Source organism: Monodelphis domestica, chromosome 8, assembly GCF_027887165.1.
Source record: "Monodelphis domestica isolate mMonDom1 chromosome 8, mMonDom1.pri, whole genome shotgun sequence".
Lineage (NCBI taxonomy): Eukaryota > Metazoa > Chordata > Mammalia > Didelphimorphia > Didelphidae > Monodelphis > Monodelphis domestica.
In genome coordinates this window covers 198,764,178-198,880,540 of record NC_077234.1, presented here as the reverse complement: position 1 = coordinate 198,880,540, position 116,363 = coordinate 198,764,178, and the positions used below count along the sequence as shown (strand labels likewise).

At 40.3% G+C, this 116,363-nt stretch overlaps 1 protein-coding gene across 1 annotated transcript; it reads right to left on the bottom strand.

The window, feature by feature from the left end:
- Positions 1 to 44,995: 44,995 nt before the first annotated feature.
- Positions 44,996 to 115,405, bottom strand: LOC100016764 (zinc finger protein 420-like). The gene is made up of 6 exons (XM_016424880.2): positions 115,276 to 115,405; positions 101,829 to 101,955; positions 100,571 to 100,666; positions 92,846 to 94,970; positions 92,749 to 92,752; positions 44,996 to 47,586 (listed from the first exon to the last, which is right to left on the bottom strand). Exons 1-6 carry the CDS (start codon positions 115,276 to 115,278, stop codon positions 46,087 to 46,089), a joined length of 3,855 nt encoding a protein of 1,284 aa, XP_016280366.2. The 5' UTR covers positions 115,279 to 115,405; the 3' UTR covers positions 44,996 to 46,086.
- Between the last annotated feature and the right edge of the window lie 958 nt (positions 115,406 to 116,363).

Below are 116,363 nucleotides of genomic sequence, written 5' to 3'. Positions count from 1 at the left end.
TACAACTTTATCTTCCCCTAAAGTGGATCTAAGTAGGGTGGAGTAATTTAAAGTTCCGAAGACATTCCTGATTTTGTTAAACTAAGAATCTTCATTGTTACAATCAGGAAATAGCTAAATCCAATCTTCACACCTACAAACTTCTTGGAACAAATCACAGATGCAGCTGAAATGTTTTAGGCCTATATGTTTTAGAGGAAGGAACTATTAATCATATTAAGAGAATTTTTGTGAAAAATGCAATTCCTAAGGTCAAATTGTTTTTTAGAAATAATTGCCCTGATTTGGAGGAGATGGAACTAGAGGAATTGAGGGGGAAAGCAATGTATTTGTATATTTATGAAGACAAATATGATGAAAGAGATAATGTAGTAGAGGATTTGAAAAGAAAATTGAGAGAAGCTGAATTTGAAGAAAAGGAAAGTGATATTTAGGAGGTAAAAGCAGTAGCTGCTTTGAGATCGATGCAGCCTAGAAATAACAATAACTATAGGCCTAGTGAAAGAAGATCAGGTCCTAGGAGATGTTTCCTTTGTTACAGAATTGGACATCTGTACAGGGAGATTGCAGGTTCAGAAACCAAATCAGAAGGCAATTAAATAGAAATGGAGAATATAATAATAACAACTGGAACAATAATAGAGGATATAACAATAATAACAACCAGAATAGAGGTTTTAATCAATGCCAAAATGCCTGCTGCTAGGGTCAACAAGGACCAGATCTTGCAACAATGCAATCTTGGGTAAATTCAGGAGCTAGACCAAAATACGGACAGGTAGTAAAAGGTGACCAGAGTAAGGGAGCTTGTAGCTTATGAAGGTTTACTTTAAGTCCATATGAAAATGAATCAGGAAATGATGAGTGTGGTATAAATGAAAATGAATTGAGGATAAATGAAAATAAGAGTAATGAATATAAGGTAGATGATGACACAAATGAATTAATTAATTCAAAATATAATTAGTTTAAATAATTATACAGAGAAAAGATATTGTAATATAAATTTAAAAGAAAATCCTAATGAAGATGAAATAATGGTAATTACTAAGTAATATAAACTGAATAATGATGAAATTGTAAATGAGAACAATGATACCAAGGTAGAGAATATAAGGACCAATGAGAGTAATATAAAAGCTGATGATGCAAAATCCTGGGAAAGTCATGTAATTTAAGAAGATGTAAGCTTGGATGCACAGGAAATGACTGGGATTTGTACTGATGTTACTGTGCTTGCACCAATTCTTGAAAACTTCCAACCTCCAAATAGCATTGAATTCTGTTTCTGTAACTATAGGGGATCAGATATACGATTGTTTGGTAGATACTGGAGCCATTAATCAGTTTTGCAAAGTCTTCCTAAAGATTGTAAAGCTGTTGGTACTATGGAAGTGATTGGAGTTACTGTAAAACCAGAGAGAGAGTAGCAAAATCACAACCTAAAATGATAACATTTGTTAGTTTTATGGTTGGACTGGATATTTAATTTGTGGTCACCACGGATTTAATTTCTAAATCCCAAAATGAATTACTAAAGTAAAATGGAATTAATGATAGTTTATTTTACAATAGAAGGAAAATATTAAGGAAGAGGAAAAAGGAGAGAGAAAGAGAGAAAGAGAGGGACAGAGCGAGAGAAAGCTCCAGCTTCCTCTGACCCAGGTAGAAATTCTAAGGCACCAACCAGCCAGGGGAAAAGGAGTCTCTCCTTCAAGTGACTTCTTCACTCCTAGTCTGAGTGACTGATCTATATCCAGGGTCTCTCTGTTTCCTCTATTTAAAGACCTTTTTCTCTTATGTCACCTCCCCTAAATTTTATGTCTATCAATCACAGCAGATACTCATCTCCAGGACTGCCCACTAAATGTATGAAATGCGTGTTTGCACCTTTTGTGGTTAGTTAACACCTGTTTTGGTTAGTTAACACCCTTTGTAGTTAGTTAGCACTTTTTTTGGTTAGTTAACAGCTTTTGCCGTTAAAATGGGTAGATCTATTTTAAATACTGAATTAACACTTTGGGTATTAAAATCTAAAAATAGGGTATTACAACTTAATCTTCACAATAAAGGAAGAGCTAAATACCTTCATTGTTACAATCAGGGGAAAGCCAAATCCAGTCTTCACACTTTAGGTCCTTTATCTGTGAAGCATGCATTTCTTTGTGTGCCAGACTGACCTATGAATCTTCTTGGTAGGGATTTACTGTGTAAATTGCAAGCAATGATTCAATGTACTGACACTGGGAACATATCATTACAACTCCCAGAAGAATCTCTGAAAGCTCTTCCACGGCTGTTCTTACATTCAGTCAGTGCAGAGAATTAGTTGGATTTCATCTATTCTATTCCTGAGGATATCCCTGAAAATTTGTGGTCAAAGTCTTCCTCAGATGTAGGCCTATTGAAATCAACTACTCCAATAAGGGTGAGAATCAAGGAAGGACAAGTTCCTTGTGTACCTCAATATCCCTTAAGTAAAGAAGCAATAGAAGGTATCAGACCTATCACTGAGTACCTAATTCAACAAGGGATCATAAAACTGTACTTCTTGGACTATAATACACCTATACTTCCGATTAAAAAAAAAAAGCTAAAGCTAGATCAAAATGGCAAAATTGTCTACAGATTCATCCAGGATCTGAGAGCTGTAAACGATCATGTAATAAAGACAAATCCTAAAGTAGTAAGCCAGCTGTTATAATCTCTTCCATCCAAAGCCACTCAAGATATTTCACTGTAGAAGATTTGTGCTCAGCATTTTTCTTGACACCAATCTATGAGGATTCTGAAAAGATCTTTGCTTTCATATGGGAAAAAACACAGTGGACATGAACTCATCTTCCACAGGGATTCTGAGATAGCCAATTCTCACAAATTTTGAACAGAGACCTTAAAACAATAATATTCAAAGAGTATATGTTGTTGATGATATCCTCTTAGCATCACCATCTGCTAAAGTGTGTTTAAGGTGGGGAATCTGGGTAGCTCAGTGGATTGAGAACCAGGCCTAGAGATGGGAGGGCCTAGGTTCAAATTTAACCTCAGACACTTCCCAGCTGTGTGACCCTGGGCAAGTCACTTAATTGCTATTGCCTATCCCTTACCACTCTTCTGCCTTGGAACCAATACACAGTATTGATTCCAAGATGGAAGATAAGCGTTTAAAAAAAATAAAGTGTGTTTAAGGGATAGCAAGATTCTTTTGTTTTAATTATACAAATGTGGGCATAAAGTCTCTAAGGCAAAACTACAGTGGATATTGCCTTGCATTGAATATCTTGGCTTTGTGTTGTCAAAGGGTTCCAGAAGTATCACGCAGAAAAGAATAGCTAATATGCAGAAACTGAGTGCACCTATGACTAAGAAGCAACTCAGAGCTATTCTTGGAATAACTGGTTTCTGTAGACAATGGATACCTGGGTCTAGTGAAATTACTAAATGTTTAGCAGATTGAACCAGGAATATAGAACCAGAACCTCTGAAACTCAAGCCTGAACATCTGAAAGCCTTAAGTAAACTTAAGGAAGTGATTTTATCTGCACCAGCTCTTGGAATTCCAGACTATTTTCAACTGTTTGTGAATGAGACCAAAGGAATTGCTTCTGGTGTACTGACACAGACTTTAGGACAAATATTTGTCAATTGTATATTGTAGTTGTCAGCTTGATCCAATTGCTGCTGGTACAGATCCTTGTCTAAGGGGTATAGCTGCTGCAGCTATGTTTGTCCAGAAGTCATCAGATTTAGTTTTGGGATGTTCATTGACTGTATATTGTTCACATCAAATAGAAGAAGTAATGAGGAAATTTTATACTCAAGCATATTCAGACCAACAATTATCTAAGTATGAAATTTTACTTCTAGGTAGTAAAAACATCGAGTTGAAGAGGTATAGTATATTAAATCCAGCTACACTTCTTCCTGATTTTCCAAAGTATGATGAACCATTACATGAATGTGTAGAAGTAGTAGATCTAGTGGATGTGCCTAGAATGGATTTAAAAGACACTCAAATTGAAAATCTAGACTTTGTTTTATTCACAGATGGGCCTTCATATTTGTGTAATGGACTTTGATGTACAGGTGCTGCAGTTGTCACAGAATTTGAGACACTGTGGTCATTACCTAGTAAAATTAGTGCTCAAGGCCCAGAATTGGTGTCTTTAAAGCAAGTATGTCTTCTGGCTGATGGTAAAAGTGCAAATGTTTGTACAGACTCCCGTTATGCTTTTTCCATTTGCCATGCTACAGGAAAAATCTGGAAACAATGAGGTTTTATTACTTCATTGGGAAAACCAATTGCTCATGCATAAATAATAACTGAGTTGTTGGATGCTATCCAGAAGCCTAAACAGCTAGCAGTAATCGATTGTAGAAGTCATACTTATGGCAGGGATACAGACTCTAAAGGAAATCATAGAGCAGATGTAACTGTGAAATTTGCTGCTAAAAATACTCTGGTGTATATCATAAACTTATCAGCTATAGAATCTGATGATCTAGAAAAAACTCAGAAATACAAAAATGGAAGGAGAAGTTTGGAGCTAGGAAAGAACATGGTATATGGATTGCAGACACTGGAGAACCGCTGTTACCTAAAGACCCGTATGCGTGTGTCAAGCCATCCACACAAAAAGTCATTTTGGCACTCAAGCTGTTATTGACACTGTAAAGAGACAATGGGTAGCGCCTGGAATAAGTACCGTAGTGAATAAGATCTGCTCAAGCTGTTCTGTTTTCCAAAAATTTGATCAAGGGGCATTCAGACAGAAAGATTTAGGTGGTAGACCTCAGGTGTCCATCTCAGAATCTGAAAATTAATTATATCAGCATGCCAAAAGCTGGAAGATACAAGTTTTGTCTGGTAATTTTGATAGATTGACCAAATGGCCTGAAACATTTCCATAAAAAAAATACAGCTAGATTTGTGGTGAAAGTGTTGATTAAGGGAATTGTACCTAGATTTGGAGTCCCACTAACCATAGACTCTGATAAGGGATCTCATTTCACCCAGGATGTCCTGAAGAGTCTGAGAATCTAGGAATAACACCAAAATATCATATTCCTTATCACACACAAAGTTCAGGTTGGGTGGAGCATGTAAATAGGGAACTCAAAACTATAGTGGGCAAAATCTGTGCTGAAACTCATCTCAAATGGCCATAGATTCTTCCCATAGCTTTGTTTTACCTACATACAAGACCAAGAGCAGATTTACATATCACATCCTATGAAATGCTCTTTGGACATGCTCCACTACAGGCAAAAACTTGTAAGACAGTCTATACATCTCTCTTAGGAGGAGACTGTCAACTTGCTTCTTACTTAAGTGCTGAAAAGCTCAAAAACTCAAAGAATTACATGATATGGGAGTATTAATTCAAACTGGCCCTTTGGATTATTCTCTCCATAATTATAAACCAGGAGATAGGGTATATGTAAAACATTTTGCTAAAACATCAGAAACACAGGAGAGTTGGCTAGGTCTTTACACTGTTGTGTTAATTTCTTCATATTCAATAAAAGTTTTGGGTAGAGATTCATTGTATCATTGTTCACATATCAAATTAGCACATGGTATTAATAATGAAAATGTACAAATTATCGAAGAAGAAAATGAAGAAGAGATTGTAGAAAGTTAGAGTCATCAGTCAAATTGAGTCTGAAGTCAAAAAGATCAGTAAGGAGAGGACCATTCCTGTGGAAGAGGACAAGGAGGATGAAGAGAAGAATTCAGGAATTAATGGACATTGTTTTTGTTTTTTAATTTTTATTTAGTCATTTCCAAACATTATTCATTGGAAACAAAGATCATTTTCTTTTCTTCCCTCCCCCCCTCCCACCACCTCTCCCACAGCCGACACGCAATTCCACTGGGTATCACATGTGTTCTTGATTCAAACCCATTTCCATGTTGTTGGTATTTGCATTACAGTGTTCATTTAGAGTCTCTCCTCAGTCATATCCCCTCCACCCCTGTAGTCAAGCAGTTGCTTTTCATCGGTATTTTTACTCCCACAGTTTATTTTCTGCTTGTGGATAGTGTTTTTTAGATCCCTGCAGATTGTTCAGGGACACTGCATTGCCACTAATGGAGAAGTCCATTACCTTCGATTGTACCACAATGTATCAGTCTCTGTATACAATGTTTTCCTGGTTCTGCTCCTCTCGCTCGGCATCACTTCCTGGAGGCTGTTCCAGTCTCCATGGAATTCCTCCACTTTATTATTCCTTTTAGCACAATAGTATTCCATCACCAACATATACCACAATTTGTTCAGCCATTCCCCAATTGAAGGGAACCCCCTCATTTTCCAATTTTTGGCCACCACAAAGAGTGCAGCTATGAATATTCTTGTACAAGTCTTTTTCCTTATTATCTTTTTGGGGTACAAACCCAGCAGTGCTATGACTGGATCAAAGGGCAGACAGTCTTTTATCGCCCTTTGGGCATAGTTCCAAATTGCCCTCCAGAATGGTTGGATCAGTTCACAACTCGACCAGCAATGCATTAATGTCCCAATTTTGCCACATCCCCTCCAGCATTCATTACTTTCCTTTGCTGCCATGTTAGCTAATCTGCTAGATGTGAGGTGATACCTCAGAGTTGTTTGGATTTGCATTTCTCTGATTATAAGAGATGTAGAGCACTTTTTCATGTGCTTATTAATAGTTTTGATTTCTTTGGCTGAGAACTGCCTGTTCATGTCCCTTGCCCATTTATCAATTGGAGAATGGCTTGGTTTTTTGTACAATTGATTTAGCTCTTTGTAAATTTGAGTAATTAAACCTTTGTCAGAGGTTTTTATGAAGATTTTTTCCCAATTTGTTGCTACCCTTCTGATTTTAGTTACATTGGTTTTGTTTGTACAAAAACTTTTTAATTTGATGTAGTCAAAATTATTTATTTTACATTTTGTGACTCTTTCTAAGTCTTGCTTGGTTTTAAAACCTTTCCCTTTCCAAAGGTCTAACAGGTATACTATTCTGTGTTCACCTAATTTACTTATAGTTTCCTTCTTTATGTTCAAGTCATTCACCCATTCTGAATTTATCTTGGTGTAGGGTGTGAGGTGTTGATCCAAACCTAATCTCTCCCACACTGTCTTTCAATTTTCCCAGCAGTTTTTATGAAATAATGGATTTTTGTACCAAAAGCTGGGGTCTTTGTGTTTGTCATAAACTGTCTTGCTGAGATCATTTACGCCAAGTCTATTCCACTGATCCTCCTTTCTGTCTCTTAGCCAGTACCAAATTGTTTTGATAACCACTGCTTTATAGTATAGTTTGAGATCTGGGACTGCAAGTCCTCCTTCCTTTGCATTTTTTTTTTCATGATTTCCCTGGATATCCTTGATCTTTTGTTCTTCCAAATGAACTTAGTTATGTTTTTTTCTAATTCAGTAAAGAAGTTTTTTGGTAGTTCAATGGGTATGGCACTAAATAAGTAAGTTAATTTGGGTAGGATTGTAATTTTTATTATGTTAGCTTGTCCTACCCATGAGCAATCAATGTTTTTCCAATTGTTTAGATCTAGTTTTAGCTGTGTGGAAAGTGTTTTATAGTTGTGTTCATATAGTTCCTGTGTTTGTTTCGGCAGATAGATTCCTAAGTATTTTATATTGTCTAGGGTGATTTTAAATGGAATTATTAATGGACATTGTTAAAAGACTGAAAATTTATAAATTTAAGGACTTTGAGAAATTTGCAATGAAAAGGATCACAGGATTAATGAACTAATGAATTGATACTTTGGGGTAATGTATTATAGCACAAAATAACATAACACTTATTCACACACAAACACAAATATATTTATTACTATGGAATTGCAGAAGAAGAATTCTTTAAGCAAGATGAGATGAGCAGAGAAGGAAAGATCCAAATTAGTAGTAGGTATATATTGCATGCAACAGTAACATAATGCTAACATAATGGTAACGCTGACATTATACTAGCAAAACAACATAATATAGCAAAAGTAACAGCATAACAAAACATAAACACAAAATATAAACATGATTAGGTTACATTTAATCACTACTTAAATGAGTGAAACAATGTATAGTTAGAGTACTAACATTGTTATAATTAGCTATAGATAAGTTAGTTACTAACAAAATGTAGTTAGATACTTAGATTTAGATTAAATATAGAAATCTAGTTAGAAGAATTTTGAAGATAGGGATTAGTTAAGTAGGATTAAGTAGATAAGAAAATTAGATACTGACTTGCACTATATCATATATTACACAACACAAATAACATATGACATCATATAGCAAACAAAATTGTAAATAGGTATGTAAATATATGTAAACAGTGTGTATAATAGGATTGTAATTTAATTGTATTATAGTGTATGTATATGTATATGTAACATGTAACATGTATAAATATGAAGTGTGTATGTGTTTACATGTGCATATGTATGCTGTGGGGTGGGCCAGCCTCCCACAGAGGATGAGGTCTTGGAGGTAGGACAGTGTCAGTGAAATGATGGATGGGACACAGCTTTCACATTTAATCCACAGCACAGGTTTCACAGAATAAACTGCTCCACTTTAGCTGAGGCTTGGCTTTATTTTATGCCCTCATGATCACACATCTAATTGGCACACAGTTTCATTTTCAACATACATGTTTCCATGGAACATAACAACAGACAGGAAGCCTAGGGAGATAGTCAAAGAAACATTGTTGCTATGGACAGGATCAGTAGGGAGAATCAACATGACCCAGATATAGGTTAGGGAATTCAGAGCACAGATTTGCCAGAAGTTCTTATGCCTAGAAAAGAGGGTCCTACCTAAGTTGGTATATAAGAATCCTTAGGTTTAATTTTATAAGTGGACTCTCCTGGGAATATCCTGGGGGGACAGAGTAGGACATCTGTATTAACCCTGCAAGCATGTTGCTCTTATCTATTTTTCCTGGGACTAAGAAACAATAATAATCATAGCAATTCCAATAATAAAGGGATATTAATAATGAAAGTCACTTGGGGTGGTTTCATTGGGTATTTCCATCATTCCTGGGGTCTGCTTTGCAGTCCCCGCATTCCACATGGACTATGTCAAACAACATGGTCTTTGATGACTCCCAGCATATGTATAGATTACATGTATACATTGCATATTTATGTATATATGTGTAAATTATGTACATAGCTCACCTATATCTACATTTATTTGCATAAGTGAGTTTAATGTTTGGTTTGATTTTCAGTGTAAAATTTATGCAATGTTGCGTTTAGTATAATTTTCAGAGATTTTCTCTAAGTTTGATGTTAATGTAGTACAATAGTAATAGAATGTTCTGTATTAGTTGATAAGAGTAGTATTTTGAGTTTGATGTTTGCATGTATTTGTATTTGCATTTTGATGTCATTTGCTTGTTGTGCTTTTGCATGTTTGATCTTTTTTTTGAAATTTGTAATTGTTCATTGTATATTTTCCCCTTTTTCCTTTCCTTGATTAAATCCCTAGAATAGGATAGTATTGGATAGGATAAGATAGTTGAATGTAGGTTGTTTATTATTTTGGGTAGAACTTTTAGTTTAGGAAATATGTAAGTATGTTAAGTGCACAAATGCCAAAATACTGTTTTTAAAACGATTTTGGTTTTGTGCAAAGGGGGGAATGTAGGAAAGGATTTATAGCAGGGCATAGCAAGCTGGCAGCCTGAGATGGTGCAATATCAAAATTCCACAGACCTTGGCTGGGTCAGGATTCTAAGGCAGTTGGAAAGTCTTTTTTTTTTTCTCTCAAGCTAGTCAGACTGGAAGGTGTGCCTAGTGGTCTCCCTAAAGAACCAATTGAGGAGCTGCCAAGGACTTTGGATTATCAAAAAAAAAAATACTGAGTGAATGTTCCCCTTCACATTGAGAATGCTGAGAACCTTCTCCCTTTTGGGACCTCATGAGGACACGACATCTTGACTCTGCTGTCTGACCCAACCATCTGGAGTCTGTGAGAGTCTGGCCTTGTAGACATTACTAACCCCTTTTGGTTTAGTTTTAGTTAAGATTTATTTAGGTTTAAGACTTGGGAGTAGAAATATAAGTAGTATTTCCCTTAATTCCCTTCAAATTCCCTTTGTCCTTTTAATTAAATATATCCCTGTTATATATTTTATTATTGTTATCTTCTGTTACCCTTTCCCTAAAACCTTCCCTATAACAGGTTTTTAAATTTTTTTTAATTTTATTTAGTCAATTTAGAACATTATTCCCTTGGTTACAAGAATCATATTCTTTCCCTCCCTCAGTAGTACAATAACTAATACAGATTTTTAAAGTACCAAAATCCCCAAAATTATAAGAGCCCATTAATGAAATCATGAATATTTGTCACATGAATCTTCAACCTTGTCAAAGATATTTTAACAAAGTCTATTATTACTATCATTCCAAATTTGGTAGGAGAGAAACCCAGAAAAACCCTCTGGACAGTTGATGAAAAGATACAAATATAATAAATCCATTTAGAAGCAACCAGGCTTCACAGGAAAAATTATTCCTGCCTACTAGATGAGATTATAACACATCACAGGGTAACTAAGCCATATAGGCATCTCCCTCCCGCTTGGTATGAGACTGTAACAGTATAACAGAACTGTGTCCACTATGACTCTATTTTCACATGGAGCTGAGGACTAAAAAGTGAAAATCACTGCAGATACATCATCCATTACATTTACAATAAATGCAGAGATGGGAAAATATAATAATGCCATTGCACTCTACTTAATCTACAAATGGACCCTTACTTCTTGTTACAAACAACTCAGAGGCAAGCAAATAAATGATCAGAGGTAGAAATGCTTCCAGATATCTGAAAATTACATCTGAATACTCATTAAAAAATCAATTTAAATCATTAGACAAGTAATTCCCAAAACTTGTATACCATCCATCATCGTATATGTAACAATTAATGAAGGCAAAAAATGAACAAAATGCTGTTTATGGGCCTTTTACAAAGATATTCTTCAGTACAATCATAGGGGAGATACAAATAAAGACAACGTAACAGAATATTTCAATTTTGATAATTTCTGAGGTTCTGAAGTTGTTGACAGTAAATTATATACATCATGTATTTAGAATTGAGTTACAGAGACTTATTCATTCTGGGGAGGTGAAATAGAGAAAATAGGTAAACTGAGGAAACTGTTTCTGGTTGAACTAACTGGATGCACTCTGACTTACTAAAGAACTGCTAGAAGGGAACCTGAAACTGCTTATTGTATTTCTTTGTCAAATCAGTCAAACACTTGGAAATATGAGAATAACCCACTATGTACTGCCTCGAGAAACCAGCAACCCCCAGAAAAGCTCTAAGTTCTTTCTTAGTTCTAGGGATGCCTAGCTTCTGGATGTCTACTATCCTTTTATTAGAGATTTTCCTGGTGCCCCCCTTCAGGACAAATCCTAAATATTCAACTGTTGGTAGGACCCATTGAATCTTCTTTTTAGAAACTTTATGTCCCTTCTTATAAAGTTCTATCAATAATTTCTTTGAATCTTCTAGACAAGTCTTAGGGTCAGGAGGTGCTAGCAACAAATCATCCACGTAGTGTATCAATTTGCTACATTTGAAAGGTGTGGTAGCTAGATCTCTTTGCAACAGTTGACAAAATATTGAAGCAGACTTGCAACATCCTTGCACTAATCTGGTATAGCACAGCTGGGTTTGTCCCCATTGGAAAGCAAAAAATATTTTGAGAATCAGGGTGCAAAGGTATAGTGAAGTAAGCGTTGCTCAGGTCCAACACTGTGTACCACCTAGCCTCTGCAGGTATCTGAGTTATAATATCATTTGGAGATGGTGTTACAGTGTGTCTCTTTCTTATGAAATTATTCACAGCCCTCAAATCCATCACAAATCTCCATGCAGGGGTGCCATCTTCATTCAGTTTATTCTTTTTAATGGCTAATATTGGGCTATTGTTTTCAGATACCATAGGTGTCAATATACCTTGCTCAAGCAAGCTATTTATGATGGGTGTTATCCCTTCTCTTGCTTCTCTACTCAATTTGTATTGTGGTATCTTAGGTGGCATTCCTTCCCTGACCTCAATCCTAACAGGAGTAATCAATTTAATCCAACCCACATCATTTTGATGTTTTGCAACAATACCCCCTGTGGTATATCTGTGGGTATGTCATACATAGAAGTCACAACTTGAATCTTTTCAGGTTCTTCTTCAAGTTGTTCTAAGTATAACAACAGATAGTGCTTCAGTGAATTCTTGGGTAGATGCAAATAAATTTCCCCAGATTTTTCACATTGTAATGTTGCCTGTATCTTGCACACACACAAAAAAAAACCATGCCCTAAAAGATTGTCTGGGCATGATGGAATCAACAAGACTGTATCATCTATGATGAGAGGACCCAATTTAATCATAGTACTCTTGAGCTCAGGGACCTGTTGAATTTGTTCCGTTGCTCCAGCTACAGAAACCATACCCCCTAAGTAGGTATCTCCTGGACAAAATCTGTCTTTAGGACAGATTTTGAAGCACTGGTATCTAAGAGAGCCTTATAGTTTTTCTTCCCCACTTTAATACATACATATGGTTCTGGCCTGTGTGTAGCTAAAGAGTTGATTGCCACTGAATTAGTACTCATGTCTTTGCTACCCTCTGCCAGTTGCATATGTAACCCAGTTAATTCCTTTTGATTTAATTCATTCCCACTGAAGTCTACAATGGAACATGAACCTTTGTTTTGGCCAGATACCCCTTTGCCCCATAGAACATTGGCACTAACTGAATCCTTGGTTGTTACTAAGTCTGCCATTCCATCCTCCATTTCAAATTTAACTGATATGTCACTTCTACTACTTTGAATATGATAATCTTTGTGTTCAAAAGCAATGTCAGCTTCATTATCAGTTAGTTTTTCCTTATCCATAATACTCACTGCTGGATGGAAGGTAATAGCTTCTGGATTCAAACTAGATGTATTTACAAAGGGTACCTCTGACACAAAGCTATTTACAGAATTAACTAAGTTTGGTGTGATGTCATCTGTGAATATTTTTAGAGCCTAGATATCTTTATCAACAGTAACCTTTAGGGAATTGAAATTATGTATCTTTGTACCAGTCACAAACTTTTTCTTGAGGTCTTGTTACTCTTTCATTCTTTTTCTTTTGCATAATTCAATCCCATTATCTACTCTACATTGGAAAAAGTTTTCTAGGAATGATTTGATTTCCTTTACAGACTTTCCTGTGTAGTTACTATACAGGTCTATCAAAGTCTCTCATCTCATTTGCAATTTGAGATGTTATTTCATTAATTTCTGCCTCATTTTCCTTAATCTCTCTCTGCCTTTCTCTTGCTTTATTGCAATGACTATCGTTCACAGAATCATTTTCTTTCACCAATTTTACATTATTTCCCAAGTTTTTCTCCTATTTTTATCTGCAGCCTCATTATTATTATTTCTTCTACCTCCAAGTGTCACACTAGGGGCCTGGCTTCATAATTCCCTTCTACCCATATCTGAATACTTTGGTTTTGCTCCAGTTTCTATTGCCTTTTTCATGTCATTCAAGTCCAGAGCCTGTTGTGAGGACTTTAACTTGCAGTGTGGACAACAAGAGGATTTCTTGTACCTAGTCTGTGTATTATGTTTGTCTCCGTTAGTACTCTCTTGTTTCTTCTTCAAAAAGCAGTTTCTAATCAAGTGCCCTTTCAGATGGCAAAAGAAACACTCCCTAGTTTCTTTTTGCATGGATCTTGCCTGGTAACTAGGTTTTTGGGAACTAGATGTCTTGAAAGTCCTAATTGTGTTCAAATTTTTAATTTCCTCAATTTCCTTTTGTTTCAAATCCTTTCCAGTCCTCTCTAACTTGTCTTTCAAGTCTTGAACTTCCTTACTCTGATCTGAATTGTTTTCAAATAGGTAACCTTCAGCCTCTCTCAATTCAATGAGGGAAACTGAGTCGTATTTAGGGAAATAGTTCTTGAAGAATATTCTCAAATTGGGTGTGCATCCCCTCAGAAATTGTCTACGGATGTGGCCAGCTGTCTCTTCATTATCTGCTTCTAAACCTAAGGTTGCCTCTGCCATCTCTGATAGACAGTCTATGTATGTGGCAGGATGTTCCTCTTTATCCTGCCTGACCTTGTCAAACTTGGCCCATGCATTTGGCTTAGAACAGCATTGCTTAATTGCTTGCAGTAAATGTTCCCTGCACCTTTTAAGGTATGACATGCAAGTGGGATTTGCAAAGTCCATATCCCTTCTTTGATCTACTGTAGGCCAGCTGGTCAAATTGCTTTCAGATCTAGTTGTCTCCAAAAATTTCCTTTGTTCATGGGGGCTGAACAGTTCTGATAGCAGGAATTCAACATCCTCAAAGTCTGGATCAAAGATCCTGAATGCCCGTTTAAGCTCCTTGTGGGATTTAAAAGGATTGTCCACAAATTTTGGGAAACAGCGTTTAATGGACACAAGTTCCTGAGGAGTGAATTGTCTATGGGCTTTTGAGTGAATCACACCAGCATTAGTTGTTAGCTTGGTGACTTCCTTCAATGGACAGATTTTCTCAGGGTCATTAGCAGCCTGGTTCTCATTTTCATTGCTACCTTCAGTTTCCTGAGGTGTAGTCTCTGTTTGCCCATTGTCCTGGCCCATAACTAGATCTAGACCTTTTCCTTAATCAGTTATTCAAATACAGCCTTGATCATCTTGCTTAAGTTGTTGTCAATAGCCATAACCTTCTCAGTCTTAAGGGTATTATCAATCTAAATACTTTCTTCACTTGGGTTAGAGTCTGCAACACAGCCATAAAGAGTACATATACTTGTGCCAGGACTTGCCATAGTACCAGTTCATGTTGAAATGGTAATTGTAACACAGTCATTGTCAAGTTGCCTACATAATCCATGGTTTCCACTACCATTTGAGTCAATTTGCTATATAGAATGTGATAAACCCAAAAGCAAGCAATGGCTGAGATGACCACCACACCAAAAACTACTTGTTTGAACATATTTACTATCTTTCCTGCCTGTGGGATTGTTGGGTACAGTTAGACTAAAGGTGCCAATTGAAATAGAGAAAATAGGTAAATTGAGGAAACTGTTTCTGGTTGAACTAACTGGATGCACTCTGGCTTACTAAAGAACTGCTAGAGGGGAAAACTGAAACTGCTTATTTATAATGGAGGTAAGAATGAGAGATGCTGAGAGATTCTAGTACAGGGATGCTGCCACACGGGATTGCTCTAGATATATACTGGGGAATGCTCTTGGGTTTGCCTACTGATCCCTACTAATGATTAGTAAATCAATATATTTCTTAACCTCCTCCTCCCTTCACTCCCTCCCTTCTCCAAACCTCATCCCTGTCTCCCTCACCTCCCAGTTCTTCTTGAAGCCTTTGACTTCTTCCCTCCCCCCCCCCCCTTGAGTAAACTATATAGATAGACTTTCCTTTCCTTTTTCAAGTCAAGGGGTTTATTGGGATAACAGAATAGGAAACTGAGGTAAGAGGGATGAGGATGTCCCTAATATAAAATGAGGGAGAATTTGAGGGTTTGAGAAAGTAGTCCAGTCACAAACTGCGACTCTAAGACAGTTAGAGAGATGGAGGACAACAGCTGTTTAAAATCTTCTTTCTTCTTCTTCACAAAGTCAGCAAGGTCTCTCAGCTTAACCCCAGAGAGAAACAAAGTTCAAAGTCTCTCCTTCAGCCTGGCTTTCTTCCAACTGTTGATCAGTCAAATCTCAGAGAGAACAGAGGTTTCCCCTTGATCAGAGAACCCCAAAACCAAGTCAGTTCCCACAAGGGTCTTTCAGCCAGTTTCAACCTCCATAGAGAGTGATTCCAAGTCCTTCCCCCTGGTCAGCTCAACTGCCAACTCCTGGGAACATTTCATTTGGAACCTTCCTCTTGATTGACAGGCAGGTTAGGTCCCCAGCTTGTTTCTTGCATCTTGGCTTACAAGTTCTCTCTCTCTCCATGCCTCTACCACAGAGGGGAACAAACTGAAACAGTTAACATCAATAAGGCAATTAAGTCTAAAAAGGCTTAAAATTCACCTCCAGACTCTTTGAGGTTCCTTCCCCTCCTAAGTACCATCAGTCATTACAATTCCTTTGTCCACACCTCTGGGGTCCCCCATATTGAGGGGAGTTCCCACATTGAGTACAGGTGTTTGGGTGTGAGTTTTATTTTTCTCATTTGAATAACTATTCCTCCTATTACTGTCATTATTCCTGAAGCTTCTATTCCTATTCTCCTGATTTCTCTTCTTACAATTTATAATTACATGACCCAGTTTTCCACAAAAATAACATTAGTAGTTGTTTTATGGATTCTTGTAAGGGAACTATTATTTCTCCTTGCTTTACCTTTACAACTGTTTCAGTTAATTCTTTTATTTCCTTCCTCATTATCTCTACTACAGCAGCATTCTCTTTATCGTTTTCACCCTGTTTAGAAGTCAATTCCCTCATTTCCTTCCTTAATGCTTCCACTAAAATCAGTGTTCTCCTCCTTTTCCTTATGTCCCTCAAAAGCATAAACTTCCACTCTTTTCAATTCTTCAAGGTCCAAAGTAGGCCAATTTGGACAGCTAGTCATACAACAATTCCCAACTACCTTAAACTCTTTTTCAGAAATTGTTTTCTGATTTGTCTAACATCCCGTTCCCTATTAAGATCGAGCTCTATATACCTCCCGCCCAACTCAATAAGTCCATCCATAAAGTGGGAGGGATTTTCACTGTCTTCTTGCTTAAGATTTTCAAATTTAGTACATGTACCAGGTCTATCAGAACAGGCTTTCATAGCTTTTAGCAATGCATTTCTAGCCTGGCATAGTTGTAAGTAATCTTGCTCTGAATTTGGGTCCCATTTGGGATCTTCAGTTGACCAATAAGTTGTTCCATCTCCTTTGGCCTGATTAACAAGAGAAAGAATCTTATTTCTTTCCCTTTTCATTAGCAAGGCCTGGAGCAAATCTTCCACATCAACCCATGTGGGGTCATATACGAAAAATGTTCTCTGTAGTCAAGGCATAGCCATAGAGGCAAAAAGACCTCCTCTTCTCCCCGCTTGGGCTACATAGTCAAGGTCGTGGGTTGAACTGTGTACGACCTTTCCAGCTGCGTGTTCAAGGTTGGAATAGTCAGCATGAGGGAAGTTTGATAACGACTGTGAGAAACTTGTTTTTCTGCCCTTTTTTGGAATCCTCTCAGTTCCTCCTGGTGCCTGGCAGGTAATGTCATGAATTCCTATGAAGTTGCCCAATTATTGGTTCCTGCTGGTGCTGGGCTGTAACGTCATATCTTCCTGTGGTTTTAACCTATATATTCTTTGTCTGAATCCAATAAACTTTGTCGTTATGCATTTCATATAGCATCCATTCGTTACTCTTCATTTTCGTTACTCCAAGTAAGGTCACACGGGGTTGGCCACCCTGTAGTGGAGCCTTACAAATTGGCGCCTGAACAGGGACATATGCCGTCGTAACCCAGATTCCTTTGCTGGTCAGAGGATGACGAAGAGTACCGGTTTCTGCCACAATACTGCAGATTGGGTGAGCAGAAAATGCTTCGGACAGAGCAGAGAGAGTTCCATACCTATGGGCTTCCTCTGTTCCATAATCTTTTCTATCTCTTTCTTTTGTTTTTTAGTTTATTTCTCAGGAGTTATGGGGAAACTCAGTTCCTGTCCTTTTACAGGATGGAGATTGGCAAGCTCAGCATCTTATACATGCTGCCTTAAAGGCACATGGAGTTAAAGTACAGAAAAAGGTGCTAAAGAAATTCATGCTTTATGTAAAACAATTAGTACCATGGTTTCCTGAAGGAGAGATTATATCTAGTTCAGAATGGGAACATGTAGGATCAAAGTTTGGTTCCGACGGGGTCATCCTACCCCCAGATTATGCAGTTATTTACAATGTCATAAAATCATGTATTGAGGATCCAGAAGCTAATAAGAAAATGCAAGCTGTTTTAAAAATGGAGGTTGAGGAAGAAGATGAAGAAGGAGAAGTTAGTGGGGAGGTAGTTAATCAGAGACAAAATATTCCTTGTCCACCATATGCTCCGGGGGCAAGGCTGTACCACTCCCTAAGCCAAGAATTTTTTCCTGAGACTGTGGCAGTGCTTAAAAGATAAGCCAACAATGACATCTGTGGTGAGATGAGGCAAGGACAGGTGGGAAGGTTTCTGCGTGTAGCCGAACTGCAGGAGGCATTAGGAGATTTAGACACAGGACAGGCACAATTATTCCCAGTATTGGAAGATGTTAACATTCAAACTAGGAGATTCACTCCCATGCCATTGAAAGTCTTGAGAGGATTAAAAGAGGCATGTACTAAATACGGCCCTCAAGCAGCCTATACACTTTCTTTATTGGATCTTATAGCTGCTGAGAATCTTACTCCTCATGATTGGAAACAGGTAGCAAGTGTTTCACTCTCCCCGGGACAGGCAGTACAATGGAAAGCCATTTGGAAAGAGATATTATAACAGGAGCAGCTTAGGATGCAGCAAACTATGTTGCCCGGAGGAGCCCCTTCATTGGACCAACTCATAGGAGAAGGGCCAAACCAGTTACCTCAACATCAGATAGGGTATATTCCTCAATTATGCTCGGTGATTGCCTCTGCAGCTATAAAGGCATGGAAAGAAATGGAAGGGGTCCCAAAGTTGGACTTTAATAAACTGAGGCAAAAGTCTGATCAAGCTTTTGAGGATTATGTAGCAGAAGTACAGAAGGCAGTGGAACGGACATTGGGAATGGTGCAAGGATTAGAGGAGTTGATAAAAACCATAGTCAAGCAGAATGCTACTCCTGACTATAGACAAGTGTTAATTAATTTACTAGCCTCTGCAACTCTAGAGGATTAGTAAGGCTCTGGAGGTGTGAATTTTGAAACTACTCAACCCTATTCAAACCATTCTTTAGAAGATGGGATTTAGCTATTTCCTGATCAATAACAATAGAGATACTTGGAATAACAAAATCAGGTCTTGGAAACTACAATCTCCACCCTACTCAGGGTAACAAGATTTAGGAAGGGCTGCAGCAAAACTCAAGATTTAATTATTTGAGAATATGGCCTTCAACAGACATGTGCAAAAAGGACAGACCTCTGGGCAGTCCTAGGTTAAGCTAGAGCCACCATTGGCACAGGTGAGACACAGGAAGTGAGGTAGAGGACAGCTCAGGAGTTCTGGGGACTTCCTGTGTGGAGGAAAGGGTGGTTGTTGGAGCCTGGTGCTTGGAGTGGAGGAGCTCTCAGACTGTTTTTCCATTTTGGTCATGTGAGTGATAGGGACTGATCTCTTTTCTTTGCCTTGGCTATCCAAGGCCTTGGGCGTTTGGCCCAGCCTAAGTTGAATGGGTATTTAAGCCCTATTTCCTTCTCTCCCCTTTTCCCCCCTTTTCTCCCTCTCTCTCTAATACCTTTCTTCCTCCTGTTTGTAATTAAAACTCCATAAAAGGTTGACTGCTGGCTTGAGTTTTCATTTAGGAATTACATAGCTGAATTCCTTGGTGACCTTAAATTAATATATATCAGTCTTTTAAAGTGATTTCCATATCACAGAGGTAAAATCTCAGAGTCACCAGGCTTGAGCTCAAGCTGCCATGGTGGGAACAGCAGTACAACAAGCCATGAGAAGTCAGGGAAAAGGTCAGATAAAATGCTATAGATGTGGAAAATTAGGCCACATGAGGATCGGTCTAATTTGTCAGGGACTAAACCTAAGCCTTCTCAAAGATGTCAAAAATGTAATAAGGGATATCACTGGAACCGGGATTGTAGGTCGGGAAATGGGCAGGGGGGCCCTTGGGAGGCCCCTACAAACAATCCCCGAGCCTCCCCTGCCATGTACCAGATCTCTCTCGATTGGGAAAAACATCAAGCTCCCTTTCAGTCCACTGATCAGCCCTTTCAGGGATAGAAGGGCAAGAGCAGGACGTCCCTATAAGACCTGAAAAACCTGTACTCCTGTTGCCTTTCAAAAACCTTAAGGTTTGGGGCATTGGAATACCTATGGCTGGGGAACTCTGTTCTGTTGTTAGTAATGTTGATATCATGCCAGAAAAGATAACTAAGGAAATGTGGCAAGACTCCAAAATACAGTTAACTCTTACAAATCTTATTGGAACTTTAATAGTGATTCAAGATGTCTTAGCCTTTGTGAAATCAAACACCACTGTGTGCTGGACTGAAAGAGTTAGTCAGCACAGACCTATGCTTATTGTAGAAATAGAGGGTATTTCTATTGATGGATTGCTTGATTCTGGGGTGGACACCACAGTCCTCAGTATGCCTGACTTCAAGTCTATTCTGTGGTCAGGGAGTATCATAGAAGTTCCCGTGACAGGCGTGGGGGGAGTCACCACTATGGGTAAGACTTCTAGCCCTCTCTCTTGGCACTGTGGGAATTCTCAAGGGCTAATTACACCTTTAGTCAAGTTAAACTAGATACCACGCTTTGGGGGAAGAGACATATTGCAAGGCATGAAGTGCATTATTAGCACGGATTTTTCATAGGGGCCGTTGAAGAGCTGAGAGCCGTCCCATTAACATGGAAAAATGATAAGCCCATATGGGTAGATCAATGGCCCCTTACAGCTTCTCAGCTCTCAGCATTGAAAGAAATAGTTCAAGAACAATTAACAAAGGGACATATTAGACCGCATACTAATCCCTGGAATTCTCCTGTATTTGTAATACAGAAAAAATCTGGCAAGTAGCGTATGTTTACTGATTTACGCTGAGTTAATGAGTCCATGGAGGAGATGGTGGGCCTGCAGCCAGGGCTGCCGGTTCTTTCTTGGATACCTATTCATTGGAAAATATGGGCCATAGATTTGAAAGACTGTTTTTACTATTCCACTGCAGGAAAAGGACTGCAAGCGTTTTGCTTTCACGGTCCCTAGCATTCCTACTATGTGTCAACAATACGTGGACCAAGCCCTCAGATCTATTAGAAGTAAATATACAAAAGTCATGATGATTCATTATATGGATGATATTCTTTTGGCAGCAACTACTGAAGAACAGCTTGAAACACTATTTCCCGTGTTTCTGCAACATTTGTCTGAATTTAACCTTGTAATAGTTGAAGAAAAAATTCAAAAAGGAGAAGAGATTAGTTATTTAGGGAGTCTAATTGGGCCTCGTGAGATAAAACCTCAGAAAATACAGATTTGGATGGATAAATTACAAACTTTGAATGATTTGCAAAAAATGTTAGGGGATATTAATTGGATATGTCCTTTTCTTAAACTTACTACAGAACAATTACGTCCTCTTTTTCAATTATTAGAGGGAGATGCTAATCTAAAATCTCCCAGAACATTAACCCCTGAGGCCATCTCTGCTTTAAAAAACGTTGAAGAAGCTCTTAATACAGCTCTTCTGACATGCTTTGACCCTCAGCAGCCTGTGGAGGTCAAAATTTTACGAACACCACATGTTCCTACAGCAGCTGTAGTCCAGCTTGACAAAGTGATATTATGGATACATTCCAAATCTCAATCAGGCAAGGCAATTCCTCTTTATCCCTCACTGATGGGACAAAATATTAATAGGGCTATAAAAGTAGTTATTCAAGGAATAGGACAATATCCTGAAGTTATCCATATTCCTGTTACAAAAGCACAATTACAGGATTGGATAGAATCTTATACAGAGTGGGCCAGTCTTTTGCAATTCCCATGTTTCCTCCACCCACAGACTAACTTATCTCCCTTTTGGAAAATTTTTAATCAATACTGTATAGTTTCAAATCCTATTTCCAATCATCCAGTTGATGGTCCTAATATTTTTGTGGATGCCAACCCGCAAGCAGCTGCTATTTTTTCTCCTCCTAATCAGCCTATGATTTTCCATATCCCTTTTTCCAGCACTCAACAGAATGAACTTGCAGCAGCTCTATTGGTGTTGTGGAAACATTTGGAGTCCTTTAATCTTATTGTTGATTCCCAGTATGTTGCACAAGCCTTACCTAAATTGACAAATGCAGTGATCCAATCTAAACGGGGTAGTCAACCTTATTTTTTCAAAATTGCAGCATGTCCTACGCAATCGGTTGCGCTCAGTGTATGTTTTCCATGTCCGTAGTCACACTTCTTTGCCCAGTCCAATTATTTTGGGCAATCATATTGTTGATCAGGCTCTTGAAGCCCTGTTACTGTCTTTTTCCTCTCCAGCAGCCGAAGCTCGGAAAGCTCATGATAAATTCCATCAATCTGCTCGAGCCTTGCAAAAACAATTCCAAATAACTAAGGCACACGCCAGACTAATTGTCAAGGCATGCCCCAAGTGTGTTCCATTTCAACCTGGAAGCAACAAGGAGGGTTCTCAGAATCCTCGAGGAGTGCATCCATTGCACATCTGGCAGATGGATGTGACTCATGTCAATTCTTTTGGTCTTGCCAAGTATGTCCATGTTACTGTAGATACATATTCCGGGTTCTTGTGGGCCTCAGCTCTACAATCTGAATCCGCTAGGGCAGTGAAAACCCACTGCCTCTTGACTTTTCAAACACAAGGCCCTCCTGAAATTCTAAAAACTGATAATGGCCCAGCTTATTCTTCTGAAGCTTTTGCCACGTTTTGCCATGATTGGCATATTACGCACATAACAGGCATCCCATACAATCCTACTGGTCAGGCAAGGATTGAACGTGCCAACCGTACCTTGAAAATGGTGCTTGTTAAAGAAAAAGGGGGAGCTTGGTGGTCCCTTCAGGATTGCTTGGCCATGGCAATCTTTACTATTAATAATCTTATTTGGACACAACAAATTACTAAAGCTGAAAAATTTTTTGAACATTGGGATGGCATGGTACTGGCTCAGTGGGAAGATACTCTTGTCCCAGCTGGTGATTCAGACTATGTTATGTGGAAGAATGAAAATAACACCTGGTATGGTCCTGATAGAGTTTTAATCAGGGAAAAGGGGTTTCTTTGTGTCTCTACAGGTCAAGGACAACGATGGATCCCACGTAGATGGACCAAACCTATCCTGCAGTCTGGAGAAGATGAAACCTCAACGTCGACCAAGGGGCAGGAAAAGGCCCGGTGTGCTACAGAAAAAAAGAGAGACAATTGATCCTGTTCCTGGTGACTCTGATGAATACTCTCAACATGGCTAATACAGAGACACAGACTCATTGGGTTTTATGGGGAAAACCCCCATGGATTAACTTTGTAGAATTTGAGGAGGACTTTCCTGAGGTATCTCTTCATGTACAACAATTTGGTCCAGGATGGAAATGGACTGCTAAGAATGGAGAGACTGGGGACAGATTTCATATTATGGATGGTATCACTCACCTGCAGATAGAGCAATGGAAAGATTATCTCAACTAATTAGCTCTAGGGAAAAGAGATGTATTTCTTGCATAGTTTTAGGTATTGTAGCCTTGATAGCTGCCCTTACTGCTACAACCATCAGTAGTGTTTCTCTAGCACAAAGTGTAGCTAATGTTCGTATCCTGGAACATGATGCAGAATATTTACACAGGCTTGCACAGAATGTAACCAAGGCTTTACATATACAGCAAGATATTAATACAAGGGTTTTTTATGCTTTACAACAAATATCTAAAGATGTATTGTTACTAACTAATCAAGTAGAAATTTTAGCTATTAAAGGTAAACTAAGGTGTGATTATCGTTATTCATCTTTTTGTCTTCTTCCTGTTAAAGTCAACATGTCTGATGCATTTGAAAAAACTAGAAATGACCTACAAGGTCTTTGGCTAAAAGGCAATATCTCGGAAAACATCCAACAATTGAACCATATTATTGAAGAAATGGATAGTTCCTTAGCTCAGGATCTTTATCCTGAACATATTGCTGATTCTCTATACAACTGGATTAAATCAGGACAAAGTTGGCTGTCTCCTTTAGCTCAAATGAGTATAACCATATTGACTTTCAAACTGTTTATAGTTATCTTACTGGTCCGTCTTCCCTGTCTATTCCAGTTCCTTCTGTCCAGTTTGGGTAGGATTGGACAAGTTCTGACCCAACACCAGGTACTGTTGCAAAACAAAAAGGGGGAATTGTAGTCGAGGCATAGCCATAGAGGCAAAAAGACCTCCTCTTCTCCCCGCTTGGGCTGCATAGTCAAGGTTGTGGGTTGAACTGTGTACGACCTTTCCAGCTGCGTGTTCAAGGTTGGAATAGTCAGCATGAGGGAAGTTTGATAACGACTGTGAGAAACTTGTTTTTCTGCCCTTTTTTGGAATCCTCTCAGTTCCTCCTGGTGCCTGGCAGGTAATGTCATGAATTCCTATGAAGTTGCCCAATTATTGGTTCCTGCTGGTGCTGGGCTGTAACGTCATATCTTCCTGTGGTTTTAACCTATATATTCTTTGTCTGAATCCAATAAACTTTGTCGTTATGCATTTCATATAGCGTCCATTCGTTACTCTTCATTTTCGTTACCCCAAGTAAGGTCACACAGGGATGGCCACCCTATAGTGAAGCCTTACAGTTCTCAACCCTATTTATTAACAAGATAGGTTCGGTTTCAAATGGGGGAAATTTTTCTTTGAATCTCTCAATGTCCTGTGGAGAAAAAGGTGTATGAAGTCTAATGTTTACTAAATCTCCACATCTGTTATATGTAGGGACATCTCTTAGAGGGAAAAGACGTTTATTTGAATCAGCTGTTGTGATAGATGTGCCTTCACTAGGATATTTAAGGCAAAAGAAGTGCTAGAGAGATGACACTAGGAAATAGGTTAGAGGAGAAGCTGGGATTGTCACTCCTTCCCCCCCCTCACCCCACTTCTTGTCTCTCTCTCAGTTGGTCCTAACTGCTCTTCTCAGGCAGTAAGTTAATAGCAGCTTTCAAAAGACTAATTTCACACTATAGTACTTTCTGAAAGGGGGTTTATTTTAAAGAAGGGGAGTTAGGGAGTTGGGGGAGGGAAGAGGGAATTTAGGATCTCCCTAATTTTCTATAAGTTGAATATAGGAAAGTAAAATTATTTGTCTGTAAGGGGATATTATTGATGAACTGAAAGGATCTTCAGAGCTATACTCCAGTCTGTCTATGTGAAGTCAATAACCAGGAATCCAGAGCAGTTTATCTGCTAGCTCTTTCTTCAGAGTTCAAAAAGAAAGAGTTACTAGTTTCAGATTCTGTCTCTCTTAATTGCCTCCCTCCTGACCAGACTCTTCTTTGCTTCCATTTCTTGCATCTACTTGCCAATCTCTCTGTTGTGGTAATCAATCTCTCACAAATCCCTGTTTTTCCTTTTAGCAGAATCACAACCTGTGTTCTACATCAAACATTACTTACCTTTATATTGTATCATGAAAAATTCCTATCTAAACCCTAAACTATACTATGTTTACATATTCCACTACCTTCCAAAAAATGACATTTAGAGGGCCTATCCATTTTGGTTCTGTAGGAGATTCTCTATTAAAATTCTTGACATATATTTTGTCTCCTTGTTTTATTTTATGAAATGAAAAATCCAATGGTATTCTTTGTGCTAGTAATCCTAACTTTCTTAATTTTTCCAGCCTGTTTTTTATTTCAACTAGGTATTCATGAAGTGCATATTGCCCTTTTAATATAGACATATATGGTGGTTTTGCAGTTCTGCCATGCCTTAATGGTCAACCATATAACATCTCAAATGGGGATACATGCAAGTCACCTCTGGGTCTTGCTCTTAGATGAAACAATGCAAAAGGAATAATGTCTGTCCATTTCAAGTGTGTTTCTGAACAGAGTTTTCCTATTAGTGTTTTTAATTCGTTGTTCATTCTTTCTACTTGGCAGGAACTCTGTGGCCTATAAACATTATGGAAACTGCATTTGATACCCAGATTTTTGTATATTTCTTGAAAAATTTGGGAAGTAAAATGTGATCCGCTATCTGAGTCTATCATATTGTGAATGCCATACCTAGGAATTATTTCTTCAAGTAGAGATCTTACTACTGTGGCTATGTTATTTTCTTAGCTGGATATGCTTCAACCCATCTTGTCAGTCTATCCACAATAACCAATGCATACTTGTGTCCCTTGTCTTTAGGCATGTTAATGTAGTCTATTTGTAGACATTGGAAAGGCATACAACTTAGAGGTCTGCCTCCCAATGCTGTGTTCTTGAAATGTCCTTGATTGAATGTTCTACATGTGTCACATACCTGATAAGTTCTAATGGTGTTTGTTATCCCTGGTGCCATCCAGAAACATTGAACTGTATTCAAAATGGCTTGCACCCCATAATGTCATTTTGCATGGATCACAGTACATAGATGTTGATATAATTTTCTGGGAAGAATTGGTTTCCCACTGTGAGCCAACCAAATGACTTTGATTAATTTAGCACCAAATTGCTCTTTCCATGACTGAACTTCATCTCCGCAATAAGCTTCAGTAAGATCATGCCTGTCCACCAGAGAGAAATTTAGCATATGGTAGGGTCCAAATCTCTCAGCATAGTTTGCTGTAATGTCTGCTCTTTTGTTCCCAAGGGATATTCTGTCTTTTCCATGAGTATGTGCATTGCATTGGATTACAGCCACGTCTTTTGGAAGTTCTACAGTTTTTATAAGATGGTCTATTAGTTTGCCATATGCAATTGGTTTTCCAGGTGATATTATGTACCCTCTGTTCTTCCAAATAAACCCAGTGGAATGTATGGTTGTATGTATGGTAAAAAGATAAGAGGAATCCACATAAATGTTCACTCTTTTGCCTTTTGCCAATTCCAGGGCTTCCAGTCAAGCTTTTAACTCAGCACCCTGGACACTAACATGACTTGGTAACAATGCATACCAAAGCATTTTGTCATTGTTAACTACTGCAGCCCCTGTGACCCTATGTCCTGTATGAATGTATGAGGATCCATCAGTGTCTAACTCCATCTCAGGATCACTAAGAGGTGTGTTTTTAAGATCTTCTCTAGGTTTATACACCATTTCCACAACTTGGCTGCAGTCATGTAGTGGTTCTCCACCTAATGGCAAATCTGGAATCAGAGTAGCTGGGTTTAACGGTACACAACTGTGAAAGGTGATGTCATTTCCTAGCAAAATGATTTCATACTGAGATATTATTGATTTGTGAAAGAATGCATATTCTGTGATCATAATCGTTTTTCAATTTGATGTGCAGAATACACATGTAACTTGCATCCCAGTACAATATCACATGCTTTCTTCACCATGAGAGCAGTTGCCACAATACTTCTCAGGCAATGTACCATTCTTTGTGTGACAGGATAGAGGATAGAACTGTAAAATGCAACAGCCCTTAAATTCAGCCCAACATATTATGCTAACATTCCAGAAGCTATGCCCTTAGCTTCATGGACATACAAGTGGAACTCCTTTTTGTAGTCTGGTATCCCTAATGCCAGAACTGTCAAAATGGTTTCTCAACTTTGACAAAGCATGTAGAAATACTTTAGTCAATTTCAAAGGTTCTTTAACTTCTTTCTTTGTCAAGTCAGTCAAACACTTGGAAATATGAGAACACCCTATGATATACTATCTTGAGAAACCAGCAACCTCTAGAAATGCCCTGAGTTGTTTCTTGGTACATGGGATGCCTAGATTCTGTATATCTGCCATCCTTTTACTTGACATTTTCTTGGTGCCCCCCTCCAGAATAAATCTGAGATAGTTGACTTTTGTGAGTACCCACTGAAGTTTCTTTTTAGAGACTTTATGTCCTCTCTTATAAAGCTCTCTTAAAAACCTCTTTGAATTTTCCAAGAACATCTTTGGGTCAGGTGATGCTAGCAGTAAATCATCTACATAGTGTACCAGCTTGCTGTGCTTGAAAGTGATGGTAGCTAAATCTCTTTGAAGAAGTTGGCAAAATAAAGAGGCTGACTAACAATATCCTTAGACTATCCTAGTATAACAGAGTTGATTTTGTCCCCAATGGAAAGCAAAAATATCCTGAGAGTCAGAGTGCAAGATATGGTGAAATATACATTGCTTAGATCTATCACTGTGTACCACCGGGCATCTGGTGGTATCTGTGTGATAATATCATTTGGTGAAGGTGTCACAGTGTATGTCTTTTATATAAAGTTGTTCACTGCCCTAAGATCCTGTACTTGTGTCCTGTCCTAAGATCCTGTCTGCATTCAACTTGTTTTTCTTAATAGCCAAAATTGGACTATTAAATTCAGACACTGTAGATCTTAAAATGCCTTGTTCCAATAAACTGTTTATAATTGGTGTTATGCCTTCTATGGTTTCTCTGCCCAATTTGTATCTTTACTGGTGCCACTGATTTTATTCTACCCACATCATTCTGATGTATAGCAAAAATATATCATCTGATATCTCATACATTGATTTCAAAATTTGAATTTGTTCAGGTTTTTCTAGAGTATGTCTTATATGGTCTGTAAACTTTTAATTTGCTCAGTTTCCTTCTGCTTTAATGATTCTCTGTATTTTGTAATTTTTTGTTTTAATTCTCTCATTTCTAACTGTTTTTCTTTGTGATTTTCCCATAATTATGTTGCGGCATCTCTAAGCTCAGTTAGGGTGATATTAACATATTTGGAAAAATAGTTTCTAAAAAAATTCTTCAATGTGAATAGCCTTGCAGTTCCAGATTTCAAACTATACTATAAAGCAGTGGTCATCAAAACAATATGGTACTGGTTAAGAGACAGAAAGGAGGATCAATGGAATAGACTTGGGGAAAGTGACCTTAGCAAGACAGTCTATGATAAGCCCAAAGATCCTAGTTTTGGGGACCAAAACCCACTATTTGATAAAAACTGCTGGGAAAATTGGAAGAAAGTAAGGGAGAGATTAGCTTTGGATCAACATCTCATACCCTACACCAAGATGAACTCAGAATGGGTGAAAGAGTTGAATATAAAGAAGGAAACTATAAGCAAATTAGGTGAACACAGAAAAATATATGTAGCAGTCCACAGCCATGTTTACTCAAGAGAGATAATTAAGCCATAAAAATGGTCTTAGGAGAGTGCATTCTCTATCCTGCACATGGCCAGTAAGGCACTGACCCTCCATCCCCACAGGTTTGGGCACACCTTTATCTTATGACAATTCACCTTTCTACCAATGATAATCCGTTATGTCTTTAATTAATATACATTATGTATCTTTGCATGTGAAAACCAATAAAAGACGAGCTCACAGCCCCAGCCCAGCTTTTACCACTTATCTCTCTTCCTTACTACTATCTCTTTTTCTCTCTCATTTGGACCTGGCCTCTGGCCATGCTCAGCACCTTTGTTTCTCTAACCCCTATCATTAAGCCGTAACAGTCTGTGCTAAAAGCACAGGTTTAAGGACTGTGGCTTGTCTCTATTGATCTCTAAACTCATTTCTGATGCCCATGATCTCACTGTCTCATGTATCTATGAAGTGGAAGGCCGGCGCTTAGGTGTGTGGAGCTCGAATTATATATGATTTGATGTCTGGTCTCTCTCTTGCCATCCCTCTGGCTTCAGATCCTGGTTCCCCCAGAGATAAACTTCTATCTTTCTTTCCTTTCTTGTGTGAGGGCTGCCGGCCAGTCCCTCCCACAATATACATGTCAGATCTTTGGGAAAGGAAAGATTTTAAGACCAAGCAAGAGCTAGAAAAAAAAATCACAAATGTAAAATAAATAATTTTGATTACATCAAATTAAAAAGTTTTTGTACAAACAAAACCAATGCAACCAAAATTAGAAGAGAAGCAACAAATTGAGAAACAATCTTCATAACAAAAACCTCTGACAAAGGTCTAATTACTCAAATCTATAAAGAGCTAAATCAATTGTACAAAAATCAAGCCATTCTCCAATTGATAAATGGGCAAAGGGCATGAATAGGCAATTTTCAGTTAAAGAAATCAAAACTATTAATAAGCACATGAAAAAGTGTTCTAAATCTCTTATAATCAGAGAGATGCAAATCAAAACAACTCTGAGGTATCACCTCACACCCAGCAGATTGGCTAACATGACAGCAACAGAAAGTAATGAATGCTGGAGGGGATGTGGCAAAGTCGGGACATTAATGCATTGGTGGTGGAGTTGTGAATTGATCCAACCATTCTGGAGGGCAATTTGGAACTATGCCCAAAGGGTGATAAAAGACTGTCTGCCCTTTGATCCAGCCATAGAACTGCTGGGTTTGTACCCCAAAGAGATAATAAGGAAAAAGACTTTTACAAAAATATTCATAGCTGCGCTCTTTGTGGTGGCAAAAAATTGGAAAATGAGGGGATGCCCTCCAATTGGGGAATAATAAACTGGCGGAATTCCATGTGAACTGGAATTACTTCCAGGAATTGATGCAGAGTGAAAGGAGCAGAACCAGGAGAACATTGTACACAGAGACTGATACACTGTGGTACAATCGAATGTAATGGACTAATGTACTAGTAGCAATGAATGCAATGATCCAGGACAGTTCTGAGGGACTTATAAGAAAGAACGATGTCCGCATTCAGAGGAAGAACTGTGAAAGTAGAAACACAGAAGAAAAATAACTGCTTGATCACCTGGATTGAAGGGGATATGATTGGGGTTGTAGACTCTAAAGGATCACCCTAGTGCAATTATCAATAATATGGAAATAGGTCTTGATCAATCATAAATGTAAAATCCAGTGGAATTGGGCACTGGCAGAGGGGAGGGGAGGGAAAGAACATGAATCATGTAACCATGGAAAATATTCTAAATTAATTAAATATTTCAATTAAAAATAAAGAGAAAGGCAATCAAAGGAAAAAATAAAACTAATGATAAAAATAAAAAACACTATTTGCATATGGCACTTAATATGTGTCAAACACTTTATAAATATGATCTCATGTTGTTTTGGGATGTAGAGGTATACCACTGGAATTTAGGAAGGATACCTTTCCCAAGAATGCAAGACTCCAAAACTTAGCTTAAAAGTAAAGAGAGATTTATTATTAATGTTGAATTTTTGCCCAACAAGACAGCATGAGTGGAACAACCTGGGGGGTTGCTCCCCAAATGCTTCCACTCTGGAAGTTTTCATATTCTTCTACAGCAGTAAGGACTTGACTCTGGAGCAAGGGGTTGGGGGGAGGTTAGCCCAAGGGCATGGGGGTGCTTCTCATGATTTGGAGGATGCATGAATGAAATATGTCTCTTTGTCCATCCCAATTCAATGGAGCAATCAAAGGAAGTTAATCTCTGAGGTCTGGTGTTTTGGGTTGGGAGTCAGGAGGGCCTAAGGGAGCAAAAGAATTTCCCTGATACTAGTTTGTCTGAGTTTCTGGGTGTATAATATCCATACCAATGTGACCAATATAGTGAAGTGGGGCACTTGATATAATTAGTCTGTGTCAAGGAAGCTCATCCCCTCCCCTTCCTGAGTAACTTTACCTGTCTATAAAACATTCCTGACATACCACAGTTGTACCACATTTGCATTGGTGTACATTCTGTACATCGATAAAAGTTAAGGTTTGGGGCAGGACCAGGGAGACTGACAAAAAGACCAAGAGGGAACCACAAGGAGGGGAGACAGAACAGGAAGGTAAGGGAGGAGGAATGAGGAAAAGACTGGCAGGCTAGGCACCACATGGTCAGGTTACTTAGGAATGATTGTCTACCCTTCCTAATAAACTTTATAATTATATATGGGTAGAAGAAATATTATTTTTTAATTATTACAGATGGCAACCAACATAGGTTTTTTTAGAACCTTAATTTTCTTCTGAGAGAAGTTTTGAGGCTTAGGTAAAGCTTAGGTAAGATAGAAGCCACTTCAGTTAGCTGGCCTGCCTTGATATGTGAAAGGAACCTTGGCAGAGAGTGGAACAGGCTGCATTTTTTCCCTGATCGGATCACATTGGACTGGTGAGAAAAACTCCCTCCCCTGAGTTTTCACAACCCTGCTCTCTTACATTAGAAGCCCAACCTCAACACCCCTTCCCTGGGTATGGGAAACCACTGGCTCGTATTGCTGCTTTGCTCAGCCAGGTGCTTCACGGAGCAAAGAGACACCCCCTTAAATTAATCCTATGGTATAGTTTAGGGGCTCCCTGGGGCAGTAGAGAAGGGAAAGGAGGTTTGTTGTCCAAGACAGAATGGGGGACCCAGGCAGGAGAGCTGCTGCTTTACATTAAAGGGCAGGATCCCATGGGAGCCAAAAACACAGACTCAAGTTTCTTCCCTGTGTCTGCACTCTCCCCACTTGGCCACCCCCCACACCTGACCCATTTTGGATGAGAGTGGGGTGGTAAGGGTCAGGGCCCTCTCACAGACATGGGGGTCCTTCCAGTAAGATTAGGAACTCCCTGCCCCCCAAACTTTAAAAACACATGGCTGTTTCAAGGGAAGGGATTTAACTCCATTTTTCTTTCCCTTCTCCCTTCCCCCCCCCCCAACAGTCCTTAAAGGTGGGCTAAGAGGAAGTGTTCTTTTGAAATTTGTTTCTTGAAACTTCATTTTTTCTCTTCCCCCCCCCACCCTCAAACTTTGCCTACCCATCTTTCCTATCCCCACCCATACCATCCCTACTTCCATCCTTTTCTGGATCCTCCTTCCTACCCACCTTGCTGTGACCCCTCTAGACCTCATCCATCCTACTGCTCTCTACCCCATACCCAGCCCCTCCCCATTCATCTCCACCCCATCCCAGCCCCAACCCCGATCCTTTCCCTCTGCCTCCCCACCTGCTGACCAGCTCCTTTCCACCACCCCACCCCCTTCCCCTATCAGTCTCACTACAACCCACTCCACTGAACTCCAGAATACAGGCCAAGAAGCAGTTGCCACAGATGATTCAAATAAAAGTCTTTTCCCTCTAAGAGTTGTCCCTACATATAACAGATATGGATATTTAGTAAACATTAAACATCATACACCTTTTTCTTCACAGGAAATTGAGAGATTCAAAGAAAAAAACACCTTCACATGAAGCTGAGCCTGCGGTCATTATAAATAAGTTTGAAAGCATTTTTCGCACATATAATCCCACATGGTTTGATGTAGAAGATTTGCTCCAGGCCTTGCTAACCAAAAGGGAAAGGAATAAGATTCTTTCTCTTGTTAATCAGGCCCAAGGAGAGGGAACAGCTCATTGGCCAATTGAAGATCCCAAATGGGACCCAAATTCAGAGCAAGATTACTTACAACTATGCCAGGCTAGAAATGCATTGATAAAAGCTATGAGAGCCTGTTCTGATAAGCCTGGTACATGTACTAAATTTGAAAATCTTAAGCAAGAAGATAGTGAAAATCCCACCCAATTTATGGATAGACTGATCAAGCTGGGAGGAAGATATATTGAGCTTGATCTGGATAGGGAATGGGACCTTAGACAAATCAGAATGCAATTTGTGAAAAACAGTTGTAAGATAGTTAGGAATTATTTTATGACTAGCTGTCCAAATTGGTCTACTATGGACCTTGAAGAATTGAAAAGAGTGGTAGTTTATGCTTTTGAGGGACATAAGGAAAAGGAGAAGGAGAACACTGATTTAGTGGAAGTATTAAGGAAGGAAATAAAGGAATTGACTTCTAAACAGGGTGAGAAGGATAAGGAGAATTCAACTTTAGTAGAGACATTGAGGAAGAAAATTAAGGAATTAACTGAAACAGTTGTAAAGGCAAAGTAAGGAGAGGTCATAGCTCCCTCAAGAATCCACAAAACAACCACTAACATGGTATTTTTGTGGAAAGGTGGGTTATGTGTTTACGGACTATAGGAGAAGACATCAGATGAATAGAAATAGAAATAGAAGCTTCAGGAATAAGGTCAATAATAGGAGAAATAGCAAATCAAATGAAGCAACTCATAACTCCTGTACTCAGTGTAGAGGAACCCAGAGAAATAGCCAGGAATCTTTCTGATGGTGTGAGGGGAGGAGAAATGCTCTAGAGTCGGAGTTTGAAACCTTTGACTTCCCAGACCCTGATGTGTTAATGTCTGTTTTCCCAGTCCATTCCCCTCCCCAAAGTAAAGAACCTCATGTGACCCTAAAAGTTGGGAACATGTATTATGATTGCCTGTTAGACATTAGAGCTTCTAGGTCAGTTTTAATGAGTAAACCTGATTCTACATGTGATTCTATTGGCTCTTTGAATGTATGGTGTCTGTAGGACTCCTCTCAGTGGAACATTCTTTACTTTTAATGCCAAATTCCCCTACAAATTGGCTAGGGAGAGATCTTTTCTGCAAACTTAGAGCCAGAATAACATGCTCTCCAGATGACTCTATGAAGCTAGAATTGCCTGCGGAATGTTTAAAATTGTTTCCTGTACTTCTTTCAGACAGTAAGGATGTGGGGGGAAAAAAACCCGCCTGCAGAATCCCAGCTGATATACCTGAGTCTCTATGGGCTACATCTTCTTCCAATGTTGGCCTCCTGAAATCAGCTGATCCCATTCAGATTAAGACAAAAATTCCTCACTTCCTTCCATTCCTTAGTATCCCCTCTCAAAAGAGGCAATTGAAGGTATCTCTCCAGTGATAGAATCATTGATAAAACAAGGAATAATAATCCCATGCGAATCCGAATATAATACACCTATTCTCCCTGTAAAAACAGCCAAAACTAGGCCCTGATGGGAAATGTGTATATAGATTTGTACAAGATTTGAGGGCTGTGAATAATCATGTCATAAAACAACATCCTGTGGTTGCAAACCCAAACACAATAATTTCTTCTATTCCTGGCACAGCCACATACTTTACTGTAGTAGAATTGTGCTCAGCATTATTCTTGATACCAATCCATGAGGACTCCAGGTATATCTTTGATTTTACCTAGAAAGGCTTTCAGAGGACATGGTGTCATCTGCCCCAAGGGTATATGGAAAGTCCAACCCTCTTTGCTCAAATTTTGGCACAGGATATAGATAATATTCAATTTAAATATAATCTCTTTATTAAATATGTAGATGATTTACTCTTGGCTTCACCAAATGCAGTAGCATGCCAAGAGGATAGCAAACATCTTCTGTTAGAACTATACAAGAGAGGCCACAAAGTCTCAAAGGCAAAGGTTCAATGGTGTCTCCCCAAAGCGGAATATTTAGGGTTTGTTTTAAGTGCTGGTTCCCATTCTATTTCTCCTAAGCACATTGAAGATATTCAGAAATTAAGCACTCCCACTACTAAGAAACAGTTGAGGGCAATCTTAGGGGCAACAGGGTTTTATAGACAATGGATCCCTTGTTACGGGGAAATCACAAAACCCCTTATAGCGCGAACAAAAGACTCAGTCACTGAACTGCTTAGATTGGAACTGGAACACTTTTCAGCTCTGTTGGATTTCAAACAAGCTATCTTATCTGCCCCTGCTCTAGGTATCCCACATTATGATAAACTATTTACTTTATACATGCATGAACAAAAAGGGGTAGCTTCGGATGTTTTAACCCAAAGTCTAGGACTGGCTCAATGTCCAGTTGCTTACTATTCTGCTAGCTGGACCCAGTAGCTTTGGGAGTACCACCATGCCTTAGAGGCGTTGCTGCCACAGCTTTATTAGCAACTAAGGCAGTTTACTTGGTATTGGGATGTCCATTAATGATTATGTACCCACATGAAGTAGAGGCATTATTGCTCAGACATAGGGCACAGGCATTTTCTGATCAGAGACTCACGAGATATGGAATAAACTTATTAAACAATGAAAATATAATTTTGAAATGTTGTACAACTCTTAACCCTGCCACCTTGCTTCCTGATTTGCCAGTCTCAGGAGAATCTTTACATAGTTTTGAAACACTAGTGTCCATGGCTGAAAAGCCTCGGGAGGATCTCCTGGACTCTCCTTTAGACAATTCAGATCTCGTCTTATTTACTGATGGCTCCTCTTTTATGAAGGATGGTATGTGTTACACTGGAGCTGCTGTAGTCACAGAATTTGCCACTGTGTGGTCAGCTTTGCTGCCCTCAAATTTAAGTGCTCAAGGTGCAGAACTGATAGCCCTGAAACATACCTGTATGATTGCTATGGGTAAGAAGACAACAATTTATACTAATTTGAGATATGCCTTTGGAATTTGTCATGTAGTTGGTATGTTATGGCTTCAGAGAGGATTTTTAACCTCAGCTGGAAAAACCATAGCACATGCAGAAATTATTACTGAACTTTTTTCTGCTCTCCAATTACCTGAGGCCCTAGCTGTAGTTCATTGCTCTGCCCATACAGGTAGAACTGATCCTGTCTCTAAGGGAAATGACCTGGCAAATACTGCTGCAAAGTTAGCAGCTTTAGAAGGACCTGAATTAATTTTGACGTTAACAACAACAAATGAAGCAGATTTTTCACTTTCTTACACTGAAAAGGAAGTGGGAAAATGGAAGCAACAATTTAAGGCAAAACAGATAAATGGAGTATGGGTGTCCTCTAAAGGAAAACCCCTGCTCCCTAGAATTTTTTATCACCATATATGCCAATCAGTGCATAAAATGGTCACTTTGGCACTCAGGGTATTGTGGATTCTGTTAAAAAGGTATGGATAGCCCCTGGTACAAATACTATAGCCTCTAAAGTATGTGCAGCCTATTCCACTTGCCAGGCATATAACCAACATGCTTTTCAAGGAAAGGCTTTTGGTGGGCATCCTTTGGCTTACACACCTTTTAAGCATCTACAAATTGACTTTATCACCATGCCTAAAGCTGGACATTACAAAATTTGCCTGGTCATAGTGGACCAGGTGACCAGATGGCCAGAGGCTTTTCCTAGATCCCAAGCCACAGTAGCTTTTGGTGCTAAAGTGCTTTTAAGAGAAATTATCCTTCGCTTTGGCCTGCCAGAACAAATTGATTCAGTCAGGGGAACCCATTTTACTGATTCCATTTTGTCCCAGATTTATTCTTGTCTGGGGATCACTCCCCAATTCCATGTGCCATATCACCCCCAGAGCTCAGGCCAAGTTGAGAGAATGAATAGAGAACTTAAGACCATGATTGGAAAATTGTGCACTGAGACTTATTTAAAGTGTCCTGAAGTCCTCCCCTTAGCTTTGTTTTATCTTCATAGCAGACCTAGAGGAGATTTACATATCTCACCATTTGAGATGCTTTTTGGACACCCCCCAATGCAGGCTAAGCCTTTTTCTCTTGCATGCACATCATTACTAGGCGGGGACACTTCTATTGCTTCTTATATACAGGATTTGCAGGTCAGATTTTGAGAATGCCACGAATCTGGAGCTGCAGTACAAGCAGGACCTCTAGACTTCTTGCTCCATGACCTACACCCAAGAGACAAAGTGTACGTAAAGAACTTCCAGCGTGTTGGAGCAACTCAACCTGCCTGGGAAGGTCCATTCCAAATACTGTTATCCACTCCTACAGCTATTAAAATTGGAGAAAAGGACTCCTGGATACATTGCTCCCATGTAAAATAGGTACCTTCTATTGATGTTGACTGATTGTATCTCATCACATTTGTTGTATTTCCTAATTGTTTTAAGATTTGATTTTGGTTTTGTATTCACATATCAACCTAATCTATCATATTCCATGTTACTAAGTCACCCTCACTTAACGGCTATTGGCTATTAGCTACATGTCCTATTACACTGTTTTTATTTGTACCCTCCCCCTATGACTGGACTGGTGATAATACCATTATAAAAGTCCATAGACAAGTTGGAAAAACTCTTTTCTGGGGAAATGCCATTGGTCCTCACGGGTGCTGGCTGTGTCACCAGATCCATTGGAGTTCTGTTTTGTCATGAGCAACAATTCCAGTCCACAGTAATGAGACATTACCACAGTTTGCAACACAAGGAGATAGCATGTTGTCTAAACGGCCTTTCGCTCCTTTTGATTTTGTTAATTGTCACATTAATGATGCTGAGTGGACCCCATTGAAATGGTTACAACCTGTGTCAATGACTTTTGAAAAATTTGATGAGCTGAAAATCTCAGTTGATTTTAGTGGGTCTTCAGAAGTAATTTTTAGATATCTAGGCACACCACTGCCTATGACTGATCATATGCCCACCTTTGACTTGTGTGTAAGAAAAGGTAAAGGTCCATTAAGTAGTAGTAAGTACATGGGAGACAAGGCACAGTGCAAGCACACTATTGCATTCCCTACCACCACTTTTATCTGTACTAGAGTGCAGCTTAAAAATGAAATGGATGGGACATTTAAGTACATGCCTTTTACAGATATAACAATCTCATCCTGGAGGAGGGAGGATTTCCCATGGGGTTTGGTCACCCCCTGGACAGTTCTATATTTGTAACTCCTCAGCTTACTCTACTCTGCCACCAGGATGGTATGGTACTTATGGTTTGGCCTATGTTATTCCACCTGTATCTGTGCAGGATCACAATACTGGCTGGATAGACAAATCAACAGCCAAAGTTCTAGGCTCAGGGTGGCATTCTAGACCCAAGAGGTCAAGACCAAATTCAGTAGCTTCTTCATCAGCAGGACAGAGGTTTTTCTGGGCTCTGTTGCCAAATTTTGGAATGATGGCAATGATAGACTCTGTTAGGAATATCTCAGCTGAGGTTGAAAGATTGGCTCAAGACACAGCTCAAGCCATCTCTCAAGCCACTAAAGCCATCTCTTATCTGCAGGAAGAGATTGACTCCTTAGCAAAAACAGTCTTACAAAGTTGACTAGCCCTCGATATGCTCACTGCCACATTGGGAGGTGCTCTTGTGTAAATATGTCTGGAGACCTTGTAACAAATATCCATGAGCTTCAGAAACTTTTTATTGACATACAGAAAGTAGCTATAGAGACTCATGTGAATCCTAATGATAGCTGGTGGAACCTCTCATGGCTGCAAGAAACAGGCTTTTTTGCAGTTATCCTTAAATGGGTTCTTATAATTTTGGGGATTTGGGTACTTTTTAGAATCTGTAATAGTTGTTGTACTACTGTTTTTAAAAGACTTTTACCTGCTGAAAGAATAATGTACACTCACACTGTGGATCCTGGCCAAGTTAAGAATGATATACATTTCATTTTTGAGTGAGCACCTTTTGTGTTGTGTCTCTGCTTGGCTAAACACATTGTCACATGGAATATGAACTATGAAATTATGGGGTTTTTTAAATTATTTTTTTCTTTATGTTTGTAATAGGATATTTGATTTTTTTCTTTCTTTTTTCCTAATGTTGGTGATGTTTGAAGTACATGAGATCAGTATTAATGTTTTTGTGGGTATTTTTGCCTTGAAGGACAAAGTTTACAGTTGTAATAGATAGATATTTGAGAGTGTATAATTGTGAGATACTAAATGACTAATGGATCAAGGTTTGCCTACCCTCCTCCCTCAATGCTTCCTGTTTTTCCTCCCTCTCTTCAGAAGCCTCAAGTAAGGGTTTATTTGGGGAAGACAGGACAAGGGTAGAGGATGAAGTAAGAGGAGGGGGATATCCCTATTCTCTACAGGGAGCCTTGGTTAAGAGGATATTGAGGGAAATGACAATTCTGTCACAAGTGTGAAACAGAGTCAGTCAGAGAGATATGAGGACCACTGTCTTTTCTTCTTACTTCTGCCTTCAAATCAGCCAGCCAGCAAAAGCCAAAATCCCTTCAGCCTCAGTCACCACCATCAGCCAAAAGCCAAAACCCCCCCAAAAATCTTTGCCTAGTTCAGCCACTGGCTTGACTCCAACTGTTTTCCCCCGGTAACATTCCAAAAGGAATCTTCCTTTTGATTGACAGCTTCTTGTCTTGCTGCATGCCTTGTAAATTCTCTTATAACTTCTCTCTTCTCCACACTGTACAAGTTTACAGTATCTATTGGCCCTAGTAATATGCATACCCAAAAGGCTTTCAACTATGGAAACTTGCCATTTATTGATAAATGTTATGGGACTTTGTTTAAGATTATGTCTGATTCCAGGAGAAAGGAACAAAAGAGCCAATTTATAGTGCCAACTAGCACAAGATCAAAACAGGCCAAATCCAATCCAGGGAGGATTGTTGAACATCTATGCCAATAGAAAAGGACTTGAACCTAGTGTGTGAATTGAGGTTGCAGAGCTTGACATATGTTAAGATGCAGGACTTCCTTGAACCACACTACATGTGCAATACTTTGAGTCAAGTACCTCGGGTTTGCTATCATCCTGGCTCCCCTTATCTCTGACAATGTCTTTATGAACATAGTTGACTCTCATGATTTCCCTCCTCCAAACAATCTTCAGATTTCAAAGTCCTAATAAATCTCTTGTTCTTAAAACTCAACTCTATAATCTGGAACTGAATTAATTTGAGGGGAGTAAATGTGACAGGGAGAGAGTAAGTATTTTTATAATACCTATTAGGTAATAACATCTGTGCTAAGAACTCTAACAGATATTATCGAATTTGCTCAATGCAAATATCCTGTATAGTAGTTGCTTTTACCCTGCCCTTTTGACAGATAAGGAAACTGAGGCAAAATGTTTAAGTGATTACCTCAAGGTCACACATCAAGCATCTGGGAAATTCACAGGAGATGTCTGTCCCAGTCTCCTCAACTGTAACATGGACATAATAGTGTCAAGTAACTCCTAAGGCTCCTATTGAAGTTGATTATTTAATTAATCAGAAAATTACATTCCCAAGAAAACTGCATTCCCACAAGAAAGTCAGGCTGGAATCCAAAATAATATGTACTTAAATGTATGTGAGGAAATTACTCCCTGATGACAATGAACATTCTGCACTAAACACTAATGGCATATCTGCTTCTGTGAGATAAGGCTTGCTTGTTTTTGTCAAGAAAGCTTGTAAGGAAAAGTATGCACCCTGTATCCTGAATGTCTCTAATCCTATAAAAACTGCCTGTAACTTTATCTCAGTGCATCTTTCACTAGGAAAGATTGCCCTGGCCAGTAGATTCATTTATTATTCGATAGATTAATAAATAAATACAGAATCCATATAAATTGAACTTCTGGGTGTCTGGACTCATTGTATGAAGTGACCCACTTCACTATGAGGATCACATGAGATAATGGTTATGAAGTGCATGACACATGATAGGTGCCATATGTAAATAGTGGCTTTCATTTTTATCATTAGAATTTTATTTTTTCCTTTGAGTGCCTTGCTCTTTAAACATCTTCATTCCTCTATTTCCTGATTTCCCTGTTGAATCAAACTCATTTCCATTCCCCAACACGTTTGTCTCCCTGGATCATCTCAGAGTCAGATTTGGTATCTCTTGATTCTTTTTAAACCATCTCCAAGTTGTGTTTCTAGTTTGGGAGCTCCAGGATAGCCCAGACTGGTTTTGTCCTTCCTTGTATACTCAGGGCTTAGCACAGTCCCTAGAACCTGTTTTATATGGTATCCATGTTTACTGGCTGGGCCCAGGGCTTGTGTCAGGCCCAAGCTCTACCAGGGTCCTTGCATTCTGGTCACTCCCCTGGAATTCCACTGGAACCAAGTGGAATTGTGCATTGGCTATGGGAGACAGGGGTGGGGGAAGAATATGATTCTTGTAACCATGGGAAAATATACTAAATTAACTAATTAAATAAAAATTTCCAATTAAAAAAAAAGTTTTGCCAGTAACTTGGAGATGATTTGGATGTCAATGAACTCATCCCAAGGTGGCACTGACAGGACCTGGTCAGTTCCTTTCCCCTCACCCCACCAATAAAAATGTATACAAATAAGACCCAAACCCCTCCCCCAAGCCCTCTCTCATCTCCTTGATATCTAGGCTTCTTAGTAATTCTAACTCTAGTCCATGGTTCTGTGAGTAATACTCTCTTTTTGCCCTTCCTCATCCTCTTCTCCATTCATACTCCCTTTACTATCACATTCTCCCATCTAAGAGGCACACCTCTACCTCCATATCCCTTTCCACTTTTCCCTACTTGTCTCTGGGTCTTATTAAAATGATTGCTGCCACCTTCTGAATACTAATCCCGATCTATCCTACTGAGTACCCAAAGAATGAGGCAGGCCCACCCCCATTTCATAATTTCATGAATTAGGAATACACAAGTGACCTGTGATTAAGGCAGTATAACAAACCTCTAACCAAGAGCTGGAGGTAGGGATCTAGGACATCAGAGCTAGTATAGGGGATGTGTGAAGGGAGAATATGACTCAGTGGTAAAATTGGGGATGGTGGCCTGTGGAATTTGGGGTATGAATGTAAGTGTGGATAGCCAGTAGCTAGTTCTAGGAAAGTCATGTTCCTGATTTCCACAAAAAATACTCACCATGAGATAAGAATCAGGGAATGAAGCTCAAAGGAAAGGGGAGCCAGCAGAAGTCTTCTGGGTTCCTGGCCTGGACTTACCCGGGACCTGCACCTGAAGAGTTGGTTTCCAAAAGACAGAGTGATATCATCTCCTAAGGGTTCAGCTTATAACCAGCCCACTCTGAGTAGGTGTTCCTAGACCTAAAAGCCCCACTTTGCCCAGGCCCTGACCCAGGATGGGCCATATCCTTCAATGATAGCCTGGGTCAGGACCTCAAGATTCTGCCTGCCTCTACTTGTCAAGCTCTACCCTTCATCAGAGGGAAATTCTCAACCACCTTCTAGACTTTTTCTACTTACTTTGATATGGGCTGATTGAGCAGTAATAATAGGAAAGGGTCCCCGAGACTCTGAAATCTGGCAGTTCTCCCTAGTTAGCACTGTTTAAACATCAACTGCAAAACCTGTAATTTATGCATTAGTCAAGATGAAATGAAGATTGATCAATTATCCATCCTATGTACTGGATTTTTAATATTCTATGCTGGGCATCAGCTTTGTGCCTAATTGTACAAAATATGAGAACTAAAGTACTCATATTGTTCTTAGAACTGTAAGATATAATTCATGACCTATAGTTGTTCTCTAATGTATCACTCCCATCTCACCCCTTTGCCACATTCTCATTCCAGGCTGGGAGACTTCTCCCACACTGACCAATGATGACAAAGTGGACAATGGGGAACAAGGGATGTGTAACTTGGGGACTCTGGAATTCCAGTGGTATCCTGCAAATTTATTCATGCTCCTTATTCCCTACAACATCATACCACAAAACATACCTCCATCTGAATTTGACCATGGCTGCCTTCCAGGGTTTTCAGGAAAGGTAAAGTTTTCTATGGAATGGGAGATGATGACAAGCCAAGCCTGATCCACAAATCTGGGAAGCTGCTACTCTACAACTGGGGATACTACTCCATACATGAAGCTGCCACTCTACAGCAGAGAGTTACTCCATATTATCAGATCCTAAGAGATTACTCTACTATTCCCTTGGTTGTCCATCAGCCCTAAGGCCACCTGATCATCCCCCAGACTATACCACCAGCTTTGGACCACCATAAGTTACTTCTTTTTCAAATAAAATTATTTTCTTTTTGATTGAACCTGAGTTTGAGTCTCCCATTCTTGGGCCGAGATCCTGATACAAACTTCAGTGTGTTTCTCCCACAACAACTCTACTTTACTCTGTCTCTGACCCCATGATACTGGCCTCCTGATGGAGTCTTGGTTTAGATCCTCCATCTTTTAATTCTGCCTTTCCCTTAGTTGTCTCCACTGCTTGGAATATGTTCTCCATGTTTACCTTAACCTCTTGGATTCAGTCTTTCTGAGAAGTTTCTCCTGGTCCCTAAAACTCCTAAGAGTGTTTCATTCTGAGTCCTAGACCCGCTTCTTCCTCAGCCCTCCAAATTCTTCCCCAGGGCTTGAATTCTCCCTGGGCCACTACCCACCAACATGGTCCTCTATGGGGCTCCACTTTCCCCATCTCTTCAACACCTGCCTCTTTCCCTCCTTCATCTCCAGGACTCAGACCCTCCTTTTTCAGAGCAGGAAGACTGAAATAAAACCTGGGCAGCCAAACAAACTAAAATTCCCTGTCATTTGAGGAGATGGCAGCAAATGTCTCTTAAGAAAAGATTCTGTAGAATACCATTTATAATTGTGAATATAGAATGGAAGTGATTGTCTTAAAAATAAATTATGGTATATTATTACTTAAATTCATGTTTTCCTGTTAAGATAATTATAGTTGAACTTGTATTGGGAGCACAGTCCTTAATGCAAAATATGCTTAAAATTTGATATGTAAGTGATTAAGTTACACTGGTCTCTGAGTGTAATCTGTCCAGAGTGTCAACCTGATAGATGCATGGTAATTTTCTGTGTAAGATAATTAAAGTCATTTGACTGTCAAGAATTTTATTTTATATTTTAAATCCATGATATCATTTGTTATCTTTTAATTTATCCTTTATGGGCATTTGGAGGAAAACACTGTATATGAAATGATGCTAATTAAAAATGGTTTCTGAACCACAACTACTTTACTAAATTAAATTAACTCCTCTTTAGAGCTAGATGCCATGAAATGATGAATTAAGATATTTTAGAGTGTTGTTAGAATGTTTAAAAATTAAGCATTTAAATGGACAGATTGTTTTAAAAACAAATAACTTGTTGCTATCCTTTTTAACCTTGTTTGCATTGATTTTATTTGTACAGTTTTGAATTTATATAATAAAAATAATCTATGATATATCTCCTAATGTTATCTATTTCTTCTTTACTCATAAATTCTTCCTTTATCAGTAAATTAGTCTGAAAGGAAAACTATTCTGTGCTTTCACTTTAATTTGTTTATGGCATCACACTTTAGGTATAAGTCATTAGACCTAATTTGGACCTAATCTTCATATGGCTTATGACATATTAGAGTGAATTGTCTGATTTTGAGCAAGATGAAAGCTCTATGTGAAAGTCTATGGTTTCTCTGATGCAGAACAAGACTGGACTTCCATGCAAATGCCTTTCCACATTGCTTGCATTCATAAGATTTTTCCTCAGTGTTGATTCTTTGATGTACAAGACTGGGGCACACTATGAATATCTTTTCACATTGATGGGATTCATAAAGTTCCTCACCACCAGAGATTCGCTGATGTAAAGCAAGATCAGAGCTCTGCCTGAATGTCTTTTGATGTTGCTTGCATTCATAAGGTTTCTCATTCATGTGGATTCTCTGATGTATAGTGTTAGATTTAAATTAATATCTAATAATTACAAGTATTATATTTTGTAAAGTTTATTAATAGTCACTTGAAGTAAGAGAAATGAAAGAACAAAAATAAAAGCCTGGGTAAAAGCCATGTGAATGAAATTCTCCTGCCTGGCACTCACCCCACCTCCACAAACTGTGTTCCTGGGAAAAGAGCAAGAAGGCAGAGCTACATAAAAATGTATCCTCCCTATGTCAGCATGTGAGGTGAGAAGTAACATGGGAAATTTGGAAAGAGAGTTCTGGAGAGCAAAATTCTATTTATACAGTTGCAAGACTAGAGCTCCAACTGGATGTCTTTCCATGTTGTTTCTTACCATAAAGTTTCTTACCAGTGTGTATGTGAAATCCCCTAAACCCCTTTTATGATTACAATGGTATCAGCTTTTTTCATTATAACACAGATAATATAGTTTGCCTCAAAGGAATTATAAACATTAGCTAAGAAAATATAGTTTAAGGATGGTATAAAAATCTTTCTGACAAGCTTTTTTAACTTATCCTGAAAATCAAAGGTTCCAAACAAGCCCACCAAACCGTGTTGTAAGATCATAATACAGGAGGTAGAAGGATGCTCTTTGGTCCAAAATTATCTCTGGTGCAATTGTAAGTCATACATTCATCCATCGAAATGCTGACTCCTAGTTGTCAGTGGAAAAAAATAATTAAATCCTAACCCTTTACCGAAAAGATCAATAATAATAATAGATATACAGTTGCCAGTGATAGTATTTTTGACACTTTCTAGCTTATTCAGATGTTGTGCAATCTGTCCACATGAATATTCTGTATTCAGTCTGTCTTTTAGGGTAGGATATCATCAGCACTTGTACAATCTATCCATGTGAAAAAATTCTATATTCAGTCTGTCTTTTGGGACAGGACATCATCAGACTTCTCTATAAAAAAAGGCTATTTCCTAAGGCCTGGGGTCTCTGGTCCTGACCTGAACCAGGGTACAACTTTAATGGAAGTTTGGCCTCCTCTCAATAAACCTTCGAGTTTTTGCATGGGTGTGATAAATTTTCACCACACCAGTGTAGATTCTCTGATGATGAGCAAGACTGGAACTCATTGTGATTGTTTTTCCACATTGACTGACTTAAGTTTTCTTTCCAGCATGGATTCTCTGATGTACAGCAAGATTGGACCTCTGATTGAATGCCTTTCCACACTGATTGCATTCATAAGGTTTCTCCCCAGTGTGGATTCTCTGATGTACAGCAAGACTGGAGCTACGACTGAATGTTTTTCCACACTGTTTGCATTCATAAGGTTTCTCCCCAGTGTGGATTCTCTGATGTACAGCAAGACTGGAGCTACGACTGAATGTCTTTCCACACTGTTTGCATTCATAAGGTTTCTCCCCAGTGTGGATTCTTTGATGTGTAGCAAGACTGAATCCCAGTCTGAATGCCTTTCCACATTGATTGCATTCATAAGGTTTCTCCCCAGTGTGGATTCTCTGGTGTACAGCAAGACTGGAGCCACGACTGAACGTCTTTCCACACTGACTGCATTCATAAGGTTTTTCCCCAGTGTGGATTCTCTGATGTATGGCAAGACTGGAGCTACAACTGAATGTCTTTCCACACTGATTACATTCATAAGGTTTCTCCCCAGTATGGATTCTCTGATGTTTAGCAAGATCAAATCTCAGTCTGAATGTCTTTCCACATTGATTGCATTCATAAGGTTTCTCCCCAGTGTGGATTGTCTGATGTTTAGCAAGATCAAATCTCAGTCTGAACATCTTTCCACACTTATTGCATTCATAAGGTTTCTCCCCAGTGTGGATTCTCTGATGTGTAGCAAGACTGAAGCTACGACTGAATGTCTTTCCACACTGTTTGCATTCATAAGGTTTCTCCCCAGTGTGGATTCTCTGATGTGTAGCAAGACTGAATCTCAGTCTGAATGGCTTTCCACATTGCTTGCATTTATAAGGTATCTCCCCAGTGTGGATTCTCTCATGTTTAGCAAGATCGAATCTCAGTCTGAATGTCTTTCCACACTGATTGCATTCATAAGGTTTCTCCCCAGTGTGGATTCTCTGATGTGTAACAAGATTGAATCTCAGTCTGAAAGTCTTTCCACATTGCTTGCATTCATAAGGTTTCTCGCCAGTGTGAATTCTCTCATGTTTAGCAAGATCAATTTTCAGTCTGAATGCCTTTCCACACTGATTGCATGCATAAGGTTTCTCCCCAGTGTGGATTCTCTTATGTACAGCAAGATTGGACCTCTGACTGAATGCCTTTCCACAATGATGGCATTCATAAGGTTTCTCCCCAGTGTGGATTCTTTGATGTATAGCAAGATCAGAGCCACAATTGAATGTCTTTCCACATTGCTTGCATTCATAAGGTTTCTCCCCAGTGTGGATTCTGTGATGTACAGTAAGATGGGAGCTCTGACTGAATGTCTTTCCACACTGATTGCATTCATAAGGTTTCTCCCCAGTGTGGATTCTATGATGTACAGCAAGATGGGACCTCTGACTGAATGTCTTTCCACACTGATTGCATTCATAAGGTTTCTCCCCAGTGTAGACTCTCTGATGTACAGCAAGACTGACCCTGTGCATAAAAGTCTTTCCACACTGATTACATTCACTAGATTTTTCCTCAGTGTGCCTTCTTTGATATTCAATAAGGGATGAATTTTGAGTTTCAACACCAAATTCTCTCGTAGCTAAGTTATCAGGACCATCACTCATGAATCTATGCTGGCCCATTTCTTCCACAGGGAGGCTCACTTCTATTGGAGTCTCCTTCATTTCAGGTTTCATCTCTTTTTCTAAAAGAAACAAACAGTAAAACATACATACATCACCACATACACACACACACATATATATTAATATATCTCATTTATTCCACTATCAGAACATAAACTGGTTTATATCCTATTTCCTCAAGTAATAAGAAAAGTCTTCCAACTTAAATGGATACTATCCATCATTTGAATATATCATTACCTCAAATCAAAAGAACAATTTAATTAACAAAGAACCTCACATAGCAGCACATTGGCTTTTTGTGATTTCAGTAAGGCTGGCATTATTATATTCCTATCTCAGATCATGACCTCAGAATGGATGGCTGAGGGACTTGACCCAAATCCCAGAAGCTCAGACCAAATCTTGTCACTGGGCATGCTCTATCCATAGTACTTGACAATTCACTTTTGTTTTTTTCCTTTTAGCTTCTGTTTTCACTGCTTATACATTCAATTCTATCCTCATAGATATGATACCAGAATGTGTACATATACTAAATATTCCTATTGTTTCATGATCTTGCTTATCCTTAAGCATTATACAATTTCCTTCATGATTGGTTTTAAACTTTTTTGTTGTTGTTGCAGGATCTGAGATCAAATGAAGAAAATAAATACCATTTTTTTGCATTCACTCAGGGAATGAAAGATTTTGTTCTGTTTCGTACTTCTTAAGACTTTACTTTTCTTTGACTGCCTCTTTCCCCTACAATAAAATCCTTCTCCTGAATTTAAATGAAGACATGGCATTTTTTCATGTTTAAAAATATATCTCATATAGTAACGTGAGCCCATCATCCCTTTATTAAAAAAAAAAATCCCTTAACTTCTGTCTTGGAATGAGTAGTGTGTATTGGTTCCAAGGCAGAAGAGTGGTAAGGGCTAGGCAATGAGGGTTAAGTGCCTTGCCCAGGGTCACACAACCTGGAGGGTTTCTACAGCATTGTTGGCATGCTGTTTCCTATAGCAGATGGTGAGCTCCATGAGAACAGGGGATATCCATTACATGTTGTTTTTTTTTTTGTCCCTTATAACTTAGTATAGGACCTGACACATAACAAGCATTAATACTCATTTCTTGCTAATGAAGAGCTCACATTAGATAACCTAACCCTCTTTTGCAGTTTCAGGTTCTTTGATCCTAAACAATGACTTCTTATGAGGTTATAGACTGATCCCCTGAAGAGCTCAAAGGACATGCAGTCCAACTCCATCTTACTGATATGAAACACAGGCTCAGGGATTCAGTGACTTGTCCAAGAAGCCACTGCTAAAAATATTTGAAAAAGAACTCCATGTCAGGTCTTCATGCCCTCAAATCTAGCCCTTGCTTCACTATGGCATATAGAAATCTCTGGTAACCACAGCTCTCACACACTACTTCTCGCTATAATGATTAAATTTGGGTTTTGACTAAATAAGAGAGTTATAAAAAGTGGTCATCAATTATTATCCCTTAAGTCAGGAAAACTATTAGCAGCTTTGAATGATTTTGTTTAATTTGAATATTAGTAAAAGAGGGAAATGTGGAAGGGAAAGAGGTAAGGAGACTATCTAAACTACCCTAAATGCAGATCTGGTGAAATAAATCTAGCGCCCCAAAAGACTTCCCATCTACACATGGGAATCCTAGACACTCACCAGCAAGCCAGGCAGGATCCAGGCAAGGTCCCAATGCAGAAAAACCCTTGTGAGCTAACCTCACCATGGCATCAGTTGATGCCATGAACCCAACAAGAATGTCCCCAACTCCAAGAAGCTCCAAAGCCAAAAGTCAAAGTTCCAAAGTGAAAAACTCTAGTTGAAAGGCCCAAAAATCCAAGTCAAAGTCAAAATGCAAAAGCCCCAAGGAGACCTACTCCAAAGAAACCCAAAGGAGAAGAACCAAGGAACAGAGATTCCAAAGAAGAACTCCAAAAGAGAAGTCTATTGGACAGGAAGTTCAGAACTTTTTATAGGCCTTTTTCCTCATCACTTCCTTTCTCTTTCCCACTTTACAGGAACCAATTCTAGTATTTCAATTTGCCTAGCACTGCCCAGGGCTGGGGCAGAGGCTTCTGGAGTTGTCACCCACTCTAGCAAGTAATTTGTGAACTCTCATACTTAGTGACTGGTAAGATACTAAGTAGGGGTACATAAGTTTTTGATTGCTTAACTTAAAAGTTGCTGATGATAGACAAAGAGAGTTTGATTCTTCACTCTTCACATTGCTTTACTCACCTTGACAGGAGTTTCTCAGGTCTATTTCCTCTAGCATCCATGCTGCTTCCCTTTGCTCAAAATAAGAGATCACATCTTCTCTGGAAACTGCAAGCCCTGGTCATGGAGAATCAATCAGGGAGGAAGATGGAGAGAAATTTATCTTTAGGAAAAGGCACATGAATCCAGTTACTCCATGTAGAGAATCTCTCCGTGAGGTTTAGCCTTTGTAATACAAGGAACCCAGGATAGGATGTGCCATGTTTTCCTGCTGTGAGACCTGTAATGAGCAACAGCCAAATGCTCTGCCCCACTCCTCACTCCCCACCCTGCTGGGTTCCATTCTGGCAGAAACTCCTAAGCACAAGCTGGATAAAAGGGTTATTGTTCTGGATCAATCTGAAGGTCCAGACAAAGGGACCTTGATGGATCAGCTCTTATTCTATCCCCCAACTGCTCCTCACTCCCTGAAACTTAGATAAACTTTGTGTACTTTTCATTTGGGGAGTTTCTGCCTCTTCTACTGGGTGACTCAACAAATCCTCATTGGTCCCCATTCTGTTTCTAAGCTAGTTCATTATTCCTGACAATGACAGAGGAAGGTAAGCAGGATGCTTACAAGGACTCCTGAACAACAGTTTCCACAGCATTTATTTTTGGGAAGGGGAGGGAGAGGATCATGAAACCAATTTGGAATTAGAAAATTTGGTTCTGGTGCATTTCCTTGGTAGAAGGATGTACTCATTCCATAGTTTTCCATTATTACAAAATGAGAGGCAGTTAGAAATACAATGGTTAGAGTCAAGAAGGTGTCAGTTTAAATAAGGCCACAAACAATAACTATGTGTGGGCCTCAGAACAAGCTTCTTAATCGAATCTCTATTTCCTCAACTGTAAAAATGGAGAAAATTGTGTGGGGAAAAAGTGACATAATATAAAGGAAACCCCTGGCAGAGCACCTGGTCAGGATCAGGTCATTATAAATGATTATTTCCTTCCTTCTACTTCTCATCAGCTGTGCTGGAGGTTGAGGTAAATAGGAAGAAACATTAAGGACAAGTCTGCTCTACTAGGGACACCTAAGACCTATGAGCTAAAAGTTTATAAAAGAAGAGAAAAATATTCCAAATACTAGATCCATTCTAAAGATAAAGAAGTTCTAAGGAAAACCTGCCTAAACAGTTTTCAGAGATTTGTTTGGGAGGCAAAATTCAGGTCCAGGTAAAGGTGAGACTAAAGAATATTTGAGATTAGTTCCATCTCTTAGATTCTTGAACATGGATTTAATTTTTGATCTAAGCTCCCTAGACTTGAAAAGAGACAGTTCAAGAGCACCAAAGGACATCTCCAAGTTCATATGCCAAGTTATTTTATAGGAAAACTAGGCAGCAGGAAATCCTTGTTTCTTAGACTCAGGAAACTAGTATTTTTCCCTTTCTCATAACTGATAAATGCTCCAAATGTTGTCTACTACTAGTGAAGATATTTGATTGGATTGCAGACTCATTAACAGGGGTAATTGTCCTTACCCACAAAGAGAAGGTTCCAGGCATTTTCCAGCATCACCTCCTTGTACATTTCCTTCTGGGGAGGGGCCAAGAGGCACCACTCTTCCCAAGTGAAGTCCACAGCCACATCCTTGAATGTCACCACCTCCTAAATCATCAAAATTCATAGCACATAGGCCTGAAATACATGCCAGGATTAATAATCTGACTCATCAAATTCAGAAGGAAACCAAAACACAGACAAGGTCTGGCCCCTAACCCTTTATGAGTGTCAGAGTCCACACTTGAAACCATAGCCCTTAAGAGCCATGGGGAATTTTGAGAAAATAGCTCTCACATTGGAATTATATCAAGGAGCGTCTAACTATGGGTTTATGACTGTGAAATCCCCTAACTCCCTCATGATTATATTAGTATCTACAGTTTTTCTTAATTCAGTTATTTTGTGATTATAGACTTTAAATTTTCTAAAACTAAATGTGAATATGAGTTTAACAATGCTGGCTAGAAAAAGTAAATGTTCACTAATGAAGAGGAACCTGAAATATTTTTAGAAAGAAAACTTGAAATTTGGTTCTCAAGAAAGCTCAAACAGCACCATGCTGCAATATATATATATATATATATATATATATATATATATATATGCACATACACACACACACACACACACACACACACACACACATATATATATCAAGGAAGGTCTGTATAGGAGGAACAGGGGATATTGAAAAGAATGAAGGCACTCTAATTCACTAGGGTTACAGTTAGGGTTCTTGTAGAAGGTTTTCAATAAGGACTTAAGGGAAGTGAGGTTAGTATTCTGAACTGGGAAGAAAGGAATATTCCAGGCATAGGGTACAGCCACTGAAAATGCTTGGAGCCAGAGGCAGCTGGACCACACAGTGGATAGATGTCTTGATCTGGATTCAGGAGGAATCGGGTTGAAATCTGGCCTCAGACACTTCATAGCTAGGTGACCCTGGGCAATTCACTTAACTCAGATTGCTTAGTCCTTCTTGCTCTTCTACATAAGAATTAATACTAAGATGAAAAGTAAGGGTTCAAAAACACTCTCCATTTTGGGGCAGTTCAACTGTTCAATGGATAGAGAAATAGGTCTGGAGATAAGATATTCAGGTTTCAAATCTGGCCTCAGACATTTCCTTACTCTGTGAACCTGGGCAAATCACTTAACCCACACATTGCCTAGTCCTTCCTACTCTTCTGCCTTTGAAATTATATTTAGTATCAATTCTTAGAAAGTAGGGAAGGGGTTAAAAAAAACCAACAAACCTGCAGCTGAAAAAATCCATAAGGCCAGTGCCACTGGATTAAAGAATACATATAAGGTATAAGGTATAAGAAGACTGGCTAGCCAAACATTATGTATTTGATCCCTGAGTCAATAGGGAGCCACTCACTGGAGCCTATGGTGTAGGGGAATGACACAACCAGATCTGCACTGTAGGAAAATTACTCCAGTGGCTGAATATAGAATGATCTGGAGTGGAGACTCTTGAGCAGGGCAGACCCACCACCCATTGTCTTAATAGTCCAGGCACCATGTGATTTGGGCCCCCACCAGGATGATGGCAGTGACATAGAACAGAAGGGGGCATATTGGAGAGATGTTGCAAAGGTGAAACTGGCAGGTCTGGGTACCATATTGGTTACGTGGGATAAGAGACAGTGAGGAGTCAGATGACTCCTATGGTTTTGAGTCTGAGGGACGAGGAGGGTATAGTAGAGGAGGTGGAGGTTGTGTCGGATACAGAGAGAACAGTTTCTGTTTTGGACACACTGAGTTTCAGATGTTCACAGGTCATGCAGTTTGAAATATCAGTATAGAAATTTGGCATGCAAGCCTAGAGGTCAGCAAATACATTAGGGCAGACAATGTCAATCTGAGACTCGTCAGCAGGGATGCTGATTACATCCCTGATAGGTGATGAGATCACCAGTGAAAGAAATCTAGAGGCAGAGCAGAAGAGGACTAAAATTAGGACCCTGAGGGAGATGCTCATCCTAAACTTTCTCTTATAAGGTGTGATCTGGAGGAAGATCCAGCAAAGACAGAGAAGTGGAGATCAGAGAGGAAGGAAGTAAACCAGGAGAGACTGATGTCCTAGCAACCTAAAGAGAAGAGAATATCAAGGAAGAGAGATTGGCCAAAAGCATGAAAGGCTACAGAGAGGATTGAGAGAACAAGGACTGTAAACTACAAACCAATATCACTGGTGAACATTGTCTCAGAAATTTCTAACCAAATCTTATCAAAAAAATCACAGCAAAGTGTTAAAGGAATCATTCATTTGTGCCAGGAATAAAAAGGATGGTTCAAAAAATAGGAAAAGTACACAATAATCAAAATAAAACCCAAAATATCCCACACCACAGGATCACCTCAAGAAATGCAGAAAAAGCTTTGGATAAAGTACAAAGTTCTTTTATATCAAAAATACAATAGGAAGTATAGATGCAGTGGGACCTTTTTCTTTCTATTTTTGATATGAAAATTTTATTTAATTAATTAATTTAGAATATTTTTCCATGATTATATGATTCATGTTCTTTCCCTTCCATTCTCTCACCCCCCTCCCATAGCCAATGAGCAATTCCACTGGGTTTTACATGTGTCATTGATCAAAACCTATTTCCATATTATTAATATTTGCACTAGAGTGATCACTTAGAGTCTACATCCCCAGTCATATCCCTATCGATCCATGTGATCAAGCAGGTGTTTTTCTTCTGTGTTTCTGCTCCCACAATTCTTTCTCTGGATGTGCATAGTGTTCTTTCTCATAAGTCCCTCCGAATTGTCCTGGATCATTGCATTGCTGCTAGTGTAGAAGTCCATTACATTTGATTGTACCACAGTGAATCAGTCTCTGTGTATAATCTCCTCCTGGCTCTGCTCCTTTCACTCTGCATCAATTCCTGGAGGTTGTTCCAGTTCACATGGAATTCCTCCAGTTCACTATTTCTTTCAGCACAATAGTATTCCATCACCAACAGATACCACAATTTGTTCAGCCATTCCCCAATTGGAGGGCATCTCCTCATTTTCCAATTTTTTGCCACCACAAAAAGAGTGGTTTTAAAAGTGGGACCTTTTTCAGGATCATAAAACAAGTAATAGAGGGATTAGGAGAAGCAATGGTAATGAAGGGGAGAAAGAGGGAATGTGATTGAGAGAGTGAAGAGATTTTTCTTCTCCTCCTTTCCTTCTGAGGGGAGATAAGCCAAATCCTATCTCCTTGAAAATGGGGAATATGTATCCCCAGAGAATGTTCTTTGGGAGATGGAGGACAGGAGACTCGAGAGGAAGTGCTTCAGTGTGGTAACAAGATGCCTCCCTCAGAAGGACCCAGGGTTCCTGAGGTCCAATCTATCCTTGAGAGGCAAGATGATTTCTTATGCTTCTGCTTCCCCCAGGGACATTAACTGTCAGTCCCTTTCAGGATCTTAGGACTACTCAACTGCCAAGGAAAAATGTCAGTTCCTTGGGTCAGGCAATCTTGAATCCCTAGGATCTAGAAGTCAACCCCCTTTTGGGGTGAGGTGTGACCTCCCCAAATCTTCAATCCCCTTAACTATGTTGTTTAGAGACTGCCCTAGGTCTAAATGTTAAATATCAGGTAATTTATTGGGGTTCAAGCAGGGAAGGGGTGTCGAGGATATCAGATAGTAAAGTGGTAAAACAGGGAAGCCCTATAGATTGTCCCCTCTAGCAGATTGGCCCTCCAAATTCTGGGGGTACCCCTCTTTTTTGCCAACTGCCTCCTAGTCCCTATTCTCAAGCTAACTCGAATATAGGAGTCCTGGGACTGGTAAGGGAGAGAGAAACAGAAAGAGGGATCCTTGGAAGGGATCTGTGGATGGCTCCCTTCAAAAAGTCCTAATCCACAGACCCACTGAGGACTTTGGACTGCTGTCATGGAGAGTTTGATTAGAAGTATTTAGGGGTTCAGAAGGGACAGTAGATTTCCAAAGAAATGGTCTCCTTCCCAGCTTCAAGATCCAACTCCCTCCTCAGGTTCGTAGCTGGAAGAAAGTTGCCACATGGACCTTCAAGCCTGATTCTCTCCTAGAAATCTCAGTTTTTTCTTCTTGCTCCTCCCCCACTCTCTCTTTAGCTAGTCTCTGTCAGAGACTGTTCTTTGCTCAATGTGGAATGCTGATTGTCTTGTCTTACAAATATTCATTTCAAACCAAAAGCAAATATCACATGAAATGATGATATATTTGAACCATTTCCAATAAATGTAGGTGTGAAGGAAGGATGCCTACTTTCTCCACTCTTCTGGAAATGCTAGGAAATATTAATATAAGAAAAAGGAATGAAAAGAATCAAGATAAGTAAAGAAGAGCTCAAACTATTTGTTGATGGTATTATGGTTAACTTGAAATATCCAAGGGAATAAGTGAAGATATCAGATGAGACAGCAAAGAGATTAAGCACACTTAATGTTATAAAATGATTCCTCAAAAATCAGTCTCATTTCTAGTTACAAGAAGGAATAAGATGTGTTGGAAAATAAGGATGCCAATACACATGATGGAACTATGAACTCACCCAACCATTATGAAAAGCAATTTGGAATCATGTCTAGAGAATGATAATATTGTTTATATCCATAGATCCAGTAATGCCACTGTTGGGTATTTTTCCTAAGAAAATCATGGCAAAAAGGAAAAGAACCTATATGTTCCAATATGTTTATAGTAGTTCTCTTTGTGTTGTCAAAGAAATGGAAATCAAGGGGATATTCATCAACTGGGGAATGAATATGGTGTATTTTTGTGATAGAATACCACCACACCATAAGAAATGATAAGCAATTAAAAATAAAACAAAACTTGAAAAGATGTCCATGAAATAATGAAGAATAACATGAGTAGTTCCTAGAGAACATTATATATATTTACAGTATTAATAATTGAAGAAGAGCTTATGAATTTCACTTTCAGAGAAAGAACTAATAGGTATATAAAGATGGGATTAACTCTCCCCTGTATATTTTTTAGATTTAATCACCAAATGTATATGCCCCACTTATCCTTAAGTATGGGGAGGTTTGTGACCCACTATGCTCTCATGGGTAACCAATAAAAATCAACTGACTACCCCCTGGCAGTCCTAAGCAAAGCTATAGCTGCAATTAGTCCACGTAAACTGGAAGGAAGGCACAGGATGTCACAAAAGGAAGGGTCTTTAAAAGTGGCAAGAACTTCCTGTGACCAGTTCTTTGGCCTTCAAACTTGACCTAGAAGGAGCTATAGCTTAGGACCTCTGACTGCTCTTCAATCTTCCTTTAGGAATACCACCTGGGTAAGTGCAAAGGCTGACTTTTTTCTGGCTTTATGGAGGGACTGTTCTCTGGAGAGGTTTTGTGGCTAGAGTCTTTGTTTAATTTACCCCTACACCCGCCAGGCTGGGGCTTCTGGGTCCTGCCAGAGTAAAGCTGGGGCCCGGAGCAAAATACTTAGGTTGTGAGGTTAGATATCTCTTTCAAGTTTCCCTTACCTTCTCTCTCTCCTTTGGAAAATAAACTACCATAAAAAGTCATTCTGACTTGAATAATAATTTCAGTGACTACATTTTTATAAATTTAGGCCAACAGTTAACATTTTTAAGCCTTACAGATGGAGACAAAAACCACACACACACACACATACACACATATATATTGGTTAGGAAATGTCTTGTATGGTTTCAGGAAGCAACAGAGGGAGTGCATAATAAAAACTGACCAAAGGAAAAAAGGAATAATAGAGAGGGAAATCCTATTTCAAATAACTAAAATATTAATATACTATCTGGGGATCAATCTCCCAAAGCTCAAAAAAACTTGCATAAATTCAATTCCAAAGCAATCCTTTAAAAAATGTAGCACCATGTAGTAGCTGGGAGAATATTCAGTGCTTATAGCTGTGAATAGAAAGTCCCATTCCCCTTATGATGGTGATATTCTATAATTCTCTATTACTCTAGAGCTATTTGGTACAGATATTTCCCGCCCCCTCACACTAGCTGATCGATCTGCACAGCCTTCTCATCTGCTCTGGGGGACACTGGGCCAAAGACTTGGGCTTCACCCACAGGTTAGTGTAGCCTCCTAACTGTTCAGAAGAGCCTATTTGTATGCTGACTGCGGCTGACTCCTCAAGGCATGCAGTACCTTTGGGCTAAGGTGGAGGTGACATCAATGGCATGACTGGCCATTGCAGGGACCAAGATCCAGGGACTAAGATCCAGGACCCAGACACGCTGGGCAATGTCCTTGGGTTGGACACCTGCTTTTACTGACATCACCTCTGTATAGCAGCACTATATGAGGGGGCCATTCACAAGGCTAGTTGTCTTTGGTTGCTAACCAGATTCTGGCTTTATTGTGAGACCAGTCCTCTCAATAACCTTTTTTTTTTTTGCTTGGAGATTTTTAGTTTTTGGTGTCTCAGCTAAAAAATTATTATGACAGGGCATGTGACCTGATGATAAGAATGGGTCAAATGGCCCTGTTTCTGGCTTAATAGCCTCCAATTGGGGTTTTACTACATGTTTATAAATATGGAACCAAGAACAAGGCAGAAATCTTCTAATTGGCCATCAGCACAGAAATGAAAGATCATTATTGACAATTTCTTCAAAGAAAGGAGGTACAGCTTCCATATGCAATGACCAGTTTCTTTTATTATCTCTTATGAATACTATAGTACATTTATGAGTCCAAGCTATTTATTGAGGTCTCTGATAAGGGGCACATACCCACTTTGAAAAGATCACGTTAATTGTTAAAGATGGGTCAAGGTCTGGTTGTCCTAGCTTCTTCTAAAATCTTACAGGAAATGCTGAGACAATATTTTATGAGAGTTTTTCTTTTAGTAGCCATTTTAGCCTTGGAAGTTCTCATCAGAGGGGGAGGAGGTTGAGTTCACGTAAACTTCTTCCTCAAAGAAGAAGCTTCAGATTGAACAGAATTATGAGATAATAAAATAAAAAATAAAATACAGGAGAGAAAAATCTCTTTCCATTGAACATGATGAAAGGGATATTTAATAGGGCTGAATAAAGTCTTAAAAATTATTTGGAAAAACAAAATATCAACTAACTCCACCAAAATGAGGAAAAAATGCTGGGATATAGTGGGAACAGTACTACAGCATTATAAATCAGCAGTCACCCAAACCACTGGGTATTGGGAAGATGATAAAGAATGTATTTTGCTCCTGGGTCAAGTACAAATAGCTTTGATAAAGGTCTTTGAATACTTGAAGCTAATCTTTAAAAAAAAAAAAAAGCCCTATTTCTGAAAGTCTTTAGGTCATTCTTGGTCTTACCTAAAACCCCTTTGACTCTGTGGGCCGGTAGGATAGAGGCAGCTGTATGGGTGATACTCTGGAATGGATTTGAAATCAATACTGTCCCTATCTGGGTGTCTTATTCAGGCTATGACTACTGATGACTCACAATTTTTGTGACAGGATCTAATGGCACATGTTAGGTTCATAGAAGAACGATCAACCCCCTTTCCTGTCTTCTTACACCTTATTCCTCTCTGACCCCAGGAAATTGGCTTCTCGACTGATCTTTGATTTCTGATTCAGTGCCTTTCCATTGGCTGTCTCCTATGATTAGAATGTTCTCCATCCTCATTGTGGCCTCTGAGCATTCTTCAATTGTCAGCTAAATTTTCACCTTCTGAACAAATGATTCTTGGTCAGGACCTTCCCTCTCAGAATACCTCCCACAAACCTTACATAGAGCCTATTTGCCCACACATAGCTGCAGGTCTACCTCCTCCATCAGACTGGGGGGAGGGGAGGACCTGGAGGGCATGCCATGTTTTTTGTCCTTGTTTTCGATAGTGCTGGCATAGAGGAGAGCTTTTCTACCCCCTCATTGCCTAGACCAAGGTGGGGAAAAAACCCTTTATTCTGCCTTTAATCACAATACAAAAAAGCCTTTTTGACTTTGGAAAATTTGTATGACTTGAGGCAGAAGGAAATGAGTAGCACCATTTCTCTTCTGATCAAAGCACAGACTTGGGGAAACCTTCAGGACTAGGCTTCAGGCATGTTCACAATTCATGAATCTGTGTGTTTGTGTGTTGATAGTTAATCTGAAAGAGAGCGAAGACATGATCCTGAGGCAATGAAAACTGAGTGAAATGGTTGTCTTTGTCAGTAATTTTAAAGAAGGAGAAATCAAACATGGCAGGTCAGTAATTCTGGGGGAAGCATTAGTGTCTGAGATACCAAAGTGCCAGTGAAATCATTTGAAAATACAGTAGGAGAGCAGGAAAGTGTTGTTCCTCCTGCATTTTGTTTCAAGCCTATTTTATGTAAGAAATGATCTCTAAGTAAGCTATTGCCATCTTCAAAATAAATTCTTTATAATGAATGAAATTCACCTCATTGGCTGACGTTGGTCAAATCTGTGCCTGAAATACACTCACCTGGGCTGTAAGTCTGTCACTCTCAGAGGCCATTCTCCCTGACTCCAGGATCCCTGTAGAGGTAGCAAAGTAGCCCAAGTAACTCCATTTTGTAAAATTCCTATCTTTCCCACTATGCCACCTAGATGCCCAAAGTAACCCATTAGCTAGATAATAGATTGACTCATTGATCTAGGGAAGGCGGGGGAGGGAGGTTGCTCTGGAGGGGAACCTCCAGGAAATGAGGAGTGGAAATCTGAGAGTGGGCAAAAAAACAGTCTTCAGACCCCTGGCAGGGAAGGGGGCTGGATGGCTTTGACAAAAATGGAGCAGGAAATCAGTAAGTATGAATAAGGGGAGCACAGGGAGGGACTGGGAAGATGATTTTCACATGAGTCGTGGCCAGAAAGTCAGAGACGTTTCAGTGGTAGTGTTCCAGCTGGACAGCTGAGGCTGGAGAAACGAGGTAAGTAGACCCTGAAGTCTAAGGAGGAGCTGGGGAGGACTCCAGAGGCTCTGTGGTAGAGCTCAGGCATCCTTGAAGGGAAACTGGAGACAGGGAGCCCAATGCTTGGGGTCTGCTAGAGAATCTGCTCCAAAGCAAGGGCGATGGATGGGATGTGAAGGGTTAAAATGTTGGTAGGAGTTTGAACAACAGTCAGGAGAGCAGTTCAGTAAAACATAAAACACTTAGTTTATTCTGAGGAAAGTTTGGAGAGGAAAGAGCAAGGAGGAGAGTGAGACAACTCTGATGCCTATACCTAAGGTCCCACTCCTCACGAAGCATTTCTAAAAGCCCCTAAATCTATCTGTCTTCCAGGACAGTGTCTTCTGCCAGGCCAGGCCTGGCCTATCTCTGCCTTTCTAATGATATACCCACAACCTAACCAACCATCTGAGTGAATCAATCAGCATCAATCACCTTCCACCTCCTTAAATTCATTGCTCTATACACACTGTCAGTTATTTTTCCAACTGCCAGTTGGCCTCAGAGACAGACAGACAGCTCTGCTCTCCGGGGAACCCAGAGACAAAAGCATCTTTTCAGCTGTCTGCAAGTCACCTACCAACTGCCAGCCACACCCTTCTAAGGGTCATCCACTGGCACTGCCCAGCGGAGGGGCTCATACAAACCTTTTGCTCCTTTGCCTCTTAAAGAGAAAAAGGGAAGAATTAAGAAAACTCTTAACAAGGGGAAGGTCAGGGGGGAAAGGAAAGAATCTGCACTCTTGCATGTAAGATTTAAAAACTGATTTTAATTAAATGGGTTTGACAAATAGAGTTAAGAATTATGAAAGTAAGATTGTTGTTGCCAATTATAAAATATTAGCCCTTAAGTCAAAATGACTGTTAGTAGCTTTTATTTACAACGAGGTAGAGGAATTGAAGGGGGAAATGTAGGAAGAAGGCAGAGACAGAGGTCTAGTCTACCTCTCTACGTGCTGCTCTGGTGAAGTCCAGCTCAGCCCCCAGCAATGGCTCCCTCAAGTTCCGGGTCTCCACATGGAAGTCCAGGTGGGATCTCCAGCCAGAAATCCATCAATGCAAGCCTCCTCCTTCGGTTCTGGTAACTCACCCAGCAAGCCAATCCAGTGCAGAAAGCTCCAGTCAAGGACAAGTCCAGGAAAAAGAGACTGCCTCCAACTCTCCCTTCAGCCAGGCTCACCATCCCAGAATGAGCACAAGTCCTAGAAGCCATCCCTCAGCATGAGCCACCAGGGCAAAATGGTTGAAAATTCTTCCCAGTCTCATCTTTTAAAGTCCTTTTTCCTGTCACTTCCTGTCTCTCCCCCTTCACAGAAACCAATCAGCTCCCAAATTTGTCTGGCACTGCACAGACTGTGTCTGTGGGACCTTTTGGTGACTTGTGAACTCTTCCACTTAAGAGTCTTACTAAGGGTTAAGAAGGGCTACTTCAAGTTCTTGATTGATTAACTCAGAATAGACAGGAAGAAAGAACTCATGGATGTTTACAGGGGGCTGGGTATGAAGGTAGGACAATGGAATCCCTAATCAGAAGTTATGCCAGGGAGATAGGACACCTGGGTCCTGAAGGGAAGGCTGAAAGACATGCCACAGCATCCTTTGGTGTGAAGATGGATCAATTCTCCCCTACTTTATGCTTAAGTGGGGGGAGATCCGCAACCCAAGTGCTAAAGTGGATGACAACTCAGAAACAACTGACTGCTCACTGAGCAATCCTAAGAAAATTCTAAAATGACAATTGGTCCCTTTAAAGTAGGGGGAAGGCACAGGGAGTGATGGGGGAAAAAAGGTCTTTAAAAGTAGTTGCAACTTCTTGTGAGATCTTTAGAGGTTATGAAGGCTGATGAAAGATCATTTGGTGAGACTGCACTTTACTTTGAATTGGTGAATGGAAAAAGTTGACCTTCTTTTCTTGAATTCTGGAGAGATTAACACCAGACAGGCCTCCCTCTGGGGTGTTACCTCTGGGCCCTCCTGCTGGGTTTTTGGAGCCCTTCCAGAGCAAAGCCAGGCACCTGAGCAGATGTCTAGCTGGTTAAGCTACATTTCCTACTCTACCCTCTTTCTTATTTCTCTACTTTCACTCTTTCCCTCGATTTTATAAATAAACTGCTATAAAAGTCATTTTGGGGGACTTCCGGTTAAGATGGCGGCTTAGAGAAAGCTGAAGTTCAGATCTCCGGAAAACCCTTCCCGACCGATCTCAAACTAGAAGCTCCTAAGGCGCCGAAATTCAAAACGATCAACAGCACAGACCCTGGGAACCCTCCTCCTGGACCTGGACCCGGTTCAAAAGGTACGGCTCCCCTTAAAAGCCAGAACCCGAGATCCCTCGGACCTCAGGGGTAGGAGCGCAGAGTCCAAGGCTCCCGGAAGCGGCAGCCGCGCCGGGCTCAGAGAGCAGGGTCTGAGGAACAACAACCCTCAGGGTCTTCTACCCAAGTCCCAGTCCGGGTGAAAGTTACTGCCTGGGGCTTCCGCTGCAGAGAGCCTGTCGGTCCGGGTGAAAGTTACTGCCTGGGGCTTCCGCTGCAGAGAGCTGGTCGGTCCGGGGGGAAAGTTACTGCCTGGGGCCTCCGCTGCAGAGAGCTGGTCAAAACAACAGCAACCCTCAGGGCGGGCAAGACAGCCTCACGGGCTGGATCCTGCTATCCAAGTCTCAGTGAAAGTCTGTGCTCTCGGAGCTTGGGGAAGCGGCAGCCCATCCCCCCGCAGGCCGACGAAACAGCCTCACGGCCAGCGATTCTGAAGGCAACTTCCCGAAATCGAGCCAGGGGGAGAGTGTGGCCTCGTGGTCCGACCCTTCCATTCCAGTCCCAGTGAGGCATATTCAGTTTAACCCAGGGAAAGCTCATAGAACTATCTGCCCAGGACTAAAGCCCCTGAACACCAGAAAGAGACAAGAAAAGCTAATCCTCCACATTCAGAGATGACAAACTCCACAGAACCACAGAAGCCCCAAAATACCAAGAAAAATAAGAAGAAAGGGGCGACTTTGGACACATTCTATGGAGCCAAAATACAAAATACAGAGCAGACAGAAGATAATATAAAAGAAAATGCTCCAAAACCTTCCAAAGGAAATGGAAACTCTCCACAAACCTATGAAGAATTTGAATCAGAAATGACCAAAAAGATGGAAGCCTTCTGGGAGGAAAAGTTGGAAATAATGCAAAAGAAATTCACGCATCTACAAAACCAGTTTGACCAAACTGTAAAAGAAAACCAGGCTTTAAAGGCCAGAATCAGGCAGCTGGAAGACAATGATCGTGTAAAAGAGCAAGAATTAATAAAGCAAAGCCAAAATACCAAGAAATTAGAAGAGAACATAAAATATCTCACCGACAAGGTGATAGATCTGGAAAATAGGGGGAGAAGGGATAATTTAAGAATAATTGGACTCCCAGAAAAGCCAGAAATAAACACCAAACTGGACATGGTGATACAAGATATAATCAAAGAAAATTGCCCAGAGATTCTAGAACAAGGGGGCAATACATCCACTGACAGAGCTCACAGAACACCTTCTACACTAAACCCCCAAAAGACAACTCCCAGGAATGTAATTGCCAAATCCCAAAGCTATCAAACAAAAGAAAAAATCCTACAGGAAGCCAGAAAAAGACAATTTAGATATAAAGGAATGCCAATCAGGGTCACCCAAGACCTTGCAAGTTCTACTCTGAATGATCGTAAGGCATGGAACATGATCTTCAGAAAGGCCAGAGAGCTGGGTCTCCAACCAAGAATCAGCTACCCAGCAAAACTGACTATATACTTCCAAGGGAAAGTATGGGCATTCAACAAAATAGAAGACTTCCAACTTTTTGCAAAGAAAAGACCAGAGCTCTGTGGAAAGTTTGATACCGAAAATCAAAGAGCAAGGAATACCTGAAAAGGTAAATATTAAGGAAAGGGGAAAAATGTTATCTTCTTTTACTCAAACTCTCTTCTATAAGGACTACATTTATATCAACCTATGTATACTAATATGTGGGGAAAATGTAATGTATAAATAGGGGGTAAAGAAAGACCAAATAGAATAATGGTTCTCACACAAAGATTCACAGGGGAAGGGGAGGGGAAGAAAACTCCTATAAGAAGGAGAGGAAGAGAGGGGGGGGGGGTTTACTTAAACCTCAATCTCAGGGAAATCAACTCTGAGAGGGAAAAACATCCAGATCCATTGGGATCTTGAATTCTATCTTACCCAACAAGGGTAAGGAGAAGGGAAAACCCAGGGGGGGAGGGGGAGAGGGAGAACAAAAAGGGAGGGAAAGAGAGGGGGGAGGGGGAGGGAACAAAAAGGGAGGGACTAAAAAGGGAAACATCAAGGGAGGGGACAAGGGGGACTGATTCAAAGTAAATCACTGGACTAAAAGGTAGAGCCGAAGAAGAAAAGGTTAGAATTAGGGAAGGCAATCAAAATGCCAGGGAGTCCACAAATGACAATCATAACTTTGAACGTGAATGGGATGAACTCACCCATAAAACGTAGACGAATAGCAGAATGGATTAGAATCCAAAACCCTACCATATGTTGTCTTCAAGAAACACACATGAGGCGGGTTGACACCCACAAGGTCAGAATTAAAGGATGGAGTAAGACCTTCTGGGCCTCAACTGATAGAAAGAAGGCAGGAGTGGTAATCATGATATCTGATAAAGCCAATGCAAAAATAGACCTGATCAAAAGGGATAGGGAAGGTAATTATATTTTGTTAAAAGGGACTCTAGACAATGAGGAAATATCATTAATCAACATGTATGCACCAAATAATATAGCACCCAAATTTCTAATGGAGAAACTAGGAGAATTGAAGGAAGAAATAGACAATAAAACCATACTAGTGGGAGACTTAAACCAACCATTATCAAATTTAGATAAATCAAATCAAAAAATAAATAAGAAAGAGGTAAAAGAAGTGAATGAAATCTTAGAAAAATTAGAATTAATAGACATATGGAGAAAAATAAATAGGGATAAAAAGGAATACACCTTCTTCTCAGCACCACATGGCACATTCACAAAAATTGACCACACATTAGGTCACAGAAACATAGCACACAAATGCAAAAAAGCAGAAATAATGAATGCAGCCTTCTCAGATCACAAGGCAATAAAAATAATGATTAGTAATGGTACATGGAAAACCAAATCTAAAACCAATTGGAAATTAAACAATATGATACTCCAAAACCGTTTAGCTAAAGAAGAAATCATAGAAACAATTAATAATTTCATCAAGGAAAATGACAATGGCGAAACATCCTTTCAAACCTTTTGGGATGCAGCCAAAGCGGTAATCAGAGGCAAATTCATATCCCTGAAAGCTCATATTAACAAACAAGGGAGAGCAGAGATCAATCAATTGGAAATGCAATTGAAAAAACTCGAAAGCGATCAAATTAAAAACCCCCAGCAGAAAACCAAATTAGAAATCCTAAAAATTAAGGGAGAAATTAATAAAATCGAAAGTGATAGAACTATTGATTTAATAAATAAGACAAGAAGCTGGTACTTTGAAAAAACAAACAAAATAGACAAAGTACTGGTCAATCTAATTAAAAAAAGGAAGGAAGAAAAGCAAATTCACAGCATTAAAGATGAAAAGGGGGACAGCACCTCCAATGAGGAGGAAATTAAGGCAATCATTAGAAATTACTTTGCCCAATTATATGGCAATAAATACACCAATTTAGGAGAAATGGATGAATATATACAAAAATACAAACTGCCTAGACTAACAGAAGAGGAAATAGAATTCTTAAATAATCCCATATCAGAAATTGAAATCCATCAAGCCATCAAAGAACTTCCTAAGAAAAAATCCCCAGGGCCTGATGGATTCACCTGTGAATTCTATCAAACATTCAGAGAACAGTTGACCCCAATACTATACAAACTATTTGACATAATAAGCAAAGAGGGAGTTCTACCAAACTCCTTTTACGACACAAACATGGTACTGATTCCAAAACCAGGCAGGTCAAAAACAGAGAAAGAAAACTATAGACCAATCTCCCTAATGAATATAGATGCAAAAATTTTAAATAGGATACTAGCAAAAAGACTCCAGCAAGTGATCAGAAGGATCATTCACCATGATCAAGTAGGATTCATACCAGGGATGCAGGGCTGGTTCAACATTAGGAAAACCATCCACATAATTGACCACATCAACAAGCAAACTAGCAAGAACCACATGATTATCTCAATAGATGCAGAAAAAGCCTTTGATAAAATACAACACCCATTCCTATTAAAAACACTAGAAAGCATAGGAATAGAAGGGTCATTCCTAAAAATAATAAACAGTATATATCTAAAACCAACAGCTAATATCATCTGCAATGGGGATAAACTAGATGCATTCCCAATAAGATCAGGAGTGAAACAAGGATGCCCATTATCACCTCTACTATTTGACATTGTACTAGAAACACTAGCAGTAGCAATTAGAGAAGATAAAGAAATTGAAGGTATCAGAATAGGCAAGGAGGAGACCAAGTTATCACTCTTTGCGGATGACATGATGGTCTACTTAAAGAATCCTAGAGATTCAACCAAAAAGCTAATTGAAATAATCAACAACTTTAGCAAAGTTGCAGGATACAAAATAAACCCACATAAATCATCAGCTTTTCTATATATCTTCAACACAGCTCAGCAGCAAGAACTAGAAAGAGAAATCCCATTCAAAATCACCTTAGACAAAATAAAATACCTAGGAATCTATCTCCCAAGACAAACACAGGAACTATATGAACACAACTACAAAACACTCGCCACACAACTAAAACTAGACTTGAACAATTGGAAAAACATTAACTGCTCATGGATAGGACGAGCCAATATAATAAAAATGACCATCCTACCCAAACTTATTTATCTATTTAGTGCCATACCCATTGAACTACCAAAATACTTCTTCACTGATTTAGAAAAAACCATAACAAAGTTCATTTGGAAGAACAAAAGATCAAGGATATCCAGGGAATTAATGAAAAAAAACACATATGATGGGGGCCTTGCATTCCCTGACCTAAAACTATATTACAAAGCAGCAGTCATCAAAACAATTTGGTACTGGCTAAGAAACAGAAAGGAAGATCAGTGGAATAGACTGGGGGAAAACGACCTCAGCAAGACAGTATACGATAAACCCAAAGATCCCAGCTTTTGGGACAAAAATCCACTATTCGATAAAAACTGCTGGGAAAATTGGAAGACAGTGTGGGAGAGACTAGGAATAGATCAACACCTCACACCCTACACCAAGATAAATTCAAAATGGGTGAGTGACTTAAACATAAAGAAGGAAACCATAAGTAAATTGGGTAAACACAGAATAGTGTACATGTCAGACCTTTGGGAGGGGAAAGGCTTTAAAACCAAGCAAGATATAGAAAGAATCACAAAATGTAAAATAAATAATTTTGACTACATCAAACTAAAAAGCTTTTGTACAAACAAAACCAATATAACTAAAATCAGAAGGGAAACAACAAATTGGGAAAAAATCTTCATAGAAACCTCTGACAAAGGTTTAATTACTCATATTTATAATGAGCTAAATCAATTGTACAAAAAATCAAGCCATTCTCCAATTGATAAATGGGCAAGGGAAATGGATAGGCAGTTCTCAGATAAAGAAATCAAAACTATTAACAAGCACATGAAGAAGTGTTCTACATCTCTTATAATCAGAGAGATGCAAATCAAAACAACTCTGAGGTATCACCTCACACCTAGCAGATTGGCTAACATAACAGCAAAGGAAAGTAATGAATGCTGGAGGGGATGTGGCAAAGTAGGGACATTAATTCATTGCTGGTGGAGTTGTGAACTGATCCAACCATTTTGGAGGGCAATTTGGAACTATGCCCAAAGGGCGACAAAAGAATATCTACCCTTTGACCCAGCCATAGCACTGCTGGGTCTGTACCCCAAAGAGATAATGGACACAAAGACTTGTACAAAAATATTCATAGCTGCGCTCTTTGTGGTGGCCCAAAACTGGAAAACGAGGGGATGCCCATCAATTGGGGAATGGCTGAACAAACTGTGGTATATGTTGGTGATGGAATACTATTGTGCTCAAAGGAATAATAAAGTGGAGAAGTTCCATGGAGACTGGAACAACCTCCAGGAAGTGATGCAGAGCGAGAGGAGCAGAACCAGGAGAACATTGTACACAGAGACTAATACACTGTGGTATAATCGAACGTAATGGACTTCTCCATTAGGGGCGGTGTAATGTCCCTGAACAACTTTCAGGGATCCAGGAGAAAAAAAACACCATTCATAAGCAAAGGATAAACTATGGGAGTGGAAACACCGAGAAAAAGCAACTGCCTGAATACAGAGGTTGAGGGGACATGACAGAGGATAGACTTTAAATGAACACTCTAATGCAAATACTATCAACAAAGCAATGGGTTCAAATCAAGAAAACATCTAATGCCCAGTGGACTTACGCGTCGGCTATGGGGGGTGGGGGGGAGGAAAAGAAAATGATCTATGTCTTTAACGAATAATGCTTGGAAATGATCAAATAAAATATATTAAAAAAAAAAAGTCATTTTGACTTGAGATATATTCATTTCAGCAACCACACTCATATATTTAGTCCATCCTTAATTTTTAACCCTTACATTGGGCAAAGTCTGTAGGTCTGAAATGTGTGACCTAATGGTAAATCTGTGGAGGGGGACTGCAGACATGACAAAAATGAAAGAGGAAAAGAGATGAAGGTAGGTTAGATGAAGAGAAGGAGACCTGATGGTAAGGAGAGCCAACAGAAGTCAGTATGTGGAGCCTGGTATGGGGAGAGGGGCAGCTGGGATCAGACCTACCTGTGACCTCCAGAAGACAGTGAGATTGCAGCTCCAAGGGAAGGCAGAGTGAGGAAGCTGCAAGGAAAAAGAGAGATTTCCCATCCAGCAAAGAAAGCAAAGGAATCTGAGGACCAAGACTTCCTGCTTGATTCTGGGCAGCTCACTCTGGGAGGGTCTTCCTAGTCTCCCTTTATTCCTGCTCTCATTTCAGCCCCTGAGGTGACTTTGCTCAGGTGCAGGGCCTCTCATTGACCCACTGCTTAGTAAAAATCCCCATTTCTTCCAGGATCAAAGCCCCAGTACTCTCGGGCATCCAAAGCCCTTTAGGACCCATCCCCTCCAAGCTTCTTCCACTTCCTCCCTGAAACATTCTGGAAACTAGTCAGATTAGCCTCCTGGTAGTTCCATTAACAGGAATACCTCCTGCTCCCCACCACCACCACCACCCAATCTGTTCCCCTTGGGCAGGCAGAATGCTCTCTCTTCCCCAGCTCAGACCAGTGACCTCCCCAGTTTCCCTAAAGTCCAAACTAGAATCTCACCTCCTGCAACCTCAACTCCTCCCAGTTCTAGTGCCCTCTCTCTGGTCAGTATTTCCTATTTAGCCTGAAGAGAGCCTGCTTGGGGTAACCTGAAAGTGAGGACTGCCCAAGTGGCAACAAGGGGCATTCACTTGGATGGAGGGATTGCAGTGAGGGAGTCACCAACTAAAGTGGGGGTAAAGGAGTATACCTTACCCCCACCCCCACCCCAAGACAAAAGGGGATGTGTTTAAATACAGATCAAAGGCCCCAAGTTTCAGGAGATAGCACAAGTCTTCTCCAACAGGGGGAGGGGTCTGAGACTGTCAGGGATGAGCAGGGGAAGCCTGAAGCTCAGAGCCAGGATCGTGCCTGGGATTCTGCTGCCTTTCATGGGGCTGGACCATTTGAAAGACGGGGAGCAGGAGCCGAGGGACGGGGAGGGGGGAGGGTGTCTGGGTCCTAGGAGCAGTAAAGCAGGACTCCTGGGTCCTTCCAGGGCGTGTGAAAATTGTATCTTTTTCTGTTCCCAGTCAGGACGTTTTAACAGACAAGATCCCAAAGGGGAAGCTGACTGCCACCCAAACCCTCCCAGAGACCAGAGCAGCCCCATGGACACATCGTATCTTCCGGTAACGAAATTCGCAGCCTGCCAACAGCTTGTCATCCGGGTACGGCTAGTCCCTCCGGGTCAGCTCCTGCCCTACCCAGGTCCTTTCCGGACCTCATCCAGCCCTGCCTAACTCCAGAGCCGTGAGGGGGTCCCGACTTTGAGCAGATCGGAGTGTATCCCTGAATGTGCCTCAAGGCGGCACCCGCGGGAGCTGGTCTTTCCTCCCCCCCAAAAATTCACGACTTCAAACACCGCCCCCCACACACATATCCCAGGGGATCCACGCTGCCTGGGACTGCCAGCTCTAACCCGTGGGGGAGTAATGCTCTTTGCGGTTCGCCGTGAGCTATGCCCTCTACCGCTGAATCCTCCCCACTTTGGACCTCTTCTCCCCCTGTGATCGTCGCTCCTTTCCCCGCGGTCCCAGTTCCACAATGTCATAAACTAATTAGTCATTCACTCATTTGGGGAAGCAGGATGTTCCTAGCCATACAAATCTTTGCAAGGGGAGGAAGGAGCTATGGGTAGAGATCCCGCCTGACTTCCTATTTCCCAGAGACCTCTGCGCTGCTGGTGGTTCGTGGGCTGGACTGCCCCGCCCTTTCCTTGGGGGATGACCCTGCCCTGCTTCCTCTGTTCCCTGCTAGCTGTCTGAGCTCCGCCTCCCGCCCCACCTCTAATGCCCTCCCCCTTCACTGGGGGCCTGTCCAGCCCCCTCCTCCTTTCGGCCCCCCAGAGAGCCTGGTAGGAAATATTGGTCTCAGGGCTGCTCCTTCCTGTTCTCGCCCACTTTAGGGCACTGTCTCCTGACTATGAAGAAGAAAGAAAAGGATCCTGGGGGTCTTAGGGGTCCCGAATTACAAACTCTTTTTGGCTCTAAAACAGTTTGAGAGACACAAAATTATTCTCTCCTCCCCTCCCTACCCTTGCCGGAAAGGAAGGGAAAAAGAAATAATGTGGGCGTGTCCAGGCTCCCGAGGGTCTCCTGCGCCAGGCTCAGGAGTGGGACCCTATCAGGGGAGGGGTGTGGGGTCTGCAGGGGGATAGGAGGAAAGAGCCACAGGCAGAAGAATGGAGAAAGCCCTGCCCGTCTTGGTTCGCTGTCTCTAGCCTTGCAGAGATAGTCTGAATAGCGGCTTGGGGGATGGGAACAGCAGGTGGCTCCCACTAGCAAGGCAAAGCTCCCCACTGCTGTTCATTTCTGGTCCTCTAAATAACCTTTTGCAGAAGGCTGAACCCCAGGTAACACCCTGAGATTGGCGCCAGGCTAGTGGGGGGGGGGGGAGGGGGAAGGCTTTGAAGGATTCTTAGGCCAGTTCTCTCATGTGGGTGTGTTTGCTAACATTTGCCCTCTCTGATTCCATATAACCAGTTGTGCCTTTTAAAAAGTTATTTTCCTCATTGCTTTTGTATATCTTTTTCCATATGACCAATTTTGCTTTTTAAGAAATTGTCTCAGCAAACCAACAAGAACCACATGATTATCTCAATAGATGCAGAAAAAGCCTTTGATAAAATACAACGCCCATTCCTACTAAAAACACTAGAAAGCATAGGAATAGAAGGGTCGTTCCTAAAAATAATAAACAGTATATATCTAAAACCATCAGCTAATATCATCTGCAATGGGGATAAACTAAATCCATTCCCATTAAGATCAGGAGTGAAACAAGGATGCCCATTATCACCTCTATTATTTGACATTGTATTAGAAACACTAGCAGTAGCAATTAGAGAAGAAAAAGAAATTAAAGGCATCAAAATAGGCAAGGAGGAGACCAAGTTATCACTCTTTGCAGATGACATGATGGTCTACTTAAAGAATCCTAGAGATTCAACCAAAAAGCTAATCGAAATAATCAACAACTTTAGCAAAGTTGCAGGATACAAAATAAACCCACATAAGTCATCAGCATTTCTATATAATTCCAACACAGCTCAGCAGCAAGAACTAGAAAGAGAAATCCCATTCAAAATTACCTTAGACAAAATAAAATACTTAGGAATCTATCTCCCGAGACAAACACAGGATCTATATGAACACAACTACAAAACACTTTCCACACAACTAAAACTAGACTTGAACAATTGGAAGAACATTAACTGCTCATGGGTAGGACGAGCCAATAGAATAAAAATGACCATCCTACCCAAACTCATCTATCTATTTAGTGCCATACCCATGGAACTTCCAAAAATTTTTTTTTACTGATTTAGAAAAAAACATAACAAAGTTCATTTGGAAGAACAAAAGATCAAGGATATCCAGGGAAATAATGAAAAAAAATACAAAGGAAGGGGGTCTTGCAGTCCCAGATCTCAGACTATATTACAAAGCAGTGGTCATCAAAACAATTTGGTACTGGCTAAGAGACAGAAAGGAGGATCAGTGGAATAGACTGGGGGCAAGCAACCTCAGTAAGACAGTATATGACAAACCCAAAGATCCCAGATTTTGGGACAAAAATCCACTATTTCATAAAAACTGCTGGGAAAATTGGAGGACAGTGTGGGAAAGATTAGGTTTAGATCAACACCTCACATCCTACACCAAGATAAATTCAAAATGGGTGAATGACTTGAACATAAAGAAAGAAACTATAAGAAAATTAGGCGAACACAGAATAGTATACATGTCAGACCTTTGGGAAGGGAAATACTTCAAAACCAAGCAAGAATTAGAAAGAGTTACAAAATGCAAAATAAATAATCTGGATTACATCAAATTAAAAAGTTTTTGTACAAACAAAACCAATGTAACCAAAATCAGAAGGGTAGCAACAAATTGGGAAACAATCTTCATAAAAACCTCTGACAAAGGTTTAATTACTCAAATTTATAAAGAACTAAATCAATTGTACAAAAAACCAAGCCATTCTCCAATTGAAAAATGGGCAAGGGACGTGAACAGGCAGTTCTCAGCCAAAGAAATCAAAACTATTAATAAGCACATGAAAAAGTGCTCTACATCTCTTATAATCAGAGAGATGCAAATCAAAACAACTCTGAGGTATCACCTCACACCTAGCAGATTGGCTAACATGACAGCTATGGAAAGTAATGAATGCTGGAGGGGATGTGGCAAAGTGGGGACATTAATTCATTGCTGGTGGAGTTGTGAATTGATCCAACCATTCTGGAGGGCAATTTGGAACTATGCCCAAAGGGCGATAAAAGACTGTCTGCCCTTTGATCCAGCCATAGCACTGCTGGGCTTGTACCCCAAAGAGATAATGGACAAAAAGACTGTACAAGAATATTCATAGCTGCACTCTTTGTGGTGGCCAAAAATTGGAAAATGAGGGGATGCCCTTCAATTGGAGAATGGCTGAACAAATTGTGGTATATGTTGGTGACGGAATACTATTGTGCTAAAAGGAATAATAAAGTGGAGGAATTCCATGGAGACTGGAACAACCTCCAGGAAGTGATACAGAGTGAAAGGAGCAGAACCAGGAAAACATTATACACAGAGACTGATACATTGTGGTACAATCGAAGGTGATGGACTCCATTAGTATCAATGCAATTTCCCTGAACAATCTGCAGGGATCTAAAAAAAAATACTACCCACAAGCAGAGGATAAACTGTGGGAGTAAAAACACCGATGAAAAGCAACTGCTTGACTACAGGGTTGGAGGAGATAAGACTGAGGAGAGACTCTAAATGAACACTATAATGCAAATTCCAACAACAGGGAAATGGGTTCGAGTCAAGAACACATGTGATAACCAGTGGAATCATGTGTTGGCTATGAGAGAGGGAAAGGCTGGGGGGGGGGGGGGTGGTGGAAAAGAAAATGATCTTTGTTTCCAGTGAATAATGTATGAAAACGACCAAATAAAATAATGTTTAAATAAAAAAAAAGAAATTGTCTCCATTCGATTTTTGTTCCTCTTTTGCCAGTTGCCTTATTCTGTTTTCAAAGGTATTAATTTCTTCAGTATTTTTTCTGCCTCCTAGAACTGTTGACTTTTTTTCAGTTTTATGGTATCTTTAGCCCCCCCCCACCCCTTTTTTCTTCTACTTCTCTCATTTTTAAAATCCCTATTGAGCTCATTCATTAATGCTTTTGGGGGATTGAGAGCAATGCATATTTTTCTTGGAGAATCTGAATACAAGAGTCTTGACTTTCTTTCCTGCTGAGTTTGTGTTTTGATCTTCCCTGTCACCATAATAACTTTCTAACTTGAGTCCTCATTTTCCAGCCATTGACTCTTAATTTAAAAATAAATGTTAATATTGGGCTCTATACTTTGTGGTGAAGGGAACACTGTTCCCAGCTTCATTTTCTTTATGCAGTTGTCTTCAGAGCTAGCTCTGGGGATCTATAAATTTTCAGTTCTTGTAAGGTGGTATGATCTAAAGGGAGGTATGCTTAATACATTTCCTATCCTGTGCTCTAGTATGTAAATAAACACAACCACTCTTTTCTGCCTTGGAACTAAAACAAAGCTCCCCTGCTCCTCTGTGGCTGCAAATGCTGGTGTGTACTAGTCCTCTTCCTTATCCTGAGCCTCTGTTCCCAGATTATGATCGGGTTCGTCATTTGGGAAATGTGACAAGAGTCTTGAATCCAGAGCCAGAAAAGGAATTTCTGGAATCTACTTCAGAGCTATTTCGTCTGACCTGGTTTTTACTGGCTGAGGTTAAATTCTCCTCTCTCCCTTTTAGAGACAACTTTTGCATTTCCCCTGTTAAGGTCCGGGATTTCACCCACCACCAAGGAAGACCCGTGGACAATGCAATCAGGCAAAGAAAGGGCCGTTTATTGAACTAGTGCGCACCAGTGGGAACTCAGCCAAGAGTTCCTCCTTCCCTCCTGAAGACTCAGTCTTAAATACTCTTCAGCATGTATAGCCCCCCTCCCTTCCTCATTCCAGTCTGTTATCTGTTGCATACCCTTGTTGGAACATTGCCAGTATGTATGGCTCCCCTCAGCCCTTATCTGCTACATACTGTTCTTGGTACCTTGACATTTTCATGTCACAGGGTCTTTCCGGCCCTGAAGTTTATCTGTTACCCATTCCAGCTGGGACCTTGGCATTTTTTATGTTACTGGGGTTTTCCCAGCCTCGAAGTTTTTATCTGCTACCCACTGCAGCTGGGACCTTGGCATTTTTATAGTTCTTCCAAGGCTGGGCAGCTCCTTGCTGAACTTCCAAGGCTGGGTAATTCCCTGCTCTGGCCTCCCTCACCCCCTATCTCTTATCCCTTATCATTACATCTGAACACCTTTTCTGCCATCTTGGCTCTACCCCCTGAATCTCTCTCAGACCACTTGGAATGACTATTGCAAAAATTAAATTATATCTCTAATAATAAAAATATATGTTATGAGGTTTATTAAGGATCATTAGAAATCAAGGAATAAAGAGGATACAAAATAAAAACCATGTGCCCATGGCTGATTAGCCCATTTAAAATCCCCGTACTTAGCTTACCACTATATTTGCTGCATCATTGGAAAGGAAGAGATAGAGCGTGGGAGGTGTTACTGCCAGTTAAATATCAATTGTGATCTCACCAATGTGGAGGCTCAGGAGAGATTATATGGAATTCTGGAAACTATCAAGGACTTCTGGGGAATGAAGTCTAGGGTTCAAAATCTCCATTTATACAATCCCCCTGAGAGCCAAGGTAGACTAGTCTCTCCAGTGGGTCTTGTAAATATACCAACTTTGAAATTACAATGATTTGAGGATAAGAGGAAAAAAGAACAAAACCAATGATTGCTAAGCACATTGACAAAAAGCCAGTTGGGGGACAGTCCCCTTTGGCATAAAAGTATACCTATAAAACAAATGCATTCCAACCCCATACAGTTCAAATCATCACATCCCAGAGTTCACTCTGGATCTTCTAATGCAGTGTGTGGTCTGTGGAGGCATCTTCATGGTGTTTTCTCCAAACAGTTCACTGTCTGAATTCGGAAAGGTAGCATGTTTCTTAACCTACAATTACTCTCAAAAGGAATTTAGATTTTGCAATTAAAATAATAATTATACATTTCCCTCCTGAAGTGGGTGATTGAAAAATACAGGGATCATTTACGGATGCATGACTGAATTATGAAGTATATGAATCAATTGGTAAGAGAAATCGAAAACATAAAAAAAATCCAAACAATAAAAGGTAATTTCTGGATAAAATATAGACTATCAAAGTCTTATGTGTAAAAATTCTAAGTAAAGGAAAAACAAATCTATAACAGGTCCTTGAATCAGGACCCAATTAAAATGATTTAAGCAATGATGAATTTACCCAATCAGTAGCCAGGACTACAGAAAGTTTGCCACACTAAGAAAGACAGAAAAGGGACTAGATTATAGGAGTCAGGTAGGAGCCAAATTTGAGATACTTGGTAGAATGTGGAACAAGGATGACCTGCCTTTAACATATGTTAAATAGCCGCAACCTCGAACCCCAAGCACCCACGTTCAAGTCCTCTTGTCATGGCTCAAAATTTTCATCAACCCCATCAGGATTAGTTGGTCTCTTTGACCTTGTGCTCGATTGGCACTATGCAGTTTAGCCTTGTGCTTCTTTGGCACTGTGCAATGGCTCTTTTTGTATTCTCTGGTTCCAGAATCAGAAAGAATCATTAAACAAAGTCCCATAAAATTTTTAAACAATTAATAGCATCATTTTTAATAGTCTAAAGCTTTTTGGGTATACATTGACATTATAGCAAATATATTTTAAACATATTACTACAAAATAAAAAAAGTTTAAAGCTTCTTAATACTGGTGACATGTGCTTCAAATATAAAAAGGAGAGAAAAAATAAAACTGAAACAGTATTTTGCACATGCAAGAAAAATATAATAATAAAAGAGTTTTAAAAATTAAAAAAAATATAGCTTATAATCATTAACACGCTGTGTCAGCTAAGGAAATGTAGAATATAAAGGTTTCTCACCAAAAATGAGATCCATTTCCTCTTCATACCTGGCTATGATCCACTGTGAGTACAAGCAAATTATTTTCACAAAGTAACAGTTTTTAATAAAGAACAGTAGTAGAATAGGTAATGCACATTCAAAAAGTATCAAAATCCCCAGAGTTACAATAGCCCATTTAATGACAATAGCAAACAAGCCCACTATCATATTTAACATGAGTCTGCTGTATGACATTTAAAGAAAATGGATACTTGTCACAAGTTTTTCAGGTATAGCAATGTTTCAACCTTGGCTGAGATATTTTTAAAAATCTATTACTGCCATCATTACAAAAATGTGGCAAAGGAATCTAGAAAACAAAACAACGAACCTCTGTACTGTTGATGTTGGGTCTAAAAATGTCACCCAGAATCTAGAGATCATTCTGGTGGAAAGGTAAAACGAGCTGAAGAGTTATAAATGAGAGATGCTCCTCTTTTGGGAACCATCCATAGGTACCATGCCCTGGGATTAACTTCCCAGCTCATTTGGTATGAGACTGTGATGTCCCTTCCATTCACATTTTTATAAATGTGGGAGGTGGGGATTATAATTGTATTTTACTTTAGCTACTAAATGGACCTTACCTCCTGTTAGAAGCAGGCAAAATGATCAGAGTTGTTGAAAACAAATCTAAAAATCATGTCTAAAGACCCCTTAAAATCAATTTGAGATATTTAGCTCATTAAATTTTCCAAAGGTTGTTATACAATTCTAATAAGTTTTGATGAAGTTCATCCATCCTCTATGTGACAATTTACAAAGTCAAAATAGAAAAAAAAAAGGCTATTTTTATATACGGGCTTATTCAATAATATTTGTTCAGAATAGTTATAGGGGAAAAGCAACAGAATATAACAATAGTTAAAACCCAATACATTAAAATGATTGAATGTAACAGAATAGTATTGAATACATTAATATATGAACTTAAACCCACAAAACTAAATCTTAAACAAAACAATAAGCAAAATAAAATTTAAAAATACAGAGACTTTTATAAAGCATTGGAGTCTGAAAAGTCTTAGAAATACAACCTCCAGTCTCTTTAAAGTTTGTTGTTTTTTTTTGTTTGTTTGTTTATCCATTGAGATTCCTTTTGTCAGTACTGTGGTATTTCCCATAGTGAGGGAGAACATGGGTTTTAGGAATCTCAAATTGGGCAGGCCCAAATGGCAAAGAGTTGCAGGGAGATGAATTTCTCCCCTGAATCTCAGGTAAGATAAGTAAAAGGATCAGTGCACTCAAAAAACATCCTTTGAAATAGGCAATGCACTGCTCTCTCATAGAATACACCATGCTAGTAATTAACTTCCTGTTTGGAAGAGTCTCTTCCTTCTCCTCATTACCCTCCCCTCCCCCAGGTCCCCAGCCATGTGGAGGCTAATTGTTGCCTAAAGAAAGAACACCCCAGTTTTTACCAGCTGGTTTATGATCTGAAGAAACAGTGGCAGCTACCAGCAACCTGGATCCTGGGGCCAGGGCTGGGAGTGGGTGAGCAATCTGGGTCAAGAGTCAGGAGTGGATGGCTGAAGGCAGGAGCAGGCAGCAGGAGCAAGCTGAATCAGGAGAAGCAGCTTTGAGAGGGTGTAGTTAGGTAGGCCTCCTCTTCCCCTTGCTTGGATTGCAGCAGTCAAGGACGTGGGTTGACCTTTGAACGACCTACCCAACAAGTGACCAAGGTTGGAACAGTCAGCACAAAGGGAGTATGATAACAGCTGTGCAAAACATGTTTTTCTGCCCTTTTTTGGTTCCCGCTGGTGCCTGGAATGTAACGTCATACATTCCTGTGGTTTTTGCCTTTATATACTCTGTGTAAAGCAAATAAACTTGTCACTATGCTTTTCATATAGTGTCTGGTATTGTTTGTTACTCCTCATTTTCATTACCCCAAGTAGGATCCCGCAGGATTGGCCGAACCTGTGAGCGGAAGACTACAAGAGGGTGGGTGGGGTGGCAGGAGAAATGTGGCTTTTAAAAAATTATCTAGGCTATCTTAAAAAAATTTTTTTGAGAGTAATTCTCATCCCTTCTGGGAGCCAAACTGTTAAGGATAATTTTAGGGTTGAGACTGAATATAAATTTAGTTGGTCGCTAGGGATTTAATTTCCAAATCCCAATGAAGCACTCAAGTCAGAATGGAATTTTATCGTTGTTTATTTACAATAGAGTGAAAATATTAAGGAAGAAAGAGAGGAAAAAGAGTTAATTTAAACTGCTCTAGCTCAGGCTGAGCCAGGCAGGAGTTCAAAGGCCTTGGCCAAGGGGGCCTCCCCAGAGTGCCAAGGGAAAGGGGAGCCAGTCTTATCACTCACCATGTGACCATCTCAAGGAAGCCGTCTGAGGAGCTCTTCCAGGCTCGGGTGCCCAGGCTCTCCCCACATGAAGTGACGTGAAATAAAAAGGCAGTACTCTACATCACTTCTCGCATCTCACATGTGCCAATGGTGGCTCAAGCTTGGCTTAGGACAGCCCAAGGGACAGTCAATTGTTTCTGATTTGTCACTTACTAGCACATGCCAGTGTGGTGTGGGTGTATACATTCCTAGGTGCTAGACTAAGAAAAATGGAGAAAATCTAAAATTCACACTATGCACTTTTTTTTGTAGTAGTAGTTTATAAACTATTCTACTGAGTAAACACACAAGGATAAGAGAAGGGGAAATACCGTTACTACTAAATGACCCATACCCAGCTCTGGCTAATACACTTCCTTATTTCTTCCCCATTATTGTAGGGCAAGATGGCTGCTAGACAAATATGCACAATACATGTGGGAATATGATCAGCTCTACATATCTAGCAGGCCCTATACATGGCATCTTCTTCTTGTGAATTTTAGATTTACTCCACCCTGCGTAGTCTTTAGAATTTTAGCAACTAGGAATGTATACATCCCCACTTAAGGATTAAGTGTGGGGAAGGAAGGTCTATGACCCTCCTGTGCTAGCAAATGACAAATCAGAAACAACTGACTGACCCCCTGGGCTGTCCAAAGCCAAGTTTAAGTCACCATTATGTAAAAATTAGACTCAAATACAGGACTACAATCCCCACAAGCCTTTGCTCCACTTCCCCAAAATGCTTCGTAATCTCACGGGAATTCTGAGGTGGGCTGAGATCAAGGAAGGATTTAAGCTGGTGGCAAAGGTTTTTGGCTCTCTTTTCTCTCTTTTGGACTTCTGTTTTGGAGCAGAGGCGTCTCTTCCATGATGTGAGGTTATTTTGTCTAGGCCTCTGGCCTAGGCACATGTTTCTTACTTGTATATTCTTTAATCCTTAATCCTTAATAAACCTCTAAAAAATATAATACTCCTTGCAGAGAGAAACTAATTTCTACCTGCCTCAGTCTCCCCTAAATTTTAACTGTTACAATTGGTACATGCGAGACACAGGAAGTGACGTAAAGAACTGCCTTTATATTTTGCATGACTTCCTGTGAGAGGGACTTGGCAGTGAAATTTGATTCCAGCTCTAGCATGGGACCTCAGGTTGCTTCCCTTAGACTGTCATGTGGTGAGTACAAGGCTTATTTCCCTTTCTTTGGCCTTTCTGGAGGCATAAGCCTCTGGGGAGGCCCATGTCTTGGGACTCCTTTTCCTTGGCTTTCCTGGAGGCACAGGCCTCTGAGGAGGCTCCTCATCTTGGAGGAGGCCTCATGGCTGGAAGCCTTGCTAGATTTTATCCTCTACTGCTCCCTCCTTGGCTGGGGCCTCTGAACTCCTGCCTGGTATCTCTCTCCTTTCCTCTCTTTCTTCCTTAATATCTTCACTCTATTGTAAATAAACCACCATAAAATTCCATTCTGACTTGAGTATCTCATTGGGATTTAGAATTTAAATACCTGGCGACCAACTAAAAATATATTCAGTCCAACCATAAGTTTTACCCTTAACGTCATCTGGTTAAGACTGCCCGAAAGGCAGAAACAAACACAGGAATGACCTCTGGGGGAGCAGGCCTGGAGAGAATGGAATGTTGACCCAATCAGAAAGTAGGGATTGATTTGCATCTTTGAAGGAATGAGTCTCCCCTCCTTGAGTGGATATTGGTGGGAAGAGGGCAATCTCCTCTTGGAAAGAAAATGCCCACTGCAATCAAGAGAACTGAATGGAATTCAAGTAGGGCTTTATTTATGAAAGCCCATTATTTAGATTAAAATTATATGGAGAACAAATCTTAATTTATTACTATTTTTAAATGAATATAATAAATGTTAGACAATAAGAGATATAAAGTCCTTAAAAGAAATGTCATAAACATGAGTGGCCTTATTTTTCTGTGATTTTTCATTTGAGAAACAAGCCACTTGCTTACCTTCTCTTCTGAGAGCTAGACCCACATGACCCTACATACTCTGGATTCCCTGGAAAAAGGTTCCCACTTCCATCTTTTGCTACAATTTAAGCTCTTCATGACATCTCTCTCCAGAGCTCCACATTTAGAAGGTTCCCACCTCACTCTTCTCAAGAGATAATGGTTTTCTGGATCCCAGAAAGGAGAATCAGCTTAGAATGGTTGCACAATGAACATTTGTCTCAACATGGTGGGGAGAATACTTTGAAAATTAAAAAGTTATTTGATCCAATGGGGTTTTAACTCATGTTAAAATTTTAGCTTCCTTCTGGACAGAAAGCCACAAGAGTTTTATGTTTGTCTTTCTAAAAGACTGATGGTACCAGGAAAATGAAAAGAGTATTGTACCTAGCTGACAGGAACAAACTACAAGGAACACAAGAAAGGAATCAGACCTGGTAATGACCCCAGCAGAAGGCAGGGGTTGATCTGGAGCTTTGGAGGAGTGAGTCACCTTCCATGTGTGGGTCTCAGTGAATGGAGAGGTGGGATACTCTCCTCTTGGAGAGGAAATGCCCATTGCAAGGAAGAGAAGTACATGGAAACAAGGAAGGATTTATCTAGAAAAGGCCTCCTTATGGACAGAAAGCCTTGAGAGTTTTCTTTGAGCCTTTCTAAAAGAGCTGTAGCAGGAAGGCTGAAAAAGCAATAAGAAGGTCCACTTTCTCTTCAAGGAGACCATCTACCAATCTTTGGACTCCAGCTGAGGCCAGAAGTAGGAGGAAGGGAGAATCTCCACCACTTTAAGGCTAGCAGATTTCTGCTTGGAAGTGTTGTGGGAGAGCTTTGAGGTAAAACCCTGGTTCTGGACAGGTTAACCTTGTCAAGAATGACAGACCCCATCAATAGCTAGTGTAAATATAAAGGAGATTTATTAATTTGAATATGTCAAGTGGGTAAGTCAAATTGGCTGGCTGAGGGAGGTAGAGCAGGTGGAATACTACCTCCTAGGGAAGATGTGTTCTGGGCTTTTTATACCCTTTCAACAGGGCCTCAGTGACTAGAGAGGGATGATTACCACATCTTCTTGGGTGTCTGGAACCCTCAAGATGTGTCATGTGGTTATGTTATATGCCTTTAAGCCAAAAGGGGATGAACTAACCAGTTTAGAGGATAATAAGATATCTGGCATATAAATAGATACCCCTCCTTCTTGTAAGAGAGGGAAATGAAACCATTACTATTTTAAACTTCCTAGTCTCTAAACATCCACTTTACCAGGTATCTTTACTATCTGCTATTAGTGGTTCAAAAGAGCCCAGATTATCAATCTTATTAGCAACTGCATTATCCATATAATTAATATACATTTCTTTTGCATATGTTCATATCCAATTCACCTGAAATATTACTTTAGTTCACAGTAAATCATAAATCATTAGTAAGTCAATATAATCAAATTATAACAAATTGCACTTAAACACAAGTTCACATTTAAAAACACATTTACATTTTAGCAGTTATTCTTCCATAAAGTTCATATTTTGGCAAGAATCAAGATATCACAGTTTTATTCACAAATACAGAAATTCCTTTAACAATATTCCAAATTCTTAATACATGTTCCATCTCCAATCTACAAATTTAAAACATCATTCCCAGTTGTCATTACATTTACACTCAAAAATTACTTCAATAGCACACACACAAAAATAACATTTCCACATTTTTATTTGTAAACCTTATACAGAATCTTCTAAATGTTACACATTACCCTACATTAAACCCTCATTTTCATTAAACAGTCAGCAAATAGTAAGCCAATCAGGCTGGCTACTCATGTCATTTTGATTCCCAATTTCAGGTAATTCCAACACATTCTCTGGTCTGTCAGAGCCTTCATATCTCTGGAGAAATGGAGGAGAAAAACAGACAGAGTTACCTCAAAATCACTTAGAGGTTTTTTCTTTCCCACAAAGCCTGTATTAAGAATTTGGAATATTGTAAAGAGGATGTCTGTATTTGTGAATTTGTTAGAATTTGATTCTATTTATTCACAATTTGATTTATATGGTGAAATAAAGTAATTTTGAGGTGGATTGGATATGAAAATGTACAAAAGAAATATATATTATGTATGTGGATAATATGGTTGTTAATAAGATTCATAATCTGGGCTCCTTTGAGTCACTAAAAGCAGGGAGAAAAGATATCTGGTAGAGTGTATGTCTGGAGACTAGGAAGTTTAAGTTTAAGTCAAATTTAAGTTTAAGTTAACTGCTTCATCTCCCTCTCTTACCAAGGAGTGACAAATTTTATAACCCTGAGTGTTCTCAGAGAGGAGGAGGAATGTAAGATATTTTTAGTTAGATCTGTAATAGAGTAAAAATTAAAGAGCAGATAATTCATTTGTAAATTTGTAAGTTGTTGAAGAAATCTTTAGAGTGAGCAAGCGATCAGTCCTGTGTAACAAAAGATGTGTTTGAGGTTGGGAATTTTTAAGAGTGGAATAAAATTACTGAGAAGTTGAATTTCTCTGAGCTATAATGGATGAGAATTTACCATTTCAGGTAAAAGCTGTTGGGATCTCAACTAATGCTATTTGGAATTTAGGAATAACTGTCTGATGACTGATCCATCATTTCAAGAGAGAATGACAAGATATTCAGAGGTCCTTCCTAGTGTTTGTTTCTGCCATTTGGGCAATCTTAACCAGACAAGAAGTTGCCATGTGCAGGGACTGCTAGGCATGTGGAACTGGTCATATTCCAACATTTATAGTATATATTTGTCTAGCAGCCATCTTGTCCTACAATAAGGGAGGAAAATAAGGAAGGGCATTAACCAGGACTCAGTGTGAGTCATTTAGTAGTAACGGTATTTCCTCTCCTCTTATCCTTGTGTGTTTACTCAGGAGAGAAATTACTATTTTAAAAAACTGCATAGCTATTCCAAGTGGTCTAAGAGAGATTCAGGGGATGGAGCCAAGATGGCACAAAGGGTACAGATGTAAGGATAAGGGATAAGAGATAGTTGAAAAATGCAAGACGTGTGTCTAAAAGGGAGAGAAGAAAATTTAGCCACAAAGCCCAGGAAGAGATTCTAGAAGAAGGCATTACAGAGGAAGATATTGGGAGTTAACTAAGATTAACTGATATTACACAACTGTCTTTTCCCTTGTGAAGATTGAATTTAGCTATTTCCTGATTGTAACAATGAAGATACTTAGTTAAACAAAATCAGGAATGTCTTGTGAACTCTAAATTATTCCACCGTACTTAGATCGTACTTTAGGGGAAGATAAAGTTGTAATCTCCTGATTGAACAATGAAGGTACTTAACTCTTACCTTATTGTGAAGCTAGAACTTTAAGCTAAGTCTATTTTAAGATCTTAATACAAAAAGGTGTTAAGTAACTATAAAGGTAAATTAATCACAAAAAGGTTAAGTAACTCACAAAAGGTGAACTTAAAGAAGTATTAAGTAACTCTAAAGATATAATCTAATCAAAGAAGATGAGAACTAAAAAGAATAGGCATTTAGAGGCGACACAAAATTGAAAAGTCTATGTATTGGCTCATTTCCTCTCTCCAGAACACTTTTGTGGTGGAGAGTTGGCTGATAGCAGCATGCTGGGCCTTTCGGCATCTTAGTGTGGCTACAAGCTATTGTCCAGTTCGGTAGTGAGTTTCTGTCTGAGTTTTCCTCCTTTACTTTCCAACTTTATCCTCTTAGAAGCCTCTAATCTTCTGCAGAGACCTAGAGGTGGGGATTTTAAAACTCCCCCTGGCACAGGCCAGGCAGGAGAAACCCTATATCCTCTTCTCCCTTCTCCTTAAATTCCTTCCCTCTATATTAATTAAATTACCATAAATTGCTAGACTGACTTGGGTATTTTATTTGGGATTTTCCCCAGTGATCAATTAAATCTAGATTTTAAATCACAACCCTAAAATTATCTTGACACCCTGAGCTGGAAGTAATAACACCTGCTCCATCAGCTTCTATATCCTGACTAGTTTCGAGGAGAAACTTGGAGGGTTTGGCTTGGACAATACCTAGGAAGTTTCCCTGAAGTGCTGTGGACAATTTGGCTGTGACAATCTGGCTAAGGTAAACCAATGGGTTTAACATCTGAGACTTTGGGTTTTTTCCTAAGAAGCCAACCCCAGATTTCAGGAAAGACTCAGTCCATTTTTGAGCCCATTCTCACTAGCCCTTTCAGAGAGAATTAAGTTTAGTTTATTATTCTTGGTATAGATAGTCAAATTTTGGGGGGGCTTAGAAAGATCAGAGACCTGATTTAAAAAAAGGGCTTAAGAAGATGAGAAGGGCTTCCTCCAGAGAGGAGCCTAGGCAGTGGGTGGAGATTGAGCTTTGTAGAGACAGGGACCCTGTGGATCTGAATTATCAGTTCCCTAACCTTAATAAACAAAATAAATTTGTGTTTTCATATGCTCTCAAGGAGTCTGGGCTTCACTAGCCCTGGGAAGGTTCTTAGGTGGGTTGTTCACCACCAACCCATCCAGGTCCTTCCCAAACCTCATATCTCCTTCTAGAGGTACATTTCTTTTTCACAGACTCACCTGATCTCTACTAAATTCCCCTCCAAAAAATTATATAATGCCTCCAATGAATTCTGGTCCTGGGAATTTTTTCTTAGGGATTTTCTTTGATGGCTTGTTTAATTTCTTTTTCTGATTTGGGGTTGTTTAGGTATTCTGTTTCTTCTGCTACTCTAGGCATTTTATATTTTTGTAAATATTCATCCATATCACCTAGATTGCCAAATGTATTGCCATATGGCATAATATTTTTTAATGATTGCCTTAATTTCCTCTTCATTACAGGTGAAGTCTCCCTTTTCATCTTAGATACTGTCAATTTGGTTTTCTTCTTTCCTTTTTAAAATTAGATTGACTAGTATTTTGTCTATTTTTTTAAGTACCAGCTTCTAGTCTTATTTATTAAGTCAATAGCTCTTTGACTTTCAATTTCATTAATTTTGCCTTTGATTTTTAGATCTCTAATTTAGTATTCTGTTGTGAAATAGAAACCCACAAACTCCATATAGACAATTTAGGTAAAGTCAAAACGCCAAATTTCTCCAAGTTGTAAAGATAATTTTAGCATTGTGACTTAAAATCTAAATTAATTGGTCGCCATGGGATATCCCAAATAATAAAATACCCAAGTCAGCTGGAAATAATGGTGATTTTAATTGATATAGAGAGAAGGAATTAAGGAGAAGAGAGAGGGAAAGAGTTAATTAAAACTGCTCCAGCTCAGGCTGAGCCAGGCAGGAGTTAAAGGTCTTGGCCAAGGGGGCCTCCCCTGAGCCCAAGGAAAAAAGGGAGTCAGTCTTATCACTCACTACGAGACCATCTCAAGGAAGCTGTCTGAGGGAGGTCCTCCAGGCTGAGTTTCAGGATCAAACTAGCACCCAGCTGCTCACAGGAAGTGATCAGCCAGATCCACCTCTCCGGGGAAAAAGAGGCCAGAGAGGAAGTGATGTGCCTTATATAGATGATTTTACATCACTTTCCTTTGTCTCATCTGTACCAATGGTAGCTTAGCTTGACTTAGGACTGCCCAGAGGTCTGTCAGCTATTTCTGCACATGTCTGTAGAAGGCCATCCTCCTAGATACTTAATCCTTGAGTATGGGTGCAGACATTCCTGACCTTGTTAGACTAAGTAGGGTGGAGCAATGTAGAGTTCCCAAGACATTCCTGATTCTGTTAGACCAAGTTTCTCCATTGTTACAATCAGGAAATAGCTAAATCAAATCTTCTAAAGTACGGTCTGAATAGGGTGGAGTAGTTTTAAAGTTCACAGTAAAAGCAAGTGAAATGGAGCAAAATCTATTGGGCATCAACTGAGAAAAAGAAGACAGGGTTCGAATCATATCTGACAAAGCCAAAGTAAAAATAGATCTAGTTAAAAGAAATAGGGAAGGCAATTACATCCTGATAAAAGGTAGTATAGAAAATGAGGACATATTAGTCCTCAACATGTATATACCAAATGGTATAGCATCCAAATTTATAAAGGAGAAACTAGTGGAGCTCAAGGATGAAATATAGTAAAACTAAACTAGTGGTAGACCTGAATCTACCTCTATCAGATATAGATAAATAAAACCAAAAAAATTAAGAAAGAGGTAAGGGATGTGAATATAATCTTAGAAAAATTAGAGTTATTAGATATGTGGAGAAAAATAAATAGGCACAAAAAGGAATACACCTTTTTGTTAGCAGCATATGATACATTCTCAAGGATTGACCATTTATTAGGGTATAAAAACATAGCAAACAAGGCAAAAGAGCAGAAATAATAAATGCAACCTTTTCAGATCATAATGCAATAAAAGTAATAATTAGTAAGGGAATATGGAGATGCAAATAAAAAATTAATTGGAAATTAAATAATATTATTCTCCAAAATCAATTAAAGAACAAATCATAGAAACAATTAATAATTTCATTGAAGAAAATGACAATGATGAGACATCCATTTAAAATATATGGGATGCAGCCAAAGCAGTAGTCAGGGGGAAATTTATATTCTTGAGTTCATATATTAACAAATTAGAGAGGGCAGAGATCAATTAATTTGGCATACAAATAAAAAAACTAGAAAGTGAAAAAATTAAAAATCCTCAGATGAAAACTAAATTGGAGATCCAAAAAAATTAAAGGACAAATTAATAAAACTGAAAGTGAAAGAACTATTGAATTAATAAATAAGACTAGAAGATGGTACTTTATTATTTTCTTTCCATTTGTAAATATTTATAAATAAAATTTCTGACTCAAGATATAATAACTACTGGCAACCACATAATTTCATATAATCATTGTCCAAAAATTCATTTTAACCTTTACACATGAACTGATGCAAAGTATGAGCAGAAACAGGAGAACGTTTTATATGATAACAATAACATTCATTGTATGGTCAGTAGCTGTGAAAAACTTGGCTATTCTCAGCAATACAGTGTTCTAAGACAATCCCAAAGGACTCATGAGAAAAACCATCTGCTTCCAGACAAAGAACTGATGATTCCTGAATTCAAACAAAACATGTTTCCCCTTTTCTCTTTTCTGTTTACATTTGAGATTTCTTCCACAAAATAAATAATTTGGAAAAATATTTTACATGATTGCTCAGCTAAAATCTAGATCAAAGGGGTAGCTGGGTAGCTCATTGGATTGAGAGCCAGGCCTAGAAATGGGAGGTCCTAGGTTCAAATGTGGCCTCAGGCACTTCCCAACTTTGTGACCCTGAGCAAGTCACTTCATTGCCTAGCCCTTGGCAATCTTCTGCTGTGAAACCAATACACAGTATTGATTCCAAGACAGAAGGCAAGAGTTTTTATTTAAAAAATAATAATAAAATCTAGATCAGATGGCTTTCTCTCTTGGGGGTGGGAAAAGGAAGAAGGGAGAGCATTTGTAACTAAACTTAAAAAAAATGAATGCTAGAAATTGTTTTTGTTTTTACATGTAATTGGGGTCAAAATAACACCTCCCCATATATACCTGAGAGATGTATGTGAGTTGTTTCTCTTCTAATTTCTTATAATATGACCTTTAATATTAAAGTCACATTTCCTTATAGAATGTGTAGTAGAATATGGTGTAGGCTCATGGTCTGAGCCTAATTTCCTTCCAGACTGCATTCCAGATCTCTTAGCAGTTTTTGCCAAATGAGGTTTTTGCTTCAATAGCTTGTTTTCCACTTTCTAAGACACTGAATTTTAGCTGACTTTCTAATTTGTCCCATTGCTTTATCTCATTATTTTACTGTTACACCAGGCTTAGGATAACTGCTGATTTGTAATCTGGTCTGAGCTCTGGTAGTTCTGTTCCCCCGGTATCCTGGCTTCTTTTCATCATTTTCTGTGATATGGTTGACCTTTATTTTTTCCAAATGGATTTTGTTGAGTTGATTCAGCCCTCTCAGATATCCCCTTCCTCATGTCATGAGGGGGAAACTGTAGCAACCTTTAGAGAAAACTAACAGACATAGGATTCTTCATCATCATGTCCTGCCTGCCTGCCACCTCCTCCTCTGATGGTGAGTGTCTAGAGTCATACAGGTGAACTGAATTTTATTGACATTTCAAGGAATGGGGGATATGGTATTGTCAAACTGGCAATCAACAACAAGACAAAAGAAAGGAACCCAACCCAATGGCATAGATGGTGCCCAGACCAGAAGCACATTTGCATGTTTTACTTCTTCTATAACCCAGGCATATAAGCCCCATGGATATCCCACAAGCACTACTTGCACCCCTGTCATTGTCAGGATGAATGGACTGGCCAGGAGATAGCATTGGATCCAAGGATTGTTTTGTTCCCCAGAAGAGGCAAAGACTCCCTGAGAGAACAGTCTGCAGGGCTCAGAAGTGTCAGGGGGAAAGGAGCAGGCAGAGACACAGGAAAAAAACCAATCCACCTGAGGTCTGTGTCTGGGGCTTCAGATTAACCCAGAATATTGACTCAGACCCAGTTTGGAGGTTTAGGTGTTTCTGCCAGAATGGACCAGAATAGGAAGGGTGAGGGAGTATTGATCATTCCAGGTGCCCCAGTAGGGTAACAGGCACATCCTACCCTAGGCTCCTGCATCACTGAAGGGTGAGGGCAGATTCCTGTGGGAACCCCATGGAGAGATTCTCTGAATGGAATCACTGGATTCCCCCACCTTTACCTAAAGAGAACTAAGTGATGAGCTTCTCTACATCCTCCTCCCAGACCAATTCCCATTGCCAAGGGCTTCCAGCTCCCACAGTAGATGTGCTCTCTTTGCAGCAAAGGGAAGCTCCATGGATGCTGGAGAAGTCCTGAGGAGCTAGGTGAAGGAAAAGAAAAGAGGTATGGGAAAGGTGGGGTGAATAGAGGCTTCTGGGCATTCTAGTGAAACCAGGGGTGGATTTGGGAACAGTAGGACCCGACTTAGAATCCTTTTTCAAGGGTTTTAGCAGGGATTTCCTGGGCAAATCACTGAATCCCTGAGCCTCCATTTCCCCATCTGTAATATGAGACTGTTGGACTCCATTTCCTATCAGCTCCCCTCAAAGGATCACTCTCTGACCTAACAAGTCAGTGTTTGGGACTGAAGGGCCTGGAAGTCTCCTGCAGGTGCTGAGCTCTTCATGATCCAGAAACATGCATTGAGGGAAGAATAGACTGGACTTAGATGAGAGATGAGATGGATTTCTTTGCACATGGAAAGAAGTTTTCTATAGTTGGAGAAGAATGACTATTTCCTCTGATCCTGAGACCAGAGAGCAAAAGGAGGCAGCTGATCTGGGTGAGATCTGGAGGATAAGAGAGCTCTTCAGAAGACTAGCTTTGTTCATTGAAATATGAGGCCAAGTTCTCAGCTCAGAAGGTGTGGGCAGGGGTGGGGAAGCCATAAGGGAGAGCTGGAGACCAGGGAAATATTTGAAAGGCTGCTGTGGTGAGTGGCAAAGGGATACCATTAGGGAGATGTCACAAGATTGCCTTCCCATGGTGAGGACTCAGCTGAGATCAGAGTCTAGATGTAGAATGGAGCCAAAAAGCTGGTTTCTGAATTTTCCTTCTCTCCTCTGGCCTACACCATGAGTAGGGTTAGAGACTGCTGACTTCCTTAAAAATGATCCAAAAGGGGGCAGCTGGGTAGCTCAGTGGACTGAGAGCCAGGCCTAGAGACAGGAGGTCCTAGGTTCAAATCTGACCTCAGACACTTTCCAGCTGTGTGACCCTGGGTAAGTCACTTGACCCCCATTGCCTAACCCTTACCACTCTTCTGCCTTATTGACTCCAAGATGGAAGGTAAGGGCTTAAAAAAAAATGATCCAAGGCTAAGCTTTACCTAAATCATCAGTTCCAGGCCCTTTTCTACTCTCTGAGGCTCAGGCTTTGTCCTACTCTTTGACAATCAGGTGATCACACCTCCTCAGGTTAGGGAGATGAGATCTAGAAAGACTCTGAGATCTTAAGGATTGAGTCTGCCTTGGTTCCAACAGAGTTACTGTTGACTCCTGAGAAATAAGGACAAGAGAGACAGAATTAAGGCTAAGACCAGAGCATGCATTTGCCTTCTAAGAGAGACCCTAAACCTAAGATTGTGCTGATTTTTAAACCTAACCCTAAATTTTTGTGGATTTCTAACACCTCACTAACATACTCATCTCAGGAGCTCCACGTTGCCCATCTCTTCAACACCTTTCTCTTTTCCTCCCGCATCCCTAAGATTCAGAACCTCCTAGGAAGAAAGATTGCAACAAAGTCTGGGCAGCAGACTAACTGATTGTAAAGTTGCCTATCATTTGAGGAGCTGACAGAAAGTCTCTTGAGAGGAGATTTTATAGGGTACCATTTTAAATTGTGAATCTATATTAGATGGGACTATAAAAATGAATAATACTGTAGTATTACTTAACTTTACATATGTTTTCCTACCAGAATGATTATACTTGACCTTCTATAGGTAGCAAGCATTAATGAAAAATAGGCTTAAAACCTGATATGTAAGTGATGTGTTTAGAAGTTGTAGATATAAGAATAATTGTATAAGTTTTGTTACATCAGTCTCTATGTCCCATCAGGCCAAAGTGTCAAGCTGAGAGATGCATGATTTTCTATGCCAGATACTTTGATAATGCATTCAAATGAATAGAAATAATTTGGCTGTCAATTTTATTTCATATTTTAAATTCACAATATCATTTATCTTTTAATTTTTCCCTTAGAGATTTTTGTCAAAATAATAAGTTTAGTTTTTAAATGATTTATGTAGAGCAATTATATTGTACTCTTACTGAATTAAATCCTTTTTAGAATTAGATGCCATGAAATGATTTAAGTATTTGAGACTTATTAGAATGACTTAAAATATTAGGTACCTAATTGAACATTGCTTTGAAGCAAATGATAACTGTTTTTTCTCCCTCTTAACCTTGCTTGTATTAGCTTTCTTTGTAGAAACAATTTTGAACTGAATATACTAAAAAATGGCCAATTTTACATCCCACGATGTTATCTATGTCTAATTAGGTCACAAATTTCCTCCTTATCAATAAAATGATCTAAAAGATGAACTATTATATGCTCCTTTAATTTATTTATGGTACCACACTATAGATCTAAATCATATGCCAACTTCCACCTAATCTTAGAGCAAGTTGAGAGTTCTATGTGAAAATCCATGATTTTTCTTATGTATATTACTTGCATTCATTAGGTTTCTCACCAGTATGGATCCTCTGATGTATAGCAAGAGTAGAGCTCCGACTAAATGTCTTCCCACATTGCTTGCATTCATAAGGCTTCTCACCAGTATGGATTCTATGATGGTAAGCAAGACTGGAGCTCTGACTGAATGTCTTTCCACATTGTTTGCATTCAAAGGGTTTCTCACCAGTATGGATTCTCTGATGTACAGCAAGATTGGAGCTCCGGCTGAATGTCTTCCCACACTGTTTGCATTCATAAGGTTTCTCCCCAGTGTGGATTCTTTGATGTACAACAAGACTTGAGCTCTGAATGAAAGTCTTTCCACATTGTTTGCATTCATAAGGTTTCTCCCCAGTGTGGATTCTCTGATGTACAGCAAAACTAGAGGTACAACTGAATGTCCTTCCACACTGATTGCATTCATAAGGTTTCTCTCCACTGTGGATTCTCTGATGTTCAGCAAGAATGGAGCTTCGACTGAATGTCTTTCCACATTGCTTGCATTCATAAGGTTTCTCCCCAGTGTGAACTCTCACATGTCGAACAAGAAGGGATGTCTGATTAAATGTCTTTCCACATTGTTTGCATTCATGAGGTTTCTCCCCAGTATGGATTCTCTGATGTTTAGCAAGACTATAACTCAGACCGAATGTCTTTCCACATTGCTTGCATTCATAAGGTTTCTTCCCACTGTGGATTCTCTCATGTTGAGAAAGACTAGAGCTCCGTCTGAATGTCTTTCTACAGTGCTTGCACTCATAAGGTTTCTCCCCAGTATGGACTCTCTGATGTTGAATAAGATGATAACTACGACTGAATTTCTTTCCACATTGTTTGCATTCATAAGGCTTCTCCCCAGTGTGAATTCTCTCATGTAAAGAAAGACTAGAGTTCCAACTGAATGTCTTTCCACATTGCTTGCATTCATAAGGTTTCTCCCCAGTGTGGATTCTCTGATGTAAAGCAAGTTGGGAGCTAAAACTGAATGTCTTTCCACATTGCTCGCATTCATAAGGTTTCTCCCCAGTGTGGATTCTCTGATGTTCAGTAAGATTGGAGTTCTTACTAAATGTCTTCCCACATTGCTGGCATCCATAAGGTTTCTCCCCAGTGTGGATTCTCTGATGTTCTACAAGTCTAGAACTCCGACTAAATTTCTTTCCACATTGCTTGCATTTATAAGGTTTCTCCCCAGTGTGGACTCTCTGATGGCGAACAAGATGGGAGCCCCGACTGAATATCTTTCCACATTGTTTGCATTCATAAGGTTTCTTCCCAGTGTGGATTCTCTGATGGTTAACAAGATTAGAGTTCTGATTGACTATCTTTACACATTGCTTATATACACAGGATTTCTCCCCAGTGTCGATTTTCTGGTGTTCAGTAAGATTGGAGCTCTTACTAAATGTCTTCCCACATTGCTCGTATTCATTAGGTTTCTCCCCAGTATGGATTCTCTGGTGTTTAGCAAGACTAGAATTCTGACTGAATGTCTTTCCACATTGCTTGCATTCATAAGGTTTCTCACCAGTGTGGACTCTCTGATGTCGAGCAAGATGGGAGCTCTGATTAAATGTCATTCCACATTGCTTACATTCATAAGGTTTCTCCCCAGTGTGGATTCTCTCATGTTGAGCAAGTTGGGAGCTCCGACTAAATGTCTTTCCACATTGCTTGCATTCATAAGGTTTCTTCCCAGTATGGATTCTGTGATGGTTAACAAGATTAGAGTTCTGATTGAATGTTTTACCACATTCCTTACATTCATAAGGTTTCTCCCCAGTGTGGATTCTCTGATGTACAGTAAGATTGGAACTACAACTGAATGTCTTTCCACATTGCTTGCATTCATAAGGTTTTTTCCCAGTGTGAATTCTCTGATGTACAGCAAGACTGGCCCTATGCATAAAAGTCTTTCCACACTGATAACATTCATGAGACTTTTCCTCAGAGTTCATTCTTTGATGTTCAAGAAGGGATGAATTTTGAAATTCAACATAGAATCCTCTCCAAGCTAAGTGATCCGGACCATCACTCAAGAATTTTTGTTTCTCAGTTTCTTCCACAGAAAGGCTCACCTCTGGTGGAGTCACTTTCATTTCAGGTCTGATCTTACCTTCTGAAAGAAATGGTAAAACACATGCATGGTTACATATACATGCATATACACAATCATATATAAACACACATAAATAACTGCATCACCTTTCCTCCACTGCCAGAATATAAATTGCTTTATATACTATTTCCTCAGGTAAGAAGGAAAGTTGTCTAACTTAAATGGGCACAATCCATCCTTTGAAAATGCCATTACCTCAAAGCTAAACAATATTTCATTAACAAAGAGCCTCCCATATGATCACATTGGCTCTTTATAACAAACCTGTGATTTTGGCCAGCCTAGCATTATTACATTTCTATCTTAGACTATGACCTCAGAATGGTGGTGGAGTGACTTGACCCAAATCTTGGCAGCTGAAATCAAATCTTGTGACTGTGTATGCTGTCTCCACAGTACTAGACAATTCACTTTCAATCTTTCCTTTTTGCTTTCATTTTGATTGTCTACATAATCAATCCTATCTTCATAGTTATGATAACCTGGGGTTTGTATATACTAAATATTCCAATAATTTCATATCTAGCTTATTTGAAATCCTTAAATAATTTCCTTTATGATTTTTTCAATTATTTTTCTCCCTACAATATCTGAGATCAAAGGAAAAAAATTCACTCTTTTTTGCATTTATCCAAGGCATAAAAGATTTTGTTCCATTCCCTACTTCTTGACAGTAGCTATTGCTTTTTTTTTCATTGTCTCATTTCATTACCATAAAGTCCTCCGAAATACAATTGAAACAAAGACATGGCATTGCCCATGTTTAAAAATATGTCTCATACAGTAACTTGAGTTCATCAATTTTAAAATAAAATGAGCTGCAAGCTTCAATATTAGTTCCTTTGTGCCCTTCCCATTTCTTGGTTTATAAACAATTTAAAGATTTGAGATACTGCTCCAAAAAACTTGAGCTAAAAATTAGTTACTGACACTTCAAGAAATAAATACAGGCAACCAACTTTGTAAAAAATATATTTTTCCTATTGAACAACAAGAATTCCAAACATAAATGGAGGGTTTTTTCCCCCTGCAGTGATTCCAAAAGATCCTAACATCCTAATATGATGTTTGGGGGTACATTAAATGACAGCCTCAAACTCTGATTGCTTCAAAGTGGAACATGTTCTTTTAGTTTCTCAACTTGACATCCAATTATTTCCAAACTTCCAGGAAAGTTGGTCATTCATGCTCACAGGCATGCACACAACTCTCACTATTGTCACTACACATGAGAAGTTGTCCCATTCCTGGGTTACCCTGTAATTGCATCTCATCAAACCTGTAATCATGAGATCAAGATGTTACTAGGGTCTGCATTCTTGGAGCAGAGATATCAGAGTCTTTGTAAACCCTGGTCACTAGGTATGCAGAGTAGAGGCCATTATGAAACCATCACTGACCACAACCTTTTTATCAAAACAGCCTTTCATGGGCCACTCACTGAAATGCTGTTGTTTTCTGTTTTGAACTTACCTATATTTGTGGCATCATTCTTCTATCTTGGGATTTCTTAAAAGAATTATTAGGTAACTTGGCCTAGTCATTCAGTAGTTTCAGTGAGAATGGAGCCAATTTGCCAATAGCAGAAAAAAATGAAATTCCACCCTTATGAAGTAGATTTCTAGATAAACTTTATTTAAAAAAAACACAATGCAATGTATGCCATTGAGCTTCAACCACATTCATCATTTGATATACTTCTTATCATGAGTCAATGAAAAAATAAATCTTTCTCAAGGTAGATAGTAATTCACTTTCTTCACTGGTTAGAGAGCTAAAAGTAAGGTAGCATTTTTCATCCCTCAGCAAGAGATCTCATACAATTCCCTTCCTATTTCCAAAATTACATATAATCCAGAAATTTGTGATATTCTTTAAAAACCCCATACAAGTGGGGTGGTGCATTCTAATTCTACCTCAGAGACATACTAGGACTTTTAGAACTTGGAAATTCACAGGAGCTCTATCTCAATCTTCTCCACTTGATAACATGGACATAAAAGTATCAAGTAACTCTTGGGACTCCTATGAGGATCACATGTGATAATATTTATATTGTGTGACACCTTACTATGCCCTATACAAATATTGGCTTTTATTTTTATCTTTAGAATTTTGGTTATTTCCTCCTTTCATTGCTTTTCTTTGATTGCCACCTACCCACATTAGACCTCTCTAGACTTTTTCCTCTTCAGAGCTTTCTCTCTCTTGATTAGCTGCCCTGGAGCTGGAATCTAGAGGGTTTCTAGAGAACTGTTGGCATGCTGTGGGCTCCAGCACAGAGTGAGTAGGGGATATCTAATTCAGCACTTTATGGCCCTTATAACGTAGAACAGAACCTGGCACAGAGCAAACACTCATTGATACATGTTTCTGGATACTAAAGAGCTCAGAGGGATAAGTTCAGCCATTCTGGTACCTGCAGTAGATTTTCATGGCCCTTCAATCCCAAACACTGACTTCTTAAGAAGATGGCAAGCCATTATAAGACAATAAATATGGCAATCTGGGTAACGTGAATAAATATTTACAAAAATATTAATTGCCTAGATTAACAAAACAAGAAGTAGAATACCTAAATAATCCTGTATCAGGAAAAGAAATTGAACAAGCCATCAAAGAACTTCCTAAGAAAAAATCCCCAGGGCCTAATGGATTCACAAGTGAATTCTATCAAACATTCAAAGAAAAACTAATCCCAATACTATACAAACTACTTGACAAAATAAGCAAAGGAGTTCTACCAAATTCCTTTGATGACACAAATAAGTACTGATGACACAAATAAGTACTGATTCCAAAGCCAGGCAGGTTAAAAAAAGAAAAAGAAAACTATACAACAATCTCCATAATGAACAAAGATGCTTATATGGAATACTAGCAAAAAGACTCCAGCAAGTGATCAAGAGGGTTATTCATTATGATCAGGTAGGATTTATACCAGGAATACAAGGATTGTTCAATATTAGGAAAACCATTCACATAATTGACCATATCAACAAACAAATCAACAAAAATCACATGATTGTCTCAATAGATGCAGAAAAAGCCTTTGATAAAATACAATACTCATTCCTATTGAAAACACTAGAAAGTAAAGGAATAGATGGGCCTTTTCTAAAAATAATAAACAAGATATATCTAAGACCATCAGCAATCATCATCTACAATGGGGATAAATTAGAAGCATTTCCAATAAGATCAAGAGCAAAACAAAGATGGTCATTATCACCTTTATGATTTAACATTGTACTAGAAACACTAGCAGTAGCAATTAGAAAAGAAAAAGAAATTGAAGATATTAAAATTGGCAATGAAGAGACCAAGCTATCACTCTTTGCAGATAATATGATGTCTACTTAAAGAATCCTAGAGAATCAACTAAAAAGTTAGTGGAAATAATAAACTTTAGCAAAGTAGCAGGATAGAAATAAACCCTCATAAATCATCAGCATTTCTATATACTTCCAACTCATCTCAGCAGCAAGAGTTAGAAAGAGAAATTCCATTTAAAATCACCCTAGACAATACTTAGGAATCTATCTGCCAAGACAAACACAGGAACTATATGAACACAACACTCTCCACACAATTAAAACTAGATCTAAACAAATGGAAAAAAATTAATTGCTCATGGGTAGAACGAACTAACATAATAAAAATGACAATGCTACCCAAACTAATTTGTTTATTTAGTGCCATACCCATTGAACTACCAAAAAACTTTTTTACTGAATTAGAAAAAAACATAACAAAGTTCATTTGGAAGAATAAAGATCAAGGATATCCAGGGAAATCATGAAAAAAAAATGTAAAGGAAGGAGGACTTGCAGTCCCAGATCTCAAAACTGAACTATAAAGCAGAGGCCATCAAAATAATATGGTAGTTGCTAAAAGACAAACAGGAGAATCAGTGAAATAGACTTGGGGTAAGTGACCTCAGCAAGACAGTCTACAATAAACCAAAAAATCCCAGCTTTGGGGACAAAAATCCATTGTTTGACAAAAACTGCTGGGAAAATTGGAAGACAGTATGGAAGAGTTTAGGTTTGGATCAACATCTCACACCCTACACCAAGATAAACTCAGAATGGGTGAATGACTTGAACATAAAGAAGGAAACTATAAGTAAATTAGGTGAACACAGAATACTATACCTGTCAGATCTTTGGGAAAGGAAAGATTTCAAGACGAAGCAAGAGTTAGAAAAAATTACAAAATTCAAAATATATCATTTTGATTACATTAAATTAAAAAGGTTTTATACAAGCAAAACCAATGCAATCAAAATTAGAAGGGAACCAATAAATTGGGAAACAATCTTCATAACAAAAACCTCCAACAAAGGTCTAATCACTCAAATTTATAAGGAGCCAAATCAATTATACAAAAAAATCAAGTGATTTCCCAATTGATAAATGGGCAAGAACATGCATAGGCAATTTTCAGATAAAGAAATCAAAACTATTAATAGGTACATGAAAAAGTGTTCTAAATCTCTTATAATCAGAGAAATGCAAATCAAAACAACTCTGAAGTATCACCTCACACCTAGCAGATTGGCTAACATGACAGCAAAGGAAAGTAATGAATGCCGGAGGGAGTGTGGCAAAACTGGGACATTAATGCATTGCTGGTAGAGTTGTGAATTGATCCAACTATTCTGGAGGGCAATTTGGAACTATGCCCAAAGGGTGCTAAAAAACAGTCTGCCTTTTGATCCAGTCATAGCACTGCTGGGTTTGTACCCCAAAGAAATGATAAGGAAAAAGACTTGTACAAAAATATTTACAGCCACACTCCTTCTGGTGGCTAAAAATTGGAAAATTAGGGGGATGGCTGAACAAATTGTGGTATCTGAAGTGGAAGGAATACTATTGTGCTCAAAGGAATGATGAACTGGAGGAATTCCATGTGAACTGGAACAACCTCCAGGAATTGATGCAGAGTGAGAGGAGCAGAACCAAGAGAACAATGTACACAGAGACTGATACACTGTGGGACAATCAAATGTAATGGACTTTTCTATTAGTAACAATGCAATGATCCAGAATAATTCAGAAGGACTTATGAAAAAGAACACTATCCACATTCAGAGGAAAAACTGTGGAAGTAGAAACACAGAAGAAAAAGAACTGCTTGATCACATGGGTAGATGTGGATATGATTGAGGATGTAGACTTTAAATGATCACCCAAGTGCAAACACCAATAATATGGAAATGGGTTTTGATCAAGGACACATGTAAAACCCAGTGAAATTGAGTGTTGGCTACGGGAGAGGGTCAGGGGAGGGGAGGGAAAGAACAAGAGTCTTGTAACAATGGAAACATATTCTAAATCATCTAATTAAATAAAAATTTAAAAATAAGTGACAGACTGATTCCCTGTAGGGAGTTGATAGGAAAAGGAGTCCAACAGCCTCATTTGACAGATGTGGAAACTGAGGCTCAGAAGTTCAGTGACTTGCCCAGGAACCCATGCAAATACCTTTGAAAAATGATTTTAAGTCAAGTCCTCCTGTCCCCAAATCTAGCCCTGGCTTCACCAGGGTGCAAAGAAGCCTCTGGTAACTCTAATACCTCTTTTCACCTCACTCACCTGGGCAGCAGCTCCTCAGGCCTTCCTGCTCCCGCATCCACGAGGTTACCTTCTGCTCCAAATAAGAGATCACATCTTCTGGGGGAGCTGGTAGCCCTGGGCAAGGGGAATCAGTCAGGAAGGAAGATACAGAGAAGTTGGCCACTGAATTTTCCTTAAGGAAAGGTGGGGGAATCCAGTGACTCCATTCATAGAATCTCTCCATGGAGATGAGGAGTCTCCCCTCTTCCTTCAGTGTCTATGATGCAGAAGCCCAGGGGATAATATACCTGTTACCCTGCTGGGGGACCTGGAATGAGCAACAGTACCCCACCCCACCCCCGCCCCATCCTGTTCTGGCCCATTCCGACAAAAACACCTAAACTCCCAAAATGGGTCCAAGGGTCAGAATTCTGAGTCAATCTGAAGCCCCAGACACAGGGACCTCAAGGGATCAGCTTTTGTCCCCCTGCCCGGCCTGCTCCTCTATCTTGTGGACTGTTCTCTTGAAGAGACTGCCTCTGCTCCTGGGGAACTCAACAATCCTCGCTGGGCCCAATGCTATCTATCAACAGTTCATTTGTCCTGAAAATGACACAGAAATGTAATCAGTGTCCATTGCCTCCTGGAGGAAAGTCTCCACAGCATTTAGTTTAGGAAGAAGAGAGAGAAGGGCAGGGACTCAATCTGGAACCAGAACATTTGGATCTAGGGCATTTTCTTCAGAGCACCTGGGAAAAGCAGGTCATTATAAATGCTTCTTCCCTTCCCCAACTGTCTGATAGGTTCTACTGGAGGATTAGGGCAATAGGAGGAAGACTAAGGTCAATCCTACTCTGCTGGGGACACTGAGGAGCTGTGGGCTGAGTTTATTCTGGTTAAAGAGAAAAATATCCCCAATAGGAGATACACCGTAGAGAGGCAGAGAGTGGAAGAAAACTCCCCTGAACAGTTTTGCCAAATGGGTTTTGGAGACACAATTCTGGGCCAGGGAGAGGCAAAATGAAATCAGTTCTGAAATTATTTCCATGTCTGGGATTCTCCAACACAAATTTGATTTCAGGCATCAGGAATAACAAAGGGAGCCCCCAAGGTCCCATTACACGATGCAAAGTCCTTCAACAGGGGAACTATGCAGCAGGAGGGCCTTGGCTCTAGGACTCAGCAGTCCAGCCTTCATCTCTTCCTCATGACTGAAAACTGCTCCCAAACCTGCCTGCTGATGAGGGTGATATTCCCTTGGATGGCACACTTGGGCAGTAGGGAGAGGGCTCCTTACCCACAGAGAGCAGGTTCCAGGCATTCTCCAGCATAACCTCCTTGTACAGCTCCTTCTGGGGAGGGGCCAAGAGGTGCCACTCCTCCCTGGTGAAGTCCACAGCCACATCCTTGAAGGTTATCACCTCCTAGAGCAGCCAAAGTCAGAGGACAGAGGGCTGAAAGCCACATCAGAATGAAGAGCCCACCTCGGGTCAATTACAGGAGGAAACTGACACACAGAGAAGGGAGGGGCCCAAAGGTCCCACCCTTTGTCAGTGTCAGAGTCTGCACTAGAAGATGAGTCTTTGAGAGCCCAATGGAGGTTTGAGCAAAGCAGCTCCATGACCCTCCAGAGCTATGCTGAGGAGTTTCCATCTAGTGTGTGAAGGAACACATGAAGCCGGGGAATGGAAAACGCAAAAGAAGGAAGAGGAGGGGCCTTTTGTACCTCCCCTCTGGAACTGACTGGCTCTCTAAGCTGGGGGTTTCTTTCTGACCTTTCCTGATCTCTTCATCTCTGGTAAGCCAAGCCCGAGCTAGCTGAATGGAGAATGAGATCTAAAAGGCTGAGACCTCTCTCTCTGTCTCTGTCAAACTCTCTCTATTTACTAATAAATGCTCATAAATTGGGCAATAAGCCTCCAGATCTATTTTTAGTTACAATATTATGGAATGAGACTTCCTATGAAATCATGGAGAAAGTCTGTGTTCTAGTTGAGAGGTGCCTGGATCCATGGAAGGGAAGAGAGGGAGGCCCTTCCCAGGACTTACAAGCGATAGGTTCTCAAGCAAAATCTGTGAAGAGTTTGTAAGAATCTGGTCAGTGTGGTGTATTCTGGAAGGGAGAGAGTTCAGCAGGATTCCTTAAAAGAGAGCAAAGCTAAAGAAATGATCTAGTTTGTTTTCTGTATGACAGAAACCAAGTCTTATCTGGATGAAAACATCAGGTGGGTCCTAAAGAGATGTTCATTACACTCTGGACTCAATCTGGGATGCTTTCGAGCCAAGTGAAGGAGACTTGTCTGTTGTCACATTCAGGGCTTGAGGTTCCTCTGGGTAGGACGGGTGACAACCAAACCTTTGCTTTATGATTGCTTTCATTTGTATACGGTACAGATTCCTTAATTATACTTTATGGCAGAGAAATAAGAGTGACTATGCTGGAGAAGGGAGAATTTCATTATTCAATAAGAAAGTAATATTTAATCAATTAGGGACTGAAAACTAAATCTAACAACAGGACCAAGCTAGGGAACCCTCCTCCTGGACCCAACTTAAAAGGTACACCCCAAAAAAAGCCTGAATTCTAGAACATACAGGTTTAAGGGGAAGGAAAAAGGAAGGTCCCAGGACCCCTCCCCCACCTATACTGCTGAACATCTCATGGGGGCTGGAATCTCTTAAGAGGCAAGGACTCTAGTCTGGAAGGAGTACCTTGCTGGCACAGCTGTGCCAAGCTCAGGGCATAGAACACAGGCGGTATAGAGGCAGCAACAGGAGAAGTGAAGAGCAGGGAGCCTAGTTGCAGGGAAGAAGTTCTATCTATCTATCCCCTCCGGAGATATCTATCCCCCCTATCTATCTCCTGAGGGTTTGGCCTCACGGCACATCCAGCTTTGCAAATCAACTCCTCTGCCCTGGCTCAATCTCATCAATAGGGCAGATAAGAAGCCTTCAGAGGGCAGGGAAGCTCAAGTTCCAACACCCTTCCCCCACAGGCTAATCTGAGACCCTTGCAGACTAAGATACAAGGGCAAAGACTGCAACGAACTATAGGCAACAACCTTGATGACAGGGTGGGAAGCCCAGCTCATTTTCAGCTTCTGCTTTCATCTGGGGAAGATCTGACTAACCTGACTAACTTAGCAGAACAGAGAAGAAGCCCCTTCAGGACAGAACAGCCCAAAACCACAAATCCAGCACATAATGAGAGAACCAAGAGTTCAGGCAACTACAGGGGGAAAAGAAGGTGCAAATATGAGCAAACAACAGAAAAAGAAAAAAATTACAATCGATGGCTTCTATCCAGGCAATGAACAAAGAGCAAATTTAACAGAGGAGGATCAAGGAACATCAAGCAAAAACACCGAAACTCCAATGAATTGGGCACAGGCTTTAGAGGAACGCAAAATACAATTAAAAAAAAAAGACAATTAAGAGAGGCTGAAGACAATTAGGACAAGAACTTAGAAAGCAAAATAAATCATCTGGAAATAGAAAATAGTGACTTGAAAGTCAAAATAAATCAGCTTGAAAATAAAGCAGAGGAGATGAAAAATGAGGCAAAGAAGAGGAAAGATGACCTCCAAAGATAATCAGACCAAAAGGAGAATGACCAAAAAGCCAGAGATGAAATTCAGTCTTAAAAAACTAGAATCCAATTGTTTAGATCTAGTTTCAATTGTGTGGAGAGTGTTTTATAGTTGTGTTCATATAGTTCCTGTGTTTGTCTTGGCAGATAGATTCCTAAGTATTTTATATTGTCTAGGATGATTTTGAATGAAATTTCTCTTTCTAATTCTTGCTGCTGAGATGAGTTGGAAGTATATAGAAATGCTGATGATTTGTGTGGGTTTATTTTGTATCCTGCAACTTTGCTAAAGTTGTTGATTATTTCCACTAGCTTTTTAGTTGATTCTCTAGGATTCTTTAAGTAAATCATCATATCATCCTCAAAGAGTCTTGGTCTCTTCATTGCCAATTTTAATACCTTCAATTTCTTTTTCTTCTTAATTGCTACAACTAGTGTTTTGTAGTTGTGTTCATATAGTTCCTGTGTTTGTCTTGGCAGATAGATTCCCAAGTATTTTATATTGTCTAGGATGATTTTAAATGGAATTTCTCTTTCTTACTCTTGCTGCTGGGATGAGTTTAGAAATGCTAATGACTTATGTGGGTTTATTTTTGTTTCCTGCAACTTTGCTAAAGTTGTTGATTATTTCTACTAGCTTTTTAGTTGATTCTCTAGGATTTTTTAAGTAGACCATCATATCATATGCAAAGAATGATAGCTTGGTCTACTCATTGCCTATTTTAATACCTTCAATTAGAATTAGAAAAAACCATAACAAAGTAACAAAGTTCATTTGGAAGAACAAAAGATCAAGAATATCCAGGGAAATCATGAAAAAAAATGCGAAGGAAGGTGGCCTTGCAGTTCCAGATCTCAAACTATACTATAAAGCAGTGGTCATCAAAATAAAACGGTACTGGCTAAGAGACAGAAAGGAGGATCAGTAGAATAGACTTGGGGTAAGTGATCTCAGCAAGACAGTCTATAATAAGCCCAAAGATCCCAGCTTTTGGGACAAAAATCCACTATTTGATAAAAACTGCTGGGAAAATTGGAAGACAGCATGAGAGACATTAGGTTTGGATCAACATCTCAGACCCTACACCAAGATAAACTCAGAATGGGTGAATGACTTGAATAAAAAGAAGGAAACTATAGGTAAATTGGGTGAACACAGAAGAGTATACATATCAGATCTTTGGGAAGGGAGGGATTTTAAGACCAAGCAAGAGTAAGAAAAAATCACAAAATGTAAAATAAATAATTTTGATTACATCAAATTAAAAAGTTTTGTACAAACAAAACCAATGCAACCAAAATTAGAAGGGAAGCAACAAATTGAGAAACAATCTTCATAACAAAAACCTCTGACAATGGTCTAATTTCTCAAATTTATAAGGAGCTAAACAATTGTACAAAATAATCAAGCCATTCCCGAATTGATAAATGGTCAAGGGACATGAATAGGCAATTTTCAGTTAAAGAAATCAAAACTATTAATAGGTAGATGAAAAAGTGTTCTAAATCTCTTATAATCAGAGAAATGCAAATCAAAACAACTCTGAAGTATCACCTCACACCTAGCAGATTGGCTAACATGACAGCAATGAAAAGTAATAAATTTTGGAGGGGATATGGCAAAACTGGGACATTAATGCATTGCTGGTAGATTTGTGAATTGATCCAACCATTCTGAAGGGCAATTTGGAACTATGCCCAAAGGGTGCTAAAAGACAGTCTGCCTTTTGATCCAGCCATAGCACTGATGGGTTTGTACCCCAAAGAGATAATAAGGAAAAAGACTTGTACAAAAATATTTACAGCCACACTCCTTCTGGTGGCTAAAAATTGGAAAACTAGGGGGTGTCCATCCACTGGGGAATGGCTGAACAAATCGTGGTAGGAATACTATTGTGCTCAAAGGAATGATGAACTGGAGGAATTCCATGTGAACTGGAACAACCTCCAGGAATTGATGCAGAGTGAAAGGAGCAGAACCAAGAGAACAATGTACACAGAGACTGATACACTGTGGTACAATAAAATGTAATGGACTTCTCCATTAGTGGCAATGTAGTGATTCAGAAAAACTCAGAGGGATTTATGAGAAAGAACACTATCCACATTCAGAGGAAAAATTGTGGGAGCAGAAACACAAAAGAAAAACAACTGCTTGATTACATGGGTAGATGGGGATATGATTGGGGATGTAGACTCTAAATGATCATCCTAGTGCAAAGATAACAATATGGAAATAGGTTTTGATCCATGACACATGTAAAACCCAGTAGAATTGCACATCGGCTATGGGAAGGGGTGGGGGGAGAGGAGGGAAAGGATATGATTCTTATAACCAAGGAAAAATGTTCTAAATTGACAAATTAAATAAATCTTTCAAAAAATAAATAAAATCACACTAGACGATATAAAATATTTAGGAATCTATTTGCTGAGATAAATACAGGAATTATATGAACACAACTACAATACAGTTTCTGCACAATTAAAACTAGATCTACAATGATACATGTAAAACACAGCTGAATTGCTCCTTGGCTACAGGAAGGGGAGGAAAGAGGGGAAAGAATGAACATGAATCATGTAACCAGGAAAAAATATTCTAAATTAATTAATTTTTAAAAATTTTAATGAAGTAAAACTAGACATAAATAATTGGAAAAACATTAATTGATCACTGGTAGGACAAGCTAATATAATAAAAATTACAATCGTACCCAAATTAATTTACTTATTCAGTCCCACACCTATCAAACTACCAAGAAACTTTTTTATTGAATTAGAAAAATTATAACAAAGTTCATCTGGAAGAACAAAATATCAAGAGTATCTAAGGGAAATAATGAAAAAAAATGTGAAGGATGGGGGGCTAGCAGTATCAGATCTTAAGCTGTACTATAAGGCAGTGGTCATCAAAACAATATGCTACTGGATAAGAGAAAAAAGGGAGGATCAATGGAATAGACAATGAGTAAATGTCCTCAGGAAGATAGTATAAGATAAACCCAAAGATCCTAGCTTTTCAGACAAGAACTGTGAAGAATTGATTAATGCTAAAAAAAGGCTTACAAGCAATGAAAGCTTGAAGATCTGTCCATCAAGGAAAATTCCAGAGAAGAATGTAGCCTAGAAGAGGCAGTTTGAATAGCTGGCTCAGAAACTCGAGTCACTTTTTTCTTTGGATCTGAGGAAGAAGGTACCAGAGAGAATTTTCTCTACCTGTTTGGTTATTGACTTTCCTTGGAAGATTTAGGACACAGCTCTGAAGATTCCAAGATACTATCAATTGCCCTTAAAGACTATTTAATCATTTTTACTTAGTATTGAATATATAAGATTAGTGAAATCCTAAATTCCCTCTCTCCCATCTAAATTCCCTTACCTTTCTTTCCTTTAAAATAAATCCCTGTTTCCAGTATTATAGAGAGTGATTTTTTAGTTAAAGTTTCAGTCAACTTACATATTCTGAATCCCTGCTTGACTTGAACTGAAAAGAAATCAGAACTGGGTGGGGGGAGGAGAGGAAAGAATTCTGTCTTTCCTATTACCTTATTTCTCAGTGTGTTTGCCCAGCACTTCCCGGTACCTTAAACAACCCAGTTAAAAGGAACCTCCAATACAGAACCCACTGTTTGAGAAAAACTGCTGGGAAAAATGGAAAACAGTAAGGGAGAGATTAGGTTTAAATCAACATCTCACACCCTATACCAAGGTAAATTCAGAATGGGTAATTGACTTAAATATAAAGAAGGGAACTATAAGTAAATTAGGTGAACATAGAATGGTATTCCTGTCAGATCTATAGGAAAGGAAAGAATTTAAGACCAAACAAGAGACAGAGAATGTTACAAGATGTAAAAATGAATAATTTTGATCACATTAAATGAAAAAAGGTTTTTGTACAAATAAAACCAATGCAACCAAAACTGGAAGGGAAGCAACAAATTGGGAAAGAATCTTTATAACAAAAACCGCTGACAATGGTCTGATTTCTCAAATTTATAATGAGCTAAACAATTGTATACAAAAATTAAGCCATTCCCGAATTGATAAATGATCAAGGGACATGAATCGACAATTTTCAGATAAAGAAATCAAAACTATCAATAAACACATGAAAAAGTATTCTAAATCTCTTATAATTAGAGAAATGCAAATCAAAACAACTCTGAAAAAGGACCTCACACCTAACAGATTGGTTATTATGACATCAAAGGAAAGTAATAAAAGTTTTAGGGGACGTGGCAAAATTGGGACACTAATGCATTGCTGGTAGTGTTATGAATTGATCCAACCATTTTGGAAGGCAATTTGGAATTATGCCCAAAGGCTACTAAAAGACTACCTGCCCTCTGATCCAACCATACTACTGCTGGGTTTGTACCCCAAAGAAATAATAAGGAAAAAGATTTGTACAAAATATTTACAGCCACACTCCTTCTGGTGGCAAAAAATTGGAAAATTAGGGGGTGTCCATCCATTGGGGAATGGATGAACAAATCGTGGTATCTGCTGGGGATGGAATACTATTGTGCTGAAAGGAATAATAAAGGAGGATTTCTATGTGAACTGGGAGAAACTCCATGAACTGATGCAGAATGAAAGGCGCAGAACCAGGGGAACATCATACACAGACAGATACACTGTGGCACAATCGAATGTAACTGATTTTGCTACTAGCAACAATGCAATGACCCAGGACAGACCTGAGGGACTTATGAGAAAGAAGCTATCCACACCCAGAGAATGAACTGTGGGAGCAGAAACACAGAAGAAAAACATTTGCTTGATCACATGGTTTGATGGGGACATGATTGGGGATGTTGACTTTAAATGATCACTCTATCACAAACAATAATAGTATGGAAATAGGTTTTGATCAGTGATACATGTAAAACACAGTGGATTTTCTAGTTGGCTACAGGTGGAAGAAGTGAGAAGGGGAGGAAAAGAACATGAATCATGTAACCAAGGGAAAATATTCTAAATTATTTTAATTGATTAATCAAAGAATTAGCAAATAAATAAATGAAACAAAACTCTATGGGATTGCAAAATAGTAGGATGAATGGTTCTCCAAAAAGGAAAATCTGCAAATTATAGAAACAAAATTAATACCTGGAGTTAAGAATGTGATCTAAGAGTATACAGAATTTGAAGAAATCTCTTTCTCTAATAAAAGAATACCTTTTTTTTTTTTAAACCCTTACCTTCTGTCTTGGAGTCAATACTGTGTATTGGCTCCAAGGCAGAAGAGTGGTAAGGGCTAGGCAATGGGGGTCAAGTGACTTGCCCAGGGTCACACAGCTAGGCAGTGGCTGAGGCCGGATTTGAACCTAGGACCTCCCGTCTCTAGGCCTGGTTCTCAATCCACTCCAGCTGCCCCCAAAAGAATACTTTTTGTTATTAAAAAAAAAAAAAGAGCATTGGCCAGAACTTCAGGCTGTAGTATGGGGATTTTGCAAAGCTGAATGCAAGAGGCTGCAAAGGCAACATTCTACTTAGAACTCTCCCAGGAGTTGGACTGAACACTGAAGCAGTTACTGGGAAAACAGTTGGTTGTCAATTTGCTGGACTCCATTGGAGGGAGAAGCTGTGCTTTCTGGCTCTTAGGAGAAACAAGAGGAATACCTTTCTGGTTTTCTGGGATGGACCCAGAAAATCAGGTTGTTACTTTCCTTTGGCTGTTTGGAAATTTCTACCTGCTTCCTGCTTCTGAATACTACAGAGAAAGTAGATTTCTACTGGAATTTGCTGATATCCCTCTGAAGTGCTAGCTAAATCAAATGAGGATACTTACTTGTGAGATTCCCTTTGGACCCAGTTGTGTTTGCTCCTACAAACCCTTCTCTAGCCTTAATTATTCATTTACTTAGTTTAGAATCTTTGGGGAAGGGTTGATAAAGTTAATTCCTGATTCCCTTCCTTTCCCTTCCCCCTTTAGTTTAATAAACCTTTTATTTCTATTTATAACTAGTTTGAACCCTTCCTTTTACCCTACCATAACATTTGGCAGTCAGGTAGACAAACCTAGGGAAAACCTGATAGCCTATTTGGCATTTGGGGGTTCTCCAGATGATTCCATTGTCACTCTCCAAAACTTGGTTGCTTCCAGGGGTTTGCCACAGAATTCTGACTCTTGCCAAACTGGGGGAGGGAGGGGGATTTAAAGCTAAAATCCCAAAGGCACATGTGCTAGGAAGCCATTTAAAAAACATTTTTTAACTGAATTTTTTTGTTCTGTTCTTTACTATTTATAAACATGAATCAAATTGGATTATAATACAACATACTCATTATTGTATACTAGTTTCATGTTGAATGTAAAGATCATGTCAGGGGTCAGGACAAATATTATATTATACTTTTTTAGGGATTGTGTTTTACATATCCCTTCTATAATTTTTTATCTGTTTTGACAATGTTGTTATGTACTGTAAGACTATGAATAGATGAAACCATTGATGTGTTTAACTATACAGTCTGTGTTATCATATGTACCTTTGATTTACATATGTTTATTTCTGTTATATGTGTGATTCTTGGTGTTTGGTATTGGCTATAGATTGAAAGTGATTGTGTTGTAGATTACTAAGGACTCTGAGACAAGCAAATGATTATGATTATAAAAGACAAGATAGAGCAATGGAGATGTGTGTGAAAGAGGATGATTTTAACAAATGATTATGGAAATGATTTAAAGGGTAATGATGTTAACAATAAAACTAAAGATTGTCTTATAGAAAACAAAACTGTACTGGAAAGAGTTCAGAGATTGCCTTCAGAAGGAAACCAAGCCCAGGCTGCAAACTCCGAGACTGCAGGGGGGATACATGGAACAGTTCAAGGCAGAAACAAGGGCTAAAGGCCTCAGCAGACAGACCTGCAAACACAATGGAAAGGACACTGGACTATTCCAAATCTATGGGAAGGCAGAGAACCTGCTCCAGGGAGCTCAGGACGCAGCCCAGGGAGACCCATCCTCTGACAGGGCTGGGCTGATCTGCTGTCCTTTACTTAGGGATCCTATTTACCATGAACTGCTTTTGCCCAGCAGCTGCCTGATTCCTTGTTCTCTGACTGCTGCCTGGGCTCCATATTCAGCCAGTCTGGCATAGGTGAGCTACAAAATCCAGCCCTTGGGCAGTTCCCCACCTTTCTAGCCTCACTTCAGGGCATTAGCTGACCTGGGAGGATTCAGAGGAGCCCCGGGGAGTCCAGTCTGGCATTTCTACACCCCAGCCCGGCTCTCAGAGAGGTCCGGTTTGCTGCCCTAAGTCAGGGCCAGAACCTTGCATTGGACCCAAACAAGAACCGCTTCTTAGCCTGAGGAGAGGAGGAGGGGTGGGGCACTGCTGAGCCCTCAGAACTGGCCATTCCAATCAGTCACAACGTCCCTGGTCATCCCAGCTCTGTCTATCCCCAGGGGGTGACCCTCAACCCTATGACAAGTATTCCTGATCTGTCTGTTCTGTGCTCCCCATACCACAAAGAGCTCTATCCCCTTTCTTAGGGTTTGGGGCATTAGCAGAGGCAGGCCGTGACCCCTTTATTGACAGGAAGCACCCCCTGCTTGCCTTCCTTGGAGAACTGCCTCACTTTAGCCTCTGGCTGAATGTCACTCCCAAGACCTGCAAATGGGAGCTTCCCACTAGTGGCCAGAACAGTGCAGGTCCACTGATGAAGGGCGTCTGAAGCATGTTCAGAAGGGAGACCTAAGGGGAGAGATCATGTGCTTCTTGAGCCCCTGAGCAGGGGAAAAGCAGGAGGCGTGAATAACTGGAGAGAACAGCAGCAGCAGCAGAGGCACATCAGAGAACCAGGAGAGGAAACTACAGAGTGAGACTGGGAAGACCGCAGGAAGCGGGCAGGGCTAGAGGTGAAGACGAGGCCAGAGGGGAGGATGGGAGGAATCGTGGGGCTCCCATGGGCTCCAGGAGGGAGCTCCTTGGGCTGGTCTGCAGGAGCTCAGGGGACAAGAGGAGGCAGACAGAGAGGGGCACCTACCAGGGCACCTCGAGGACCACAAACGTGCCATGCCACTCCCCCTCCTTCCAGCACCCGTTCTGCCCCCCCCCCCTGCCCCCGGGCTAAGCTCTGGGGATTCCCCAAAAGGCTGAGGACAGTCCTTGGCCTCCAGGAGCTCACAGGGCAGTGGGGGAGGGAGACAACAGGCAGACACAGGGACACAAAGCCAGCTCTGTCTGGGAGAAATAGGGAAGGAGGAGAGGAATGAAGGGGCTCTAAGAGGGATGCGGGAAGGATTTCCTGCAGAAAGGTTTTAGGGTTCAGTTGGGACTCATAGGAAGTTCCAAGGGGTCGGTGTTCTGAAATGAGGAGGAAAAAGATTGCAGGCATCGCAGAAAGCCATCAAAAAGGCCTGGGAGCAGCCAGGTGACACCGTGGAGAGAGTGCCAGATCTGGAGCCAGGAAGGCCCTCAATGTACCCCCAGACACGTCCCAGCTGCATGATCCTGGGCCAGTCACCTAACCCTGAGTGCCCGGCCCTTGTCCCTCTTCCATCTTAGAACTGATCCGAAGGTGGAAGGTGAGGGTTAAAAACACCTTTTCCATTTGGGGGCAGTTAGGTGACTCTGTGAAGAGAGAACTAGAACTAGTCAGGAGGGCCTGGGTTCAAATCTGTCCAAAGACACTTCCTGTCTGTGGGCCTCAACGTCAGTCACTCCTCCCCATTTGCCTACCTCTTACCCATCCTGTCTCCCAACAGATGCTGAGCCCCAATTCTTAGACAGAAGGTGAGGGATGTTGTAAGTCTGCAGCTGAAGCAATCCAGGAGGCCAGGATTCCTGGGTCCAAAATCACTGACTGGGGAGTGATAGATGAGAAGACTGGAAAGGGGACTTTGAACACCAAACACAATGTTTTGTATATGATCCTGGAGGAATAGGGAGCCACTGGGGTTTCCGGAGTAGAGGAGTGACACCATCAGAGGCACTGTAGGAAAACCACTGGAGTGGGAGAGGGGAGAGCCTTGTGGGAGGCAGACCCAGCAGCAGGTTGTCCTAATAGTCCAGGAGGGGGGATGTGGGCCCCCACCAGGTTGATGGCAGTGACCCAGAACAGGGGCAGAGAGCTCCCAGGAACACTGGATTGTCTGCCATGGGCCCTGCAGTCCTGGGGTGGCTGGCCTGGGTTTATCCTCATCTCCAGGATCACTGGGGCCCATTGAAGTCAGATGAGCTCTCCCACAGCAACAACAGGGAGGTTAGGGTTCCGGGCAGTCACGGGGAGCTCACTACCAAAGTTATCTGAACCACAGGATGAGGGAAGCAGGAACAGGAGGCAGAGGAGGAAACTTTGGGGTCAGGAACTCCCAAGAGAGCTCCCATGGGGGGAGCTGAGGGAATCTGAGGCCACCACATGGGCCACCTGATGGGCTCTGATGGGGTCTGAACCATCTCAGGAGAATGGGCAGGTGAGGGGTGTCAGGCACAGGGAGGAGGGGGAGGAGGAAGACCAGGAAAAGGCCAGCATGGGGCCAGGAGGCCAATTTGGGGGGATCTGACACTAAAGGGGCCCAAAGCCAAACCCCTGCTCTCAGGGGAGGGGGGGCTGCAGGAGGAGCCCTTCTGCCCCTGCCTGGAGGCTCCCTGGGGCTGGGGAGGGTCCTGGAGCTCCCTCCCAGCACTCCAGGCAGGGCCCAGAAGCCTCCAGGGGGAGATCCTCCAGCCAGGAAGCCCTGCCAGGGCCCAGGCTAGGCTCAGGGTCCAAGACAGAAGGGGGAGCTGCCAACAGGCCAGGAAGTGGCCTGTCCAGAGTCCTTGGAGACAGCCCAGACCCACAGTGCCCTCTTCAAGGCCCCTTTCAGCTTGGCCAGCCTCCTGGTGTGCCTGAGGATCAGCCCTAAAAGTCCCAGGCAGAAGAGGGTGCAGGGACGGGGGAGGGTGTGTCTGGGGTCCCATTTGAACCCAGGTCCTGCCCACTCAGGCCTGGCACTGTCCACTGGGCTAGCCAGGGGCCCAGGTGGGAATCCCTTTGCCAGAGGGCAGTCCTCCCTGTGGGGAAGGCCCTCCTCCCCTCCTGGTGCTCTGCTGGCCTCCTCAGCTCCCTCCCCCTTCCTCCCTGACACAGCCTCTGGCCCTGGGGCCATACCAGCCTCCTGGGGGCTCCATAAACAGCACCTCCAGCTCCTGGCCAGGAGCACCTTCTCTGGCTGTCCCCCGGGGGCAGGCGCCATGCCCTCCCTCCCCACCTCAGACCACTGCCCTTGCTGCCTTCCCTAAAGTCCAGACTTCAATCCTGCCTCCTCCAGGAAGCCCTCCCGAACTCCTCCTCACTTTCTGGTCAGTATTGCCCATTCAGCCAGAATAGAGCATGCTTGGGGTAACTGAAGCACTGCCCAAGGGGCAACAAGGGGCTTCCATGGGGTGGAGGAATTGCAATCTGGGGTCCCCACCCAAGACGGGGGTGCAGGGCCACCAGGAGGGGGGGAGAATCAATACAATTCAACAGAGAAGAGCCATTAGGAGGGGAGACAACAGGGAGGACAAGGATGAGACCAAAGGGGCCAGGAGCAGGGACTTTCCATTGAGAGCGGAAGGGCTGCTCCCAGGCGGGGAGGCTTTGACACAGGATCCTGCCTGGGATCCTGATGCCTGGAAGGGGCTGGGGGGGCCGGGCGGTCCTGAAAGAAGTGGGGGCAGGGGAGCAGGAGCTTGGGGGTCTGGGAGGCAGGACTCCTGGGTCCTTACAGAGGGCGGTAAAATTGCATCCTGTACTGGCTCCCCTGGGCACCCCTTCCAGGCAGGACGTTTTAGCAGGAAAGAAGATCCCAAAGGAGAAGATCCCTCTCAGAGACTAGAACAGACCCAAGAATACATAGTAGACCCCGGAAGCATCAGATCCAGGCTCTGCTCCAGCCTCAGGTCCTTTCCGAAACCAACCAGCCCCGCCCAGAAACACCGGTGGGAGTTGGTCGGCCCAAAAGATATTCGTAAAAAGGAGAAATCGAACTCATCTGGAACCGACGGGGGCTCCCGGCTCTAACCTGTGGGGGAGTAATGCTCTCTGCCTCCCCCGTCCCCCTGCAGGAGCCCCGCTCCTCTACATCGAGCTCCTCCCCACTCTGGGCCTCTGGGGGACCGCAGCCCCCTTTCCCGCTGTCCCCCCCTCCACCAGTTCATCAAGTAATTACCATTCACTACGCGAAGTGCATAGGAGGATGCTTAGCTGGCTAAGGAGAAAAGGCCGGAAAATATTCGAAAGTGGAGGTGGAGGAGGAGAAGGAGGGGAGGCTTCCCAGAGGCCTTTGCGCTGCCTATGGTTCCCGGGCTGGAACGCGCGGTCCTGCCCCCTTGGGACTGATCCTCCCCTTCGTCCCTCCTCCTGCATCTCTCCTCGGAGCGGCCATTTTTGAGCCCCACCTCCCGTCCCCGCCCCCTCCTCCCCACCCACTGCTACCTTGCATGGACCACTCCCTTCCCCTGCTGGTCAGAGAGCTGGTCTTGCCTGGGCTCCCCAGTTAGTTTAGGGCACTCCGGTCTCCTAAGTTTCGGGATGACCGAACCGGGCCCCAGGGCCCTCACGCGTCCCGACTTCCAAACTCTTTGGCCGTAAGGCAGTGTTGTGGGGCGCAAAGATCTTTTCTTCTCCCCCCGCTTGCATAAAAAGGGCGGAGTAAGAAATGTGGGCGTGACCAGACTCCGAAGGGTCTCGAGAACCAGAACGAGGACTGTGACTTACTGGGGATATGCTGGAGGACTGGAGAAAAGAGCCCCCAGAAGAAGAAAGATGCAGCCCCAGGAGTGTCTAGCCACGCCCCTCTCGCCTAGACGAACTCCTGCAGTCCGCTGATATTTAACCCTCCCGGTTTAACCAAGCAACCAAGATCCGGGAAAGCACCTTCTTAGTCACGTAGATTTAGGCCTCTGCTCCGTAAACTGAGCGAGGAAGGGAATCCCCGGGTCCGGGACCTATCTGGAACCCTCGAAGACATCCCAAAGTATGGCCAGGGCGGGGTGAGGCGGGGCGGAATGTGCCGGCATCACTTGGCAACACAGCCCAGGCTGGTGCGGTGGATATACACACCAGCTCGATCTCAAGAGCCCCTGCGGGGAAATCTTTGATAGTGGAGGAGGAGGGAGGACTGGGCACCATCTTCCCTCCGGGCTTCTCGGAGGCCTCTGTACTACCTGGGGCTCGGGGCTGGATTGCCCCGTCCTGCCCCCTTGGGACTGACCATCCCCCTCTTCCCTCCTCCCCCTTCTCTATTCGGTGCCTCCA

Excerpts from the sequence above, each read along its gene's own strand:
- LOC100016764 (XM_016424880.2), bottom strand. Across the intron at positions 100,667-101,828 it reads CTGGAACCTGCTCTCTGTGG|GGCTACCAGCTCCCCCAGAA; the intron begins GTAAGGAGCCCT and ends CCCCTTGCCCAG. Across the intron at positions 94,971-100,570 it reads CCTGAGGAGCTGCTGCCCAG|AAGGTAAGATCAGACCTGAA; the intron begins GTGAGTGAGGTG and ends CATTTCTTTCAG.